The sequence below is a fragment of the Diadema setosum genome, chromosome 7, assembly GCF_964275005.1.
Source record: "Diadema setosum chromosome 7, eeDiaSeto1, whole genome shotgun sequence".
NCBI classification, from domain to species: Eukaryota; Metazoa; Echinodermata; class Echinoidea; order Diadematoida; family Diadematidae; genus Diadema; species Diadema setosum.
This window is the reverse complement of record NC_092691.1, coordinates 33,176,123-33,320,301: the sequence shown is the minus strand read 5'-3', so window position 1 is coordinate 33,320,301 and position 144,179 is coordinate 33,176,123. Positions and strand designations below refer to the sequence as shown.

The 144,179-nt window shown below is 37.9% G+C and overlaps 3 protein-coding genes across 4 annotated transcripts; 2 read left to right on the top strand and 1 right to left on the bottom strand.

Annotated features, from left to right (window-relative positions):
• Positions 1 to 13,538: 13,538 nt before the first annotated feature.
• LOC140230715 (tubulin polyglutamylase complex subunit 2-like) lies at positions 13,539 to 22,306 on the bottom strand. Its single transcript, XM_072310855.1, has 8 exons — positions 22,092 to 22,306; positions 20,477 to 20,644; positions 18,040 to 18,180; positions 17,370 to 17,477; positions 16,759 to 16,922; positions 15,247 to 15,419; positions 14,418 to 14,468; positions 13,539 to 13,872 (listed from the first exon to the last, which is right to left on the bottom strand). Exons 1-8 carry the CDS (start codon positions 22,165 to 22,167, stop codon positions 13,815 to 13,817), a joined length of 939 nt encoding a protein of 312 aa, XP_072166956.1. The 5' UTR covers positions 22,168 to 22,306; the 3' UTR covers positions 13,539 to 13,814.
• Positions 22,307 to 28,825: 6,519 nt separating this feature from the next.
• Positions 28,826 to 30,094, top strand: LOC140231193 (muscarinic acetylcholine receptor M1-like). Its single transcript, XM_072311340.1, has one exon. The coding sequence runs from the start codon at positions 28,826 to 28,828 to the stop codon at positions 30,092 to 30,094; it is 1,269 nt and encodes a 422-aa protein (XP_072167441.1).
• A 13,084-nt stretch (positions 30,095 to 43,178) lies between these two features.
• LOC140230712 (ceramide transfer protein-like) lies at positions 43,179 to 130,052 on the top strand. Of its 2 annotated transcripts, none has more exons than XM_072310851.1 (13): positions 43,179 to 43,610; positions 45,030 to 45,242; positions 46,706 to 46,838; positions 50,653 to 50,766; positions 61,396 to 61,550; positions 63,202 to 63,294; positions 66,221 to 66,316; positions 69,009 to 69,089; positions 71,540 to 71,629; positions 122,366 to 122,498; positions 123,133 to 123,335; positions 125,922 to 126,051; positions 129,795 to 130,052. In XM_072310851.1, the coding sequence occupies exons 1-13, from the start codon at positions 43,284 to 43,286 to the stop codon at positions 129,920 to 129,922; spliced, it is 1,896 nt and encodes a 631-aa protein (XP_072166952.1). In that variant the 5' UTR covers positions 43,179 to 43,283; the 3' UTR covers positions 129,923 to 130,052. The 2 variants fall into 2 exon arrangements, with proteins under 2 accessions (XP_072166952.1, XP_072166951.1); XM_072310850.1 differs by having other exon boundaries at positions 46,703 to 46,838.
• Positions 130,053 to 144,179: the final 14,127 nt, after the last annotated feature.

Genomic DNA, 144,179 nt, shown 5'->3' with positions numbered 1-144,179 from the left:
GTTTGTGGCTGTATTATTTCACTTTGGAAATAAAGGGGAGCGCACCGGGCGAAAACTGCTGGCAATTACTGGCAGCAACATCAGGAGAATGGCATAATGATTAAATGCAGCTAAATGCGAGCGAGCGAAGCGAGCGAGCTTCAAAATTTTCACATTTTACAGTCCCAAAACTACCGTTCGTAGTTATATTTTTCGCTTTGGAAATTAAGGGGGACCGCACCGGGCGCAACTGCTGTCAATCATTGGCAGCAACATCAGGAGAATGGCATAGCGATTAAATGCGAGCGAGCTTGAAAATTCTGACATTTTAGAGTCTAAAAACTGCCGTTTGTAGCTATACTTTTTCGCTTTGAAAATTAAGGGGAGCCGCACCGGGCGCAACTGCTGGCAATCACTGGCAGCAACATCAGGAGAATGACATACCGGTTAAATGCGAGCAAGCGGAGCGAGCGAGCTTGAAAATTTTGACATTTTATTTTTACAGTCCAAAGACTGCCGTTTGTGGCTGTATTATTTCACTTTGGAAATAAAGGGGAGCGCACCAGGCGAAAACTGCTGGCTATTACTGGCAGCAACATCAGGAGAATGGCATAATGATTAAATGCGAGCGAGCGAAGCGAGCGAGCTTCAAAATTTTTACATTTTACAGTCCCAAAACTACCGTTCGTAGCTATATTTTTCGCTTCGGAAATTAAGGGGGGCGCACCGGGCGCAACTGCTGTCAATCATTGGCAGCAACATCAGGAGAATGGCATAATGATTGAATGCGAGCGAGCTTCAAAATTTTCACTTTTTACAGTCCCAAAACTGCCGTTCGTAGCTATATTTTTCGCTTTGGAAATTGAGGGGGGCGCACCGGCCGAAAACTGCTGTCAGTCACTGGCAGCAACATCAGGAGAATGGCATTATGGTTGAATGCGAGCGAACGGAGCGAGAGAGCTTTAAAATTTTGATATTTTACACTCCAAAAACTGCCGTTTGTAGCTATATTTTTCGCTTTTGTTTGTCCCACTTTTATGGGAGAACCATCCCCCTCCCCCGATCGACGCCTCTGCATATATGAGGGTGCTTTTGTTAAGTGAAAGATCTGCTGTACATTCTTTGATGAATTAGGGATATATACGTCAATGTCAAATAAAAAGTGTACAAAGTTTATCGAAAGGGATCCTGTATAGCGGAGCTTTTGCATGCTTATGATTGCAATACAACAATCTGGTGCATAGTTCTGGGGATATTTGGACAATTTTCCATTAAGAAAGTTCGAGATTTGTCCTCATCTCGGGAATTGCTTGGGGGATAAATGATTTGTCTGCCTAAACACTTCCAAAGGGGTGGGGCAAATGCCCCTTTGCCGAGATAGATTTGACGCCCCTGATCTTCCCTGGGAATGCCCATAGATGTATCCTGACTGAGTAATCAGTCACTGTCGTTTCTCAGAAATGATTCAGGAAATGGAGGGGGTTCAATTATGACGATATAGTTTTTGTTATTGTCTGTTTTCGTACATATTTTGCAGATGGTCCCCAGTTACTCGCGTCATATAGCATGTTTACATGTAGGCCTATACTATTTGACGTTGTCAACGTCTGAGCCATACCTTACAGTGACTGTATGTCGATGTTACTTTCTTCGCGAGCGAGCGAAGCGAGCGAGCGCTTGAGAAAAATTATGTATACATTTTCCTACAAGATAGAATACTGTTCAGCTATTTTACCTGTCTGAAGGCCGGCGTACAAACGTCATGCAATGATTATGTCAAAATTGTTACAATCACATTTCTGCTTCCTCCATTTTTTTCCTCAAAATTCAGGGGGGGATGATTGTACAGGCCATCCCCCCCTCCTCCATTTCAGGGGGGGATATATCCCCCCATCCCCCCCGGGATTTACGCCCATGTATGTAGGCCTACTTCGACTTGTAGAGTAGCAATGTCTCCTCTATCATTTCAATTGCATCTCAACAAAAGTGTCTTTGCTGTACGACAACATAGGAACGACTTCTTGAAGGCCTGATGTACGCATGTGGAACACATATTGGTATTCACCTTCGGTGCAATCTCCCGATCATGATTTTTAGATCACAGGACTGGTTTTCATCACCAGTAAGAATATAGATCTTTGCGGCCACAGAATATCTCAAAGACCTTTTCTAATATACATGGCTGGCGGAACGGGGGGGGGGGGAGGGCAGGAGGGCTCGGGGCCCCTTTTTTGTGCACCATACAAAGGAATACATAAGGTGTCACACCTATGTTTTTGCGCTGAAGACCCTTTGTTGTTTTGTTTTTGTTTTTTGTTTTGGGTTTTTTGTTTTTTTGCTTGTCAGCTGAAGAAACCTTTAGCTCATGAAACCCGGAAGTGCCCCCCCCCCCCACTTTTGAAAACTCTCCGCCGACCGGCCCTGATATATAAGAGGTGACTCCGATCATCCAGACTCGGTTTCATCGCCCCAAAATTAAGGTAAAATCATGTCCCTTTCAATTTTAGTCTTAAAATTTTCTCACCACTCATATACTGAAATATATGAGAATTTAAGTTTTTGGCGGTTACTTTGAATTTCTCAAACCTAAGAACGCATTTGGGTAAAGTTTTTTTTTTCTTAATTTGTAACTATATATTCATAAGGATATCATAACATGAAATTTTGATATTTCCTGCTATGTCGGAAAACATTTTGGTGGCCAACTTGAATATCTATATCAAAACCTTTAAGGGATCAGGAGTTGAATGATCGCTAATTCGGATTTAGTACCATCAAACACCTTTTATTGGGAATTATATAACTGCAGTTTTATCGCCCATTTTGGCGGCCATTCTGAATATCTCAAAAACCGTCAAGGATGTATAAGAGTATAACCAGATTCGGGTTAATATGACAGTAGCCTATACCCTTTTCAAATATGTTTGATTCACCCCCACCCCAGGTAATATTATTTCTTGTTTTAATTTTTTACCCATTATATAATGAAATATATAGAAATTTCATCTTTAGGCAGACATTGCGCTTACCTGCCAACATTTCAAGATGAAATATCTTACTCGTGGATTGCAAAAATCTTATTTTATATGCAAACTGAAGTTAAAAATCTTACTTTTGGTAAAATCTTCAGAAAATACACATGAAAGGTATATCTAAATATTTTTTAAAAATCCGATTTCTCTGACAGAAAATCTGATTTTGCTATTTTTAGCGTAAAAAATCTTACTGAATCTGATAAAATCTTACTAGTTGGCAAGTATGCATTGCGGTGATCATTTTGAATGTCCCGAACCCCTCAAGGATGCAAGAGCTAATGAATCATTCTGATTCAGCACCCTACTATAACAACTGTACAAATGGTTAATTTGTCAGAAAATTGGGCAGAATGTAAATGTCGACACTTGCTTTGTTTGGTTTCTTACTTTGACTGGAAGTAAAAGTCAAGCTGTTACCACAGATATATCTAATTACAAACGTTAATTTGCATGCACATTTCATAATATCGATTTTTTTTTTCCTCTGGTTAAGCGAAACTAAAATAACGAATTTGAGCACTTGCTCATATCAGGCAATTTGATGCGAAGCATTGGATTAACTTTCCTTCCAACAAAACAAGACGATGAGCATTATGCAAATGATAATCAGATTAGGCCCTATATATCTACGGAATTGCTTGCATTGCACCTACTACTGTAATAACCTTCAAAATATTTATTTCAACACGTTCGGTTTTCCATACAATCTGAAAACGAGAAGAATAGTTTTGATGGAGCACTGTATTTCTATCATGGTGTGAACTAATTTGCACTTTATGCAAATTGATACATTTTGCCCAGGTTTCTTGGGACTCCTGGTGAGGTATTTAGGAGACCATCACGAGTTGCACAGCCGTGCAATCCCTTCTGTTGCAAATTAAAGGTGATGGGTAACACCTTATTTTGACTGGACTAATCAAATGCTCGTTGCCGGCCGCTCTACCTCAAAGATGAAATTCAGAGTAAAAAACGTTTCACATTTCTTTAAATTACATGATTTTTTTTTCTTTGGTGGTCAAATAAAATTTTGAGTAATATACTTCGTTATTCCGCGGGTTTCTTAATCCAAAAACAGCAATAAAAAAAAAAAAAATCGTAATTTCGAAGAATCGTTAGTACGCGCACATTCTTTTAATTTCCGGATTACGAAACCTTCGGAATAACGCTGCAAATGTTCGGATTAACAAACCTTATTTCATTTTCGGATTAATGATAATCTTCGTATAGAGAATTTGTGTGTTTCGGAATAAAGAACATCAGGGCAGACTTCAAAGGTATATTATGCACATACATTTTTGTTCTCCTCGAAGACCTAATGTGCCACAATCCCAGTTAAATTAAGGTAAAGGTCCCAGTTTTCAATGATGTGCACATTTGCGTATGTTAAATACTTCTGTTTAAATCTAGAATATTTGTGTTCCAGCATGCGATTTTATTTTATGCATTCTAAAAAAATACAACAATGGCGGCTGTGTGTTAGCACCGTGTGTCTCTACCGTGTCATTACTGGTTTACTGTATCTGCGTTTCGACTCTGTTTGACTTGCAATGTTCAAACTGCAAGTTTCCTTACATCACAAGCCACGTCAGGAGTAAGTCCAAATCGTCTCCAACCATGTCGTCGTCGAGAACGAGACTAAAGAAGAAATCTTTTAAATCTGGTCACCATGTTGAAACCATCGACGAAGATTCCCCCGAGGACTCCCCCGACCTGGCTGGGCATTCCAGTCTAGGTTGTACCGGCAGAGACGTCTCTACTGCTGCTGGGCACTCAAGCACTACACCTCATTCAAATGCAAATTGTGCTGCCGACACAAGTGAAAGTGCGAATGCAAATACGAGCACGGACAATGTCAAGACCGCCGACATGAAAGAGCTCATTTCCGAGCAAGTGATGAAAGCCCTTTGTTCAGAATCTGTCATCAAGGAAATAGTTGACGCCGTTTACACAGCTGTCTACGAGAAACTTGGGGATGAACTTCATGCTTCGTTTCAGCTAGAATTGAAGCAAAGGGACGAAAAGATCAGTGAACTTGCTTCATCATCGGAGAAACTCCAGAAGAAGATCAAATACTTGGAATCAGAGCTGGAGAAACAGGAACAGTATTCCCGTCGTCAGTGTCTACGAGTATACGGCCTCCCAGAATCTCCAAAGGAGAATACGGATGATGCCATCCTCGCTCTTGCCACCAAGATCGGTGTCGACCTGGATGTTCGGGACCTAGACAGAAGCCATAGGATCACCTCCAAGCCGCGCTCCGGCGATCGATCTACCAACCATCAGTCACCTGCAAAACCCAGACCACTCCTAGTCAAATTTGCGAGATACAACGCTCGTAACCAGATGTATGCTGCCAAGTCGCGATTGAAGGGGACAGGAATTGTCATCCGCGAAGACTTGACATCTGAAAGGCAGGAACTGTACTACAAAGCACTCTCTCACGTGAACACTACGCAAACATGGTCATCTGACGGAAGAATCTTCACAATAACAAAAAACGGAACCAAGAAACTGATCACTTCCCTCCGCGACATCGACACTTTGTGAATAATCAATAAAGCTTCATTATCTCTGTCTTCTAATGGCGTCTTTCTGTGAGTATCTAGGCACTGATTTTTCGGTCAATTCTGATGACGATGAGAATTCCTATTCTCAAAATTACACCTCTGATTGCAATTATTATGATTTTGAACAGTTTCGTGATTCAGTATCTATTAATGCGTCGATGAACAAGCTTAGCTTGATCCATTATAATGCTAGAAGTTTGAATAAGAATTTTGATAAACTTTGTGAAGATTTACAGGTTCTTAAGTTCCCCTTTTCTGTTATAGGAGTAACTGAGACATGGATGAGCAATACATCAAATCATTTTTCTTTACAGGGTTATAATATGTTCCAAGCTAATCGTATTGAAGGCCGAGGCGGAGGAGTAGCATTATATGTCAGAGAAAATCTGTCTGTTCAAACTTTACAAGATGTAGAATTGTCTATTGATGGCGTAGAATCTCTTTTCATTGAAACCACGGATGCAATTAAGAACAAGATAATAATTGGAATAGTATATCTTAAACCTTCTTCAAATGTCGGTGATTTCATAAAATCCTTTGATTTAGTTTTGAATACATTGAATGCAATGTCGAAAGTGTGTTTTATTATGGGAGATTTGAATCTTGATTTGATACAGTATGACCAAAACAGTGTCATTCAGAATTACGTTGATATGCTTTTTTCAATGGGGTATTCCCTCCTGATATGTAAACCGACCCGTGTATGTTCTAATTCAGCTACTCTTATAGACAATATTTTTACCAATTCTTCTGACCATCATTTCATTTCTGGTATTTTACTCTCTGATTTGAGCGACCATTATCCAGTTTTTTCTGTTTCTTCTTTAGCTACGTTGAGTCCAAATAGTAAAAAGCATAGTGTATTATCACGGAAAATAACACCTTTGTCATTATCATCACTGATGGGCGATTTATCGAAAGCTGACTGGTCAGATATCCTTGAGCTGACCGACGCCAATCTTGCCTATGAGTTATTTTTGGACCGCTTTCTGTTTATATTGAATGAACATATGCCGCTTAGAAAAAGGGGTTCTGTTGATAAAAGGATGAAAAAGCCCTGGATCACACGTGCAATATTGAAATCAATCAAGAAGAAAAACAGATTATTTAAATTGTACAAACTGAACCCAAACAACAGTAATGAATCATTTTATAAGCAATATCGTAATAGATTGAACTCTGTTATTCGACATGCTATAAAAGAAAATATTATTATGATGAGTTTCATAAGACTAAATTTGATTCAAAACGTATGTGGAAATTTATTAACCGGACTCTGGGAAAAACTGATAGTAATCTGCCTGAAATTCTAGTACAAGGAAATGATGTTATATGTGATCAAGTTTTAATAGCAAATATTTTTAATGAATATTTTGTGGATGTTGGTCCAAATTTGTCTCGTTCGATTGATACATCAGATACGTCTATGAGTTTTTCTGATTTTCTCTCTGGTAATTTTGAACGTTCTTTCTTTTTTAAACCGGTTTCTGAATCAGAAATATATGATATTGTTCACAAAATTGATGGTAACAAGAGTGCTGGCTTTGATAACATACCCGCTTCCATTGTAAAATCAGTTATCACATTTATCATTAAACCAATTGTACATATATGTAATTTATCTCTTGAAACCGGCGTATTTCCATCCAGTATGAAAACTGCCAAAGTTATCCCTGTGTTTAAGAAAGGGGACAAGAATGATTGTAATAACTACAGACCTATATCAGTACTACCGGTTTTTGCAAAAATATTGGAGAGAATAGCATTTGATAGGCTTTACACTTTTCTTAATCAGAATCAATGATATTCTTTGTTCTAATCAATATGGTTTCCGTTCCCATTATTCTACTGAGTTTGCTATAATTGATTTATATGATCGGGTATTGAATCTTATCAATAAAAATAAGCATGCAATTGCAATATTTATGGATTTATCGAAGGCCTTCGACACCCTTTCCCATTCAGTTTTATTATCCAAATTGCAATACTACGGGGTTCGTGGTATACCATACCAGTGGTTTCATAGTTATTTAACTGGGCGAAAACAATATACTTTATATAATACTTACTGCTCTAATAGCAACTCATTATTGTGCGGTGTTCCCCAGGGGTCCATATTAGGACCCCTTCTGTTTTTGATATATATTAATGATATTGTAAAATGTGCACCGTTTTTTCAGTTCTTATTATTTGCAGATGACACTACTTTAGTAGCATCCCATTCTGATTTTTCAGTTTTGATTGATTCCATAAATGAAAATTTGAATTTAGTTTATACTTGGCTTCTCTGTAATAAGTTGTCATTGAATGTTCTCAAAACAAAATATGTCGTATTTCGTTATTCGCAAAATTTGAGTGAAAATTATGACAACATATCATTGTATATAAATGACACTGAAATTGAACACTGCTCGGTAGTAACATACTTGGGAGTGACATTAGATCAACATTTTGCCTGGGATTTTCATATAAATCATGTCAGTTCGAAGGTATCCAGGATCATTGGTATACTTCAACATATAAGGCATTTTGTCCCCCTTCGTATTTTGTTTATGATGTACAATGCATTTATTCTTCCATATATTATGTATTGCAACACTGTGTGGGCCACTGCATACCCGTCCAAACTCTGCAAACTGCACCGTCTTCAAAAACGGGCTCTGCGTATCTGTTCAAATGCCGAATTTTATGCTCCATCTATGCCTTTATTTTATAGTTTGAACACTCTAAATATTTATGATATTAATAGATTAAGTATTTGTATGATTATGCATCGTTATTTTTCCAATACATTACCTGAGTATCTGATGGAAATGTTTTCTTTGAATCTGGATGTACACAATTATGACACTAGAAATAGACAACTTTTCCACAAATCTAGAGTAACTTCCCATTCCCTGTATAAATCGATTCGGTATACTGGACCAAATATGTGGAATTCTCTGCCTCCATCGCTACGCAATATTCAATTTCTGAACTCATTTAAAATTAAGTATAAGTTTCATCTTTTGTCGTTTTATGTTTAACGCAACAATTCATATTCACTCACATTCACACACTCGCTCACGCGCGAACACACATTGAGTTATTCTGTGCTGTACTGTAGCTATATATTTCTATGTCATACGTTATGGGTGTATCTACCTGTCAAGCCTCCTAGGCTTTTACTGATACATCCTATTTCATTTTTCTTTATTACAATGCACTCCGTTTGTTCTATTGTATTTGTTCGCTGATAGTATTTTTACCATTTTAACCTGTACATATTGTGTATATATGCATGATTGTTATTTTTCCAATCTTTTTATCCGAAGAATGAAATAAACGAATGAATGAATGAATGAAAAATTACAACGCGTTCTGAGCAACGCTGTTCCAATTAAAACATACACATTTCCTATTGTTGCCGTACAGCACATTGAAAGGAAGAACACAAAGCAGCAGGGGAAGTCAAACGTTTCCCATGACCAGTTCCGCTGTTAGTAGACTAGCTGTAAGCGTGCTTTTCTGGCTTTATTACTGATGCGCTCTTTTGTAAAAAGCACGAGGGTAACACTTGCAGTTAATCGCATAACATCTTGGCCGAGCAGAGCAAGACTATACATCAGGAGCCGAATAGTTTCTACTCAATCTATAACGCCTTCCTGTGGGCCTCCCTGATTAAAGCTGTGGCTCCGCCCTCCCCTCCTGGTCAGAGATCCATTTGAACAGATCAATTATGATACTTCATGATAGGTTGAAGACCAGACAAAGACATAACATTCTGAAATGATTATCAATCAAAACAACAGTGAGAGATCCGATTATAATAGGAAAATGTTGAATTTAGGAACATTTTAGTCGCTTTGTTGCTGCTGTTTGCTTCAAAGTCTCATATCATTTCACCTACCGGTATTACATGTACAGTGTGATAGTGTTTGTTAATACATGTATAACTTAGCCAGAGTGATGACGTCATCAAATCAGAACTCCCTTATTGGTTCGCACATAAAAACATCATAAAATTATATTTTTGATTGATTGTGGCAATTACAAATTTCCTTCCCACCTCCAAAAGCCATTTGCTCGGTATTATTGAAACAAAATGCAAATGTTGAAGGGAAGAATACAGGGCTGGCAAAACTGCCCCCCCCCCCTTTTATATTTTGTATCACACGTAGGAATACATAGGTGCCCCACCCCCACTTTTGCTACCCGTCAGCTGAAGAAACCTGGAAGTGTAAAGTGGAATGAGAAAGATGTGCTTTTTTTTTTTTTTTTTCTTTTGCTTGTTAGCTGATGAAACCCGGAAGCGGGCCCCCACTTTTGAAACGTGGGGAGGCCATGAAAAAGATTGTCATTGATTTCATGTCAAAACTGAAAAATTACAGACTTGTACTTGTATGCAGATCAATCCATGGGATATCATCACCTCATCAAATTTACATATGTCACCGTTGATTACAACCACTGTTTAGTGAAAAGATGTGAAACTTAAAATTTTCTCTTTCCAATCACAAGTCCTATTTTCATGAAACTTCATATTTTCTGTGTGTCTTTCTAAAACCTATAAGCTGTCTGGTGGGTGAATACTGCACATGCACACACACTCACACATGCACACACTGATATGTATGATTGGCTAAATCATCATATTTCAAACATCTCAGCAGTAAAGCTGTCATCTTCCTCAAGGAAAAAGTATGAATTACAATCAAAAGAGGCATTGTAAGTTTAGAAATTGCATAATTTATTGCACTCTCTTCACAAACAAACAAACAAACAAACAAAAAAACAGTACAAAATCTAACATATGGACATCTGGCAGCACTGGTATGAATGTATACATGTAGAGGCTGACACTTCCTACCAAGGGTTTGCTTCACTACTATTCCACTAACCACCATATAGTAGAAAAACTGCCTTCCTCATTCTGAAAAGGGAGGAGCTCAAGGTGTAGTGAAGTTTCAAACAAAATACTTGAACATGTAGGATAGCCTAACAAATTTAATATTTCATATGACTGCCATTTTGTATATAAACATGTTAACTAACTCACTTCTTAAAATGATAATTTCCCTTTTTAATCCTGAGCTTCAATCACCAATTGGCACATCCTTTGGATTGTAGCTTTGTTAGTTTGTTTAACAAATTACACACCTGTCCAGCTCTAACTGTCAAGGAATGACGATTACCTATTAATCCCACTAATCCTAATCATGTCATCATTGCATTCATGTCCAACTTTGTAAGAGGTCAAACATGGGGAAATGGACTGAAAAAAAAGAAGATAACACTTGGAAAGTTATGGCTAGGTGTAAAGACACACAAGAATCAATCAAGCAATTAATTTTTCCTGTTCAAATGCAATCAACTTCTTGAAAATTTAACCTGATTTCAAATTTGCATAATGTATTAAAGAGAATACCTGTTGGAGTCTGGAAGACAGGCAACTTTTTTAGGCCTTTAAATATTACCCGGATATGAGTTGGTTAGTCAACAAAGTACTAATGTATGAGTGTATCCCATTGTCAGAGGTAAACGGCACAGAAGGGTTTTTTTTTTTTTCCTCCTTTTCTCCTACCCTCTTGTTTACGGTGGGCTACTGTCTAGGTAGGAAGAATTTTTAGGCCAACAGCTGGCGAGATCGAGGGTTGCAAGCTGCACCCTTCTCGCAGCGCGGTAAGAAATGCTTGGCTGGGTTTCCCGCGAATTTTGTTATGATTCATTTGGTTATCAATAAAGGCCGCACCCCGGTATCTGACTAAAGAGAATGTAAGTGACAGTGAGTAGTCAAATTACAGGTTAATTATTATTGTTTTGGTATGGGAGTGAAAGGTTAGAATTAAGGGAATCGCACTGATTGGCGAGGGATAATGTATGCAAGGTTAAGAGCGAGAGAGGGAGCGTGAGAGAAGATAAATAGCTGTGAAGGAGGAATAAGAGAGGAGAAGCTAATCCGACGCGAGAGTGGAAAGACCGTTTGTGCCCATTGGGGAAGGGTCCAGGCTCGTCGAAATAGGAGGGAATCCAGGATAAGACTCTGCTGAGATCCGAGCTAAAAGGCTGTGAGGGAGAAAGCGAGAGAGAAATTGAACCTGTGATACTCCGAGGCTTAAGTATTCCTGCTGCTGAGCGGAATTGGCAGACGGGGTACTGGACGACAACTCCGAGGGCAGACGGCAACTCTCCGCGCGGGTGCAGGGCAGAAATAACTGTAAGTGGAGCTTATATGCTGATTTCAGTAATTTTCTTCCAATTAGTTTTTTTTTTTTTTTTTTAGGTACTCCATAGAGGCGCTGTTAAAACGAGGCGCCTGGTAGTAAATGACAATATTAGTTCTTTTGTATGAAGAGAACGATTTGATGTGTAAGGTGAGAATGAATTGATATGTTGAAGACAGTAGGGTGGTAATTTCTTGTGCAGAAACAAAGTACAGTAGTATATCCAACAGTGTTATAGCTGTAAACCAAGAAGCTCGGTTATGGCTTATGCACACATTGTAAACATTGGGTAAAAAATTCGGAAGTTATAAACAATGATGAAGAGAATTCTCAGGTATGAATCTAAAGGAATAGTTACAGTAGTAATAGGTATTAAATATTCGCCATACAGAGCGCGAATGCCATGATGTTATAAGATGATTTTGATATTGATGCTGTAAGATGATTTTGATATTGATGTTATAAGAAGATTGTGATAGTGATATTATGAGTGTGACACAGAATAGTCGCCGTGTAGTCGGGGAATATCAAAGTGAGAATGGAACAGTATTAATATGGATGGACATTATTGTGTTAGTGATGGTTAATTGTAAATTTACAGCCGCATCCTTATATTGCTACGAGCTGAGACAGCCGCATTTCCACGAGCTGAGACAGCCGCAGTGCTACGAGCTGAGACAGCCGCACCACTATGAGCTGAGGCAGCCGCAGTGCTACGAGCTGAGACAGCCGCACTACTACGAGCTGAGTCCGGGACCAGCCGCTGCTCGGTGACACGGTCGAGGTCGTCAGCAGAGACGCTATCATCACTGGCCGGGTCAGATTGGTTGACGTCAGCACCGAAGCTGCACCCTAGCGATCTACAAGACGCACGAGGGCGCCCTCCAGCAACGTCATAGGACACAGAACTCGGCAAGATAACGCCTGACAGTTGATAGTTACAGGAGCTCCGTACACTATAGGCAGTAGTACAAGTGTAGTGTAATTGTCATAGGGAGTTTGATGAGGTTGATTTAATCTAAGGAATTCAGTGGAATATTTGATTTAAGTATATAAGCAGATAATTCATTTATGTTGCATTGCGTTATGATGAGATCTGTCAGAAAACATAGAACCCGCAGAGGAATTGAAATTTTGTTTATTGCATTTTGAATCCAAAACAAAAATCTTCACGCTGTGTTATTTACATGGTCTATACTAAAGTAAAGTAGCGCAGTAAGTTCCCCCTGACACCCATATTTTGTGAGGGTTTTATTTTCACAAATTTTGCCACTCGGGTGCTACTTGCAAATTTAACAACTACTGAAAATATCGACTCTGATCCTGACATGAATGTGACGTGAATGCGTACATTTCTGCATTCATTAGTGTACCCCATGATTGCATTTAAACACTAGGAAGATTACTGGGAAGTCCCGATTCGCAAAAAAAAAAAAAAATAATAATAATAATATAGACTCACTAAATATGTACGGCATTTATACGGCATATATACAACATGTTGTAGAAAAGGGCCAGTTCATTTACCCGTTTCTCTCAGTACATGTAAACAGTGCAGGCCTGCATACCTCCTTTACAATACTCTTATTATTCATTAGGCAGGTCTGAAAAACCATGTAAAGGATATGGATATATGGGAATCAATGTGCAATTGTGATTCTTTTTGTTCACAAGACATATAAGTACTCTGGATAGCAGTAATTCATTTCACAACAAGCTTCTTGTTTAAGCCACATGGTGCACCTATAAACTCATATCTTTCTCCATACAACCATGAAATACAGCTACAGTTTAAATTAATTATTACCTCTCTAATAGCTTTAAAAAAAATAATTTAAAAGGGACTTTATCTCTGACATGAAAATGCACCATGTGAATGTTCACTCTGTTGAGAGACGATCCTTGGATCCAACAGATGAAACCTACATCATGAAAGTTTGTAATGAGGGACGTGATGGCAGTTTCTTTTGAATAGTGCACACCCAAACAAAGGTGACCACAGTGAACGTTGACGCTCGGCAACCACGAGATCATCTGTACCTGTTGCCTCCAACGTGTTGGCTTGATCGAATACCACCAGACATGGGTCTGTAGACAGCCATGAGGAAAATAAAAACAACCAACATTAGCAGCGTAGGAGGTATAACATGCTGTCTTGCCACAACACACTTTTGTTTTACACAATGGAGATCTCTGTCTGTCTGTCTGTCTCTCCCTCTGTATGGGGATATACATTGCATGGATCTGTAATCATACATGCAAAGCACACAAGTTTCTACCTACAGGCATTTACATTATGGATCACATGATATGTAACTTAACTGTGGATGTATCTACATCTGCAAAGTGCAGACAGCCCCAGTAGATTTCCTAGGATGCCAATAAACAAAAATTTCATGTTGAGTCAGGTTTGAGCTTAGGCTGATAACATGATTCATGATAATATGTGAATAAATTCTTGTTCATGAAGTCATACTATGCTTGTTCAATCATACACACATGGTTTCTGGGGCATTTGATTCTTATCCTTGCCATGAATTGGACTGGCACTAGAGCCCACTACAGGGAAAGACAATGATAACAGCCATATGTCACTTTTTACACGTGAAGACGTATAATGTCTTTCAACTTACTTGTTAGATGTACTGAGTTTCTTCTTCGGCTGCCCCGCTGATGCTTTGTTCCTAAAATAGAGCGATTAGAGAGAAAAACATGGGCATTTCACTTTGTTGGCACACATGCAAAATCAAAGAATTTCAACAAAGAAGGGAGGGGAGGAGAGGAGAGAGAAGTTCAAGTGACAACAGTGTATCCTCTAGTCAGACAGTATGAATGAGGTTTCTTTGTAGTCATTATCTTTGTCTGCCTGGTAATGCTCACATTCTGATTCATATCCACAGAAGAAAGCTGTGCAATATTCGCTGACAAATATGATGATGATGACAAAAAAACCCCACAAACATTGACTGTAAAAGTGGAAATTTTCACAGTGTGGAAGTTTTCGCACATTTTGCACGACATGAAACTGGCATGAAAAATAAAAACATAGAAATTTTTGCTAGTCTTACGTAATACTACTGTAGCGTTTGATTCTGTAAAACAAACACATGAAATTCATTTAACCAGGCCAAGTGTGAAAAATTACACATGTGAAAATTTCCATTTTTACAGTATTTTGTCTCATAACATCACCACTAAAAAGTCTGGTATGTGAGAGCATGCAACAGCATCATCAATAAAGACAGGATTTAAGTCCATTCTTTGGAGTTCATTGATCCATTTGTCAATCTGGTTGTATAACAGACTACATGTATTACCAAATGACCAATTCGTAGTTGAAAACAGCTCTCTGTACATTCACTCATACACACATACACACAAAAAACAAACAATCAAGCACAATGACTCACAAGAGATTTTGAAAATATGTCTCTTGCGTACAAAAAGACAGAATGTTCTTACTTTTTGTCAGACTTTCCCTTGAACACCTTGGTGACATCAAGTTTCTGGAGCGGAACGCTGTCTCCTGATGTTTTACCTCTTGAGCTATCATCTCCTTTTTCATGCCCACCAAGAAGGTCAAGTAAGTCTGAATCTACCTGGAGACGATGTGGTCCATATATATTGAACCATTGCTGGAAGATCAAAATATATGTCACAGATATCCATCTTGATAAATCTGTCAATATGACATCAAACATCAGATACCTTATGAATTATGATGCAATAATTTTCCACAATAAAAGAATATCAGCTAGAGCTATCAGAATGACACCGTGCTTGTGACCATCATTTTTTTTTTTTTTTATAGTAACATCATAAAGATCATCTTTAAAGGGACTGTACAGTACTGGTTGAGGTGAGGATTCAGCTTGTAATGTTTTGCCAGATATTTAGAAACCGCTCTATGAAATGTTAAAGAGTATACAATTCTGAGGGGTATCAAAAGTTTATTTGATGAAAATCGGTTTTGAAATGACTGAGATATCTAAAACCAAGGTAAAACAAAGAGATCCTAATAAAAGTTGTGGCCTGTCGAGTCTATTAGGATTGCTTTTTTGGATAGCTCAGTCATTTCAAGGCCAATTTTTATCAAATAAACTTTGAATCCTTCTTAAAATTACATGCTCTTTCATATTTCATAAGAGATTTCTCATTATCTCACCAAAAATGTTATAAACCTGAATCCTCACCTTAACCAGTACTGTACGGTCCCTTTAAGAGCTGTGTAATAAATGCCAAAATTCTCAGATTTAAAAAGGAAAGGCTTTAAGAACGGCTTGACTAGTGCAATACAACATAGTGATGATATCATTCATTTAACTAAAACAACCTAATGCATATACGCCTGTGCTAAGAGTCATCATTTCAAAATGATTGATATAAAACTGCAGTTTTTTTCATATTGTGCACAAAACATATATCATACCATGAGCAAGAACTTTAAATAAAGACCAATGATATCAACTTCTGTGACTCAATTTCCACTCAGTGCAGAAATGCATTTCATCTATGAAAATGGCAATTGATGGAGATTACACGTGCATATATATTTATGTTGCTCAGTCTATGAATTGACATCAGCATTACCACGTCACACTATTAAGTCTGATTTGGCACAGTGTGTTTACATAATATGCAATACAACCCATAAAAGTGTCTTTTGTTTCCCTCAAAAGATAGTGAAACCTTTCTGAATTTGAGTAACCAAGAGCTTCTGAGGAAAAGAATACTGTACAACCAGAAACAACTGCAGCATGAAACTTTGGTGAACAGGAGCTGACAGACTTTTTCATGGCATAAAAATTTCAAGAATTGCCATTGACATTCAATGCATTGTGTAGACACACATTTTCATGAGCATTCAACTTTCAAGAATCTTGGCTCCTCGAAAAATTCAAAAAAGTTTTATGCATATGAACATTTTTGATTCTGCAGTATCATCTGCAGACAAGATGGTAGATTTTAGCATACCTTGGACAGGGGGCTGAGTCCTATGTCAGTGAAGGCGTACTGCCACTGGGGGAGTCCCATGTGGACCATCATCAGACGGAAGTACTGGGAGAATGAAGTGGACAGGAAGTGCCACCTGAGGGCGCTGTCCAAAAACCAGATTTCTGCATGCTCAGCAGGTGCCCCTGGTGGATAGGAGCATGAGATGACGAGAACAAAAGCATGATCATGAAATACAAAACTTTAAAGGTGATACACCTCAGGTTTACAATATCTTTTTTCTTTAGTTCATTACAAGTGCATGATGTAGGACTCATATAGAATAGGCGAGATCTTTGCACAAGGGCGGGTATTAGACAAACAATTTTTGCTCTGAACAAGTGGCAGAAAGTGAACAATGTTGCACTCCTTGTGTCAACAATTGTCAACGATTCTTACACTCGACTCATCGACAATCTCTCTGCCAAATGCTCTTAAAGCTCTTCAATTATGTCTCTTTCTCTCTCTCCTCCCTCTGTCTACTTATCTGTCCATCTGTCTATCTCATCTAATAATCTGTCCATCTATCAATCTATCTATATTTCACATGCTGTCTATGTGTCTGAACTATCAAAGACATTTTCTGTAATTACCTTGTTTCATGTTCCTGTACACAAGGCAGACATGGCCACAGCCTTGGCATGGGTCAAGCTCAAAAATCCGACTCCGGTGATCGAATCTGGGCGGGGCATCTGAGTCACCTGTTTGATTCAGGATGTTATCACAGCAGCAGATTTTAAACATTTAGCTGTCTGTTAATTCCATGATCAACTCCATGCAAAAAGCTTCAATCAGCATTTCCAAGTATGTTATGATAAAATAATCATTTTGTTATTACTGAACTGCTGCAATGTCTAAATACAAAAAGAGTAGACATAATACTTACAAAAACAGCACAAACAATATCTCTGTCTTGTTTAACCCATTGAAGATGGTTTGATTTTGCTACAACACATATTTCCCATAGACGTTTGCCCGAGTATACTCAGGACTCGTCCTTAACGGGTTAACATTTAATAACACATGCAATTCTAATATTCTAATATTCTGATTCTAATATCATAGAATAATACAGTGGGACCTCATTAGATAATGGGATTGATATAGTGAGATACCTGACATCATGAAGAAATTTTAGTGGTCCCGAATAGCTTGTCAAATGATTAGTAAACTATCATATCATCGATGAGAATGGCTAAGTTTGAACATACCCATAGCCTTCAATTCTTCAGTCTGTTCCCCTTTTTCCATCTGTGTGCTCACCTTCAGCCATTTCATCATCAGAATCATCATCAAGGTCTGCCAGGGAGGGATTGGTCCTTCTCGTAATCTTGTCCCCAGCAATCTTTGTCACCTCTTTGATAGGGTTCAGCTCCATCCTTCCTATGGGTTGAACAGTTTCTCCTTAAAAAACAAAAACAAAAACAAAAACAAAAAAAAACCAACAACAATCACTCAGGTAGATGGTGGCTATATTTTTGATTGATGGACACCTTGTTTCAGTTTCAACAGTTTGATTTTACAAGTCCACACATCTGTATTGCAAAATACCAGCAATGAGTATTAACATCACTGATGCATCGGCCTTTTCATATTGAAAAGGCACAGAACTGTGCCTCCATATTAGTTAGTGTGAAAACACAACCTATCACATAGTAAAGGATTCTTTTATTTGTATGTCACACAGCCAATGAAGACAGCAACAGATTTATATGTATACTAAGTACTGTACGAGCTGAAATTTTTGCGGTGGTTTTATTTTCGCGAATTTCGCGAATCGCCTTTGAACCGCGAAAATAACAACACGTGAAAATAGCAACGCGCAAATAACTAACTTTAGCTAGACCCTCGCAACCGCGAAATTAACAACACACGAAAATGTCCTCCAAGTAGCAATTCGCGAAAATATCTGTACGTGAAAATTTCAGCTCGTACAGTAACCTCTAATGGAGGTGAAAACAGTTTATCATGTCATTCAATATTTCTATTACAACAGGATACCTACAGTGTACATATTTGAAAGAAGAATCACCCACATGTACATGTAGTACACGAAGGGGTATTACTAACAAGACAAGAGACCCGCGGGTCTAGCGCTCACCTGAGTATCGCAAGTTCACCTTTCACGCAGTCACTAATCTAAATTATTCAGAGCTCTACTAAAATTTGACCAGGCATTCTCAAGTAGAAGATGAAAATGTAAAATAAGGCCCCATACTTTTTAAAATTCCTTAATTTGGGGGGGGGGGGGGATTGGAGCCCCCTGGGGCCCTCTGGGTGGGGCATGGTGCCCATTTTGATAAATTGAGATCCTGACCCCCTAGGGATGCTACCTGCCAAGTTTGACGAAAATCCATCATGAGGTTTTCAGGAAGAAAATGAAAATGTACAATTCAGGCCCCCATTTGGACCTTCCCAACCCCCCTCCCCCCCCCCTCCCCCCTCCCCCCCCCCCCCGCCCCCAAGAGGGGCACCCCTGGATCTGCTAGGAACAAACTTGAAACTACAGTCATTAATGTACTCACTCATAGTATTATCTTATTATCTATAACTTCTGGTTCTAGAGAAGATTTTTAAAGATTCCTTCATTTTGGGGGGTTTGGGCCCCCCTAGGGGCCCCCTGGGTGGGGCATGGTGCCCATTTTAACAAATTGAGATCCTAACCCCCTAGGGATGCTACCTGCCAATTTTGGTAAAAATGGGTCATGGGGTTCTAAAGAAGAAGATGAAAATGTACAATTTAGGCCCCATTAGGACCCCTCCCCACCCCCCTCCACTGGGTCCCATGGGGGGCACCCCTGATTCTGCCATGAACAAACTTGAAACTACAGTCATCAATGTACTAACTCATAGTATTAACTTAGCTCTATCACTTCTGGTTCTAGAGAAGAAGATTTTTACAGATTCCTTAATTTTGGGGGGTTTGGGCCCCCCTGGGGGCCCCCTGGGTGGGGCATGGTGCCCATTTTAACAAATTGAGTTCCTAACCTCCTAGGGATGCTACCTGTCAAGTTTGATGAAAATCAGTCTTGGGGTTTTCAAGAAGAAGATGAAAAGACTGAACTATATCAATTGTAACTACTAAGTATGTTCCTATGCTTTGTGAATGTTGTTCGTTGATGTATGTACAGCGCTTTGATCAGGTCCTGTAAAAGCGCTCAATAAGAAATAGTTATTATTATTATTATTATTAAAATGTAAAAAGTTTACGCACGACGCACGACGGACGAAGGGTGATCGCAAAAGCTCACTTGAGCCTTTGGCTCAGGTGAGCTAAAAAGAGAGAAGTAGAATAATATATCATCAAAGGACTCAATACCTATTTCATCCAAGGATTGAAAACAGTGGAAAGTACAACAATGAAGCACAACAACATGTAAACTGACATATCAAGCTGATATATGATATGATATACACAGTATGATGACATTATCCAATATACTGTAAAAGTGGAAATTTTCGCGGTGTTGAAATTTTCGAGCATTTCGCGCAACCAGAAGCTAGCGCGAAAATAAAAGCACGCAAATATTTTTGCGCGCTATATGTTCCAGTAGTTGATGTCTTGATCCCGCGGAATTAAAAACACGCGAAACTCTTCTTACCCGGCCAAGCGCGAAAAATTAGTCGCACGAAAATATCCTCTTTTACAGTAGTTTAAGATTAGTATAAAGAATAATCAGTGAAGTTCCTTGTCATTCACCATCCAACTTGACACTCCATGTCAGAAGCATGCCATCCGTCATTTGATAGAAACTCTTGAGGTCATCAGGCAGGGTACAGGCATTCCGCTGTTCCCATGAAGTCAGATGGTGCCTCATGACTTGTGGTCTTTCGTGCAGTTCAATGTCACACACTCCAGGTCTCTTCTCTGTATGACAGGAAGAAAGAGTCAAGCAGATAAACACAGCAAAAACATTCCATCACATCCCTAAGACAGAGGTCTTATCCCCTATTTTCTAATTTAAGAATGATTCTAACTGTTCCTTGTCATCAGATTTGACCACCAACCGTTATGAATGCATTACTTAGGCAAGTACACTCCTAAACCCGCCCTCACAAGCATGATTCTGGTAGTTTGACAGTTTTATGATACTGATACACCTTAAGTCGATGTTGCATCAATATCGCAAAAAAGAAAAAAGAAAAAGAAAAGGCGAAACCAAAGGCCCAAGGGCAGGGCAGGGCAGGGCAACTCAAGTTGGCAGCCCAGCTGCTCGAGTACGGAGTAGATTTAAATGTTGTTGGTTTAGCCTACGTCATATATATCTTGATTGAGAATATTTTCTTTCCTCCCCCCCTCCCCTCCAGGTCTTCACTCGTTCCAACGCCAATTGTAACGGCCAAGACCAATGGACAAGGTCAAGCTATGACTCAAGGACTAGGCCCAGCCCATATGACATGACGAGCATGATAAATTTTATTTAAACCCCGATCAGGCATCATCATCATCTAACTATACACAGCCCAGTCGCCGCTGTACATACGTAGCGCGACAGGGCTGTACCAACGAAGCTCCAAACACGAAGAGGGTCCAACGATCGCATGCGATCGGATTGAATTTTGATACTTTAGATCATTTTTTTGCCACTTCAAACTCATCTGACGAACAAAATGATAATGAGACTTCATATCTATGCTATGAGTATTGAAATTTAGATTCAATAACTTACCTAAATTGATGGTTATATGCAGCATGTGTGAACGATTCACAAACGGTACATCGTCTTTCACGCCAGGCCATTTCCAATATTCGGGAGGTCACATGATCTGAATGCCCTTTCAAAAGGTCGCGCTGTCGACCGTGCTGCTACACCAACACTCAAGCAGCGCATCGCACGCACGCAAAAGATTTCCGCAGAGATCAAGGCGCCATTTTGAATTCTGCAACGATGAACCGCGACGGTGTTAGGGAATCCGCCAGAAAGTATCATTATTTTTGGTTCCACGGACTTATCACGAGGGCTCTCAATGAACTTACGAACCTTCTGTAATACAAGCATGCACTTAAGGTGAGTAACGTTTGGTAACGTGTACATTGTTTATAAAGAACGTATAAATTTTCATAAGTTTTGTAGTTGTGTTGTGGTTCCCCACTTTGAAGGTGCCCGCTCGCTGGTCAGACGCTGTATTCGCGTAGCGTATTAACAGCGTCTGGTCGGGCTACATCATCATCATGCATGGCACATCTCAACATGGTATACTGGTACGTTACATAGAAACAAACGACTGGGACTGAAGGCACAGTAGCAGCTATGCGGCAAGGAAAAGAAAAAACCCAAAATGAATTCCAGGGAGAATATAATATTTCAACTCACCTAAACTTTTCGTAACTCCAGTTGTCATTCTATCAAGAAGCTGCCTGCTGAAAGGCATTTCGCAGGGATCAGCCATTGTAAATCACAATAAACTACAGCAGCACTTCACGAACGTTAACAGATGAGTCAAAGCGCCCAGCCTGCAGTTGTTAGCTAGCCTAGAGCTAGCTGCGCCTAGTAACGTGACGCTTCACTCCACAGGCTAGGCGCAGATAAAGGGACCGCGGAACCCGCTTCCGGGGAGATTCCAGCTGGGCCTCGTTTTATCAAAAGATAAATTGATTGTAAATTCCCTTACCACACAGGCTGCCATAGACTTCTGATAGAAATCAACTATATGGTCAATTACAACTCTTCATAAAACAGGACCCGCTGGTATGGTAGGCAGTAGGCCCCCTACCTTTCAAAATCAGGCTTGTGTGAGAAACGAGAGAAAAAAAAAGACCCACACAAACAAACAATTTACAAGACAAGGACAAATTAACAAACAAGCTTTGTTTGTTTTTTTCCTCTCTGGACTCGAATCTATGAGAAATATGAAAAGGGGACTATTACATATCTTGGATTCACTGATAGAAAAATTGATCGAACATTTCTGTCACGTGATTTTCATTTTTGCTTTGTTTCTTATGAGTTCCAAAATGCCATATTGAATACAAAGAATATCTCTCCTGATCTACTAGAGGTAGGCCTACTGTAATGACAGCTTACCTGAGATGAGATGGAGGCGGTGTCCGTCTTTACATAGTGGGGGTGCCATGATGGTGGTGGTGGTGGTGGTGGTGGGGGGGGGGGGGGCTCTAAGGCAGGAGAAAGCCTCTAAATAGCCTGCAAAAGGGGAGGGGGTCAGAAATTTTGGCAGTCCTGACACAGGGGCGTGCTCTCAAAGGGAGAAAACGAGCATATTTCTTATCGTGTTATATAAATGATACGGGAGGGGTGGGGGTGGGGTACTGAACTTTTATTTGCTTTGTTGTTTTTTGTTTTGTTGTAGTCAAGGGAGGAGGCGTGGAACCGGCAGGTGCCCGTCTCACTGTTCCTGCTTTGTACCAGGGACAACGGAAATCTAGGCATGGAAATCCTCAAAGAAAACATCGGATTCAATACGTGACCAATGTAAAATTTTTGTTTGTTTGTTTGTTTGTTTGTTTTTCGTTTTAAAACTATTTGCTTTTGTATCCAATATGTCGGTTTTCTTGTTTGATGCCTATTGTGTGTGTGTGTATGTGTATTGCGTAAGCACCCGTGTGCTTGTGTGAGTGGGGGTAGGGAAAGAAAGGGGAGCCCTCCTCCTCCCCTTCGATTCTGTTAGGGACCCCCCCCCCCCCCGCCACTGAACTAGTCAGAGATGAAGGTAAGTTTGTAATCATAATATGCATCTGAACAAGAGAAAAAAGGAAAGAAAAGAAAAAAAGAAAACAAATACAAAAAAATCAAATAAATCCAAAATAAAAATTAAACCATGAAAGGTTGTACAGTGGATATAGGCTTGTATAGATAGGAACAGTCTATGATCCCTTCATTCATCTCGAAACCCTCTGACACTTCTTGTAATATGAATGATAATCAGTATGTCGTTCTCCATCATGTCTACTCTATTTACACAGCTGAACTTCATCATGCCTGCGTATCTATAGGCGTACGATTTGCTGTAAATGCTCCGCCAGTTAATAAAAACGTGATCTCTATAACCTCTCGTGTTCTCCATCCTTGTTTCTGGATTTCTGGATTTACTCACAGTCATAGATTGAGTGTATACACTTATTTTCTTATGACAGATGCTTCCTTCGTTTGTATGTTTGTTTGTTTGTTTGTTTGTGTGTGTGTGTGTGTGTGTGTGTGTGTGTGTGTGTGTGTGTGTTTGGGGGGGGGGTTCTGATTTGCATCAAACTATGTGCAATATGGAATATGCAATCAGGCTCAAAAACTAATCCAGTTTCCCGCTGATTGCTTGAGAAAGGGATGTATATTGATTCAAAAGTTCAATAACAGAATACGAAGCGGCTTGGGTGCCATTTTTTGTACCGATGATAATAATTCTTAGAGCTAAAATGAATCATTGACAAACAAATGAAACGAGGACAGCTCTTTATTGGCTAGGGGATGAGCACAGGGACGGGGCTGTAAAAAGACTCGTCAATTTAAACTGTGGTGACAATAATTAATTCGCTGATTATTTCTCCTTGGCAACTATATCATCATTTATTCATCTATTCATCTATTTGTTGTTTTTGTATTGATTTATCATTTCATTTATTTTGTTTCACTTTCACAGGGTAGCGCTTTTAAATGAAGAACTAATTTACAAAAATACATACAAAGTTATATAAAAATACAGTAAAATAATGATAATACATAATAAGAAACGAAATACAAAATTTAGATTACAATTGAAAGAAAGGATTAAAGGCGAAATCATAATTCTCAGAAGGGCTCAGAACGCGTCTTCCATCACTCAGAACCTGCTTGTAATACATCGAAATGGCTCATCAAGAATTAAACCCGTCCGGCTGACGCGTTACCTGTCATAACAACAAGTTTCCCTGTCATGCCTGTCTGAGCATCTACGAGATCAAAAGGGTGACGTAAATCATTAACGTTATAGAATCGGATAGATAATATATGAATTATAACAACAACAACAACAATGGCGATAACAATGGCAATAAAAGTAATATTTATTGCAATGATGAATAAGATAATTATGATACCAACGCTGATAGCAATAAAAACATGACATTAGGCCTACGCAAAGATCGATTATATTGATATTACTATAGTGTATTATTGTTATAGCTTTTTTCCATTGCCATAAAGCTCATTTCTGACATTTTCCGATTCTGATTTTAATGATTAGACTGAAAGCGGAAAAACAGAATGATGGGAGTTTCATCAAATTTGGATATGCTACAGAATGCTATAGAATTTTAAAATCGCACACTACTTCGCCAAAATATGTTACAAATTGCAATCAAGATATGCAAATTTAGATTGAGGTAACAATGATGTCACCATCTCACAAGTTTTCCATTGCTCCACTTACAGGTAATTTTATTAAACGATATCTAATGATAGCTATAGTGCATGCATCCTACACATCAAATTATTGTTAGAGCTGTAGCAACATATAGTGTAAAAGTAAGCGGGAATATATTATAGAGCTGCTACATTATTTATGTTGTTGCTTTTTAAATCCAACAGTTTATGAGCAATGTGAGGGGATGACATCATCCCTGCCTCTTCTAAATTGTAATGTGGTTGCGACCGATATCACCATCTTGTTAAAAATGTTGTAAAAGTTTTGGTCAAGTTTAATGACACTGTTCTGTCTTTTAACTCTCTTCGTAAGAGTCACTTTGTACTTGAAGTCGATATTTATTTCAAACATTGCAATTATGATATTTTCATAACACTTGACAAACACAATGGAAATGATCAAAAATTTCCCCACAGAATAGAGCTAACTCAAAACAAAATATAAACATTTTATATTTATATGCGTTTTATATAATTATCTCTGCGTTAGAATTGGACCCGTAATAGACATAAGAAAAATGCAAATGGACTATGATATGCTTTTCTTATTGACTTTCAATTTTATACGATCTCGGCGATACGGAATACATTTAATCATGCTTGTTGTATTGTTGAAACACAAAACGAAATATACATTACAAATATGTGGCTTATTGTGTCCATACTACCGGTAAAGAACAGGATGGTATTGATACTCAGGTCGATAACCATGCTCACTGAAGGCATGAATAAGCTTTAATTCCATTTGCATTTGTGATTTCTTGAATTGGAAAGGGCACTCATTTCTGTGGTTTGTAAAATCTCCATTCTCCAATTCTCATGATTATCCTAGTGCACAACTCTCTCGAATTTTAGGACTCTACGAACACTTCACTGCCTAGAAATGAATCAGACATGTCTATCTATATATGCCTATCTATGTAAGTTGATCTTTAACAAAGCTCAATTAGAGTTACAACATTTATCAGTGCATGTTGTATAATGGACAAGACTTCAAATGAACTTAAAAGAGCTTTTAGTGTTTATAGGAAAGGGAATTAAGGAAACCTGAATAGTAACTGAATCTAGTGAGCAATGATAGACATCCCTTCGTTTCCCGATTATCTATGCGCCAATGAAGCCTGATTGCCGATCCATCAATCAATGATGCTAACTCGATATTACAGCATCCAGCTCGTCACTATTAAGAGGCATCATGCCTTTCAAAAGACCAGTAAATATTTACTGTTCACCTTATAAGTTTTTTTTCCTGTTTTCGTTATTGCATTGTTTATTACTTTATCATCATTGATACTTTTTTTATGTTTTTTTTCTGTTTTTTTTTTTTTATATACTGTGATACACATCACAAAAGATGGAACATCTAATCCATGTGGGCGCTGGAAAACTGCGATTGATATGCTCCGGTATCGCTGCCGCGCTCGTTCTTTAAACATGAATGAAGTCATACCTTGTCATCGATCGTAAATGGACTTATTATACTGCTATAGAAATCAACCTCTGAGCATTAGTTGCGATATTGTGATTCCTTCAGAAACAACTCACAGCAAAAAAAAAAAAGCAAAGAAATGCAATAAAGGGATTTTTTTTTTCTCTCTCTCCACCGCTCTTCGTACATCACTTATTTCAAAAGCGTCATCAAAACTTCGTAAGTATAAGCCTCTTTTTATACTTTCAGCGAACTTCATCATTATTTCCTCTCAGTCTAATTCCTTCTTGATTTTCTTGTCTCTCGAGTTTATCTATAATCTCTCTCCATCCGTGTATAACCAGTATCATTACTCTCTGCAACCCCTCCCATTCTTTCTCTGTCTCTCGATCTTTCTACTATGCTGCTCATTCTTACCATCAGTATTGTATTTCCTAGTTCTGCTTTTCTTTATGCATTCTTCTTACATTGCACTTTAATCCATCAACCTACCCTATCCACACACGCACACACACATACGCATACATCCCCTGCAATACAATGCGTATTTGCATGATTGTGTGGTGCGCATTAAACGCCGCGGAATTCAGTTATCTTTTTCTCTTTTCTTTTTTTTTTTTAGACGGCTCATAAAGCTTCGGTTAGAGAAAAAAAAATATGATGCGAGATGTATACTATAGCAACCAAACTTTACAACAACTAATACCAGCAATCAGCAATAATCATGTAGGTTGGAGCTCGACCAATCAGACACAAGCTACGATTCCGTGAAATAATTTCAGGAGACTAAAACTCCCAATTTGCCGATATATTCTTGTTTTTAGTATCTTTTTTCAGGTTCCTCCGATGCAGTTTAGATTGATTTGGTCGTGAGGGAAAATTCGCATCATTTCTTGCGAACGAAGAAAATTTACGCATCGTCAAAGCGTTCTTATTATGCCGTGGCATTAACAGTCATCGGTGACTCCCGCCATTGCAGGAAGCAGTACACACCACCGTTTACTTTCCGCTGATTACCAACGTCTGGTTATGAGCGCTGACACTACCATTTTTGTTTTGTGCACTGAAGACAAAAAGAGGTTAGTCTCAAATAAGATTTTTTTTTCTCCAGTAGAATGATGATTCATATTACAGGCCTGAAAATTGTCATTTATACACACCTATATTCAGTAAACAGTTGTTTATAATTTTCTCTATTGTCATGGTTTACTAGATAAAACACTTATGTTAGTATGTGTTCTAAACATTTTTATAACCTTATGCGCTTGCATGTGTTTGTAAATGATTTTTTTTTAATTTAAACTTTGATTTCAACGTGTGTCATGAGTTACACGCTTTGCAAGAGTCACTATGTATAATAGTGTATTATTTTCGTTTAAGCATACACATAGGTGACAAAATAAACGAAAAGGTGACTGAATTGCAAACAGTCTTCTCCTATAACTAATAAATGTTATTTTCCAAGCTGCTGGTATATAGAGAAATGAAAGATGTCAAAACTTAGTCTGATATACTTAAAAAAGTTGTTCGTTTAACAGCATGATTTGATTCATTTAATTCGTTTCGAGTTTTATCTTTTGCATGTACATAATAAATAAATGGAGACGTTTGCTTGCTTGGTACGTGATGTAAATGATGATGACAGATTTCATTTCGTAACAGTGATTATTTGGGGGTATCAGTCTCGTAGGGGAAGTAATGGCGTTACGAGAATATAAAAAAAAATGCATATATTGGTGGCACGTACACAGAAGATATATACAACATCTCCTTGCCTTGTGATGGCCTTAGAATAGGACGAAGAGAAAAATCATCATTAAAAAATGCTTTTCATCCTTGTTCTCACTCTAGGTAATGTCAGTACATTTTCTTGATTCGATGTCGCAATGAATTTTATATGTGTTTGCCTTGACAGGAGAACGTTGATCTATTATATATTCGACATTACTCCCCTTTAATGGTATTACGTCTTGACGTTATCAAAAATTAGTTGTGTCTTCCATTGTATAGGGTTCGGGCTGACATGCATCCCACGACCAATTTCCTTAACTAATGGTTGCAACTACTAATGCATGCAAATGCTGCCCAATGTCACCACTTAATTACTTGTAAATGTGTTGTAAAATTGACAGTTACTCGACAGGAGAAACCGCGGTCAGGAGGTCTGCAATTAAAAGCTTCGCTCCGGGGTATCACAGTGTCAGTGAGCTGCAAAGCCACTTACTCATTTGCCAAGCGGCTCTTTGAAGATAGCAGTAAATTTTGCAAAATGGCGGAAACTCTCCAGAACGCCACCATTATAGGGCAAGCGGCAACTCTTAGAGAGTTTCAAAGTGATGGAGCCATGCCAACGCTGTCCATGTCAACGACGATCTCGCAGCCAACCGAGGATGGAACTGTTGTCTCACTCTCCGATCTCGTCGGCGTGGTGGGGATGGGGCTCGTTACGGTCCTCACTGTGATCATCAACATCCTAATCCTTCTCGCGTTTCGCCACGAGAGACGCCTTCGTAGCTACAACAACTACTACATCATGAATATGACCGTAGCCGACCTGTGCGTGGGGCTCTTCAACATGCCCCTCCGTGCGACGTTCATCGTTTACGGAAAGTGGATCTTCGGCAAGGCTATGTGCCACATCTTCCAGGGCGTACAACACAGCCTAGTCAGCGTGTCGGTCATGGGCCTCGTCGTCATCTGCATCGATCGGTACATCGCCACCTACTATCCTATCCGCCACTTTCAGCGGAGGAGTAAGCGAGTAGCAATCGTCGCCAACATCTTCACGTGGATCGTACCCTTTGCGATCTGGATGGGCTTCATAACCGTTTGGGACTTCGTCGATCCACCCGTGTACGCCGCCGAGGCATGCCATCCCAACTACACGTCTTACTTCGAATCTAGCATAGTGTCCATTTTCCTCACCTTCGTGGCGCCCTTTTTTATCATCCTGACTCTGTACCTCCGCATCTATCGCAAAATCCGAAAGATGGGAATCAAACACGTCTTAGAAATCGTCAAGGAACAGAGCACAGACGACTACAAATCTCAGATGCCGGGTGCTAGCAGCGGCAGACGTTTGGGCAAGGAGAATCCCGGCTTCGTAAGGGATAGACAAGGTGATGATGTATTCCAGCGTCATTCTGAGACTACTGAGGAGCACGAGCGAAATGATATCGCACTTGAATCTACCGCCGGGTCCACGAATGGTCGCGTTGATGCTGGTGTCAAGGAGTTCGGTAAGACAGGGGGTGACACTTCCAACCGCGAATCGTCTTCGGAGACGAGGAAGGCGACGCGCACCTTAACCTTCATCGTCGTCATCTTCCTGCTCGTCTGGATACCATACGATCTCGTGCTTATTTACTTCACGGTGACCACGGAGCTGTTCGGGAGGCGCATTCTCGACTTCCGCGTCATAGAGACGGTTCGCTGGATGACCTACGCGAACAGTCTCCTCAATCCACTCGCCTATGCAGCGGCACAGCCTTTGTTTCGCAAAACCATATACCGGATTCTTCTGCCATCTTGCCGTTAAGTTTCCCATAATCATGTAAAATAAGTATGTTCTGAAAGTTCTAGCATTCTAGTGAGTGAAAAAAAAATAGATTTCATGAGAAAAATGCGAAAAGGCCTTAAGCACATTGGATTTTTACTCAAAGTATAGATTATGAAATATTCATAAGACAATTGAGCAGCATTCAGCTAAATTGCAGTTTCAGTTCAGTTTATATTCATATTTCTAAAAAATAAACAATATTAACACAAAATACATAACTTATGCAAAGCTCATTTCACAAAAATAAACAGTAAGAATATTGTACATTAACGTCAATTATACTGATATCATGTATACAAAAGAGCGGAGAGGGGGAAGACGTGAAGGAAACCTTCTAAATTTAATTAACGCTACGACTGAAATTAATGAGGATAGCAAGTAAAGCAAAAATAATACTAAAGAAGTCTGAGGCTCCATACTCTGACAATTCAATGCAATTCAATTCTTATTTTCCACTCATGGGATGGATCACCCACGTCAGCCAAAATGTAGAAATACAAGCATTATACATATACTATCATAAACATGTAATTTTATTTTTAAGCAAAAAAGAAAAGCAAAAAAAGATATAAACACCATGGTAAGCTTGATTTTAAAGACAAAAAATAAACAAAATAACCTAACAATAATTTTACTAGTCTTATTCACCTCTGTGACGATATGTACGTTGTGTCTGGTGGCTTCGAATCAGTGTGCACAATTTCCAGAGATAGACACGTTTTAGGGATTTGCAACGACGTATAAGAATAAATAATTGAAGTATGATAGATATAGTGAGTGTGACAATTAGTGCTGTTACCATGGTTGCGCATTACACAATTTTTACAGAATTGTCCTGTTTTTGTAATTGAACAATCTGAAACAAAATTTAACCTTTCAACAATAGTATTTCTAATTTTCTGCTGCTCTCCCGATATCAATCAAAATATGAATCACGTACAAACTGCTTTCATGCCAAAATATGACCATTATACCAGAGCAAATATATACCTGGTAAGTATGGTACATGACAAAACACACACACACACATAAGACAAACACAGAATGTTTGTATAACTATAACTTCACATTGATGGTAGTGAATTTCGAAACCATGCAAGGAAGTCGTGGCACTCATTCTGAGTTTGATTCCAGTCATCTATTTGGAAGATATTTCAAATGTTTAATGACTGATATGACTGTTTCCATGCCAACAGGATGATACAAAAGTTAAAATACACATCGGTAGTTTATACATAACGCCTCTCGGGCAGTGCCATGCATTTATGTTCATTAGTTAGCAATCTCAGCTCTCCTAAAGTGTCCGTTTCCAATCAACTAAACACAATCAATAACATAGCATCCTAAAGTTGATTATCCTAACTTTATTTTTGTTTTATTTTGATGATGACCATATCACATGGAATGTTAATAATTATGATGTGCAGAGTCTGCTGAAAAAAAAATGATATTCTTGTACGCCGTTGCCGTGGAAACAACCATTTTTGGGCACATGAAATCCAAATCAAATGACAGTCATTCTTAATGTAATTTTTTGGATAACTTTGAAAATGTATGATGTACTTACAGAATGTTCATATTGTAAAATGGCAGATTTGGTGTGCGGTTCATTTTTTCCCCTCACTCCATTTGATTTTGATACATTACCATGGAAACTTCCCCGAGAGTCACACTTACCACCACTGTAACAGCAAACATGCACACTATGATATAATGGTGATAGCCTGTAGACGATAGAAAAACATCATTTATGAAAGTGTATGATGTTTTGATTTTTTTTTTAATGGAAAGTTTGAAAATTTTCCACATACCGTCTCATTAAAAGTGGCCATCTTCTTATGCGAAAACTACCATGACTTTTAAAATGACCCAGATATTCATTGCAATCAAATTCAACTGCCTACCATGCCTTTTTACACTGTTGAATTACAAATACACGGCTTTTTTTCTTTCTGAAACTCCAGCGTTTCTGGATACTTTGCCATTGTAACGGCACTGATAGTCACCTTCACGGCCACTGTACCAACAAACAGGTATATGATGACATCCGAGTGTCCTATCGATAATTTAAACGCATCTTTAACGATTGTGTTGAAACTTTTGAATTATTTTAAGGCACAGTTTAAGAATTTACCACCAAATTGAAAATTTTGACCTACCGTTTCCATAATAATGGCAATCTTTTACACCAAATCATGACTTTAAAATGACCTAGATGTTTATTGCAATCAAACAGCCGACTCGAAAAAAAAAACCCCATTAATGATATGCCTAACATGCGTTTATAATGTTGCTGAATTATGGCTTTTCTAAAACTCCAATATTTCTTGATGCGTTGCCATGGTAACGGCCCTGGCAGTCACACTCACAATCATTGTAACAGCAAACCTACATTCTAATATGATAGCTGGGTGTCCTATGATAGAAAAAAAGTCATGTACCATAATTGAGAAGAAACTGTTGTATGGAAAGTTTGGGAATTTTCCACAAAATTGTCAGTTTTGTCATACCGTTCGTAACAGCCATCTTTTTACACTACCATTTACACAGACATTTATTGCAGTCAAACGGCCGACTCGGAAAGATTAGCTTCTGCCATGGGCAATTGCATATACAGTTAAAGTATAGAAGGAACTATGCAGAGTCTTCATAATCTATTGCTTTAGATGGACGTACAAAGCTTAATCCGTTACTGAAATGATTTGATATGATAGAAAGCATAGTTTATTGTTGTCCTTTCCACATTCTTATCAATTCGTATATGGAATTATCAAGCACGTTAAATGGTCAAGGTTATCGAGCTATACTATAGGAGACTGATGTAATGCAACTGTGATGATCTGTCATTTATATAGGCTATTTGCAGAGTATTGTCAGTGAGGCAGCAAATAGACTGTTGAAATCAACGTATATGTCATGTAATAACGTAATGGTATAGATATACTTGTCTCGTATCTTGCTTCTTTATGTTTAACTATGATATCGGTGACTATCTTTTTTTATATGAAACCCCACGCAGGCAAAAATTCTGATCTTGCCTTTTGTGAATCTTGTAGGAAAAGAAAGTGCTTTAACGTCCCAAGGCTTTGGGCGGATTGTTGTTGTTGTTGTTGTTTTAGGTTTGAGTGATTTCATGATATAACAACGTGTTGATGAAATTATCACATTAGAATATGTATTTATATCTAACGACATTAATGTTAGATAATCTTAATTAAAGGGATGGTTTAGTTTTGGTTGAGACCTGGCCTAAGGTTTCTAACTTTTTTTTGTGAGATAATGAGTGACTTCTTTAAATATTGAATATGAAAGAGCACATCCAAGAGGAATTCAACGTTAATTTGATGAAAATTGGATTTGAACTGACTGAGATATCCAAAACAAGGCGATACTAATGAAAGATGGGACCCATCTTTTATTAGGATCATTTTGTTTTACTTTGTTATTGGATATATCAGCCATTTCAAAACCGATGTTCATCAAATGTACTTTGAATTCCTCTAATGGTATGCTCTGTAACATTTCATCAGTGGTTTCTTAATATCTCGCAAAAAGTTAAAAGCTCAATCCTCATCTCCACCAATACTACATCGTCCCTTTAATGTCGATATAACACTCAGTTCTGCTGTTATCTTTATGTAATCACATAAACATCACATGCAGGTTCTGAACAATATCGCCTTCTTTAATGAAGGTTATTAATTACCAATCAATTATCTTTAATTCGCTGATATCAGGACCTCTAAAAGACACGAATATCATGAGGTATATCCTTTCTATTTCTTTGCTGCGTTCAAATTTAGCGTTCAATGCTTTACACACAATACATTTCTTCTCTACGAATTTGGTGAAAGGCCTACGTAATACTATCTAAGGGAGATGTGGATTTTTGCTACGGTAACACTTATTCAATTATCTTTGATTTAAGGGTTGTAGCAATATTCATTGTTCTACATTTTATAGAATTATCGTTAGATTAACGAACCTACATGTACATGCCTCAAAATGGCTGTTGATCTTGTATTTCAAGTGCATTCTACTATTTAAAATTGTATGATTAGTATTGTTTTGTCATCATCACATCTGCAAGATATTGCATTGATGCGTCGCAGTTTTGCTAATTTGATCAAAATTGGATGACTGGAATAAAAAGAAAATAAGTTCATTAGAATCAATGAAAATGTCGCAGTTGTACGTTCAAATGCATGTGGTGATCTTTTCAGAGGACGTCTGAATACTTCATTTGGAGCTGTGTGGTGTCCTCCGGTATATCTCACGGAATCAAAATTTACAGATTGGTGTGAGTGTTTGTGTGTGTGTGTGTGTGTATGTGCGTGTATTTGTGTGCATATTATATATATATATATATATATATATATATATATATATATATATATATATATATATATATATATATACATGCATACATATATACATGTGTGTGTGTGTAAGTGTGTGTGTGTGTGTGTGTGTGTGTGTGTGTGTGTGTGTCAGTTGTGTGCGTTCTTATCAAGGCGAGATTTTTAATCATACCGCAAGGCATGAGATGTTCTACAGTCAAACCCTTGTAAAATCCACGAGTTTGTTGTTATCATTCTCCTATTTGATTAATGCATACACCGATTCGGGAATGATAATGTTGGTCGTAATGATTGTCTTCTGTCTACCAGGTTCAGAAGTCGTGTAACAAAGTACTTGCTATAACATGTGAAGATAATGACATAAAGGGAGAGGAAAAGACTGTGCAGTTTTCATAATAAACAAGCAAACAGACAAACAAATACAAAATAAGAAAAATGCATTGTATATAAGTACTCGAAGCGGAACCATTATGATGGACGTCATTTTCGTTTTATTTGACCTATGAGAGTCCAAATTGTGTTATGTCGTCAGGATCATTGCTTTTTTTCAAAAGACATCCATGGCCTAATTATTTTCATCTCATCATAAGCCTAAATTGTCAGGTCTTATGAGAACTGTTAAAAATAAAGGGTCGTGGTTACATAACCCAAAATATTATTAACCGGAACATGATCGAGCATGACATTTTGTGGAGAATTATTCCATTCGTTACGGTTGGCAGTCATATCGGAATTCTAAGTGTGTGTGTCTGTGTGTGTGTCGGTACACGTGTGTATATACTGTATACCATATACGTATATTTGCATTACTTTCGTGGATGTTTAGACTATAGAATAGAATGCACATTCGCATGCATGTTAATGGCTTATGTTGAAAAAACAAACAAAAAACAACCCCAAACCACCGTGAAATATATTGATTTATAGGTCTTTTTTTTTAAAGCGTTTGAGAAATCGTTGACTAATATCGGGGATGGCAAACTTCAAAAAAGAAAAAAAAAAAAAAGATTGAGGGAGATTAGGAATGGGTGAATGACTATCACACAAACAAACAAACAAACAAACAAAAATGACTGATTTCCAAACGATAATTCATGTCTTGTAAACAATGTTGTAAATGTATGACTACCTTGTTGTATATGTGCGTATTTTACGTGCATGCACAGCAGAAAATAAAGGAAAGAGAGAAAGAATGTGCTCGAGAAGAGAGAACAGAAAGAGAGAGTTCTTTAGAAATAATCACGCATTTCAACACAATTGTATATTGTCCATAAAAAGGAATATGATATATACGATATCCCGAACTTTATGACATAAAACATAATTTTACGTGTACTGTTTTTTTTCCCCTTTCTTTCTGTTTTGTTTACTTTTGTTGCTGGTAATAATACTTCATCCAGACTTTATTCTGAATTCAACAAATTTAGTAGCCGCGCAATGACATAATTGTACCTAATTGGGTATCGAAACAATTTTGTGTACTTGAAGACTTCGAGCCCCAAACATGGTACTTATAGACAATATTTTCCTGCCTAACGCCTCATTATGATCACTATCACTAGACTCTGATGTCACATTCGTAAATGAACATATTGGTAATTCGTCTCTATATACTCGTTCCGCCATGAAATAAGATTATTGTAGATAATCATCCTTCATGTATTTTGCTTTTCTCTCGTGCTTGTGCAACCGTGCAATGTTGACGACGATTAATGGCGTGCTTTCCTTTTATGATATAGGCTCATATAAAGTGTATGACAACGTTTGCAGTATCGAGAGCTGAATTAAAAACAAAATTGTGTATGAAAATAGATTGTTGAGCGCCATTTCAAAAAGAGTATAGAAATAACATCACCAACAAAGAAATATATAACGAGTAGATAATATACTGATATAGGGCATTCGCAATGTTTCGAGAACAACTTCTTTGATCCATCAATGCACAAAAAAAAAAAAGAAAAGAAAAGAAAAGCGAAAAAGACAAACGCTAATGAACGAATTAACCTAATGTGAAATTCGAGAATTTTTCATTTACAGTTAAAATGATCCGGTTGGTTGAAAGGTGAATAATATTTTTGTCCCGGATTGGATAAACTGTATAACTGATACTGTGATTATCAGGATATTGTCAGAAACAAAATGTATATCAATGTGATCTTCAGGCCCGTAACTAGGGGGGGGGGGGGGTTTCAGGGGGTTCGAACGAACCCCCCCCCCCCCCCCCCCCGCTAGCGAGCAGGGTCCGCTTGAACAAAAAAAAAAAAGTGAAAACTTCTTCCCAAAGCTCCAAATACGACAGAAGAATGATTTTTAAAGCTAAAACAACAACAGCCAAAATAAAACAAAAACAAAAATGAAAAGCCAGCATGACCTAAACTCGACTAACGTCTCTTGCGCTTCTCCAAATTCACTACCACAAAGTGATAAACCTCGGAAGAGGTGGTTGATATCTTTAGCAACACAAATCTAAGAAGGATGATACTGAACTTGGTATAGATCATGGGCGTAAATCCGGGGGGATGGGGGGATATATCCCCCCCCCCCCGAAATGGAGGAGGGGGGGGGGATGGCCTGTACAATCATCCCCCCTGAATTTTTAGGAAAAAAATGGAGGAAGCAGAAATGTGATATGTATCAATTTTGGCATATTGCATGACGTTTGTACGCCGGCCTTCAGACAGGTAACAGAGCTGAACAATATATGCTATCTTGTAGGAAAATGTATACAAATTTTCTCAGGCGCTCGCTCGCTTCGCTCGCTCGCGAAGAAAGTAACATCGACATTGCGAGGTGTGGCTCAGACGTTGACAACGTCAAATAGTATAGGCCTACATGTAAACATCCTATGACGCGAGTAACTGGGGACCATCTGCAAAATATGTACGAAAACAAACAAACAAACAATAACAAAAAATATATCGCCATAATTGAACCCCCTCCATTTCCTGAATCATTATTGAGAAACGACAGTGACTGATGACTCAGTCAGGATACATCTATGGGCATACCCAGGGAAGATCAGGGGCGTTGCATCTATATTGGGGGGGGGGGGGGGGGCAAAGGGGCATTTGCCCCGCTCCTATACGGATGTGTTTAGGCTAATCATTTATCCCCCAAGCAATTCCCGAGATGAGGACAAATCTCGAACTTTCTTAATGGAAAATATTGTCCAAATATCGCCAGAATTATGCACCGTGCAGATCGTTGTATTGCAATCATAAACATGCAAATGCTCTGCTATACAGGATCCCTTTCGATAAACTTTGTACAATTTTGATATTGACGTATATTTCCCTAATTTATCAAAGAGTGTGGAGCAGATCTTTCACCCTCATATTATAAAGAGGCGTCGATGGGGGGGGGGGGGTTCCCCATAAAAGTGGGACAAACAAAAGCGAAAAATATAGCTACAAACGGCAGTTTTTGGAGTGTATAATGTCAACATTTTAAAGCTCGCTCGCTCCGCTCGCTCGCATTTAACCGCTATGCCATTCTCCTGATGTTGCTGCCAGTGACTGACAGCAGTTGCGCCCGGTGCGCCCCCCTTAATTGCCAAAGCGAAAAATATAGCTACAGACGGCAGTTTTGGGACTGTAAAATGTCAAAATTTTGAAGCTCTCTCGCTTCGCTCGCTCGCATTACTAATCATTATTCATTCTCCTTGTGTTGCTGCCAGTAATTGCCAGCAGTTTTCGCCCGGTGCTCCCCCCCCCCTTAATTTCAAAAGCGAAAAATATAACTACAAGCGGCTGTTTTGGGACTGCACGATGTCAAAATTTTGAAGCTCGATCGCTTCGCTCGCTCGCATTTAACCATTATGCCATCCTCCTGATGCTGCTGCCAGTAATTGCCAGTAGTTTTCGCCCGGTGCGCCCCCTTAATTTCCAAAGCGAAAAAATACAGCCACAAACGACAGTTTTTTAGACTGTAAAATGTCAAAATTTTCAAGCTTACTCGCTTCGCTCCCTCGCATTTAACCATTATGCCATTCTCATAATGTTGCTGCCAGTAATTGCCAGCAGTTTACGCCCGGTGCGCCCCCTTAATGTCCAAAGCAAAAAAATACAGCCACAAAGGACAGTTTTTTAGACTGTAAAATATCAAAATGTTCAAGCTCACTCGCTTCGCTCGCTCGCATTTAATCGTTATGTCATTCTCCCGATGTTGCTGCCAGTGATTGACAGCAGTTGCGCCCGGTGCGGCCCCCCTTAATTTCCAAAGCGAAAAATATAGCTACAAACGGCAGTTTTTAGACTGTAAAATGTCAAAAATTTCAAGCTCGCTCGCTCCGCCCGCTCGCATTTATAATTGCTATGCCATTCTCCTGATGTTGCTGCCAGTGATTGACAGCAGTTGCGCCAGGTGCGGCCCTCCTTAGTTTCCAAAGCGAAAAATATAGCTACAAACGGCAGCTTTGGGACTGTAAAATGTCTAAATCATTAATGCAAAAAGATTTCATCGTGGGAGGGGGAAACCTCCCTGCCATACCCTCCCCCACCCCCCCCCCCCCTCGCTTGCTTCGCTCCCTCCGTGGCACATAACCGCTCCTCCTAAGATCAAATCCTGTCTACGCCGGTGATAGGCCCCATTATTTAGTAGGCCTTCACAGTGATGTCGCACAGGCGGAGCAAGAGCTGAAATACCACGATTTAGTCATTCAATAATATATTGTGAATATTTCATTTTCTTATTGTTTTTTAAAGAAAAGAAAACAAAATTTCACCAAAAGTGTGCACCAGATCGCTGAATTTCAGGTCTGAAAATGCAAAATCTTCCTCGTGTGGGAGAGGGATACACACCCTCCCCCCGTTCGGTCGTTCCGCTCCCTCTCACAGATATTTCAAAAACAAAAAGAAAAATATTTTCATACTTTTAAGGTCTCATTTTCCGCCGAAAGTCGTCTGACAAGCAAAAAAACAACAACAAAACAACAAGAACAAAACGTGTTCATATTTTTGCTGCCACTTTCCTCCCACTATAACTTATTCTATGCAAAAGAGTGGGACATCCGATCCCTGTAAAGTGTGTGTGTGTGTGTGTGTGTGTGTGTGGAGGGGGGGGTCACCAAGCTTCCCTTCCCCCCCCCCCCCCCCCCCCCCCCAGGCTGCGCCGGTCCGGTTATGGGCTTGTAATCGTGGTGATGGTGACCATCCCCCCCACTCCTCAGTACGGATTTACGCCGTTGGTATAGATAATAGGTATAAGAACAAGGGCGCCGGAAGCAGGGGGGCAGGGGTGGCACTTGCCCCCCCCCCCCCAAAAAAAAAAAAAATAAATAAATAAATAAAATTTTGGGGGGCAAAACGAGTTTTTGCCCCCCCCCCCCTGTGCCCCCTGTAACAAATAATTGATCAATTATTTAAAGACCAATATGAACAATAAAGGCACTTTTCTTGTCTAAAAGGTGTCAATTTCATAACCGAAAGTGCAAAGTCATAATTCATTATTGATGTACACTATAATATCTATACACTAATATCCTCGAGTGTGCCCCCTGAAACATACCTTTCGTAAACCTTACATTTTCCCTTTCTTCTAAGCTTTTTAGCAACATAAGAATACTTTTCATTTTTCGAACAATGCGATCACGTTTAAGTTTTTAATGAATATATACATTTCAGACGAATGGCAAAGTGAAAGTGGTTCGCTCGCTCTGCCTGGTGTGTGCTTATAGTAAAATGAATAGTTTTCGTAAGTTATGATGATAGTCCTTCGCAGTGATGTTTGTTTTACCCCCCCCCCCCCTCCAACACCCTCGCCAAGGATCTCACACCGTCACATAATGTACCTCCGTATGTTATAATCGTAGTCCTTTACACAATTTTTTTTTCACCATGTGTAATTCCCTTGAAATTTGCTTTTAAATGCTCTATAAACGCGACTTTTGTACTCTGTTTTTACAAAAAGTCCCTATACCGTGGGGGGGGGGGGTGTATTCCCCCTCCCACACCCTCCCCCCGCTCGGTCGCTTCGCTCCCTCGCCGAGGATCTCACACCGTCACATCAAAATGTACCCCCCTCCCCGTATTTTATTTTTTCTTTTTTTACCTAAGTTCAATTTCCTAGAAATTTACTTTTAAATGCTCTATTTACGCGGCTTTTGTGCTCTGTTTTTACAAAAAGTCCCTGCCGTGGGAGGGGGGTATCTCCCCTCCCACACCCTCCCCCTGCTCGGTCGCTTCGCTTCCTCGCCGAGGATCTTACACCGTCACATAGATGTACCCCCGGATGTTATAACCATAGTCCTTCGCACTAAATTTTTCCATTATGTGTAATTTCCTAGAAATTTGCTTTTAAATGCTCTATAAATGCGACTTTTGTACACTGGTTTTTACAAAAAGTCCCTACCGTGGTACCCCCGCTCGGTCGCTTCGCTCCCTCGCCGAGGATTTCACACCGTCACATAATGTGCCCCCGTCGAGATTTCCCCCCCCCCCCCCAAAAAAAGAGTGAATTTAGAGTGAAATTGGAGTGTCTATTTTGAGTGAAAATTTAATGTTCATTTTCACTCATTTTGGAGTGACCTCAGGGATCACTCGAAGATTTTGGAGTGATCCCTGAGGTCACTCTAAAACAAGTGAAAATGAATATTTTCACTCAAAATTCACTCCAATTTCACTCTGAATTCACTCTATTTTGTATTTTCACTCGGATTTTTTTTTTAGAGAGAGTAAACCTCGCCATTTAGTCACAGACGTCCAAAGAGCTGAGTGATTAATACTGCTGCAAAATGCGTAGGCTTTATAGCTCTCCTCACGAAAAGCACTCGGGATTCTACGTGCAACAATGTTCTCAAAATGATTTTAACGCAATGCACTCACTTTTCACTATGTTAGACAGTTAGTGCGGACCCGATGCCACCAAGATGGAGCACCAATATTATTGCTGTCAGGATTTCTGATGAAACCCTTTCTTCAAAAAACAAAAACAAAAAAACAAAAAAAAAAACCACACAAACAGACAACAACAAGTGCGGCAGCTTGCGGAGTACTAAATGATAATGAACTTGCCTTTATACTTCATATAGGCCTATGTCATGCAGACACATTATTAAGATAATCTAATGATTATAGTTAAAAAATAGGCCCTACACAAATCAGTGCGCGTAGTGACTATAGTATTAGCCCTTCTACGTACATCTAGGTCTCTGTACTTATCTTGCGATTTACAAAATTTAATATCATTGTTAATAGTTTTTTTTAATTGTATTGTTGTGCCATTATGTATTCAAATGTTGTAATCATATATGTTGGAAATGCAATAAAAACGAAACGAAACGAAACGCTGTAGGTATACACAGCATCTGTGTGTTTCCCGAACAAGCAAACCGGCTTCAAAATAACGAACATCATCCATTAAAAATTCATTCATTTGGGTTTTTTCTTTGATTTCTCATAATATTTACAGTATCTTATATGCCATGACACAGATGTGTGCAGTAAATTAATAAGTTTCTGTAACATGTGATATGTGGCTAACGAATAATGAGAGATGTCAGCACAAACCTCATAACATTGTCAACTGACAGCTGACAGTATACAATCAATTATTGTTATACTTAAAGGACAAGTTCACCTTCATTAACATAAGGATTGAGAGAATGTAGCAATATTAGTAGAACACACCATTGAAAGTTTGAGGAAAATCGGACAATCCGTTCAAAAGTTATTAATTTTTGAAGTTTTTGTGCAGTTACCGCTGGATGAGAAGACTACTGCAGCGTATGATGTCACATGTGTACAACAATTAAGGAAAATATAAAGAGAATTTCACAAAATTTCATTTCTTGAAGAAAGTACACATTCCCTTGACTCGTTACTGACATAACATAATGTTAATATTATTCCCATTGTCTTTAGAAATGAGGCAAGTCAAGTGTTCTTTTATTATGCGAAAAAAGTGAAAATATGTTGAATTTTCTTTACATTTTCTTTATACTGTTGTACTCATATGACATCACAAGCCTTAGTAGTCTCCTCATCCAGCGGTTCCAACACAAAAATGTTAAAAATTCATAACTTTTGTATCGATTGTCCAATTTTCCTCAAACTTTCACTGACGTGTTCTACCCAATATTGCTGCATTCTCTCAATCAATATGTTTATGAAGGTGAACTTGTCCTTTAACTTACAACTACGATTTTACATCTTCAACTACGGTAGACAATTATACAATATTTTTTCATTAGTTATAGCGATTTCGTATATATCACAACAACCAACATGTATTCTTTTTATATTGTAATGACCATATCTTGTATTTATGTGTTGTACTCTCATACCCCGGAATGGGGTCGGAAGAGTCGAATAAAATCTAAAATCTAAAATCTAAATCTAAATCTAATTACAAATTCAAAAGGTAGCACCACAAATCAATGCCCCTCTCATCTGCACCTGCATCTTTCACAGAGAAATTACGGCCTTATATTGTGTCCTGGAAAATCTGCACCGATCTGCTTGTGCACTTCATTTTCACCACGGGATATTGGTGAAACTCCCCCGTGTACATTTCTGCGTGTTCTCGATGTAAGGAAAATTGCGTTATAGCACTTGCGGGCGTGTATTTGCAATGCACATGACTACTACTGCACATTCAGTGCACATCGACATCCCAGCAATAATAAAACGTAAACAGTAGATTACGGCGGACTGCAACCTACCGAGGTAGTGCTACATTTTTCTTGCACGTTCAGATCACAAAAACCGGACTTAACTAGGCAAATCGAATCGTTTTCTTGAATCTAGCGTATTTGGTAGTGCTATATGCTATTGTCACTGATAACAGCGTGATCCAAGGAGTTCTGAAATATGCACGATAAGGAGAGATATTACCAGCAGCAAGAAGTTGGCGATCAGCAAAAGATGTTGACGGACGGGGCGAGTCACGAGAGTTTGTTGAGTGACGAGTTGGTGGTGGATGATGATGTAGAAGACGATGATGATTTCGATGATGAGGCGGATGGATCGAGGGACGATGAGCTGGAAGATACGCTCAGTAAATGGACGAACTACATACACGGTTGGCAGGACCGTTGGGTGGTGCTAAAAGGTGGAACCCTGTCGTATTTCAAGTCCAAGAATGAGATGCAGTCTGGATGCAGAGGCTCCATAAGCCTGGCGAGAGCTGTAATTGAGGTGACTAATTTAAATACAGGGCTACCGTAGGCATAGCTGGGACTACAGGGCATGGGAAACTTTGCCTTTGATTGGGGATGGATGTAGAGGATATCCTAAACCTAGGCCTTCATGTTTTCATTTTAGTGGATGATGTGGCAACTTGTCTTTCTTCAACTGGTAAACATGGTATTGGTAAAAGGAGGTGGCCAGTGCAGTGCAGTGCAGTATTAAATCAGTTTGCAGCTAATTACGTTAGAACAATATGACTGATAATTTGGGTTGTCTGATAAGTGATAGATCAGTACAGCTGTAGATAGGAAGCCTGATTTTGAAACTTTGACAACAGGAAATGAAACATCACATGCTCTGCATTGCAATGTGTAGATAATGTTCAGACGTGTAATGTACATCCCCAAGTGCATGATGATTCAAAAGTGAAAGTGCCTTGTGTAAATTGTATGTAGACCTCTATGCAGTTCAGTTTGGCTATCAGCTATTGCATGTGATACAGAGTGCACTGATTTCATTCCAAGTATACATGTAGGTGTCCAACACATCGACACTGCACATTGAAACCGACACCCCTCTATACATTTGTAGCATTGTGCGTAAAGAACTAACTTTCATGCATGAAACTGAGTGCATTGGTTTTGCATTCTTCACTGGGGATTTGATGATGTCCAAATATTCTACTGAAAAACCCGATAATAAACAAGAGCAACAGCAGAACAATGATACCGTTGATAAAATGCACATTGGAAAGGCATTACGTGCATTTTACACCTATTGTCAATAGAAAGTAGGGGTGTTGGTTTCAAAATACAGTGCAACTGAGACTTGAGTGCGTCAAAATACACAACCCACGAATTTGAAGCAGTTACAGTATCTTGGAGCATGTACTGCAAATCGCATTTTCAATGCATGCTTGTGAATTCAGGGTATTTACATAATTATGACTAAAATTTCAGGCAAATTGTGAGATATTTTAAGCATCTATTGATAACCCCCCCCCCCCAAAAAAAAAAAAAAAAAAAAAAAAAAAAACAACACAAAAAACAAAAAAAAAAACCAAACAGAGTGTTGATGTGTTGGACACCAAACTATACTCATCTCAGTTTTGGACAAAGTCATTATTTTAGACGTGATTCTAGCACTACTGTTAAGTTACCACTTACCAGGTAGACCAAGTTTAATATACAATTTTAAATTATTACAATGTGAATGAAGGTAGCATGTGATGCTTGCTCTTACAATGTAGAAGGATTTATCAGGGGACGTGGAGTGGGCTAACAACATGCAAAATGTACAGTTCACTATCAAAGCAAGTGATTGGTGTCGTAACACTACAGTGCAGCAATAAAAAAAAAAAAGGAAATGAAATTACCAGAACCATTCTGTATTTTCTTCTTCTTTTTTTTTTTTTTTTATACTTCACAGATACACGAGTTTGATCATCTCAGATTCGACGTCAGTATCAATGACAGCATGTGGTACCTGCGGACCAAGACCAAGGAGGCGCGACAGAACTGGATTGACTGCCTGGAGACCCAGAAGGCGATGGCGGAAGCAGAGAGTAGCAGCCTCCAGAGGCATGGCTCAATGCTGTCTCTCCACTCCGGAGCCAGTCTTACCTCTTCGTCCTCCTTTAAGGTAATGGGCAATGTGATGCCACTCTTCTCAAAGAGTGCTGTGAAGTGTAATGTATCAAAGAGACTGTACAGTTCTAGTTGAGGTGAGGATTTAGCTTTTAAATAACATTTTGCGAGATATTCAGAAACCACTCTATGAGATGTTAAAGAGCATGCAATTCTAAGAGGTATCAAAAGTTTGTTTGATGAAAATCAGTTTTGAAATGGCTGAGATATCCAAAAACAAGGTGAAACAAAGAGATTCTAATAAAAGGCGTGGTCTGTCGCCTTTTATTATTATCACTTTTTTGGATATCTCGGCCGTTTGAAAACCAATTTTCATCAAATAAACCTTGAATCCTTAAAATTACATGCTCTTTCATATTTCATAGGAGGTTTCTCATTATCTCACTTAGGAATAGTATAAAACTTAATCCCCACCTCAACCAGTACGGTACAGTCCCTTTAAAGTATCATTACAAAAACACAGTGTAGTGGAGTATTTGAATGTAATGGAACTCTGATGATTTTTTTTTTCATAATCATTATCTTCATCATTATTACTTGAATTGTAACCTGCTACCCTTCAGTATGCTGCAACTTCAATGCTTACTTCTTCTTTTTTTTTCAGGAATTGTCCTCAAAGTGACAGGAAACCCACCTACATGATACATACTTGTACATGTACATGTACATGTACTGTTCATGTATACTGTACTTGAAAAAACAAAAACAAAAACAAACAACTACAAGTGTACTGACAGTAACACACATTTCAATTCAGCTGTGTACAGCAGTTTATTCTCAACCACGAAACCACATTGTGGTTACACTTACAACAGAGCTAATGCTGTGACGGATGCAACTGAAGCTAATGGAGATCAATGAAGCTACAATGTAGTTCTTCACTGATACTAGCGAAGCTAATTTTACAGAGATGCAATGTATCGTGTCTTGCTAAATGGCATGTACAATGTAAGTTTTTCTTTTTAATATAGAGGGTGCTTGATGCACATTGTATTGCAGATAGTGTACATTGTATATGTTGTGGGCAGCTGCATTTTGAAGTTTGCTTCATGTGATCATAACTTTGACTGCATTTTTGTGATTGTACTGTAGGTGGCCCTTGTGATGATAATTTATTAAGGAGGTTAGCACAGAATATGATTGTACTGCCGAATCAGGGAATACATACGTTCGCAGTTTTAAATCAGCGTTGGTGGAAAAGCAACTATCTAACTGAGAATTCACCGTAATACAGTAAAAAGAAATAGGTGATACTGCCAAACTGCTGCTGGTAGCAAACTGTGCCAAAAATGTTTGGCAAATTCTGTCACAAATTACCATGCAAGTCCTTGCCAAATGATAAGTGAGTCCTTGAAAGTTGTGGTGTTTTAAGCATGAAATCTGTGAAGCCTTGCCGTGATCATTGAGACACATTTACATATTACTAGTATACCCCTTTTGCTTTGCCTCATCCAGAAGGGGCGGGGATTGGCGGAGAAGCTGGCAGAAATGGAGACGTTCAGGGATATTTTGTGCAGACAGATTGACACCTTGCAGAGCTTCTTCGATACCTGTGCAGAGGCCAACCCGCGGAAGTGGCCAGAAGAACCATGTGAGTGAAAAAACAAAACAAAACAAAAAATGACTCCTATTTCCAGCAAGCACCAATTCTTAGAAGTTTCTAAGGAGGGGTTGTTGCTGTTTTGTTTTGTTTTCTTTTTTGTTCTGTGTTTGTTTGTTTGTTTTTGTTTTTGTTTTTGTTTTGTTTTTTTGTTTTTTTTTTGAGAGAGAGAGAGTTGATACATGTATTATGTTTGAGACAATGATGCCGCAATGCTGTCCACTCACAATGATGGATGCATGTTGAGTACACACAATATTGTTCATGTATTTCTTTTTTGATGAGAGGTTCATGTATAATAAGTCTCGTTATATATTCATAACCCCAGATATCAAGATTTCCAAAGTTATAGACTTTTCTGAAAGGTTTTAAAACACAGTTCAATTTTTCTTCCTTCCATCTGTTGTGTCTGGATCAATACATTGAAATCACAGCAAGTTGAACAATGTCGAAAATCATGAGAGTCAATTCAGGGCTCTCCTGTGACAATGAACAGGGTAATAACAAAACTTTGCTACAGAGAATGAAAATTCATATCCCCAAATTATCATCAATAAAGTTCATGGTGCAAAGTTCCCTTTGGTTGTAACAAAATTTTGATGTGATAAAAGAAATGTGCTGGTCCCAAGGACTTCATTATAATGGGATTCGCCTTCATACCTTCATATGTGTTGAATTGCAATGAGAGGGGGATTTTCCATAGAGAAACCCTACCATAATCTGCTCAATAGGAATGTACAATGTACCTGGTTTACAATATGAAAACAGACTTCTACTACTCATCTGTTGTATGAACCCATAGACGCATGACATATTATATCATGGTCTTCAACAGCTGAGGCAAAACTCTGAGAGGAATTTGTTTCCTCAAACTGGATGGATCAAAGTTTGACTTGTACAAAATTTACTGCACACTGCTCTCTGTAACACAGTGCCGGCAGATCCCAGAATAGAAGGCACTACAAGCAGTGGTAATGCTACATGTATCTTAGACTGCCAAGTACATGTACAAGTGTACACAAAGCATGTATCACTTTCACAAAGTGTCATAATTCATGTTTTTGTAGGCAGTTAAAAACTCCAGTTCATACAGTTTGTTTGTTCTCACAGAATACTTAAAACAGACACAGCATGGTGTCAGCGATTAGACATTTGAGTCAACAGTCGATGTGACACACAGTACTGTACCTCGCAAAACACTGATTTTGAGTTGTTGTGCCTACCCTCCAGTGGATATAAAATGAAATGCGCTATCCTTCAGTGTATTAGTTCAGCTTCAGTAAACATTTTTGATAAATTAAATGCAGTGTGTAGATGCCTACATGTACATGTACATTTGTAGTGTATACTTTGAGTACGTATTTTCCCCCCGAAATGTTGTGTTGTGCCAGTTATGTAATGAATACCACACAAACCTTAGCAAAGAAGTGAAAAACAAGTGAAAGTAGAATCAAAGCAATGTGCACTCTAGGTCAGGTGTCATATTAAATTTGCAGACATGATGCTAAGATTCAGTTATCTGTACCATGAAATAAAGTTCAAGGAATACACTGTATAATACACATTGATAACAAAGGACTGCACAACGTACAGTACATACATTCAAATGCCTTTAACTTAAGAATATTCATGTACAACTTAAGTGCAGACTGATTATTTCTCATGGCCAGTTTGTTTACTTTGGGGAAACAAGTTTGCTACAGTCCTATTGTTTATCTTCTGTCCTTTCCCCTGTGCTTTGCTCTCAAAAAGATGTATTAAAGAGACACTACTGTAAAACATGATATATTCGCGGCATGAAATTTTCGCGAATTGGAGCCGACAGCCTTTTTCGTGGCATGAAATTTTCGCGAATTGCCACTGGCGTTCAATGCATGTAGTGCAGACAAAAACTTTCGCGTGCATTTTAATTTCGCGAATTTTGGCGCTCGCGAAATTCGCGAAATTAAAATGCACGCGAAAATTCCTCGTTTTACAGTATATTCACCTGGTTTGAGATTAGATAAGAATGATATTCATTTGTTCATTTTTGGACTACAGTGACAGTTTGAAAGGACTAAATTGTTACTACACTAAGGCTACGGTGTTACAAAATACTGAACATATGGTTATGAACTATGAATTTGTCATGGTATGAATCTATCTCGCTACATGTACTGTAGGTTACAACTGTACATCCAGTACGTTGTAAAGTGTACTTTCACCTTTCAGGCATTACGGACTATATAGACATCTGATTTATTATTACTTTTTCATGATATGATAGTTAACATTTTGTTGATTTCAAAATCTGTTACCCAGAACATTGTGATATTTTCTAAGTTTGATCTTTTTCATTAATACTCTTTTTTCATAAAGTTGCAAACCTGTGTGTGTGGTCGCAAAATTCTCAAGATCATATTTCGTGTACATGTATGTACAATGTATTCGTAATATGTGACTGCACTTCTCACCAAGTATAGATACATACAGTTGTATACAGTAGACATAGCACTACACTGTATGTTACTGCAAGTGTTTGAAAAGAATTAAGACAACCAAAAAAATATGTTATACAATATGTATGTATAGAAAGGAAAAATGTGTGTCTGTGTCGGTATGCAAATTCTTCCATTGGTGCCAATATGTAAAAAGCTACAGTGTATGTACTTACAATTTTTATGTACATTTAACTCTTTTCTAAAGAGTCAGTGCAATGCATGCAGCAAATCACACAATTTGTATGCGAAGTCATGCAAGTATCAGGCATATCAATCTTCAACCAATGATTGCTCACTTGCTCATGATGGATGCCGGTAGGGGTGTATTTTCTCGCCCCTCATAATTGTGTTTGACACCTGATGGCTGGATGGGGGTGTTGAGATGATCCAGTGCGGGGAGCTCAAATCCGTGCCGAGATGGTGATGATGATGTATGATCGCAATCTTTGTGTCACGTGTGACCAAGTAGCCAAACCCATGGTATCCCATGTCAAATTGTAGAGGATTTTCAGCCAAACACCACACTGTCCAACATTTACAATATTACAGACTGAGGTGTACATCTTTGAAGCTGGAGCATTTTTGAGGTATACTGGACATGGGATAAAAGACACAACATATCTTGTGGTAGCATACAAACAATTGGTTTTGGTGATTTGTAGCTGTTGTAGGTACCATGCAGGTGATAGTGTGTGTATGCATTGTATGCTAATTATGCCTGTTCTAGATTCCCTGTCATAAGCTCTTTACTCCAATTGTGCTTCTTTTACGTTCTACTTTCCTAAACCACTTGAAAATTATGTGAGGTAGTTCTGTTTCCCACAGGCAGGCTTCAAAGGTTGTCACCAAAAGGAAAATGTTAATAATCAGTATGAAAGAAGTTTGTGTAAAATTTGTACAATTTGTTTGTAATGTTAGTACCGTCATGGCTTCCAAACACACTTTGTGTGACATTGTGCATAAAATGAAAAGGTTTATTAAATGATTTGGAATGTACAACATTCAGGGATAATTCATTTATTAAAAGTGAACTTACACAAGATTTACATTGTGACGGTGAGAGGTACATTGTATAACATGAAGTGTAATGTAACAAAAGATGCGCTTGCAAGAATCCTGCTGCAATAATTATGCTTGATATTTTATGTTGAAATGATCCTCAGCCTAATTGGGTAAATGATTTCAGCTGCAAAGTTAATTTAAGTTGTGGGGGATGCTGCATGGTTTAGTCATACATGTATATTGGAATATACCTGGCCTATGTGTTCTCTGTCAGGAACTTTATTCTTATAGTCTATTTTGTTTTGCCATGCCTTGCAATGCAGATGGAGAAAACTCTGAAGATGATGACGACAATGATACTGTGACTCCAAGGGTAAACCATCACCACACTGGGCACACATTCCTGGAGAACGGTCCAACCAGCCCCAAAGACAAAGGTTTGTGTTTAAAACATGTATCAAATCTGGGTCCCCTTTAACCATCTCAGGGCCACTGCTGTGTTATACCATTGACATCATGCACAATTTGTTTCTCATTGGCATTAGCAGGGTTAAAGGCATAATTTACCATTTGCAGATGAAACAAAAACCTAGCGTTAGTGCTGTAAAGTAGTTCTAAAATGTGAGTTAGAGATAGAAACAACCGCTGTAAAAATTTGAATCTGTATAATTGATGTTAAGTATTGTTTATGCACAAAATGTGAACAATAGTTATGATAAAAATGCTTCCACACTAAACTGTATACAGTTAATGTTTATTGAGAAAAATACTGATATCTCCTTTATTATATTTCAGGTTTTATTGCAAAAATTTTATTTGGTAGGATGTTTTATGATATAACTGAGTGACCTATACTGCATAATGCATCAAATGTGATATCTTGAAATTTTTTTAAATCACTGTTCCCAAAGGTCTTTAAGGCAAAGCTCAGGTCTTGTTTCTCACTCAGATTACCCCATTTTTGTTTCAGTACACCACGTACATTATTAGTTGTGCTGTTATCTGTCAATAGTGGAAACACTTGAACATAGAATCTTTCACTTTTTCACAGTCTGTTCTTTCTCTTTCAGAATAGTTTGGATTGTATGAATTTACTAATTAGTGCAATTTTCTCCAGTTTACCTGTAGTTTGGACACAGGCCAAATATGCAGAATGTTGATAATCAAGGCTATGATAACAGTGGTGAAATCTCAGACAAAAAAAAAAAAAACAACAACAACATTCACTTCCTCTAAAACTTAAAGTAGAGTCTTGATCCTGTTACAATGACTACAATTCATCTTCCTCGACAGAAAAACAAACTAATGGTTTTTAACCTGTTGGATGTTACAATGTTGTAGTACCGAGTGGACGCAGGCATGTGTCTATGAGAAATGCCTGTTATAGCAAAGTCAGCTTGTCCTAAACAGATTAAGGGGATGTCTAGGCTAAGGAAGACTTTTGTTTACCTCTTTTTGCTTTGAAACACTTCCTATTGAAATATCTACATAGTATGGCTATGATTTCTGTGAAGAGAAAAACAAGAAAATTTGGTGGCATTTACAACATTTATCAAGTATGATATTTTGTGCGTGACCATTGTCTGTATGTTCAGTTTTGCTGTATTAATTGAAGGGAGTTTTTCCCTTGGGGTGAAGTGCTGTAGGATTAGGAGTTAAGTGGTGTACTTTTAAAATCTACATGTACCATACTTTTTTCTATAACGCTTTTGCACCGATGATAGAGGCAAAACACAGAAAAAACAAAGAATGTGGAGAGAGAAAAAAGTAGATGTTTAGGTCTATTCCCCTCATTTGTCCAGCCTCAGTCTTTTAGTTGTGCATTACATTATGAATAAGAATTAAGTCAGTGTACCATTTTGGCAGACCATGTAAATTGTTGATTTTGTATGTAATTGGACAATTATGGCAGCTCTGATCAACAGATGTCTATTCAATATGTAGGACTGATAGCAGTATGTGACCTTTTAATTTGACTTCAACATCAGAATTTGGGTGTAAGCATTAAAATCTATGAATTTCCATAAACTACTCACTGTATAAGCTGTTATTTTTGCGAGGGTTTAATTTTCGCGAATTTCGCAACATGATCACAGTTGGGCCACAAATTTAACAACACGCGAAAATGTCACCATGAGCTAAGGTAATAGTGTGCTTATGATGGCCTCTGTGTCAGCTCGCGAAAAAACATAAATCTCGCAAAAATGTCCCTGACCTCATTCGCGAAAATATCTGTACAAGAAAATAACAATATATTTACAGTATTGTACACCTCATTACTTTAGTTCCAGATTATAGAAATGTAAACAACTCTTCTCATAGAAGGGTTACATTCAATAGATTTGGGCTGTGTTGGTAAAGAAACAAAACAAAACAAAACAAATCAATAAAAAAAAAGAAAAGAAAAAGAAACCCAACTACAAAGAACATCTTGTGTACATTATGTGTGTGCCCATAACACCAGCAACACCTTTATTCAGTGTTCAACTTTAAAGTTCCTCCTCTATCTCTCTCTCTCTCTCTTTGGAAAACAAAAGATGTGTGGTCAAAGTGGTTGGTATGAAGACAGCCTATCAAGGGATATCCTGGCATGGATTGGCTTTTTCTGTCAATGATTAATCCCCTCTTTAAAGACCTCAGTGGAAGGCTTGAGTTAATCCTTTATTATTGAAAGAGCTTCAGTATTCAATAATCTGCAGTGACACTGTCAATATTGACCACTGATACACATGGCACAAGCAGAATGCATGTAAGCACAAAACACAAACACACACACACTCAGTAGAGAAGGAAGTGTGTTTGTGTGTTGATACCACACTTTTATGTGTGTGTAAATATGACCTGAAGCAAGACACTGTGATGTATTGTCAACTTTGTTGAATTTCCTGTTGATCACTACAGCATTTGTACAACATGAGTCAGCCAAGTAGTAACACTTTATAATAACATGTACATGTGTGTATACCTAAAGTGTACCAACAGTATTACATACAATTTACTATACCACACATTGCCCCCCCCATACAATTTACTATACCACACATTGCCCCCCCCCAAAAAAAAAAAAAAAAAAAAAAAAAATATATATATATATCTTATCCACTGTAGTAATGTTGTATCTGTAAAGTGCTTGGCTCATCCAAAAGTAGATTTACACATGTATCTTACAGAGCAATGCTAGCTTTGCCAATTTTTATGAGCAGAGTATATTACTGGTACATAGATGTTGTGCTTCCAGAAATTCAAGTACAAATGTACCCCCAGGTAGACTATAGATACCATATGTCATGGGTGTCCCCCAAACTGTTTTGCTCAGAATAACTTGCCTTTCTGAGAAGCCAATTTTGCAATTCAAATGATGTTTCTTTTCCTTCAGGCGACAAATGTTTGATTGAGGTATATTATGAACGTAGAGGCTATAAAATTAGTATCACAACTGTACACTTGTGCAAACTACTACGTGGCAGTATGCTCTAATGATTATCACATCAAAAGTGTCAATACATCATAAATATTAATCTTATCTGATGAGTTATATGTCATATAGTGTCACATGAATGTGTCTGTACACAATGGATATTGGCCACACTGTTATCATCAAAATACCCACATGTAGAGTCCATCATCCATATTAACCCAGCAATTCCTGGGGTCTTTTTTTTTTCTTCAGAAACTATCATGTTGTTGTCATTACACTACACTGGAGAAGGATTAGATGAAAACTTGTGCAATTGATTAAATATGCACAAACTTAATATAAAAAAAAAAAAGGAATGAACAATTTGTCAAATGAAGACATAAAAGTGAACTTTGATATTCTAAAATGTGCTGCCAAGTTCAGGATCACTTGATATAATAGGTGTAGTGATTTCATTGCATTGGTACAATGTAATTCTACACCAAAATATACAATTTGGTATACTGTAAAAGTAGATATTTTCGCGCTCGACTGGGTAAGATGAGTTTCGCGGGTTTTTAGTTCCGCGGAATCAAGACATCAACTACTGGAACATATGGCAAGCAAAAATATTCGCATTCTTTTATTTTCATGCTAGTTTCTGGTTATGCGAAATGCGCAAAAATTTCAACACTGCGAAAATTTCCATTTTTACAGTATGACCAAATGAAAGAGACGGTTGTTTGACACTATGAAATACTGGCAGTGAATGATCAAAATGTTTAAAAGCAATTGGACCTTTAGTAAAAAGGCTATGGAATTTTAAACTTTCACACAGTTTGGGTAAGTACAGTATAGTAATGTATGGAGCAGATACTTCATATTTATTACCACATTACACATGTGGTTTGAACACATAAGTTAAAAAAACAACAACTTTTGATTGACAAGAAACAGTCGTAGCAACTACGAATTGTCTCCCAGAAAGTCTTTGTTGCTAGGTTGATAGGGAGCTTCAGATTTCTATCTATTCTTTAGGTGTCTATGGGAAATGCATGTTATAGCAAAAATAGCCTGTCCTCAATGGGTTAAAGGCAACTTTATAAACATAATGCAGAATTGCACTGAGAACAAGATTGAACTGAGTGGAGAGCTGAATTGTCTGTCCAGAAGTTTCCCCTGTCCAGGATATCTTCTCTTGCAGGAACTTACAATGTACATTGTATCCTACAGTACAATGTACATGATGGTGCTTTGTACACACAGGCCCGAATTCTCAAAGCTGGAATAACTATTCCGCGGAATAGTTATTCCGAGGAATAAGTTTTCCACCTTTGAGAATAGATTCTGGGGAATAAATCGCGTCATTTTGCGTCACGATGGCCTGATTTGCATAAGAGGCGTAATAAATCGGCGGAATAAGCGGTGAAATAAAGTTATTCCACCTTTGAGAATTTGGTCCTGATGTATTGTTGTAGTGTCCCTCTGTCTATGAGATCGCCTACAAGGATCATAAAATCTGACCACTTGACCTGTGATTTTCTGGGCTAATACCAGCATGTGTTTGCCCTTTAACATGGATCATACGGAGTCATCACCCTTTGAATGACTGTAGAAGTAATGTCAGTCTAACAACAGCAAAAAAACAAACAAACAAACAAACAAACAAACAAAAAAACAAAACAAAAACAAAAACAAAACAAAAAACAAACAAACAAACCAACAAACAAAAAGGGGGAGGATGGGGCTTGTAGAACTTTTATTTACGAAAACTTTATGTGAAGCTATTTTAATAGGACTAGAGGGTGAAGTTTTTATGGGATACAGTTTGATATTTAAACTCTCAATCAACATCTCAAAACAAAAGAGGAAAAATGGCCTCCCTACAACAACAGCAAATATTAGCACATTATCACTAACTAACAAAGTAAGAGGAACAAAAGAAAAAAAAAGATTCCCCATGTTTTCATGGTACAAATTTGTATTGAGAAGTTTTTAAAAAAAAAGAGGAAACAGCACGCAACTCTCTTTCGACATGAAACATCAAAGTTCTCCTAGTTTTTGATGTGGTATAATATCTGAGAAAAAGTTAAAACAATGATCTCTTAAGGAAATGTTTTTTTTCTTGTGCATAAAAACGATACTGTATATCAGAGTCATGTTTGTGGAGAAATTATTTGCTAGTGTCGGTCTTTTTCACAAGTCATCTGGGAATGCCCTGAAATCATCCATCACATTATTTAAATGATACACAGTTGTTGGTGTGTTTATATTGTAGGTCATGCAGTGTATGTGCAAAGCATTAACCATTGATATGAGGCAGAGGAGACCCAGTATGTCAAGTGCATTTTTGCACTTTTCGTATTAGTAAATGCCCTTATTGTGCACAGCTTTAATGTAGCATAATGCACTCAGAAAAATGTTCATTAATCGTTTTATAGAAAAGTTCTGGTGCATGTGTTTTGTTGTCACCCGTCCTGGAGATGCAATCACCTCAGTATCTATAACACAGTCTATTGAATTTTATTGGTCATATTATATTTATCAATGATATCAAATGCCCTATCAGAGAGGTCAATGCTTTCTGACTCCAATCCACGAGTGTTGCTCATGAATGTGCACATTGCAGCAAGCTTAAAGGCATAATACCATTTGCAGATGAAACAAAAACCCATCTAGTTTTAGTGATTCAAAATAGTTCTGAAATGTGAGTTAGGGATAGAATCAACCAATGTAGCATTTGAATCAGTATACATATACTGTAATTAATGCTCAGTATTGTTCATATGCAAAATGTGAGAATAGTTAAAATAAAAAAAAAAGAAACATTCTTGACTAAACTGTCTACAGTTATGGTTTATTAAGAAAAAATAGTTATATCTCCTACAAATTTTTACGTGATAGGATGTTTTGTGATACAACTGATCTACATGTACAAACTTACACATGCATCAAATGTGATATCTTGAACATTTTTTAAATCACTAATCCCATTGGTAATCTGTACCTTTAAAGGGGAATGAAACCCAAATATTCATTATTTGGATTGAGTGACTGCAGAGATATTAATAAAACACATCAGTGAAATGTGAGGAAAATTGAACAATCCATCCAAAATTATGAATTCTTTTAAAGTTTTGGTGCAGCCATTACAGCTAAAAAGACTACAACAATTTGTGATGTCACATGTGGACTACAATATAAAGAATATATGAAGAGATGTCAGCATATTGTAATTTTTCTAGCGTTCCTGCTTTCTGAAAGAGTACTTGGCTCACCTCTTTCAGAAGGCAGGGGGAATAATATTACTCTCAACATACAAACCCTGTATGTCAGTAACAAGTGAAAGGAATCTGCACTTTTCATTAAACACAATTTTGTGGAATTTCTTCTCATTCATTTCATTGGCTTGGTACAGTTCTGACCTTGCCTTTTGCTTTTATGTTGTTTTTCACTGTCAGATTTGTGTTGAAATGTGATATGATATCAGAAAACAGTCTAAGTTTTTCTCTCCTTTCTTCTCTCTACCATACTTGGCACAAAATGTTCATGTAGTTTACCAGTAGTCATTTCTGTTTGAGAGCCACAGAACTGTTTCTGTCACCTGCATTCTATGAAGCTGTGCCAGCTGAATCTTCCATTGCAGTTTTCCTGCTAAAAATTGTGCAGCTCTGCCCCCCCCCCCCCCCCCATATTGCAAACGCAGTGCATGCACAGAATATGACAATATTTTAAATTGACATCTTACAAAGTGTACTTCTGCTGGTAGGATCATGCACAACATGTATGTGGTACAGCATATGGCTGCATATTTTACCCATGGATGCAGACTTGTTGTCCAAACTCAACACTTGTCTGGAGACCAAAACATTTAGGGGTAAAATTACACTGAGTTGTAACTTGGAATTTTTCCAGGTAAACCCCTGTGGAAATGTATTATGGGTGTGGTTTTCATGCTGTGTAGATTTATACAGACGTGCCAAACTACAAGTACACTGTCATGAGTCAAAACAACAGCTCTGAAAACTGATCATGTTTAAAGACAATGTTCACTATTAGTACAGTAGACACATTCAATCAAAGAAGGATCTAACTCTGTTTTTGTTTAATATGTTTTTTACTTTAGTTTTGCGATTATTTCATCAGTTATCTTGATAATACAGGAACTATGATGAGTTTGTATGACTTGTTTTTCTTGTTTTTCTCTCTTTTTTTTCTGTTGGGGAGGGAGCTGGGGGAGAGAGCAGGGAACATTGTCATTGGTTTTAATACAATTCACATCTTAGAATTCAATCTGGTGCTTTAAAAAAAGTACAGGACTTAATGGTCTTGAGCTGACTGCAATGTGTCTGGAACATCCAAAAGTTTCACTTAAAGGCATTATTTACCATTTGCACATGAACAAAAAAACCCAGCTTTGGTGCTTCAAAATAGTTCTAAAATGTGAGTTAGGGATAGAAACAATCAGTGTAAAAAGTTAATCAGTGTAATCAATGTTAAGTATTGTTAAATATGCAAAATGTGAACAATAGTTCACAATTAGTTCATAATAAAATTCTTTCTAGACTAAACTGTCTACAGTTATGTTTTAATGAGAAACACAGTGATATCTCCCTATATTTCAGGTCTTATTTTTTTAAATTCTTATTACAGTATGATAGAATGATTTGTGATACAACTGACCTACACTATGCATCAAATGTGAGCATTTGTAAAATCACGGCTCCCAAAGGTAAACTGTACCTTACACAAGCAGATGGTTACAATGTGGCCAAGCATAAACTGAGAATAAATGCATGTAAATTAAATCTGTTCGATTGGACTTTACTCATGAAAATCACAGAGAGAACAGTTTCGTGACTCGTCCGAGTCACTTATTCAGCTCTGTTTGGCAGTTAACATTGCCCATTCACCCATCATGAGTGAATGCTCGCCAGCCAGACAGAGCTGAAGAAGTGACTCAGACGAGTCGCGAAACTGTTTTCTCTGTGATTTTCACAAGTACAGTGCAAGTCCAGTCAAACATATTTTACACGCTTTTATCATACTTTTTGGATGAATCAAAATTTACATCAATATAAGCTGAGAATGATGAACAGCAACCAAAGATTCTTCACACATTGACTGAGTGGATGTTTACTTGGCCTAAACAGCTACTAATATGAAACTTTCTAATTTGGCACTGATATGGTTTTTGCAAGAGTTTACAACTTTCTATGGAATGTGCGGTATGCAGTAACAACATTTGCCAATGTCAACGTAGTTTCATGTTGATGCCTTTACCCACTGTGTAAAGTTCCATGGATTTTAGCTTTCGCCACATCATTTTGCCAGCACATTCTTGGTTCATTCTTGTCAAATCTTCACGCTGCTATCATGAACCTTTCTCTTGATGTTGTTTGATTGCAAAAAACAAACAAACAAACAAACAAACCAAAAACAACAACAACAACAAAAACTTTCACATTTGTGTATCACAATTGTTCTTTGAGTTGGAAATCTTTTATACAGGGAAGGCATGTAGACATGGTTTGGTCTAGTTGCGGAACTGATTTCTTTCTTCTTCTTTTTTTTCCAGATGTCATGGGTCTTAAACATATAGGGCCTATATAAACATCATTTTGTATGAGCACATTTTGATTTACCTGTATGTGCATTCCTTTTACCGTTGGCACTTGCAGGTCTGATACTATGTTTGCTCAAGTAATGGACAGGAAAACAAAAAAGTCCTGCTCGTGACATTGATGATGTTTTGTGGTCGTTGCCAAGTCTTGTGCTACATAAATTGTATGAAAGCGATAGCAGTGCGACATTTTGGGAAATGAGGGTAGGGCCTTTCAGGAAGAGCTGTTGTGGTTTTGCTATGGGGTTTCAGCATTGATTTTCACAAAGCTGCACCTCCGGTTCCTTGTTTTTCTTGTGTATTCCCCCTTTTTATCTGTTGTTTTAACATCCTGTTGTAAGTTTTACATATCATGTGACTGGCAGTGAGAATGGACTGCTATTTGAATTAAAGTTGTCTGTATTTTTATTCTTTTTTTTTCTTCTTTTTGCAATCAGATTCTGTGATTTTTAAACTTCCTTCAACGCAACTCCAAAGTTTTGATACGTGTTACAAAGTGTACTTGCTGACTGTGGATCAGCAATGCATACCATTCATGATTCATTACACATTCAGTGTGAACATCATTTGAAGTGGCTTAAAGGGATGGTATAGTATTGGTTGAAGTGAGAATTCAGCCTTAATTTTTTTTGCAAGATACTTGTAAACCACTATATGAAATGTTAAAGAGCATACAATTGTAAGAGAAATTCAAAGTTTATTTGATGAAAATATGCAAAATCAAAGTAAAACAAAGCAATCCAAGTAAAAGGTGGGTCCCACCTTTTATTAGGATCCCTTTGTATCGGATACCTTAGCCAGTTCAAAACCAATTTTCATCAAATAAACTGAATTCCTCTTAGAATTATGTGCTCTTTCATATTTCATAGGAGGTTTCTCATCTTAAAAAAAAAAAAATCATCAAAATACATTGGAAACCTCAAGTCCCATCTCAACCAAAACTGTACCACCGCTTTAAGATATAATCATTTTTATAGTAGAAGTCCATTATTTTTGCTGAACTTTCCCATGTCTTTCAGAGACTCATTAAAAAAAAAAAGAAGCAAATACCATTGGCAGCAGTATGCTGAACTTGCTACCTTTGAATCACATATCATGGAGATTGCACTCCTCCTTTAGCTGGATTTTTTCTTTTTTTGATAGTATGTCCTATCGCTTTAGTTTGTGAGTATTGTCTTTCAGAGGACCAGAAGAGAAAATGTATTTACTCTGTGTGGGAGAAGATGTACAATAATATCTATAAATAGGACTATCATCATAATCAGTTGACAAGAATTCAAATTGTAGGCCTATTGTCTTGTGTATTAAAACTTCTCCTCTCTAATATACACAAATAATGGTTGATGATTAGTATGATGGGGATGATGATGAAAGTAATGATGATGATGCTAATGATGATTTTAATAATAATCATCATCATCATCATTATCATCGTCATCATCATCATGATCATCATAATAATGATAATCCTAAATACTGTTGGCAGTTCTTATCAATATCACTGTTATTGTTACCATTATCATTATAAAATCTTCTGCTTATCTTGACGTATTCTTTTAGAGGTTTTCTTGTAAAAAATGTTAAGAAGCATTGGATTTTGTATGTACTGTCTTGATTTTTGTTTCTTTTTTTTAGGGGGAGGGGGGTGGGGTGGGGAGGGTCTAAGAAAATGACCAAAATCTTCCTTCAGATTTAAAAGCTGCAGATCTTAAATGTATAATCTTTGCACATCTTGCTTGTTGCAGGTTTGCGTTTAAGCAGTGACAGATCCAGAGAGCGCCCCTCTTTATTTTTTGTTAAACAAAAAAAAAAAAAAAAAAAAAAAATAGATGAAACCCGGAAAAAGCACCAAAAATGTTATTTGTGGCCTCCCCCCCTTTACGAAATTCCTGGATCCGTCCTAGGTTTAAGTGACTGCACAAGATTTTCTTACTGCTCTAATCCATTGCATAAATTCTAAAATTGTTTCTATTATTTAACCCTTCTTTTATTTTCTCTCTCGCTCTGTCTGGCTGTCTGTCTTTGTCGTGGTCTCCCACACACCAGACAAATCTTCCTTTGTGCCCCAGTACATGGGAATTGACTTCAGGGGGGAGGCGTTCACTTTCAAGGCGACAACGCAGGGCGTACTTACGACCCTCTCGCACTGTATCGACCTCATGAAGCAGAGGGAGGAGCAGTGGCAGAAGAGACTGGAGAGGGTGAGTAGTCCAAGTTTTTGAAATTCTTTTTCTCTCCTTCCCCCCCCCCCCCACCTCCTCTCCTCCATCATTTGAAATTTGTCATGCTGCCTGAACTGAGTGCCGTTTTCTTCTTCATGCCATCAATATCTTGCATTCTTTACAAAGATCTATGAATCGTGAACAAGCTACTTGATCGTGTGCAGCATTGAGATATCACATTTGGAGTCAAATCATGCACTTTATAATTATGTAATGATTCATGACCTCTATCACTGTACACAAAAATATTTTTCTTTCTTTTTTTCTTTTAAATTTTGTAAAATTAGATATTTTTAACACTGAGGATCATTAATGCACTCATGGGCAGAAAAAAATGACAATAACAATTGTCCCATGCAAAATGTTTGCTACACTCTTTGTAACTATTGATGATTTCCCTCCTAGACAGTGAGTGCATAAATTCTTTTTGCATGCATATTGTCTAGATAGAAAAAAAAAGTATGAGATGTTGTGTACATAATAAGTAGGATTCATAGCTATCGTTTATCATTGGCAATTGCTTTGGGGTTAGAGAGAATGATGATAGTCTAGTAATAATGAATTTACTATTGATCAACAACTGAGGTGACTATCTGCTCGACTTGTCGTTGGGTCTCTGTGGTCTGTGGTTGGGGCTGTATGTATCTATCCCATATTGAGGAATAATCCGTTGTCAGCGGGGGATTTGCACTAATCCAGAGTCTCTGATTCAGTGGGAGATGAATGCTCATGCCACAGCATCCAAACTGTATCACCAAACTACCTCATAATGACAGGCTTCCACGGAAGGCCCCCATCATTTGCATCCACAGAGTCAGACACAAACCTGTATCATACTGTCACTGAAATTCAGCATTGCAAATGACTGTTTTGACATCCTGTTTGTGGGTTTGTTCGTTTGTTTGTTGTATTCTGATCTAATGGTTGCAGACAATTAAAATAGCTTTTTCTTTTACCTTTGTATTTATTTATTTGTTTTTGTGTTTGTTTTGTTTTGTTCCTGATATAATGCTTGAAGACAGTTGAATGGCATTTGTCATAAGTGTAAGATTGGGACTTTGTGAGTATTCTCTCTGTCCGTTGCACATTCATGATTTTTAAGTGGCTCAAAATAAGCTGCTCACCATCATGTCTTAATAAGACTTGTGGAAATATCTTATCTATTTCATATAAGCAAGGCAAACTATGTAATAAGTCAGAAATTTAAAAAAAAAAATGTAAGCAGAAGTACATTACTGTACACCATGATTGGATAACTCACCTGCATTTGTGCAGTCTCTATAATGTAATGGCAATTTTACAGTTTCAATATTGCTGCATAATATTAATATAGAGTATTGCAACGTGCAAACGCCCACTTTGCTGTTTGTGCTTTGTAGGCAGGCATGCACCATAAATTGCATTGGGGTGTGTGAAAATGCATTATACAGTTAATATCAGACTATGTCACAAAATTTAATATGAAAATGAAACTATCACCTTTCCAGTAAATGCCCATTGTATTTAGTAATGAATAGGGATCTAGCATTATATTTCAGGGTGTATAACTGCTCCTGTCCTGAATAAGGTATGAAGATTTCTCTTGTTTCTTTTTCTCTCTCGCTTTGCGTGTGTGTTTTGAATAATTTAGGAACAAGAGAAAAGGAAGAGGGCGATGGAGGCGTACCGTCAAGTGCTGCAGGAGCGCAAGCTACAGGCCAGGATCGGAGGCCCAGACTATGAGGTAAAGGAGGCAGGGGTGATACCAATGATTTGGAAGAAAGTTTGAAATCAAAGGGGGTGGGATTGGTGTGGAAGGAAATGAGGAGAGGAAGGGGAAGGGAGAAAGGAGTTATTGAAAGAAATGAGATGGAAGGGGGAGGGAGAAGTGGAAGCATTAGATTGAAATTGGTAGTGAGGGGAAGGAGAATGTTTTTGAAATTAAATTGTAGAGGAAGGGGGAGGATTTAGAGAGATGATGTAGTTTTAGCTGAGATGAGGGATTCAGACTTTAACTTTTTGTGAGATAATTAGGAACCACTCATGAAAAATTTACCCATTGAGGACAAGTCCCGAGTATACTCAGGCAAGCGTCTATGGGAAATGCGTGTTGTGGCAAAAGTAAATCGTCCTCAACGGGTTAAAGAGCATACACTTCTGAGAAAAATTCAAAGTTTATTTGTTGAAAATCAGTTTTGAAATGGCTGAGATATCAAAACACAAAGTAAAACAAAGTGGTCCTAATAAAAGATGGGTCCCACCTTATTAGGACCTCTTTGATTTTGGACACCTCAGCCATTCCAAAATCAATTCTCATCAAATAAACTTTGAATGTCTCTTTGAGTTGTATGCTCCTTCATACTTCATAAGTGGTTTCTAATTATCTCACAAAAAGTTTGAAATCAGTCCAATCTCAATCAAAACTAAACCATCCCTTTAAAGGATATTGGAAGGAGGGATTGTTGAGAAGTGAGTTGGGAAATTATTCAGAGGGGAGGTAGAGCAAAATTTAGATGGGAAAAAGGGATGGAAGTGGCAGGAAAGTGGATGGGGAGAGGAGGAGGTGGAGTGTGATAGATTGGAAGGATACAGGAGGGGGAGAGGGGAGGAGGGAGAGGGGTGGAGGAATGAGGTAGATTGGAAGGATATTGGTGGGAATTGGAAGAGGGAGAATGAGAAGAAAACTGGACGGGGGGGGGGGGGGGGGGGTGGAAGGAAATGAGATGGATGGGGAAGGCTGAAGGTGTAGAGGTAATTGGGAGGGGGATAAAGATGGGAAGACATCTTTATAGTTATTTGAGGGGGAGATGCTATGGATGGTTTTGAAAGGGGATGGATAGGAAGAGCATATGAAAGGGAGAAGGGGAAAAAGTGAGATGATAGTGATGAGGGAGGAGGGAAGGGATACGAGGGGTTCAAATTAGAAAAGAAAAGATTGAAGAGGGGGAGGAGAAAATGGGAAAGGGAAAGAGAGGGGTACAGTAGGGGAAAAAAATGATAGGGGGATAAGTGTTATGAGGACGGAAATGAGAAGGTAGTAGGGGGAGCGGAATGATATTCAATAACAATGTGCAGGATTATTGCTTGAAAGCTATGAGATATGAAGTTGGGAAGTTATTGTAGAGTTTACTAGTCACAGTGACTGGCACCTCCTCATGCCACTGAGCCCAAGTTACTCTTTCTTGAACTCACAACCTGACCCACGGAGCTCTATATCAGGTTGATTTGTGTTAGACATTGTTGGAACACTGTGCATCATGCCAACACTGGTATTTATAGAAGATATGAATCAATCCGTTGTTTCACTTCACGTTATCGCAACAAAAAATATATACTGGAAACGTGAGAACTTTTGGAAGTCCTTGATTGCTGTGGGTGCTCTCCATTTCACTTTTATTGTTTATCTTTGATATTTTTTCCCCACGTTCTCCAAAAGCTGAAAAGAAAACAGGCAAAGGTAGATGGACTTACATTTAGAGTGAACAAATTATGCGATCAAAAATTGCATTTAGTCTGTCTGTTCATTTGCCTTCTTTCAATGACACTTTAATACATTACAATAATTTATAACGGAAGTGGCATCAATTACTGTTTGATATTTCAAGGGTCAACACTGCATTCACCAGGAGCCAAATACTGTGTAACCACATCGGTGCTTAGTTACAAGCATGTTCTTCAAATCACTGAAAGCACATTTTCACAGAGACATCTTAGTCCCCTAGGCATACTGTACCAGATATTAGCCACACTGAAACATTTTAGTCTGTTAGTAGTCACATAAATCTTACTGGATTCTTAAGGAGATGAAACTCTTAGATGAATTAAAGGTTTTATTGATCATTTATCATCAAATATCAGAGAAACAGGGCAGCAGAGTATAGTAAAATGGGCATTTTGCTGGTCATGCTCTTAAGGTGATTTCAAATTGGCCTTGGCCTCATCAGGAATACTGGATAGGAGACACAGTCGTAGCTGCTGTGAAATGTACTAGGTCATTTATTTATCCATCTATCTACATTGTATCTGTCTTGTTGTTGCAAACTGGCAACAAAATGAGATGGCATAGGCAATAACCAGTCCCTGGGAATTACCTAAAAGATATAGTTATGATTTGTAATCTGAGGTTTATCTCAATGATTGGAGTTATATCAAATAATTGAAGACTCTTTGTTTTTTTTTTTGTGTGTGTGTGGATATTCTCTCTAGGCTTGCAGAGAAACAGATCTTGAAAAAGCATGAAAAAGCTTGAAAAAGCAAGTAGATAACCAACATATTATGAGCTTTATTCAAATTCATGAAATTCTTCCCTCGAGAGGAATTTGAATAGATACGCAGTACCTGCTGCATGCTATAAGGAATAGAATCAACACTTGCTGTTGGGCGGAAGCTTGGCGGTCTAGTGAAGATGACCCCTGTCCGGAGATCAGGAGGTCATAGGTTTGAATCCTGCTCGAGTATGTATGGCCATGATTTCTTTTATCATGGCTACTACTGAAACAATGATCAAATCAGTGCTTATTTACGTCGATGTAGGCCATTTGTCAATTAGTTGCAATATTCTGAGCTTCCTTGTGTCAATCCTAAGATTGAAAAAAAAAAAAAAATGTTTTCGCCCAATGCTGTCGTTGTCCTTGACTATTTTCTCTGTCTTGTTTTGGGATGTTTTGTAGGAGGGGCCCCACAGCATCATGAAGGAGGAGGAGTTCTTTGATGCCATCGAAGCTGCCTTGGACATCCATGATGAGCAGGACTCTGAGAGGAATACGGTTGGTTCTGGTCCAAGCCTACGATCAGCTGACACTGTGCTCGTGTTGTCTTGATGTCCATCAGATTATACAACAATCACACACAGTATTTGTAGAAAGATACATCGTATACGAGGCACCCTTCTGAGTTTATTGCGACATCACAAAATTTCAGATAATTTGATGATAATGAATGATGACATTACTTTCAAAGAGAAAACAATCTGAATGGTCTTGAAGCCTTAGAGCCAAATTACCTGATTTTCTGCAAAATTATGTCATTACAGTTATATCACTTTTTTTTTTCAAATCTTAAGATGCTAGTCAAAGCACAAAAGTTGCTATCCTTAATCGTGTATGTGCCAAGGCACTGAGATTAACATGCCATGCTTTTCAGCAGCATGCAGTATTAAAAATGCATCCACACTTGATTTGTTGGCCCTGTTTCATAAAGCTGTTCATAAAGTTACGAACAACTTACGAGCGACTGGTGATTAGTTCTGATGTGCTATACTTATCAGAATTTCTGTAATTCATCACAAGAACTAATCACCAGTCGCTTGTAAGTAGCGTAACTTTACCAACAGCGTTATGAAACACCCCCAGTTTGTAAGTCGGCAAGCCCAGTGAGGTATGGCAATGTGCGTTAGTCCACAGGATGGCCATGATCATACAATGGGGATTAGAGGGATTATGTGATCTTTATTTCTTGAAGATTAGCATCCCGACATCTCTGCCAATAGGTGAAGAAAGAACAGTTAAGAGAGAGAAAAAAAATTAAGGCCATCTATTTTAAGGAAAAAGTTGTAAAAGGGATTTTTTTTTTTGTGTGTATGTGTGCGTGTGTGTGTGTGTATGATTTGAAGTTTCAGTGCATCACAATAGATTTGCTAAAGATCTGATTGTAATTGATACTCTTAAGTTAGATGTTTTAAAATGCAGGTATTTGCAAATGTTAGCTAAACCTGAGAAATTGTGGGCAATTTCATGCTACTTGAATTTGTAAAAGCACATGGTATAGCATTCTTTGGGCAATGAATTAAGCAGGCATTACCACATGGCAATATGGTTCCTTTTGTATGTAAAACTATCCTTGAAAGAAAGATATGAAGGTTCAGATGCAAGTTTCTGCACTTTGTCTCCCTCTACAAATTAAATTTGTTAAGATCGCAACTGCTGATCTGTAAATTAACAAACAGCTTTGTTAATTTACAGATCAGCAGTTGCGATCTTAACAAATTTAATTTGTAGAGGGAGACAAATTGAAGAAACTTGCATGTGAAAACTATCCTTATTTGCCTTTCTGTACAGACAGCCAAAATTGAATCCTCTCAAATGTTTAGGCAGAACATTAAATCCCTTCTTCTTTTTTTCACTTGGAAGAGTTGTAAGAACACCACATGCTGAAGAAGAATCCAATAGAAATCGGTGAAGACGATGCTTTCATTAGATTTTCATTACTTTACACATAGGATGTGCATTTCAGAGCTTCTGGTTGTTCAAATATTTTTCTACCACAAGGTTGACTTCCTGGTAAAGTGATCTGCAAACATTCATACTGAGATGATAAATTACGTACGATGTGTTATTTTTTCTCATACCATCCACAATTACAGGGATAGAGTATTGCAACAGAAACAGACCGAGTAGAGGGCATAGTGAAAGAAAAACATGACTGTAATGTGATAACTTTGGTTGCTTTATGAAGGGGTCTACAAGTTTTCAGCATTTTTTTTTTTTAACATGTAACCATTATCCAGTATCATAATGCTATTAACCCTTTCTGTGCTGTCGGTACTGATTGGCACAGACAATCCCATAGAGTTGTACATATGTGACCCTGCACCTCAAAACAAACAAAAAGTCGCCAGACATGAATTTTTAGTTAAGACCACATTCTGAAAGAGCAGACTTTAAGCTTTAAAATGATGTATAACTCAAATCAAATGGACTCTCCTAACCTATCTAGATATTGGAAAGAAAGCACAAACTCAGGAAAAGTGTGAACGGAGAAAAGAGACTCTGAAGTACAGTGTCTATTCAAGTGCTTAATCTTTACCAAACCGTGCTTGCTGTGCGATGAATGGGACAAAAAACAGGAAGTAAACCACCAGAGTAACAACAATGAAGGGATTATCAGATTAAACTGAAATTAAGCATGCCTCATTAACACATTCTGTCCATAATCAATGCCAACTTTCAAAGCAGTAGCACTATCCTTTCAAAAGTTATTAGAGTTGAAAGTGAAGAGTGTGGACAAGGTTTTTCAGAAATGAAAAAAGGATTCTAAAAACACACCTAATCACACTATTCTACCAAAAATGTTCGAGATAAACTGCTAAAAAAACACACTTTCCTGCCCGTTTTATGATACCAAATTTTAGCATAATGTAAAAGAAGACCCGCTCTTTCAGAAAATATGAAAAAGTCAAGTTCGGCTAGGTTGACCCATTTCACTCATTTTCAGTCCTCGCGCAAAATCAGTGTGTGCGTCTTTATGTTCGTTTTGAGGTGCACGGTCACATAATGTGCGGAGACCTGCCTTAGAATTGGTCGGTTGTAACAGAATCCTTTACACAGATTAAATCACATATCTTTTGCTGAAAATTTTTCTTCTGTGAAAACGTGTGCCTGTGATCATTTCTTTGCAATTGCAATGATACACACCTCTTTACATTTTTTATTTCTGTTTGTTTTGCTCTTTCAAATCCAGGCCAGTGACAACCCGGACACCCTGTACGCCAGGACGATATGCTCCGATGCGCCTCCTTCCAGGCACAGACTGTCTGCCCATGTAAGCTGTGATTCCGACCCCATCTTATGTAGTACTGTATATGTCATATATATAGCCAGTCTAATTTTTCGCTAATCAGGACTTTCCGTCAATCTCGCGAGTGGTTAAATTCGTGAGTACGATAATGACCAGAGAAATTTATGCGGGCATGTCAAATTCTTTTCGGGATCAGAGTTGATATTTCTGTATGTCATTAAATTTGCTTACAGCACCTGAATGGCAAAATTCGCGAAAGTAAACCCCAGCGAAATATATGGCATGCACAGTATTCGTGTATACTTAATTGCTGTTATCATTGTTGTTGCTATGTCTGAGGTGGTAATATTTGTTTGCCAATGTTTGCTGGTTTTTTCCAAAGTTAGCTCTGATTTTCATTTTATGATAGCTCATGGCACAGGTGAAAATTTTGCGTAGATCTGATCCTCTCCACATTTTGGGCTGTGAAAGAAAAATGTGATATCCCTCAGCATAATTGTAAGATTGTAGATACATGAAGTCAAAAGGGGCCTGAGCTTTCGATCCTAGCAGAATCTTCGTCAGAGGCAAAATGACAAACAAGCAGGGAAAGCAAAAGGACTTCACACAACAAGAACAGACAGGGACAGGCTGGGTACACAGAACAAAGAAAACAAAGGAGAGGGTGGGAGGTCATGGACAAGGAGGTAAAAGGAGCCCAGCAGGTAAAAGGAGGGGGATTAGAGCAGGAGGGTGGACAGAAAAAAGGCAGAGGAGGGGGGACAGACAAAGGTAGAGGAGGGTCAGTAATGATCATGAGGATCAAGGAGGCAACCATTGAAGGAAAGGATGAATAGGGAGGCAACATCAAAGAAGATAAGGAACATCAGAAGGATATGGAAAGGGAAAGAGTGAAAAGTCAACAGCAAAGGGAAGGGGGGGGGGGGGGCTGAGTAAACAGTGAGCCCTGAAAGGTGTACCAGGTGGAGGCAACAAAATGAAAGTAATCAAACATATCAAAGTATATATACACACACAGTAATGATAATAATTAAAATAACAGTAATGATAAAGATATTGATAAAAGAAATAAAATAAAGCACATATGAAAAAAAAGGGGGGGGGGGAACATCCAAAGGATACATGCATAGTATTCTTTCATTTCATCAATTTTTGGGTAATTTTGGTAAATGAAAATGAAATAGATTTGAAATTCCCCAACGTGAGTTGATAATCCCAGACTATGAAAGGGTGGAAAGTGGGTCACATGTAATTTCTGAGTCTGAGGTCAAACAAACTGAAAAAGGTCAAGTAACTATTGGGAAGAAATTCAAGGATTCTGTACAATTTGGAGTAAATATATATGCGTGCTTCCTCAAACTGCTTTAATTATCTAGATACATGTATGTTATGGTTTATGTGAAAACACATCGGCAGACGTCAAGATGTTAAAGGCATAATTTACCATTTGCAGATGAAAGCATTAGTGCTATAAAATAGTTCTAAAATGTGAGTTAGGGATAGAAACAACCACTGTCAAAATTTTAATCCGTATAATCGATGTTAAGTGTTGTTAAATACACAAAATGTGAACAATAGTTATAATAAAAAATTTTCCAGACTAAACCGTATACAGTTACGGTTTATTGAGAAAAACCCTGATATCTCCTTATATTTTAGGTTTTATTGCAAATATTTCATATGGTAGGATGTTTTATGATACAACAGACCTACACATATGCATCAAATATGATATCTTGAAAAATTTTGAAATCACTGCTCCCAAAGGTAAACTGGACCCTTAATTCTGATTATGTAATTTCAGCATGCAAAATAGTGTCACAAAATGTATCACCTGATACTCAGCCATGAAATACAAAGATTTTCATCTTTCTTTCTTTTTTTTGGATAATTTGATATGCCTCCTGTTGTTGGATGTTGGATATAAGGTTTAGATACCCAGAATGTCATGTCAGCACTTTCTGACTTTTTTTGTGTGTGCTGAGGTTCTTTTTCATAAGAAAAAAAAAAAAAGAAATTACGAAAGGTGTTCTTCATAATGGGGAATAACTGCTGTTAATAACTGATAGGAAATTGTAGACATTTCTCCTTGAAACACAGACATGATTTCTAGAATTGATCTTTTTGGCTTTGCTAGGGTTTTAGGTGTGACAAAAAAGAAGTCAGTTTGAAAAAAAAAACAAAAAAACCCTTCAATATCTGACATGACTGTTATCTCAGTTCATCAAGAACTATTGAATGAAAAGGACACGGAGAGGAACTTGTGAAACAGTTGTTGGCGGTGAAACAAAGAGAGGCTTGTCCTATTTAAAATTGTTGTCTTCTTGTTGGCGCTGTCACAAGATACAAATTATAAGATGATAAGGAATTTGTGTGTCAGGGCATGAGACTAGGTGAGTTGAGCTACCCTGCTAATGAAAATGAGCCGCTGTCAATGAAAAACATAAAAAAAAAAATTGTCTTTGTCATTCCAGTGCAATGATAGAGTTGAGGAGAACATCAAATATGCGTTTGAGAACATTGAGAGTTCGTGGGACCTCATACACACTGAGGGAGAAATGAAGGTAAGTCATTTTTTCTTTCTCTTTCATATATTTTAAAACACAGTACATACAATTACAATTTTTATGTAGCACTTTTACAAAATATTAGTTGTTTCACAGTGCTTTACATCATATTATATTCTAAAGTGTAGCTGCTATAAACGTAAGCTCTACTGTATTATTACAAACATATATAGACTGTACCACAGAGTTGAGGGAAATAGGAACCCCCTGCTAGCATTAGATATACATCTTTCAGTCATCTGTTCTCCTTTATTCAAATCAAGTATTGAAGTGCAGACTCAGTAATGGTTATTAGAGATGGAGATTAAAGGGAGATACCACGTGCATTTGTCACTTTGTTCACCATGGCAGTATTTCTCTCGCGTTTGCCTTGATGGCAGCTACCGGAAGATATGATACACATCGACTACCGGCATGCAAACCAATGATGTAATAGTATGCACATGATGATGGTAAAACATGAAACATTACCAGGAGCTAGCATTAGGTCCATTCACATATGAATGACTGTGGTATCAAATACCATGGCAATGAGTAGGCACCATTCTCATAGCCGTAATGCCACGGTGATAGATACCGCAATACTGTAAAAGTGGAAATTCTAGGGTCTGGAAATTTTCACACATTTCACGCAACCAGAAACTAGCTCGAAAATAAGTGCATGTGAATATTTTGGCTTGCTATGATATTATGTCCCAGTAGCATTAGGTCCATTCACATATGAATGACTGTGGTATCAAATACCATGGCAATGAGTAGGCACCATTCTCATAGCTGTAATGCCACGGTGATAGATACCGCAATACTGTGAAAGTGGAAATTCTAGGGTCTTGAAATTTTCACACATTTCACGCAACCAGAAACTAGCTCGAAAATAAGTGCATGTGAATATTTTTGCTTGCTATGATATTATGTATCAGTAGTTGATATCTCGATTACACTGAATTAAAAACATGCGAAACTCATCTTCCCCAACTGAGTGCGAAAAACTGCTTACGCGAAAATATCCACATTTACAGTTAAATTCACTTGGTATTTTTCTCATTCACAAAATACCATGGAATTTCTGGCCCGAAAATGCACTTCTCGGTAAGCACTTCACATACGCATTGTCTGTCTTCCACGGGTAGAAGATAGGAACAGTGTTAGGCCACGTGAGAGGTACACAACTATATGATCGGTGGTATTTTGTAACATGTTTCGCACTCAAATCTTGCATGCGTAATTTGTGCGAAGTTTGAATGACCACCCAAAATCCAATAGTATTTTGCAATGTACTGTATTTCATGCTGTATTTGCATTCACATTATGAGTCACCTCGTGAAATGCCAGAATATTTCACTGTAAATGTACATGCACCTATTTTTTTTAAATTTTTGATAACCTACAGTGTAGATAGATTTCTCACTGTAGTTACAATCAAGGAGCATGCAAGGTCAACTTGCAAGAGAACCCTATAGCCAGCAGGCTGGTCCACAGTCATCAGGATTTATCTGTCACTCTTGACTTGCCAGTTCATGATATGAAGACTGCCCTCTATTGACAAAGATCTCATCTTCTTGTGTAATAGGCAGAGCTCTATAGGCCTTACACTTGATATGGATCAGCCTGAGCCCCATCATTTTGTTCTATCAACTATAACAAAATAGATTAGGAAAAAAAGGTATTTAAAGAAGCCATACCAGCTTAATAAAAACTAATTATGTGTGGTTGATTAGAATGAGTCCCTCTTCAACATCATTTCATGGCGTGACTGGTCTTCATGTAAATTTAGGAAGACTGTACTGGTTTTGGTATACATTTAAAAACCATGTGCAGTTTGGTGGTGAAACTGTAGTCCTCGTAAACCATTCTGTGCCGATAGAAAGTCACAAGACATGGACTTTCAGTTAAAGGAAGATTCTGAAAGAACATACTTCAATCTTTAAAATTACATATCTAAAACAAATAGACATCCCTAACTCAATAGAAATAAAGTACACCCTTTAGAAAAGTGTATACAGAGAAGAAAATGCTGTGAAGTGCTGGGTAGTGTATATTCAAGTGCCTAATCTCACCCTGCAGTGCTCTGTGCATGAGTGAGAAAAAGAACATGATATAAAACTAGCGAGCAATGACTGAAAGGATTATTAAAGTAGGTAAGCTTTAAAGGGATAGCATAATTTTAGTTGAATAGGGCTTCAGGTTTCCAGCTTTTTTTTCTGTGTGTGAGATATGAGAAACCTCTTATGAATAAAGTTTATTTGATGAGAATTGGTTCTGAAGTGGCCGAGATATTACAAAAACAAAGAAGTCCTCATAAAAGGTGGGACCCATTCTTTATTGGGACTGCTTTGCCCTACCTGAAGTACATTTCATTCATGACTAACACTAACTTCTAATGCATTGGCATCATCTATTCAAAAGTTATTAGAGTTGATAGTGAGAAGAGAGTGTAAAGGGTTTCTGGAGCTGCAAATCCAGGAAATCAGAGAAAGCCTACATCAGACCAAATAAACAAAAGGTGTTGCAGAAAACCTGCAAAAAAGAGAAAATTGCCCCTTTGTTTTTGAATGTTTATGATCGCAAACCTTAGAATTATGTATGAGGAGGAATTGTTCATTCAGAAAATATGAAAAGATGAAGGTTGACCAATTTGACCTATTTCGAGTCCTCATGGAAAATTCGGTTGTGCAGCTTTTTGTTGGTTTTGTGATGCATGGTCACAAATATCACTTTATCCCTTATCCCTATTGTGTATTCATTGTCCTGTTGGACTATTAAGGCACATTGCTACACATGTACCTCAGTGGACTTGCTATAAACTGTACCATTGGGTCAGATTTAAAGGGATTATCAAATGCTAAGGAAGGTGCTTTATAGCAAGTCAAGCTAAGTTGCTGGGCACCTACAGGATTAAGGAATTTGAGCTGAAGACCCCCTGGCAAATGTCAAAACTGACTAGAAACAAGTAAGTTTACTTTGATATCCCTATACACAACAGACACTGAACATTTGTGTGTGTGTGTTTTATCAAATTTTGTCACTTTTTAGTACTTTGAACATGTGTCTCTGTGGAGAATTATTTTCAGGTGTGAGACATCAAAATGTAAATGTGTAATAGCAGGGTTTGCTTCAGTATCCTGTTTACAGCACTGATACATTGTTCTGTACATTGCATATACCATAACTTGATGCCATTTTCTTTGCAATGGAAGGGAAGGATGGGGAAGTCCTGCGCTGATAGTAGTCAATTATTGCCTGCAGTTGAATTCCATCTATATGAATTATTCCAAAGAAATATCATCATACATGTACATTAATTATACACATGATTTTTTTTTTCTTTCATTCAGATTGTCTGAATATGTATTAAGTGTGGAACCAGAGAGATCGTTTTAGCGGATATTTTACGAATTAGAATGGGTAGATGTCTCTGGAATCATAGATGATTTCTTTCTTTTTTTCTTCTTTTTAAAGTTCATGTTACACTTTATTCAAAATGTTACCAAAACAACATAATCATGTGACTCTGCATTCACAAAACCACCGAAAAGTCGCCAGATGTGGTTTATTTTTATAACGACAGCTTCCGAAACAGCAGACTCTGAGCTCTCAAATGACTGGTAATTCAATGCAAATGACTCTCCAAGCCCTTCTAGATAATGAAAAGAAAGTACTCACTCTGGAAGATGTTTTCTGAGAAAAGAGGCTGTAAGTTTAAGGTCTTTTCAAGTACTTTATCTTCATCCAGCAGTGCTCTGTGCAATGAATAGAACAAAAACAGGATGAAAAACTCCATAACAAGTATGAAGGGATTAAAGGGACTGTACAGTACTGGTTGAGGTGGGGATTCATGTTTTGAACATTCCTAAGTGAGATAATGAAAAGCCTCGTATGAAATATGAAAGAGCATGTAATTTTAAGAAGGATTCAACGTTTATTGATGAAAATTGGTTTTCAAATGGCTGAGATATCCAAAAAAAGTGCTAATAATAAAAAGCGACATGCCACAACTTTATTACGATCTCTTTGTTTCACCTTGTTTTTGGATATCTCAGCCATTTCAAAACCGATTTTCATCGAATAAACTTTTGATACCCCTGAGAACTGCATGCTCTTTGACATCTCATAGTGTGGTTTCTGAATATCTTGCAAAACGTTAAAAGCTAAATCCTTACCTCGACCACAACTGTACACACCCTTTAACAAACAAAACCGAAAGTTAAATTCTCACGAAGAACATACTTTCTGTTTATGACTGACACCATCTTTCAATGCCATGGCATCATCCTTTTCTTATTAGAGTTGAAAGTGAAGGGTGTTTAGAGGGTTTCTCGTGCTCTGAATTCACAAATCTGAGAATGCCTTCATCACACTGAAAAAAAAAAATGTCCTTGAAAATGTACTAAAAAGACAATTTCATGTTCGTTTTATGATCCAAAACTTCAAAAATACATAGAAGACTTGTGCTTTCAGAAAATATAAGAACTAAAACTTTACTAGAATGGCTCATTTCACTTATTTCAAGACAAAGTCCTCACAGAAAATCGGGTCATATAACTTTTTGTTGGCTTTTTGATGCATGGCCACATATACAACATGTATACTGTATAGGCCATATATTTAGCGAGTCTAAATTTCCGTGAATTGGCACTTTCCTACGATTTCATGAGTGGTTAAATTCGCGATCGTGGATTACTGTACAGAACGGAGAAATGTATATGTGTGCATCACATTCATACCGGGATCAACGTCATTATTTTCACGTCTTTAATTTCGCGAATAGTACCTGACTCACGAAATTCATGAAAATAAAAACCGCGCAAAATATTTGGCGTATACAATAGAAGATAACATCAAGTGAAGAAGTAAAACATAAAGCAAGTGTACAGACCGCTAGGCCTATGTATAGTGACATTACATTGTAACATGCAGGACTTTTTTCCCCGCCTCTTTAATACAAAGTTGTGTTTTTGCTTCTGTTCTGCTTTTCATAACACTTGTCCTTACAAGTTCAGATAAAACTGACCTGTTAATCTTGAATTGTAAGCAAAAGCTTCATATAGGGGCATACTTATCTGACTGTGAGATCTCAGATATTTCCACGTGAGGACAACATCTATTTACATATCAGATGATTAGACCTCACACCAGTATATACTGATATCTCTTCACATGGTCAAAATGATGTAAACGTAGGCAAAGGTCTGTTTTGCAATCCATCATGTGAACACCAGATAAATGTAGAATGCACAGTGTATACTAACCCTCAACAGAAACAAAAGCAAAAAAACAAAGCCCTAGATATCAAGGGCTCCCTCTCTTGTCTTTGATGGTGAATTTCTCCTCCTTTTTTTTTCCCACAAATTAGGAAGTAGGGTGTTATTTAAGCATGTCCTTGGTCACATGGTGATGGAGGTAAAAGAGGACCACATGACGGTTGGTGTAACCTCAAACAAGGAAGCAAACGAGGACATAAAGATATATACATTCTTAACTCTTTGTGTGCTATTTTCACACCCGGACTCAAGTCAATGACTTGCCAACTTTGCATAGTTTGCCCAAGTGCGCAACCCCAAACAACCAATCAATAAATCACAACATGCCATAGTGCATTAAAATCGTCATAGCTGTAGCTTTGTCATAAAGATATGCATCAAAGCAGAAGCTTGTAATTTTTTTTTCCAACTTTGCTGCACTGCATTTTTAACATATGCAAAAGTCTTTCTTACAAAGTTTCATGGTTTAAAAATGTGCTGTTGGCACAAACATACACACAGACACACACACACAAACAAACAAACACCATAGGATGAGGCATAGAACAGAGGAGCCTTATAAAGAGCATAACTTGCTGGAAATGGGCTGATGAGGAAATTATCACATCCTCCATGTATGATATACATGTTGTATATGAATCAGCTATAAAAACTAAAATCTTCTTCTTAATGTGTCAGAACTTTTACTAAACTCTGTTGTGATCCTTGTACTCTGTATTCCTTCAAAATGGAAGTTAAAAATACAGCAGTGGCATGTGGCATGTATTTTCTTAAGTAGATCATCCACACAGGAAATGTATGCAGTGAGTTGGAACACTTGGTGCAGATCCCATTTGACACATCATCAAACTTAATGGGAAGGACTACAATTGAGTGCATCAGTGGATAGATAGCACCCTTACAGTAGCAGATATTAAATTAACCAGTAAATGATTTGTGAAGTGATAGATACATCTATTTTCATGCATTACTGAAACCACAATGAATCAGGAGTAGTGACCGCTTCAGCATAATGTCCTGTGTCCGGTTAAAGTGATGCGTAACATGATAGTTTCTGATCCATTTATAGCTGGATCACCGTGTGGGCCAAACATACATGTACCAGTGTTTGCTTGCCTTGTTATTGGTTCACCCCTATCGAGGTTGCGTAAGGGAAGCTTAGAAAGTGCTGTAAACTTTCAGCAGACTGTGAAGTACATAGATAAGATAACTTGGCCAGCAATTAAATTAACCAGTAAATGATTTGTGAAGTGATAGATACATCTATTTTCATGCATTACTGAAACCACAATGAATCAGGAGTAGTGACCGCTTCAGCATAATGTCCTGTGTCCGGTTAAAGTGATGCGTAACATGATAGTTTCTGATCCATTTATAGCTGGATCACCGTGTGGGCCAAACATACATGTACCAGTGTTTGCTTGCCTTGTTATTGGTTCACCCCTATCGAGGTTGCGTAAGGGAAGCTTAGAAAGTGCTGTAAACTTTCAGCAGACTGTGAAGTACATAGATAAGATAACTTGGCCAGCAATCAAATTTGATAGCTGCTGTACTCTCAAGCTTATCTCCTTCTGGTTTTCACTGTTTCTATCTATTCAGTAATTTGTTTTCTCCCTGCGCTGTTACATACATACTGACTGAATGCTTATAAGGCAGAAAGAGAAAGATAGATAAATCAATTTGTGGCAGGTTGCATAGATACATCCATATGTTTATAATGCTGTTGAGTTTAAGACTTCTGGCATTAGTATGTGTGGAATAGTTTGTTTGTAGGGATCAGCAAGAGTCAGCTGTACCAAAGTTTTTCTTTGTAAAGAAAGATTGATTTTTGCAGCTGTTGAACACACTAACCCTAAACTTTGCTCAAAAAAAAAAAAAAACCAAAACAAAACAAAACAAAAAAAAAGACCCTGAAAGTCTACAGCAGATAAAAGGCATGTTGACCTTAATCCATGTTAAAAAAAAAAAAAAAAAGTGTTCAGAGGAATTTGGCTGTGTCTTTTCCAACAGAATAAGAACCTGAACAAACAAGAAGTGGTAAAGCTCATATGCCCTGGATGATTGACTTCCTGCTCTCAATGTATTTGCTTATAAGTAATTTCAAACTCTTTACTGGATCACAAAAACAGATTTTCTGACAACTCACAAACTTGAAACCCCTATATGTGTATACTCTGTTAAAAAGTTAATGATTGAACATGTGTCAAATTTCATCTGAACTCTTACAATCATCATGTCAACATTAAATTCTCTGTTCTAATTGTGTCCTCAAAGAATACATTTGATATGGATGGCTAAGCTCAAATGAAAAGTCTTGAAGAGAGGCTAGCATTGTAAAACCCTGACGGGTCAAATTGTATTGCAACTGATTAACAAATTGCCCTACATCGATGTAAATATAAAGCACTGAATTAATTGATCGGTGTGTTAGTAGTAGCCATGACAAAGGAAAACAATCATGTTTATAATGTCTATGAAAGGATGCAGTGCATTTCTTTATGAGAGATTATTTCAATCCAGCCTGATTACTGAATGCCGTCAGCACTTTACCATCATGCTAACATTATACTGAATAATATTTTTAGGTAAATGACATCATTTTTGTTACCACTATGGATTCCCTGAATGTATAGACTATCTATCATGAATTGCAGGCATAGTCCTCATAGTACAAAGTGCTTTGCTGCCATCTATTGGCCAAAATGTGTGTAACCATGCTACAAGGTGTAACTTTGCTCCACATTTGTCTTGAAGCACTTTTCTCATACTCGGGTAGTCTTAGCAAAGAATATCTTGACAGTTATGACATGGTCCAGTTTAAAGAGATGGTAGGTCCCATGTGATCATGCATGTTTGGCAAATGCGGAGATATCAGGTGATCCTCGATAAGGATTGCTTGAAAGCATGTTTGACTTTCTGAAGCAGTTGGCTTGCTTTGATTCATGTATGATTTAGATATAAATTATGTTATACATAAAATAGTCAGAAAAAAAAAATATTGTTCTGTCAGGTATGAGCTTCTTTGCATATTTTCATGCAGTGATACAGAGGCATTCCACGATTCAATTTGATTATATCTGCAGTCCAATCTCAGAGGCTTAGCGTCAGAAATTCAAACATTTTATGAGAAATTTTCGTCCGTCACAGTGATGCGTGTTTTTATGCCTCCGCCACGAAGTGGTGCCGGAGGCATTATGTTTTCGGGTTGTCCGTCCGTCCGTCCGTCCGTCCGTCCGTCCGTCCGTCCGTCCTTCCGTCCGTCCGTCCGTCCGTCCGTCCGTCCGTCCTTCCGTCCGTCCGTAATGAATTTTGTGGACAAGGTAACTATCAAAACCTGTTGAGGTAACCTAATGAAACTTGGCATGTATGTGTATTAGGGGGTGAAGTTGTGCCTATCAACTTTTGGGTGCACATGCTCAAGGTCAAAGGTCAAAAGGTCAAGGTCAAATACATAAAATTTCACTATTTCCACCATATCTATTGAATGCCTGAAGATATTTTCTTGAAACTTAGTGTATACATCTATTACCCAATTAAGATTCTCTGGTGAAAGTTTGCGTCTTGAGGTCAAAGGTCAAAGGTCAAAAGGTCAGGGTCAAATACATGAAATTTTACTATTTTCGCCATATCTATTGAATGCCTGAAGATATTTTCTTGAAACTTAGTGTGTACATGTATTACCCAATTAAGATTCTCTGGTGAAAGTTTGGGTCATGAGGTCAAAGGTCAAAAGGTCAAGTAAAAATATCAAAACTTCTTTTTTTCTCCGTGCCTTGGAAAATTGTTCAAGGTATCTTCATGGAACATAGTATATACATGTACTGACTGGAAGTGATTATCTAGAGAATGTAGGGTTCATGGGGTCAAAGGTCAGGGGTCAAAGGTCAAGTGCAACACTTCAAAATTTTACTATTTCCCTCATATTTATGCAATGCCAGCAGGGTTATTATTTTTTTACACATCCAATTAAACCTAGGTCAAGGAAGGTGAACATTCAACACATTTGTGACAAAGTTATCATTTCAATATTTTGCCAATTTTGTGAAAATGTAATCACACATTGTCCACATGTACTATCTAGACCTATTGGGAAAGTCATGCATTATGGCGGAGGCATACCAGTCGCCAAAGCGACATTTCTAGTTTGTCCATGTGTTTTAGTGACCTGTGTTGTTTGTGTGTGTGTGTGTGTCCGTGTGTGTGTGTGTGTGTGTGTGTTTGTGTGTACAGGTGCTTGTATGTGACCTCTTCGGACTAATCATGGAATACATAGAACACGTTAAAGATGAGTTCATACTCCATATTCAGTATGCATCTCTTCAGGGACATTGTGAATGCAATGTTTGTACAATTTTCTAAATTAGTAATATTCCATGGCTATCAAGTATTTTTATCCTTGAGGTCCATTGTTAAGTGAAGTGATTCATCATGACCATGAAACGTCCAAATTTGGTTTTGTATATGTGTATGTGTATTGTGTGCATCTGTTTCTTATAGTACATTTTTTTTTTGGTGAAACTTTGAGAAGTTGTCTTAAAGGACAAGTTCACCTTCATAGACATGTGGGTTGAGTGAATGCAGCAATATTAGTAGAACACATCAGTGAGAGTTTGAGGAAAATCAGACAATCCATTCAAAAGTTATGAATTTTTTAAGTTTCTGCTCAGTCATGGCTGGATGAGAAGACTACTATAGCTTGTGATGTCACATGTGTACAATGATATAAAGAAAGTATAAAGAAAATTCAACATATTTTCACTTTGCTCGCATAACAAAAGACCACTTGACTTCTCTCTTTCAGAAGGCAAGAGGAATAATATTACCCTTGTCATACATCAGTAACAAGTCGAAGATATGTGCACTTTATTCAAAAAGTAAAATTTTGTGAAATTCTCTTTTTATTTTCCTTATATCATTGTACGCATGTGACATCATACACTGTAGTAGTCTTCTCATCCAGCAGTGATTGTGCAGAAACTTTAATAATTCATAACTTTTGAATGGATTGCCAGATTTTCCTCAAATTTTTACTGAAATGTTCTACTGAAATTGTTGAATTCGCTCAATCCACATGTATATGAAGGTGAACTTGTCCTTTAAAGAAGAGTACAAAGAAAATCCATTTTGCTGTGCGATAAGTAGTGTCTCGACTGAATACTGTAAAACGTGATATATTCGCCGCACAAAATTTTCGCGAATTGGAGCCGACGCCCTTTTTTGTGACATGAAATTTTCGTGAATTGCCACTGGCGTTCAATGCTTCGAGTGTAGGCAAGAAATTTCGCGTGCATTTTAATTTCGCAAATCTTTGTGCTCATGAAATTCGCAAAATTAAAATGCACACAAACATTCCTCGTTTTACAGTATGTGTGAATGTGAGTTTCTATGAATGGTGTGTGGTCATGCTTGCTCTTACAACACACACACACACATTTGAAAAAAATGCATTTATCACAGGTCAGCTTTGGTTATAGATAAAGCACCATTTTTCTGGCAAGCAAATCTGACACAGTTGTGTCAAATACATGTAGTGCTAAGATCGTAAAATCTGTACAATTACATACACATATATGGGTAAAGTCCACTGCAGCAACAACTTAATATTTCCCTTTGATTGCTGATTTTTTGAATAGTTTTTTTTTTTTTATTTCTCCAGCCAGCTTTATAATACCATTATATTGCCAACAAGGAAGCATTTGACATGACAAGGAAATGTTTATGGTTGATCACGTTTTTATTTTTGCTCTCTCTATTGTCACAAAGATCATGTTTTATGATTTATCTGCTAACCATGCTTGGTAAATTTCCAACTTCCTCATGAATCCTACAGCTTTATGTTTTTGCTTTTGTGTAGGTGTCATCATCACTTATACGGTGCAATCAATTGATTGTTGTTCTTGGAAGTGTTTGATTTCTTCTTTTTTAGATGAATAATCATCATTGTTACTCACAGCATTGCATTGTATATCATCTACCATTCAGATAATTTGAAAGATCAGTTGATCTGAAGGAGTTTGAAATGGCAAGCTTTTGTGGAGTGTCCATTTAAGTTCGGAACGGGAATGTCTCTTTAGAGCGTGGTCTTGCGTGGGCCAGTGGATACAATCCACACAGCTCAGCTTGGCAAGTTGAAATTTGCACCCGTGTTATTACGTAGATCCAATATATTTCATATCTGCCAAGGATTTTTTTTCCTTCATATTCTATTGTTGTGCACTGCACTGTGGTATTCTGCTAGAAAACTGTTTCTGTGTATGGAAGGTAAAGGTCATCAGCTGTTTGTTTAGTGTGGGCATTCATAGGAAAAATATTGGTATTGTTGAAGTTTGGCAGTAAACATATACCCCACCCCCCCCCCACCCCCACCATATCACTTTGTGAATGTCTTTTTTCATCTGGTTTGTAGAACTAAGTGCTATAAATACACAGTAGTCTTTTGATTTAAAAAAAAAAAACCAACAACAACCAAACACTAGACATCTACCAGCAAAGCAATGCAATTCATCAGGTACCACTGGACCTTGTCAAAAGAGTGGGCCAAAGAATGCTGCTAATTCAAAAGCTACTGGCTCTCCATGCACTAAAAGTTTAATAACTGGTACAAAGAGAGTCTCCTTATAACAATCTAGGCATACCAATTGCAAGAACCTGCTGTGCGTATTGGTTTTTGTTGTAAACAGCGAGTACCATTTTTTCCACAGGGTATTGGATTTTTGTTGAGGCCTATGACTGGGTGTTCATCATGGGGCGACCGATGTCCTGTACTTAAATCTTAGTTTATCAACTGGTATCATTACAGTAAACAAACCGATCACTTTACCGACACTTGCACCAGCTCCAACTTCCGACAAGTGCACCTGGTGCAGGTGGATAGGAGGGCATTGAATGGTTCCTGTCTTGTGGGCTTTCAAATGCAGGCATTTCTCGTATGTACACCGTGTACATACATACCCATATCTTAGGGGGTTCCATGACATTTTGCTTCTGCGACAATTGCTCCCATGAAATATCTGCATGCTATAACATGGAAGTACATTATATCTCAAAAAGTTACAGGCTGCCTGTGGTGCGTGTTTTTGACTTCCCTCTTTTTTACCACTATTTAAATCATGACATGTGCTTCAAGCATGACTTTTGCTTTTAACAACAATGCCATCATTGTAGGGTGTATGATGCATTTGTATGACAGTGGATGAAAGCTTTATAGGCAAAAAACTGCATGATTCATGGTAAATAGTCCTATGTCATGTTTCTGTACATGATGAGAAACTGGTTGGTGAGAAAGAGAGAGAGAAGAAAGAAAGAAAAAAATAAAGCTATTATACAAGCTGTCTTTTGTCCGCTTTGTGTGATAAATTGAAGTCCAAGGTTTGACGACTGCATTTCATCATCGCCATTGATACGTTATACGTAGATGTGGCAGCTTTAAAAGCCCTGCCGTGTTTCTGGCGTGGTTCTCTCTTGTCTGTGCACAATGGGGCCTGTGCTACATGGGATATGGTGGAAAAGAAAAGAAGCAAAAGAGGGAGCCAGAAGAGAAATCACCAACTTGTTGATTCATGCCTGAATGATTCACAACCAAAAGGGCTCTGAGAAACGAGTCCTGTTTATTGTTGTCAGAACCTACAGGTTTCCACAAAACCCTGACCACAATTGAAAAGTGGCATTCTTGCATAGATGAAATCTTGAATTGGAATTATACTCATCCACGATGTATTAAAAAAAAAAAAGTGTCATCGGTGGCAAAATCTGGATCTCGATGAAACATGCCCATAATTTTACCTCTTGTTAGCTACAAAAGACCCTACACATGCGCACACACATGCCAGTTGAAAGAAAAGTGTTCAGGAAGTTTGAAAGTTCAAAGATAAATGCTGTACTAGCTGTAACTTGTGCTAGGAATTATGAAGAGAAATTATTTGCAGAGTACATGTCAGTGTTGTTTGTTTACAGACCCGTTACACATATGTGGGGAGATCTGGTGATATATTCAGGATAAAGATACTTTGAGTTGGTTTGAAATTATACACTGAGAATAGCCTTGTAGGATCATAATTGGACAACTACGTAAAACACTTTTACCTTTGATTGCTCATGAATCTTGTCATTGATATTTGTATCCCAATGGGCAGTGAAATATAACCTCTTATGGGTGTATGACTATCTTTTTTCTTACGTGGGATTTCCTCATTTGATTTTTTTTTTTTTTTTTAGGTGAGGCTTTATATTACATAAAACTATTAAAACTGTCTGATAGAGAGATGTCTTCATCTTTTATGGGGATCATGTCCTGAATGTATCTTATGTCAAGGATGTGTTCCTGTCAAGGGAAAGTTAGAATAATTAGATTTCAAGTGTGCAAACGAGGTCACAGTTGTATATATGACAAAGATCATCCCTGAAGGTGACCATTCTCGAGACAGCGTGCTGATGATTGAAGGATGACATAGTGGCCAGAATTCTCCTACGTGTTGCCTGATTCAGCGAAGACAAAGAGCAAAAAAAAAAAAGAAAAAGAAAAGTTTTGTATATATTGTTAATGCTTTTGTTTAAATAAATGCACAGTTTTAGTGCTGACACGAGGCAGTACATAAGTACATATGTAGGTAGACAGGACAGCATGAAGTAAAGATTGAAGGAATTTGAAGGAGGGGGAAGGGGGTGAATACTAGAAATTTTTGTCATCATTTTTTCAACATAATGAGTCATATCTGACCGGTCTGGAGATGAGTGGACTTTTCCATTCTTCTGGACACGCGAGATGACCAACATGCTTTCATGTGTATGACTGCCAGTGGTGTCGTTTTTTCAGCTGTAATCGGAGAGGCAGAGAGGCAGAGAATAAAAAAAGGAAGAAAGTGACGGAATGGGTATGGATGGGGGGGGGGGGAGGGATGATTCAGTTTCAGTTTTGATGGCTACGAACTAAAATAGGTACATTCTCATTGTAAAATGTTTCGAAATTTGGGTCACGATCAGGGTCTTGTCTTTTTGATTCATTGTTCTCATCGTGAAAAGATTTCAAAGCGTGGGCTCGTGATCATATGCACAGAGCTCTAGCCCAGAGCATGCGTCAAAACTTGACATAAGGTCAACCTGTAGTTGTATCTCCTGAGTGACCATATTTAAGTTTTCACATTTTGACAGGAGTGAGACGGATCAGTTCAGCATAGTTCTATTCACCTCCTGGAAAATCTCTTCATCCTCCAAATCTGATCAGAACCAAAATCGTTTCTCGTTTTAGATGTACTCCTTCTTCAGTCTCAGTGTATGAAATAACAAATATGTCCAGTCAAATCTAGTCCTGAAATAATAACTTGCATGTTACCATGTTACTAATATGATCAACAAAAGACATTGCTTGGAACATGGAAGTTATTTGTTTGCTCCGTCCAGGGGAAGGGTCATTCTGCTGTCATTTGTTAATCATACTAGTAGATTAGCAGTGAGTTACAGGAAGTTAGTGGCAGAATCTTGGTTTGAAAGATTGTTTTTTTTTTTTTTTTAACATAAATAAGTAATTTGAAGAAAAACATTAGAAAAATTATAGAATGTATGGCACATAATTAGATATTCTTAGGGCCAAGTAAAGTGATGATCAGGGTATTAGGAATCAATACAAGTCAACATACATTTGCACTACATAGTACCTTTAAATCAGCAAGTTTATAAAGCTGAACTGTGGTACCAAAAAGAAGAAGAAGAAGAAAATAGTCCATAGTAAATCTTGGACACTTTGGATATGGTGTTCAGGGTCATAGGTCAAAAAGAAAGTGAAATACATAGAGTGCATTGTCCCCAACATGATGTAAAACATGCCAGGAGACTGGATCATAGCAGAGGTAACATGGCAATAGACATTGTTTAGAAATATCAAAATGTTGAAGACAAGTCCCGCCCTAGTATACTTGGGCAGGTGTCTATGGGAAATGTGTGTTGTAGCAAAATCAGTCTGTCCTCAACGGGTTAATTGTTCATGTCCGAGTATGTCACACATTTATAGAACTTTGCTACAACCACACATTGCCTGTTATTCGCTGTGCAACTGAAACCCAACCGCCAGCTGAGTGTAATTTGCATCTGCCTATTTATACAGATTATAGTATGTGGAGCCTTTGCCCTCATCCCCTTCGGGGTAAGGGGGAGAAATATTTGTTGGAAATTCTCTGATGTTGTATTACCTACTGTAATATGTAATGTATATATGCAAACTAATAAACGACAACAAAAAAAGAAAAAATCCCCTGAGTAGTTACAGTGTCCAGATGTATATTTGCCCTGTCACCAGCCTGTAGGCAGATCTGGACTTTAGAGTGAGTGTACATAATAAACTGAAAATTGGTCCATTAAAATTTCACCTAATGCAGCTCAATGACATGCTACCAAGAAATGGGCAATTTGCTATTTTACAATGTAGGGCAGATTTGATGAGATTTGGTGTTCAACGTTCTCAGCAGGGTTAAATTCCAAAATCTTTCTGTCACAATGCAATATCCCTCAAAGTCTGTGCAAGCTGTTTCCTCAAACTTGGTACTGTAAAGTACTGCAACAGGACAGAGATAATAGTGGTAGTATTCCAGAACTGATGTGTAAAAATCCCCAAATTTTATGACACTATCATGGTAATTACCATGGTTTCATACAGTTCAGTTCAAGCAAAAATTCACTCCAGCTCCTTGTCAGCAGATAGCAATAGATAAGAAATTATTCTTTAAAGAACAGTTGTTTGGGTGGAATGTCGCCCTCTTGTGAGTAGTGGTGGGAACAACATACGCGTGGACATAACCGTTTTGAATGATGGAACTTTAATAGTGCTGGACTGTTACATGGAATGTATTGTTTTCCCACTATCAATGTAAATGTACAATTGTACTTGAAATCAGTGCAGAATTTGAGTCATTCATGCAAGACAGTATTGCCTGTGGGCGTAGAGAATTCATAAACCAGACACTCACTGTACGAGAAGCCTGCACTATTGTGTCTGGGCCAAGGCCGCAGTGCTCCTGTAAATGATGCTTCTGGCTGTGGGTACGCCAGTGTGGTAACGTGCCATGTCGTTCCTGTTCAGAACGCATTGTTGGGCACTGATAGGAAAAGGGTGTGAGCTACATTTACACCATTTGCAACGTCCTGAATTTTTGAACTCTCTCGCCGTGCTAGGCACTATCTGTCCTGCAAACTTATCTATTTGATGCAGAGTCACGATTCCTTTTGAAAAGTTCCTCTTTCTTTTTAAAATTCCTGTTATAGTGTATTATCATTCTTTTTTTCCCCCTCTTGTACCAAACCTTGCCGACAGCCTTCCTACACATGAACATGTCAGGAAAACCTATTGATGCATGTGTATACTTTTGTACCTTTCTGTTTGTCATATAAATGTTATCAATTCAGGCCTATCTATTTTTATGTTTTTTTTTTTTTGGTGTGTGTATGTGTGTGTGTGCATGTGCAGAATTTATTGATCTGCAATAAGGAAAAAGGATGTACAATGTACCATAAAACTCTATTTGATGCATTTGTGTACCATGGTCATTTCTTGTCCCATGTTAGAATTTCTGGCTACATGTAGTTTGTTAACTCGATTATTTTTCACAGGGCATAATCTTGGGTGATATTGATTCAGTGCTTTTATGGTTGCATTCATACAGTGACCCCCTCCCCCCCCCCCCCCAAAAAAAAAAAAAGAAAAACAGTTAACAGTTTATGACTAAAGGGGATGTGTGCAAACCTCTTGTGATTGCTTTTTAGTGCACATTATGTACAATTTTGTATGTGATAAATCTTTTCAATGTTTGCTGAAGTGGAAACAAACAGAGATCTCTTTCTAAAAATGAAATGGAATGTTGTATTCTTGCCCTTTTAATCCAGTCATTTGTCATCTTGCATCATAAAATCGATGAAAAGTTGCAAAGTGAGATTTCTTAGTCCAAGTCATGCTTTGAAGGAATAGATTTTCAACTTTCAAAGGGGTGTATAACTGAAGACAGGTGACTCAAGAAATTTCCGGGCCTACCAGGAAATTGATCGAAATGTCTTTGAAGGGGAAGGGGTAGGGGAAGAGTTTACCAAAGTTTGTGTCAATGAGGTAAGCCTAAATATTTAAAGTTTTGTCAGACAAGTGTGCCTCCTTTCACGCAGCCATTGAAAGAATTTTGAAAGTTTGTGCCAAACATGTGAATTTGAGATACAATCCTGGTTGTTTCAAACAGCTGGGCAATCTGTACAATGCTCATTAAAAATGTAGTTTTAAAAAATGATTTACTGTCACCTTTAACTTCGACCTCTGACACACAAACATAAAAACAAAACAAAAAAAAATGTGCTGCCTCATTAAAACCACAAGGTAACTCCATAGCGATATCAAACTAGACTTTTCCCTTATCACGTCCGGTGTTCCATGGTAAAAACTCAAAAGAACAACAACAACAACAGACGAACAATTGATTTGGCCATGTGTGTGTGTTTGTGTGTGTGTGTGTGTTTGTGCAGGGCAGTGCGGAAAAACAGGAACCCTGTCTAGTTCCTCCTCATCCTTCCAACTTCCTGATGCACTGATCACATCCTGTCATATCAATCCCTGGCTTACCCAACAGGTTTCTACTTCATTCAATGTGACCCACCCTTTTTTTTTTTTTTTTTCTTTTTCCAGTCACCTTCTGAAAACAAAAATGTAGCGGAAAGTGGAAAGAAAAAAAATGAACCAATATGAAAGGCTAAATAGATATCATATTATCAGTGAATTACATACCACTCGAAAACTCGGTCAACACCAACAATGAGAAGAAAAGAACATTAAAGCGTGTGAAATCATTATCAAGTTTTAAAGTTTGTATAGGGATTATAGTGAGATAAACTGAAGTACCTACATGAGAAGTCATTTTACGTTCATGTTGACATAGTGAATCAAGAAAAATCAGCAAAATGATGTGGTGCAATGTAAGTTTCATTGAAATGAGACACAGAACAAGCAGTGGTGGTAAACATATGTGACTCACATGAGTCAATGGTCATGTTTGAGCACTCGAAAGCAAACCAAATAGTAGTGTAGTGTACCAGACATTGTAATGTACCATGCCAGACTGGTTCACATTGGGAGCATTTGATTGCTCTGTGCAGATAGTAGAGTTGCATATATAGTTATTTTGGATTCAATTCAAAGGGGCCACACATAGTAGCATGGCAACAGGGTCAATCACTTAATAGTGTACTTGCACTGCATACAAGCATTGTTAAAGGAAAAGTTCACCTTCATTAACATAAGGATTAGGAGAATGCAGCAATATTAGTAGAACACATCAGTGAAAGTTTGAGGAAAATTGGACAATCGATGCAAAAGTTATGAATTTTTAAAACTTTTGTGTTGGAACCGCTGGATGAGGAGACTACTAAGGCTCGTGATGTCGTATGAGTACAACAGTATAAAGAAAATGTAAAGAAAATTCAACATATTTTCATTTTTTTTCGCATAATAAAAGAGCACTTGACTTGCCTCTTTCTAAAGGCAATGGGAATAATATCACCCATAACGTATGTCAGTAACGAGTCAAGGGAATGTGTATTTTTTTCAAAAGATGAAATTTTGTGAAATTCTCTTTATATTTTCCTTATATTGTTGTACTCATGTGACATCATACACTGCAGTAGTCTTCTCATCCAGCGGTGACTGCACAAAAACTTCAAAATTTCATAACTTTTGAACGGATTTTCCTCAAACTTTCAATGATGTTTTCTACTAATATTGCTACATTTTCTCAATCCTTATGTTAATGAGGGTGAACTTGTCCTTTAATGAACAGAATCAAATTGTGGTATCATGATGTAGTACATTTTATGTGTTACATGCACTCTTTCTTATGATGTCATCTTCCAGTACAATTTGGACCTGTTTGCATTCTTTAAGCACTCTCTGGCATGGTATGGTATTCCACATGACATTTTTGGAGCACATTAAGAAGTGATCCACTTTTTGAACAGTACGGTGTGGTTCGGTTCACTTTGGGAATGCTGAAGAATGCTCCTGTGGCATCCAATGTTGTCATCGCCTCTGAGCTCTGTTTGGAATGAAAAAAAAATCAAATTAATTCAAACACCAAAACATACCACAAGTAGTTTAGGCTGTATAATAGTATCTTCAGTTCCTCCTGTGATTACTGATTTCCAAGTTTCCATTTGTTACAATTCTAAAATGATTCAGAGAAAATGATGCCATTCCTTTTTCATGTCATTTATGGATTAACTGAAGGAAAAATTGTGGTGAAGACGTATTTGCAGGTTAGTAGGAAACTTGAAAGGGTTTTACATCATTGTAATAACCTCATCGTGATTGCTTTTGTAATAGACCATGGCCCTGTTTCATAAAACATTGATATGATAGCAAGTCTTGCTGGAATGGCAATGGCCATGGTAACAACAAGAATTCAGTTTCCTGATTGGCTGCTGCTATGGGAAGTTGCCATTCCTGCAAGAGTTGCCATCTTAACATCTTTTATGAAATGGGGCCCAGTTCACAAATCGTGATGGTTGAAATGACCTCAAAATTTAAACCATAGAAATTAAACAGTTGTAGAAATCTAGATATCACCCACTCGTGTAATCCAACTTTCTTTTATGTTGACAAACTCCTTTGAATATTTCTAATGTTCTTTCACTGCAATATCATGAACCCATTCAGGGACTTTCCATGACATTGCTCAATTTAACTCTGTGCCTTATGTTATTTTTCTCAAATGACCTTCATCTGCTCATTTGTAGAATGTCACTGCAAACTAGGTTATTGTGACCAATGTTGCACCTTTTCAAAAATATTTGCCAAGTTACTTTTCACTAACCTGATGAAAATTTCATGTCCAACTTTAAAGGTAGGGAATCCCATTTGCATGCCTTAAATGAAGAGTTGTATAAACACAGTGGTATGTTGAAGAGAGTATCATTTTAGAAACTCCCATAAAGTATTGAAAGTGGAAGGTAACATTTAGTACATCTTTATTGACCGTTAGATTTTGAATTGAATTCTTTTCGGGGCTCACCGTAAATTCCAGTACATTACTAGGCTACCTTTGCAGACCCATGCACTGCATGTGTGTCCATCATGTATATTTTGTGAATAAAGTTCATCAAAACTTACAAACATTTCTATATACATTCTTGCCACACACTCTATATGTTATTACATCAGCTCTTATACTTTTAGATTTGTGTTTATAGATAAAAAATACAGAAGACTGCAACAAAAAGGCTTAAGTGTGGTTGACACACAGAACTACTGAGTAGTTGAGTTTTGTGCATTATTCAAATTGTAGATAACTGTTGACTTCCAAATTTCTAAGCAGTGGCCTAAACAAGTCCCCTGAGGTTCATATTTAATGTTTTGCTGCATTTTGGGAGTTCTGTAAAAGGTATCCCCTACCTTTAATTAATCTCCAACCATTCTGTTTGTTCAACTAACAAATCAAGGTTTCACTTTTAATAGTGCAAAATTTGCCAGATTAAAAGACCAAAGAATGGTCTTTAGCAATTCATCCTAACGTTTTTAATTGGTCCATCAATAAGGTATTGTTTAGCATCTCTGCAGCTTCTGTATCATCATTACTTTGGAAATGAAAGTGATATGTGTGCAAGAGGCCACCATAGTGGAGAATTCCCTAGTTTTTGACTATTGAAAAATATGCCATCAAAGGGGAATATGCTTAAAAGATTCAGTTGTTTTGATTGGAAGCCTTTTCTTTTGTGTTTATGTGGTGGGGTTTTCCCCGTAATAGTTCTCCGGATAATTGTAGTCTTTTCTGCGTATCAATGGATCTTGTGAGGAATCTGTTGCACGCTTCCTTTTTGGGGATGGATAATGCTATAAAAATTTTTTTGATACATTCTTTCCTTTGTCTGTCTTGAAAAGATTCGTCAAGGACAAGCAGATGCTTGAAAAAAAAAAATTGCTCAAAAAATTTGATGTGCCTCTATCTGTAATAGCTCAGTGTAAAGACTACCAGGGTGACCCTAATTAACTCGTTGATGATGAACTGATTTTGCTAGAACACACATTTACAGTAGAAAACTAGTGGCACATACTCTGGACTAGTCTTCGTCAAGTTAGAGTTGCAGAATATAGCTGCGGTGAGGTCATATTTTTGGCTCAGAAGTAAGCTGATCCTGCTACAGAGATGAAATCCTCCAAAATTGTTTAGGGACAGAATGTTTCAAGGGGAAAAAAAAAAAATCCCCAGCTGACCTTTTGGAGGAATATACGTATTTAAATACCCTTTGCATTGAGAATTGATGATAAATGAAAAGTTGAAGGGTAGGTTCTAAATTTTGCAGCTGGAAAGAAAGTTTCTTCCTCAAAAGTTGCTTATCAGCAGATAAACAAATGTCATTACGTGCGATGCAAGGGGAGTGGATTGTGTTGTAAAGGCCCATTCAGTGCACCCTTAAAATGGTTCCCTAAAAATGATTTTTGCATCGGCGTTGAAAAGGTGCTAATTCTTGTGGGTGAATGGGCCTGTAGTCTGGACCAAAGAGTATAGAAGCTATGCTAAGAGGGCGTACTCTCGCGATTTCGCACGCAAATGGGTGTAGTACGCCATGGAGCCCCATATGGAGCCCAACGGCGGCCATTTTAGTAATAATACCGTGAGCTTCTTAACACGTAAGCCTATGGAGCAAACCCTACCCTCCTTACATTTTCTTCATTTTAAAGAAACACACAGCGGTAGAATTGTGTTTCAGACCTCAGAATATCAGCAGAAGTATATTTTCTGTCGATACATTTAAAAAAAATTTGAAGAAATTTCATTACTTTTCAATCTGTAGTCCTTCAAAAGTTTGATTTTGAGCTGACAACGCCGTCTATCTCTTTCTCTCTCGGGCTACTTTAGCTCAAACTTTGTGGGACTGCATATTGGAAAATAAATGACATTTGTTCAATTTCATTTCATGGTTAGATAGGAATGATACTTCTGTATGACAAAACAAAGTCCTAATTACATCTTTTCCCCTGTATGCCCCCTACAATGGGGCAAAATGGAAGGGTGACATACATCACTACTATATAATCAGGGTTATGATCACATAATATACACCCTCTATCGGTCTGCCAGATAATGGCGTCCGTATTTCGCCCATGAGCGTACTACACAAAATCGCGGGAGTATGCCCTCTTAGTGTAGCTTCTATACTCTTTGGTCTGGATGTTTTTGTTTGCTCTCTTGTCAAAAACAAACAAACAAACAAACAAAAACACAAGAAGATAAGAAAGGACACAAACACGCAGGCTCGTTTTTGGGGGTTTTGGGGGGGTTTTTTTGGAGCAAAAACAATCAAGTAATGAACCTGTAGAATGAATACTTTAAATATTGATTGCACAACTGATTGGTATGCTGATCTGATTTTGTCCAGCAAGAATACTAAAAAAAAAGGCAAACGAGAACTATTTTTTGTTGGGGGGTGGGGTTACCTGTGGCATGGTCTCGTCATCTTCATCATTATGCTTTTTAATAGGCAGTGGATTACCAGGATTATTATATCTTTTCTCAGACTTCATTTGCACATAAAAATCTCTCTCTCTCTCTCTCTCTTTGATTTTTTTTTTTTTTTTTTTTTTTAGTTATCCAATCATAGCAAGCATTAGCCTTGTGATGCAGAGATATATTGGATAGCATAGGCCAATGATAACTCTGTTCATCTCTCTTTTTTTTTTTTTTTTTTGCTGTGGCGTGATGATGATGATGGAAGCAGTGTCACAATGGATAACAAGTCATGCTAATTGTGACTTAAGCTATAAACGTTGATTAATGAGGTTGGATATATTTCCTGAAACCATAAAGAACTCTTGATTGGCCATTAAAGCATGCATTTGAGTTTTATCATTAAAAGCAAACAGGCAACGCCATCATCAGATGAGAGTGATATCTTCTTCACAAAAATCTTTGTGCAACTATGAAAAAAAAAAAAAACACCTGTGACCATTTCTGAAACAGGAAGTATTTAATGTGAAATGAGAAAAGAATCAAAATTGGACACTTCTCTTGCTTTTGATTTGATGTAATTTATTTGCTCTCTATCAGGTCAGGTTTTGATACATTCTTGAGTGAATTAGACTGCCCAGTGAATTTAGTAATGATGATGGAATTTGCCCAATTATGTACAATCAGGCACACAGACATACATGGAAATAGAGCCATCCAAACCAACCTGGTAACAACCACAGTTTTAGACCTATGTTCCAAGTATCCATTTAGCGGCAAATTGCCCAAGCAGTATGCCACGAATCTCTTGTGCGAGATTGTATGATATGATGTCGTCTTCAAGTTCACAAACATATTGGGATGTTGTTGGGCCATCTTCTCTGAAAGCACTGCATAATTCACTACATGTCATTTCAAAGTACATGTAATTCATTCTTTCTCTTTCTATTCTAAGCTTCATTTTATGCTCACAATACTTACATCAATCTTTTTATTGCATCCTTGCTTCACTCGAAAAGAAAAATGAAAAACTTGTAATTTTGTTGAAAGATGGGCTCTAATGGTTAGTATAATTCAGGCAAACCAATACCCATGCACATTATACACAGTACTTTCTGGTGTGTATAGAGCAGGAACTACATTTTGCCCATTCAATGTGCGTGTCACAAAAGTGGGGAGAGAACTCATGAATATGCAGTTATTTCAGTTCCATCCCCTATGCATAGTGATTAGGGGGCAGGACTTCATGGTGGTCAATTTGCATATCAGGGTCCCACCTCCTCTTTTCCGAAGTTACATCCTCTGGCATTAGGGCCTTTTCTAAAGATTTTTTTTTTTCTTTTTCTTTTTTTTTTTTTGGGGGGGGGGGGCAGATTTGAATGGATTTGAGCATAGGGGATTTTCTTTCCTTTCATAGGTCTAATGAGCTTTACAATGTAAGTGCAGTTGATTGAGGCAAAAAAGGAACCTTGGCTACAGTTTATATGTGAAGAACTTCCAGGTTGAGAGAAATGAGATGAAGGAAAATGGACTGTTATACATTGATCTTATAGGGGGAGGGGGGGGGGGGGGGGAGTGGCGTGGTACTGTTATATCTCTATCAATGACGAAGAATTGAGATCAAATGAATGAAGAGCTTTAGCTGTTGGAAGCAGTTTATGTAGTTGAAATCATCTTATGACACAGGAATAAATGTGATCCTGCACCTCAAAACAAACAAAAAGTCGCCAGACATGAATTTTCAGTTAAGACCATATTCTGAAAGAGCAGACTTTAAGCTTTAAAATGATGTATAACTCAAATCAAATGGACTCTCCTAACCTATCCAAATATTGGAAAGAAAGCTCAAACTCAGGAAAAGTGTGAACTGAGAAAAGAGGCTCTGAAGTACAGTGTCTATTCAGGGAGGTGAGCGCTTTATGTACCAAACCGTGCTGGCTGTGTGATGAATGGGACAAAAAACAGGAAGTAAACCACCAGAGTAACAACAATGAAGGCATTATCAGACTAAACTGAAATTAAGCATGCCTCATTAACACATTCTGTCCATAATGAATGCCAACTTTCAAAGCAGTAGCGCTATCCTTTCAAAAGTTATTAGAGTTGAAAGTGAAGAGTGTGGACAAGGTTTTTCAGAAATGAAAAAGGGATTCTAAAGACACACCTAATCACACTATTCTACCAAAAATGTTCGAGATCAACTGCTAAAAAAAAACACACTTTCCTGCCCGTTTTATGATACCAAATTTTAGCATAAGACCCGCTCTTTCAGAAAATATGAAAAAGTCAAGTTCGGCTAGGTTGACCCATTTCACTCATTTTCAGTCCTCACGCAAAATCAGTGTGTGCGACTTTATGTTCGTTTTGAGGTGCACGGTCACAAGTGCACTTTTACCCCCCATAAACAGGCATCTAACAAGACAGTGTATTAGTTGTTAAGTAAAGATTATTAAAGATTGAACATCCATAGGCTTGTATGCCAAGTGCTTGAAATCATATCAATTGATGTGCATAATTTTAATAGGTCAAAAGACACCCTGCATCACAGTAAACACACTTTGCACGTGTGCACATGTGTGTTTATGTGTATGTGTACGATATATTCACTGGATTTGGTAGCATGGATGGATTGGGACCATAGATATTGTTTCCATATTATTAAGACAGATGGGTGACTACATCAAGATGGAAGACCAGAATGAAACTTGCTGATAGAAAAAAACAAGATTACCAACATTGCCACTGATTGACAAGCATCTCTGCATCAAGGCAATTATGATGCTGTAAAGATATTTTTGTGAAGCTAGTTCATGAAAATTGATGAAATGCTTTAAATTCCTCGTGCCAAAATCTGGGAAGCAATTTGATCTGATACTTTATAGCAGGTACTACTGTGATGCCTTATTGGCGTTCACGTACTGCTGGATCAACATCATAGGACATTTTAGTATTACAACAGTGTGAAATGTAAATAGGGTTTGTTGTTTCTTTCTCAAAAGACAACAGTGATAGTTTGATCGAAATTTTCATAGGATTCTGTGCTATTTGAAGCTGTTTTGAGAGCATTGAAACATAATTTGTCCCTACTGGAAGTGACTGTCCAGGTAGGGAGCTAGCACATGGGGTACTTGAAAGTTGTTTGGTAAAGAAACACTGCTGTGGTCATGAATAGCGCTGCTGACAGCTGTATGGGATCCTACGGTCCTCCGGTGCCTTTTTCGTTCTCCCCCCCCCCCCCCATCTCCACAAAATAAAACAAAATGAACACATTTTGACATTTATGTAATGCGTCATAGCATCCACTATTTAGATGTGTGATTCCCCATGGAGCAGATGTGCACATTTGCCCTTATCCTGTTTTATTTTTGTTTGTTTGTTTTTTGGTAGAAAGTAAATTTGGATGTGATTAAAATCGATTAAAATTCTCTGTAGATCTCTGTCTCAAATCATCATGGACGTGACACACAAATTAGTTGGTGATCGTAACGACATATAGGCAGTGGGAAAGCGGTTTACCTTCTCTGCGCGATCGCTTCCAACATCAACAGATTCTCACATCTGGTTTAAGATGGGGAGTTGACTTTGGAAGCGTGTCGAGTTCCAAATCAAACAGCCTGCCAACTTTCCAGTTGAAGCCTGAAAATGTTGTCAAGAATTTCCTTGTGCATTGCTTGGATCGGTGATGTGTTTTTCCACTCACAATAATTAATCACATACTCCTCCAGGTTGTTGTTAAAGTGTGCATTGATGATTAATTAGTATCTCTCATGAAATTGAATTTTACACCACAGTTTGAAAAAGTGAACCTTCTGAATATCTCATGGTCACGATACATTAGTAAAGATGATGACAGGGGCAGAAGGAGACTGTATAGAATGATCCATTTTACAGGTTTGAAATTGTATTGAGGCCATGTGTCTCGAGATGATGTCAAAAAATTTAACCCTCCTGAAATATCACACTCTGTACTTCGAACGTCATCTGTAATGTTACATGAGTGAGACAGGGTGCATTGAGAGTATGTACAGCCTGCCTTTGTCATTACGGACAATTAATCGTAGTATCACCTACAAAAGCAAAGCTAGCTAGCTATGCAGAACTGTACACAGTCTCTGTTTCTGCACCACACTGAAATTGCCTGCCCTAGTGTTATCAGGTGCTTATACTTCCGTCATTGCCTTTTTGTCTTTTTTGTTTTTGTTTACATGAAAATGGTTGCCCATGTGAGAACATCCTCAAGTCAGCAAGATAATTCCGCCCATTGTAGAATAGTGAAAATAGGTGGTAATGCCTGTATAAACTGTTCTAAATTGATTCTCTTTGAGTGTAGGCTGTACAATGTACAGGTGTAGCTTCACTGTGTAAGGAGTATCCTTTGGTTGTAAAGAATAAAAAAAAATGGGAGAGAGCTTTGCGGTAATGAAGAAAAATTATATGCCTTAATTCAGCGTAAATGTTAACGTTTTACCAAACATGTTTAGACCCTAACTTTGCCATTTGTCCTCAAGTTGTGTGAGGTTCTGATTTTGTTCAAATTTGCTTTGATTTCACAGAATATGAAATGACATATCTACCTTCAAGTTGGCAACTGACAGTATCTCAGCTGTTACAATTTCATTAAATGAGAAACCTGTTCCTGACAACAATGTACTAAAAATCCTACAAGATTCTGCTATATCCTCCCCAAATTAGTTTTGATTTTATAAATGATGGTAGCATTAATGGTACTGTATACAAGTGGAGATCTGTTTTCTACCTCAATTCCACAGTTAAAATTTTATCAAGTGAGGAAACTTTTTTTCCTGATTACCACCTTAAAGTTTTTTTTTAAGATCGCCCTATGTTTTGCCTAAAGTTAGTATTCGTTGAGATGACACTTTTCACTCTCTCAAATCACCTCTAAGGTTCTGAATCAAACCCGTTTCTATAGGTGGTTGTAGAACCTGATGAATTAATCTCCTTTTCCGTACGAGAGCTAACAGGCTGCTTGAGGAAGCTTCGGAACCCACTTTTTGGCTTTAGTATAAACAAGACATGCTCAGGGAGTACCTCCTTGGTATAATGAATTGGGTATTAGAAAAAAACATTCTTGCCATAGATCAGTAAATTGCTGAAGTGATACTTTGCCTTGTCCCTGCATTTTGTTTTTAGGTATTATGTTTATCAGGAATGCTACATGAGGTATAAATGGCTGATCAGCTTCTGGCCAAATCCATCTGGTCAGACTTCTCTGAACTCTGGCTTAAAATGGCATTTTTCAGTTTTAGTCATCAAGGAATGTCCAGTAGAAATGCCATCGTGTAGGAAGGGGAGAAATTAATAGAATATCTCTTTGAAGCAACAGTGATGAAAGGTTTAATGTCAAGGTCAAAGGTTGCTGTACTTTTTGAACATAAATCCTATCAGGTTGTTACTTCTGCAAGGTCGGTTTAAAAGTTGCTGTACTTCCTGATAATGAGAAAGAGAAGTAATTTCAAGTGATGTTGTAATTTAGTAGTAGATAGGGTAACAGAGATTAATAGTGAAGTTAAGGCCAATGGCCTCTTGATTTGGAAAGTAATGCCATTCTCAAGCCAACACTTCAGCGAGAAGTGTGCACCAGTTATGAAATGTTGTAAGACCAAAAATGTTTGTGTGCATGAAATTTTAACAAATTTCATGAGGAGCCAAGATTTGCTCCCCTCCCCCCCCCCAAAAAAAAAAAAAAAAATGCATGCAGAAGTTTTCATCTGCACAATGCATTAAATTCTAGTACATGGTTGTAAACCATACAAGTAGTTTGTACTTGGTGCATTCCATTTTGTCGCATGTTTTACGTATATTGCCCAGCAGTGTGTGTTCAACAAATCCCTGTGGTACTGTAGGCCTATATTACATGTAGTATACTATAATTTTTTTGATGGTCAAGTTTTAGCTTTTTAAAAGAGCTGTCCCTAATCAGACTCCAACACAAGCAGAAAATTAGCTCCTTCACAGTTCATTAAAAGAGTTGTGTTGATGCAATTTTCATTTTCATTTTTTTTTTTTTTTTTTTTTTTGAGGTGACTACATGTATATCTCAAATTACACTATGGCCTCCCCATGTGATTATAAAATAAAAATGAAACTCTGAAACATATTGTTTGTGGATCTCCAACACTTTTCTGGTGCTTTTACATAGCTTGGTGTTAACCGTGTGGTGCTGCAATCCTTACGTTCTATTGAAACGGAAGTGTAAAAATGAGTGTATTCAGGTCAATGTATGGAAGAAGTTCTCGTGAGATATTTGTGCATTCAGTCAAAAGGATTATGTTTCTTTTAATGTGATTTCTTTGTGCCTTTTGCTTGTAGTTGAATGAACCTCAAAAGTTTCTTTTGGGTCGACATACGTACTCCTCAGGGGTTTGATAGAGATAGAGCATTCTGCTCAGAAATCCTATTGTCTGCGGTATGTCGTGTGTGGCAGACAGATTCTTACAGGTTTGTTCTGCCGGAGAAAGAGCACACTACACGTTAAGTACGTAGGAACTGAATTTATTACCTTTTAATCACTGTCTGTCTATAGTCATGAAGAAATTCAAGTTTTTGAGAGTTGATTGAGTTTTTAGAGTTACTTCATACTACCAGTAATCCACTTTGCCAATCTTACACCACTCTGTGATAACTTTACCAAGTCTCCTTGGTTTGCACAATGCATTCATTGTGTAGTTTGTAGATTTGTTATATGAGGAAGTAGAAGAAAAATGACTCCCAAAAAGCAACCCACTATTACATGAGAAGTTTGTCAAGTGGCTGTTGGCAGTCAGCCTGTGTTTTCCAAGGGTTAGAGTTTTGACATTGTGTGGCTGTATAGAACTAATGAAATTCTGATGATAATTTATTACAAAATCTTTCTTTCTTCCTTGTATTTTTATAAGTGTTCTTTCTTCCTGATGTATATGGTGACCTTGTTGTTCTGCAAAGCATATTCTGTGATTATGGTTTGTTGATTACATGCACTCTACGTACAATCTATTTTCATTGATATTTTGAAGTTGTGTGTTTTTTTTTTGTAGGTTACTACATACACGCACAGAGAGAGAGAGAGAGAAAAAAAAAACAACCCTCAATAACTTTTCAATGAGGTATGAGGATTTTTTTAAGTTGAGCCGTATGAGTTGATGTAGGATTATGGCCAGAGTTACCCTGTGTCTGTAGGCCCGTTCACACACAAGGGAAAAAGTGCGATTTAAAAATCGATTTTCTTATCGCGATCAAAATTTCGAAATTTTTTCCAGTGTGGACAGAAAAATCTCACTAATTACCGTGATCCTTATCGCGATCCAACTCGCACTATTAGTGCGATTTTTCAGAATAATCGCGATTATTTTGCCAAGCGTCGTGTGTGTGAGCACGATCGAGATTCGGAAATCGGTATTTTTAATCCCATCGTTCGTAGCACGTGCGAAACTCTATTGGGACTGCGGGGTCAGTCTGCGGTCATGCAAGATTCGCGCATGCGCAGTTTGGCCACTGATCGTTCTTTCCTTGCTGGGAAGTGCGATTTTTCCCTGTGTATGAACGGTCGAAAAAAAAATCGAAATTTGGATCGCGATTGAAATTTCGATTTTCGTTGTTTGTGAACGGGCCTTTTGAGTAGCAGTGCACCCAGGGAGGTGAGACGATCTCACCTCCCTGGTGCACCTAAGGGTGTGTTTATGCTCAATTTGCGAAGGCAGAATCAGCGTTTTGAAACGCTGATTCAAAACGCTGATTCAAAACGCTGTTCACTGTTATTGCTCACTTTCTTCGAGTCTTGGAAAGAGCGTTTGCGATTGCTTCGCTGACCTCAGCAGAGGCAGGTCAAATTGGGGCGCGCGCTGCGATCGGTGGCCTGGCCTGGGAGAGCAGCTGGGAAAGAGATGCGTATGCACAGTACATGGGAAAACTGCACAGGCAAGGGTAGCTGGCTGGTCGGGCGCGCGCTTTTTCACGTGAACCGGAAAGGCGTTTAGATGACGTCACTCTAAATGCGTTTAGAAAGGCGGTTGCTTTTATGCTTCCCTGTCAAACATGATTAGTCAGAAACGCCGCTCGTAAACGCTTCTTTTTGTGCGTTTTGGATCAGCGTTTTCAATCAGCGTTTCTATCGAAGTGAGCATGAACGCAACAGCGTTTTGCACTAATCACGTTTCAAAACGCTGATTCTGGCCCGAAAAGGGGAAGCATAAACACGACCTAAGTTCTACAATAGGGTTTTTAGGGACAGCCAAGAAAAACATGGCTGTCCATGTGCTGTCCATCTGTGTTTGTCTCTCGTTTTCTGTGCTACATAAGGTGCCTTCTAGTTTTCTGTCGGTCTGTCTGTCTGTGTCTCTATAGACCGATCTGACCTGGCAACAAAATCTGCCCTTACTGTGGTTACTCATGTGCGTACACGTGTGCGAATGCATGAAAGATATGGCGACTGGCTCACGCCCATTGCGATATATATATCATGCATTCAGCATGAGTGTGCACTCATGGAACGCCGCAGCATGGCAGTTTTTCTATCAGGTAGGATCGGTCTGTCACTGCATATGCCATATGTTTAGCGAGTCCAATCTTTTGTGATTCAGAACTTCCTGACCATTGCACGATTGGTTAGGTTTGCGATTTAGGAGTTCCTTACTGAATGGAGAAATGTATGCGAGCATGTAACATTCGTATTCTTATCACAGTTAATATTTTTGCTTGCTCTTGAATTTGCAAATAGCACCTGTCTTGCGAAATTCGCGAAAATAAAACATCATGAAATATTTGGTGTATACATGCATCTCACTTGCTAACTGTCAGTCTGTCGCATTCTCACACCATTTTTCTTATGCCTTTGTCATGAGTTGTCAACAGAGACATTATGTTTTCAGGTTGTCATCCTTCCATCCGTATTCATTTTGTAAACAACATAGCTTAATAACCGTTTGAGATATCGGTTTGAACTTGGCATATAATGGTATGAGTGGTCAAATTTCTCCTTTCCCCCATATCTCAGCAAAGCCAGGAGATATTTTCGCGAAATATCATTGATTGTATATCCTGGTAAGCATTACACTTGCGTATTACATATCTCTAACCATGAAAAGACAGGAAGTGGGTGGGGTAACGCAAGAAATACACTCCCATACAATTGGTGGTATTTGGTGACATGGTTCACACGCAAATCTTACATGCGTATTTTGTTGGAAGTTGGAATTACCACCATAAGTACCATGGTATTATGTCATGTATTTTATGGTGTGTATCTTTGTGTATTGGCATTCACATTCCCGATTACTGCTGGAAATACCACAGTATATATCACCGTCAATATGAATGCACCAACTGCAGTTCATCTATTTTACCCGAGGTCTTTCCTGTTTGTACCCATATCCGCATGGCAAAGTGGAGATGAACTTTATGGTTCCTGTCCTTTGGTAAGAGAGGGGAAATTAGCCAATAGATTAAATCTTTTTACATAGAGAGCTATTGAATTTCACACACCCTGTGTTAGCACCTAATGTGTATAGACATTAAAAAGACTGAATTTTAGGTTGCCATGAGGCTAAGATACATGTTTTTAAAAGGCCTTCCTGAATAGAGGGAGAAAAGAAATTTTCATTGATACCAAAACTTTAATCTCTCTTTTCATGCTGCAGGCATTCATGTGGTAACATAATGACCTCTTCACATGACCACAAGGATCATTTACACTTCACCCATTAAATGCCAGAATATATAGATTTTTATGGTTTGGTATGTTTTTAGTATGATGTTTTTAACTCTCCAATGTTTTTGTTTCTTGAGGTACATATAAAATTATTGTTTTTCATTTTAGCCCCATATTTGGTCATATAGTGATTTATTAATTTTGGTCACAGAATAGTTTAAAGCCTCAAAATTACTGATGACTGATTTATTGTTGATCTTTAAATTGACAAAATACAAAACACATTCAAAGATTGAAGTTGATGTGTCTGTTCCAATTTGGTTTACTTTTGTCACTTTTTTTCTGATTTTCTGCAGATTTAATGAATCAAACTGGTTTCTGTCTCTTGGGCAGGTAGTAAAATTCAGAATGATGATTTTCTTGGCACTACCTTGGAATTGATGGAATAAATTGCAGTTAAACAAACAAACAAAAAAACAAACAGAAACACTCCACTATTTATATGTAAGTATACTTTTAATCCCCCAAAAGTTTGTTTATTGATTTATGGGGGGAGAGGGGGTGGGGGGGGGGGTGACAAATGTATGTAATGTAAGTTTGTCTTAGAACTCAACAATAAACATTCTAGGTCACACCTGACATGTAGCGTGTTTGTAGGTATGATATCAATCACACATTTGATTCAAACTGAGCAGTTTTAATAGTAATGTGTTACAACATCATAGAAAATCCATCAGAAAAACTCAAAGATATTCTGCAGTATATTGACAGAGTTATTTCCACACTCATCCCCATGCTATGTACTTGTATGTATATCAAACAGACTACAGGACCTTGGTAATGCTTTGACCATGAATAATTGGTGGAAACAACATCATTTATTTGAAGGAACATCATCAACAACAACAATACCCATATTGGTGATAATACAATGCACATTTAGAGGACAACGGCCCCAAGGTTAGAAAACCACATTTTTTGTTCACTAAAATCACAAACAAACTACCGCAGAACAAGCAAACAAATACAACTTAATACCAAAACCTTGAGAGCTACAGGATGGGCGCAGCCACCAATAAAAGAGGAACTAAATTCCTCCATAAAGACGACTTTGATTTGAAAAAAAAAATACAAATGATGAAGTCATGCAAACAGAATTGATAAAGTTTCTTCAATGAAAGAAACATTTAATGAGAGACAGATAGGAAATTTCAGTTTCAGTATTTTTCACACAGCAGAAATATCATTCTAGGGGTATGTCTTATCACCAACACAAAGGCGGTTAGTTTTACCATTTTATAAAAAACGTTTCTCCCTTCAAACACACAGAGCATACGCTTGCACAAAAGCCTGCACTCGTTGGTAGAGATGGAGGCATGGGATTATATGGATGATAATAAAGACACATTAAAGGAAGTATAGTATTGGTTGACATGAGGATTCAGCTTTTAACTTCTTTTTTTTTTTAGATACTTAGAAGCCACTCTATGAAATGCTATTAAAGGGGCATACAATTCTAGGAGGAATTCAAAGTTTATTTGACGAAAATCTGTTTTGAAATGGCTGAGATATCACAAAGCAAAGTAAAGCAAAGGGATCCTAATGAAAGCTGGGCCCCATGTTTTATTAGGATTGCTATGTTTTGGATAACTCAAGCCATTTTAAGACAAATTTTCATCTAATAAAGTTCTGTGAATTCCTCTCAGAATTATATGCTCCTTCACATTTCATGAGAGGTTTCTCATTATCCCCAAAATTCATCAACAAAAAATGTTGGAAACCTTCAACTCCATCTCAGCCGAAACTGTACTATCCCTTTTATGATGAACATCTGGTAATTCATGTCAAAGTGATGCTAAATTGATGATTGACCTTTCACCACTACATTCTGATAACATTATAGACATTAGAGTTGAGGAAACAGCAACACAAGACTGGAAAATAAAAACATTTTGATATTTGTTCATAAATACAGATTTTGATATTTTGAACATGTCCTCCTGTGTGAATTTTAAAGTTTAGGAATGTTTTCAAATTGGAAACTCTTCAGTCTTAATGAAGCATACATGTATTTCTATGACATTTTTGAAGTGTTTCGTTGTGTTTACTTTATCAAAATGTCTAAAATACAAGCCTTACAGCATCTTTATTTTATTTTTATTTTTATTTTTTTTTTGCTGATTTTCTAAAAAATTTTTTAATGGGTTTTGGCCTATAGTCTTGTCATTTCTGTGGCAGGTTTTGTGAGGAAAAGTGAGACAATCTATTACATATCACTGAAAAGCTTAGATTTGGGAGCATATAAAAATGCAGAATCTTGATGCTCAGTGGCTCTCTCTGACTTTTAAGTTACAGGTCACTTTTTATCATATTGTGCATGATGTGTGTGCATTTGCATTAAAGGCATAATTTACCATTTGCAGATGAAAGCATTAGTGCTATAAAATAGTTCTAAAATGTGAGTTAGGGATAGAAACAACCACTGTCAAAATTTGAATCCGTATAATCGATGTTAAGTGTTGTTAAATACACAAAATGTGAACAGTAGTTATAATAAAAAATTTTCCAGACTAAACCGTATACAGTTACGGTTTATTGAGAAAAACCCTGATATCTCCTTATATTTTAGGGTTTATTGCAAATATTTCATATGGTAGGATGTTTTATGATACAACAGACCTACACATATGCATCAAATATGATATCTTGAAAATTTTTGAAATCACTGCTCCCAAAGGTAAACTGGACCTTTAATATGGCCTACATTAAGAACTGATAGCTATGGTACTTTATGGGTTTACATGAAGTTAAGAAGCATCTATTTCTTTCTTGTGTGTATCATTGTATGTGTATATCACTGTATATCATCGTATGTAGGCTTGATATTATTTTCAATCATCCCTAAATTATCCCCCCCCCCCCCACAAAAAAAGGTCCCATCCCAAGTATCATGAACTCGCACAAATCTCTCAAACAAGGAAGTAAGTGAAAAAGAAAGCTTGCATTATCAGCAATTCTGGAAACTTTTGAAGTGGATTTTAAACAAATAGAATCAGGCCCTGAATTGCTGTTTGTTTCTAAAGGTCAAGTGAAGTCATATCCTGGTAGAATTCACATGAATGGTAAGGCTGTGGTACATATTATACAAGTGTATTCATTCAAGACATCAGCACAAAGGTTAAGACCAAATTTCATGCATAGCTGCACTTTTAATGTGAAAGAATGCATTGGTTGAATTTTCCAACTCGCAAAGGCTCATTGTCCGCTGTCTGGTGTCTGCAGTGCATCGTGCATTGTGGGTAAACTTTGTACATAGTCAGCTTCCTCTTGAATTCTCCATGAGGGATTTTTACCATATTTGGCAAAAAGTGGTCTTTGAGAAATGGCAGCTAGATTATTTGTTCAAGTAGCATCTGACCCCAAAGCCCCAGAAATTATTATGACTCTTTAAAATCTTCTCTAGAAGGAGAGGTGATAGAGCCAAAGGTCCCCTTGAGGCCATGTGGGGAAGGGGAGAACAAACAGGTGCCTAATTTTCACATTTTCATCTTCTTTTCTTGAAAATACATGGTCAAATTGCCACCAACTTCACAGGTATTAATGCTAGGGTGATAGAATATACAGTACTGTATATATTTTGTTCAAATGGGCACTATTATGCATGCCTTTCTGACAATGATTCTTCTTGACAACGTGAAAGCTTACCTGAGGTTTGCCTGCCATAGCAGAACTAATGTGTGCAAAATGAATTCACAGTACAGGTTACTGAAAAGTGTGTTTGAAGTACAGGTTAATGGAATAGCTCTTTACTACATCAGGATGGAAGAAAATGTCCATAAATATGAATATGTTACTGTTTATAGTAATAGTATACTGGTCTATTAACGACACACATCAAAACATTGCCTGCTGTAATGCCAAATACAGCGTTGTTTTGGGGTTTTTTTTTTTGCGAAGTGAGAAATCACAAGGTGGGAAATTCCAAATATGTAGCGCTACATCAGTCGCGGTCGATGTGGAGGACAAAGTTCTCGTGCACACGCGTACTGACTCACACAGACACACACAAACGTGTACACACGTGCACACACACAGAAATCACGTGTGATTATGACAAGTCAACTTGTTGTAATGACCTTCAAAAAATAAGTTAATTGAGTGTAAGTTATGGCAACATCTCAAACTAAGTCCAATGTTTTCTGATAAGAATGTAACTTGTGAGATGAACATTTTCATACATTGTACTTTTTTGTGGCCTAGAAATTAAAAACTTCCAATTATACAGGTACATTACTGTATATACATGTTTGTTTTTGTTTGTTCTTTTTTTAGGGGATTGTATAATTTCAGTGCACATGTAGATTGGCACTTGCTGAAGTTGAAATTTACTTAATACACATCCCTGGTAGCAGTGCGCTGTATGATTCGCTTTCCTGGAGGCCTATGATTGTCCCCTTACTGTCCCCCCTAATTGTAAAAGATGTAAAATATGTCGTGCTTGGCCTAGCATGGATGATTAGAAACACAAACATTTACACTCAGCACCATAAAAGTGTACCTTCATACCTTCGGCGCCAGCTTGGAAACTGAGGAGCGAGACAAAGAGGCGATGCGCTGAGTGCATGTTGCATATCAAGTTAGATCAAGGCAGTTTGCAAAACACATTAAATGAAGATCCAGTGAAAATTTGCTATTTTTGGAAATTTGAATTTCGCATTAATATGTGAAAATAGAGACTCTTTGCCTACTTTTCCTTTCTTCGTACTCAAATTTGTCAGCCAGCTTTTGCAGGATTTGTGTCTTTTTCCCCCTTTATTTCTTTTTTTTTTCATAGGACTGAGAACTTACATGCTTCTTTGACTACCCCTTATTGATTCAACTCTTGATCAAATTGTATGTCAAGCCAATGTGTTTGTATGTTGAAATCTTTCAAAAAAGATGAGTACTTTAAATGAGTACTTGATAGGAAATTGAAGGGGAGGGAAGGGTGGGGGGAAACCTCTGGGTGTAAGAGAGAATAGAATATCAACAAATGGTATTCTAGGAATGTGAAGATGGTTGGCTCTATTTAAAATTGCATTGTGTATGCTTCTATTGAAATTTGGTTCACAGGTGATAAAACGTGTGTGTGTGTGTGTGTGTGTGTGTGTGTGTGTGTGTGTTAGAAAGAGAGAGAGAGGGAGAGAGAGACATACAAAATGCATCAATAGGGGAATGTTTTGGTTAGGCAGCCTGATAAATCAAACTGGTGTTGTTATTTCAAACAAGATGTTCGTACACAGTACACTGTGGGTGACACATTTGTGAGGCCATGTGAAGCTCAAAGATAACAATGTAAGCCAAGCTACACACATTCATGTACTTGGTCAATGCCACATCTATCTTTGAAGTCAACCTCAATTCATATCTGCCCCAAGGAATGTCTCATGCCATTACACTGGTATTTTTAGGCGCCACCCCAGCGTAGATTTGTGTACTTGACTACATTTTACCGAATCTGCCTACACTTGAAATCTCACTTTATAGCTCTGCAACAAACAGCTTAAAGGCCCGGTCCCACTGGCCGACGGACACAAAGCGTATGCAGAAAGGACACAGCGGACGAGCAAAATTTCGGGGATGGCTTCATCCGCTTTCATCCGCTCCAGAAATTGACAAAATTGGCGAAAATTGCCGGTAACAGAACGGAAATAGAACGGACGTGGGTAGTATGTAGCGGGGATGTTAAACGGATGTTCATCGGAAGCCTAGCGGATGAAAGCGGATGGAAGGGGATGACAGCTCCGAAGGGGTTACCGGAGATAATTGCGAAACGGACGCATAGCAGAAAAAGCGGATGCAGAGTGGATGCAGAGCGGATGCAGAGCGGATGCAGAGGGGATGCTTTCGAAATGCTTTAAATACGAGATGCATACGCTTACATCCATTCTATTAACGTGCTATTAACGATGTAAAGACGTTCCACGTACCATATCTTTCCTCCCTCTTTCCGTTTTTAGCTGCAGCGGATGTGAGTTGCGAGGATGCCCAGAGGATGCAGAGAGGATGCAGCGGACGTTTAAGGGATGCCGCACGGACATACAACGTTTGTTGCTCGTATGTCGCGGATTTACATCGTACACAGCGGAAAGTTCATCCGTTCTAAAAGTTTTAAGCAGCTTAAAACTTTTTGCGCGGATGAAATCACAGTGGACGGATGCTCGATGGATAGAGCGGATGAAACACGTATGCGATGGGTACACAGCGGATTCGTAGCGTTTTCCAACGGATGGCAAGATTTTTTGTACGCTTTACATCCTCTTTGCATCCGTAAGTGCAGTGGGACCGGGCCTTTACCCAGGATGTGCAAGGCGCTACACATGATGCGCGTGAGAGTTGTTAACAGCACTTTTTGTGGTACTGGCAATGAAAATATTGGCCTCACATTTAAGCTTCTGTCAGGAAGTGAAACACCAAGTTGCTATGGGCAATTTACACACATGCACACACACACACACACATTGTGAGAAAGAGACCTTTGAAAATGATGGGAAAAGTATATCAGGGTTGACTCTGTTATGAAGTGCAATTTTCAGGAATAAGTCTGTGAAAAGCTGACCTATTCAATTCATATTCAGCCAAAAAAAAAAAAAAAAGAAAAGAAAAGAAGAGAAAAGTTGATTATATTTGTCCCCTTTCCAATCTTTCCATAAATGTTAGTGCAGCATGCTTGAAAATATGGGTAGTTTATGTTCACATATTTTTTTTTTCAAGATTCAATAGAAGCATATTGTAGATGAAGTATATGTGTGCAAAAATAGCCATCATGGCAGTCGTGGCAAAGTCTCCTCCAGTGAGATACGCCCTTTAATATGCATGTGTACTTGTGGCCTGCATACCTTTTTTTTCCCCCTTTTTTTTTTTTTGTATGACAACATTGAAAGCTTTTTAGATGAAAGAGTTCATACTTTTCTTATCAAAAATGATGTAGGAAAGTGATGAGGTTTTGATCAGAACAAAATCCATCTGAGTCTTTTCTTTTCTTTTTTTTTTTTTTTCTTTGTCAAAGTCGGGATGCAGCTTATTCGGCTGTGCAGCCTTATTGCTGGTGAATTCGGTAAATGAAACATTCACCACTCTTTGTATTTTATCTGACGTGATTGATGGAAGTCACTTCCAATACAGGGTTAAGTTTTTCTTCCAAGTCCAGGGTATGTGGGCTCCTTTTATTATAATTGAGATAATGCAAATCTTCATCAGTTTATGTGAACTATAAAGTGACATGTGATGATTTCCCTTCTCCCCGTTCAAATTGAAAGTTGTTTAAACAATAAAATATGTTATTGCTTGACATGAAACTAATATCAAAGTCACGAACCCCCATACATTTGGTCCTAATCTCCATCTCTAAAGCATGGTGGTATACCATAGCTCATAAATCTTAGCACTCACATGACAATTTGTTTGTGTTGGAGGCATTAGCAAAACAAGCAAGTCTTACTTTGGTATTAAACTTCAATGCCATATTGGATGCGGATAAGTGGTGATTAGAAAATTAATTGGAAACATATCAAAAGCACTTAGAGTGTGAAATTGGAGTACATAAACGGAAAGGTCCATTGCCATCAAACACCAAAGGGGTCAGTAATTAAAGAAACAGGTTTGCTTGTAGTTTTTAATGCACATGATCATTCAAGCACACAAGAGCTAATCCTATAAGTGTAATGTACAGTGTAGCTGTTATTATCTTCCTCTGTTTGTGTGCATATATAAGTTAAGAAAGTGTTTTTTTTTTTTTAACTTTAAGGATGACTCCTCATATACACCCATTCCTGAATTTAGTAACCACAGTGTAAGTGATGCACTGGTATTAAACTTAAATACACCTGTTAAGGTTATTAGAATACACCCAGTAACACAGTGCATGTGACAAAAGTGTGTTTATATACTTTTGTTTCTATTTTGTTAATAGGAAGTCACCTCCCTTCTCTCCCGTATTAACTTATACCAAAATGAATGTCAGTTTTAAAAGTTACATCAAGATGCATTAATGTTGTGATATACATTGCAGAAATGATGTCACAAAAAAAGAATAATAATGCCTGTGTTGTCTGGAATTCCTTTAAAGGGGAAGGCTAGTAACTGATCAGTGGGAATCAGTGGAAATGCTGGGAGATGATTGTTCCAATCCTTGTGGGATTCATTCAAGAGTTCATTGTATATCTATTGTTGTGTGAAAATGATTTGCTTCAGAAAGGTCTCATATTCAAGTAATGTGCAGATTAATGCTCCGTCACTGACCAGGGACGCTAACCTGGAAGCATTAACCTGCACATTACTTGAATATGAGACCATTCTGAAGCAAATCATTTTCACACAACAATAGATATACAATGAACTCTTGAATGAATCCCATAAGGATTGAAACAATCATCTCCCAGCATTTCCACTGATTCCCACTGATCAGTTACTAGCCTTCCCCTTTAAAGGTATTATTTACCACTTGCAGATGAAACAAAAACCCAGCTTTAGTGCTTCAAAATAGTTCTAAAATGTGATTTAGGGATAGAAACAACCAAAGTAAAAATTTCAATCATTATAAATGTTAAGTAAATTGTTAAATATACAATATGTTAACAATAGTCATGATGAAATTGTTTCTAGACTAAACTGTCTGCACTTATGGTTTAGTGAGAAAAATAGTGATATCTCCTTATATCTTGGGCTTTATTGCAAAATTTTTGTGTGGTAGGATGTTTTGTGATACAACTGACCTACACATATGCATCAAATGTGATAATTCAAACATTTTTGAAATCACTGTTCCCAATGGTAAACAATTCCTTTAAACTTGAGAATTGATTGTTAATCGAAAGTAGCTTGCAACTTTATTTACCTCATAAAGGGCCAAGTTAAAGTGTTTATTGTTGAATTACACATACCATTAATGGAAATGATGTCAGTTTAATAACCCAAGCTCAGGGGATTGTTACACTTAAAGTAGACATTAATTGAGTGTAATTCTGTTCTGAGACTCAAGAGTTTTCACAGTCATTAAAAAAAAAAAAGATAATAATGATGAATGAGGAACTGTATTTGAAACTAATTTCTAAACTTGTTTGTTTGGTGTTAGGTAATGTTTGGCCAGAATTGTGACTCTTCCTGCTGACCGCTAAATGCTATTATACATGCCTCGCCACAGTGGTTTAGCAGACAGCTTGGTCTGCCAATCACTTTTGAAAAAAAAAAAAAATTCTTGATGTTTATATATCTTAGGTACAACTGTATAAAGATATTACGGACCACGCCCCCATTGGATACAAGACAAAGCAAGGATCTTTCTCCTCAAAAGGAAGTCTAACTAATGACTAAGAGCACAAGTCAAAGAATCAAGCGAGCCTTAATCGGGAAACACCTCTTATTGGAAAAACGTGATTCAAAAGACGTATCAGAGAGAAGCTCGTCTCGAGCTTGCGTTCAGACACGCAGAAAGTCTTTTTTATCTAAGTGTATGAAATGTGTCGTGAAACAGACATGGTGTATGAACAGATACTCTATACACCATATATTTAGCGAGTCTAATACAAGTATTTCGCGAATCAGGACTTCCTGACAATTTCGCGAGTGGTTGAACTGGCGATTGTGGAGTACAGTCCTGAGTGGAGAAATATACGTCACGTTGTATGTGCACATCAGGATGAGAGTTGTGTGCATTTTCAATTTTGTGAACAGCACCCGACTCACAAGATTCGCGAAAATAAAAACCTCGCGAAATATCTGGTGTATGTGGCAGTAAACCTCTTTTGAAAGACGAATCAATGTGAAAGCCCTCGAAAGTAGTAGCGGGAAGCACAGGGGTGAAGTGGTAGTGAGTTTGAGCTAGTTTCACCCCTCATCATCAGGACAACAGTATTATCTGACAATGATTAAACACCACTCATATCTAAACCTGTTCTCTCTCTATCTATCCCTCTCTCTATCTATCTATCTGCCATCAATCATTAACCCGCTGAAGACGAATCCCGAAAATACTCGGGCAGGTGTTTGGGAAATGCGTGTTGGGAGGTAGCAAAAGCAGTCAACCCTTAACGGGGTAACTGATCCTTTTACGAGTACCAGTGGGATCCAGTATTAAGAATTAATGTGCTGTTGATATAGAGAACTTGCGATTTACACACATGGAATTGATTTTCAGCAGCTATTTTTTTGTTGTTGATAATTTGTCTTTCCACATACTCACTTATCATTTTTCCACTCCCAATAAATGATCCATTTCTTGTTAGAAACTACTTGCAGAGTCTCAAGTTAATGACCTTTTGGCTCACTAGTATGTTGTTGGGTTTCTTTTTTTATGAAATCATCATTTCATACTGTTGAACATGGAAAAAACCCAAATATTCTTGTCCTACTTACTTAGCATTGCATCTGGAGCTGCAGTCAGGTGCTGATTAATAGTCAATGGTTGCCCTGCCATTGCTGTTTGCCTTCCAAAAGTATACAGTATATCGGAAATGAAACTTTGAGAATAGAACTGGAAGGGATGGTGATGTTTTCAGACTTACAAATGAGCTCATTTATAACCACACTTCTGAAGTATGTTTTCTAAACTTTGCTAGAGTTATGGAGCATTCAGATGCTAGAATACAGTAGGTCTTCTTTTCACCTGCTTTAGAGTGATTTATTGAACAGCTTTGTCACTATTAACTCCATGGCCTGCCAGTGGAACATACAGTTCTGAATATGACGTCTACATGCAGGAGTTTGTATGTAATGAACAGGAAGTTGTACAATTTAATACTTTGTCAAGCTAAGCTCCTCCTCCTTCCCCTTCATCATGTGCGACAATCATATCGCTCAAGCTTCAATTGTGCGCCCAGATTTGAGCAAAAACTTGATCAAAAAACCTCAAACCACAACTGACTGATGTGATTTGAGAGGAGAAACACCATTCAAGTTGCCTTCCAACAGTTGGCATAAAAGCATATTCCTCTTCATGTTTATACAAATAATGGGTTCTTTCATATGTGTGTAACCCCTCAATAATTTGAGATGTAATCACTAGATGTTCTGCATTTCCATTGTGAGGTGAGATATGCAATTGACAACAGTTTCATACGTATCTATGTGATTCAGGGTGCCTTTGGGCTTGATTAATGTGTAGTTTTTTTTTTTGTTTTTTTTTTTTCAGACAGCGTCTGTCTTGTTATATTCATTTTAAGGGAATTTTGATTAAAACATGTAAATCTTTGTTTGTCGTGAGTGGACCAGTCATTTCTACAAAATTTATGTTATGATGCTTTTGTTATTGCAGATTGTCAGAGAACGTTGTGCTGCTAACTGATCACTGTGGCAAAAAGTTTTTTTTTTGTTTTTTTTTGCATGTAAGTCTCAGCACTTTGTGATGCTAGAGAGCTTCAATGCAAAACTTTCACAGTGAATTCCCAGTGTTTTTTTCTCATAGTTTTTTTTTTTATTCAATTCATGAAATACTATACTCTAGATTTTTTTCAAATGGTATTTTTTTCCCCAAAAAAAGGTAGACCAATGCTTTTATTTTATTGTCGAGCCCACCGGAGGTAAGGTGAGACTAAGGGATCGCCTGCGACGTCCGCCCATCCGTCGTCCGTCCATAATGCTACAAAAACTTGAATAACTCTCTACTGAGGACTTCAACGTCAATCAAACTTGGAGGGAAGAGTGGTTATACAAAGTTACACATTTTACCAAACATGAAGGTCACCTCAAGGTCAAAGGTCACAGGCAGGGGTCAATGAACTGTAGGGCCCAATGTTAAGTTTTTACAGCACGTTTTGATTATGGCTTATAACTTTTGGTGTATATGTCCGTTTGTGACCAAACTTGGATGGTAGATGTCCCATGGGGAGTTGAAGGTCACCACAAGGTCAAAGGTCACAGACAGGGGTCAGTGAACTTTTAGGGCCAAATGTTAAGTTTTTACAGCGCGTTTTGATTATGGCTCAAACTTTTGATCCATATGTCTGTTTGTGACCAAACTTGGATGGTAGATGTCCCTTGGGGAGTTCAAGGTCACCACAAGGTCAAAGGTCATAGACAGAGGTCAACAAACTTTAAGGGCCCAATGTTATATGTTATGGTGCGTTTCGATTATGGCTCATAACTTTTGATCCATATGTCTGTTTGTGACCAAACTTGGCTGATAAATGTCCCTTGGGGAGTTGGAGGTCACCACAAGGTCAACAGTCATAGGCAGGGTCAATGAACCTCTGGGAGTTAGAAAAACATTAATTTCTTCTTCGCGAATGGGCGAGGCACATTTTGGCACTAGCCTTGTTTTGAGCACGATAAATATCAGAAATATATGGAGAAGTGGGGGGGGGGGGGTGGAGGGGTGGTTTTGTGGTTTGCATGAACCCAGACCTGTATTGTTGGACTGAGTGCTATTGGAGTCTTATTTCGTTTCATCCAGATACAGTGTGACCTGATACACAATGCACTGCTCAGAGGAAGTTTGTGAGGTATAGCAGCAGACTTAAACAACACTGAGGGAAAAAGTGCAAAGTCTGGTCATGTTGAATAGCAATACCTTTGCTGTATTATAAATTTTGAGTTTTTTGTTTGATTTGTCAGAGGGGAGGGGGTGTATGGGATGGCCTAAAATAGAATTGAAAAAAAAAAAAACTTATGTATATCCAGAGATGCCAACAAAATTTGTGAAAGCAAGTTGTATGTTAGCCTGCTGATTTTGTGAGCCTGCTTTTATAGTTGAAGGGATTATTCTATACCCAAGGCTTGACACTAACGGTGGCCCGGTGGCCCGGGGCCACCAGATCTAAAAAAGGGCAAATGTGGTGGCCCGCCTCGGCCACCAAAATTTCTTCTAGCTTCTTGATTATTTGCATGTAATCTGATGTCAGTTATTTATGTTTAGATGTTGTAACCCATGTGCCTGTCAATGAATATTTATACTTTAGTCTTCACCATTCAGCAGTTAAATCATTTAAAGGATGGATGAAAAGGACTGAATGAGTGCCTGAGAGTGAGTGTTGCGGGTTTGTTGAGGTTTATTTATGAGTAGATATGTCCAGCTTACAATTCTTACTATGATAAAGTTAAAATATTTGACTCATTACAAAAAAAAAAAAACCAGCAACAACAACAACAACAAACAAACAGGACTTTTAATGGGTTTTGTGGGGTTTTTTCGGGCCACCAAATTTTTCTCTTGGGTCACCAAAAATTTCAAATTGATGATTTTGGTGGCCCCATCGGGCCACCCAAAAAAAAAGTTAGTGTGGAGCCCTGCTATACCCATTAGTTACACAATATTATTTGCAACCTCAAAATGAAAACAGGGAGTTACTGTATACACGTAGCTATTCTTGTGATGTATTTCATTCTAAACATACTTTGGTAACAAACAATTGCCTGAACAACCACAAAACTTTTGCATAGGCTTGCCCTGCCTGACAACGACTGATGAGTGCTTCGTGAATTCCTACATTAGGAACTTGATAAATGGAGGGAATATATGAATACAACGGTTTGCTTGTATGTCGGAAAAGAAACACCCATGAATCTTGCCATATTACAGAGTACAGTCTATTGTTACGTTTTGCACTGTCATTGAGATTCCCGCATGAGTTGGCATCCAAAGTGACAGTCCTGCCTTAATGCAGTGAATTCAAAAGGGTTTTCTGGGCAGCCAGTAAGTTAGTAAATGCTTTTTACACAGTTCTGACTAAATCTGTTTCATTTTGCAGTGGGTATTGCATGTGCATCACACACAGCAAGCATATTGTAAATTACATCTTGTTTTGTGTAAATTGTACTTTTTTTTTCAGTGGTTTGAGTTTTGGACATGTGCATTTACACTTTTAGAGTGATGCACAAAGTAAAAATTAGATGATTTAATGGAAATTTAATTCATTGGGATCGAAGAGAAAAATCATCAGCTAATCGCTCACCTGAACTCTCTTCTTGTAAATTGAATAAATGACTTCTCCAAAAAGAACAGAACCCATTTGTTTGTGCTCGCGATTGAACAAATGAATGCTAGATGTGATGGCTGTCTTGACCTCAGGTAATGTTACATTTTGGATGGAATTTGAGGTTGTCTATTACAAGAACTTTAAGCTGAAAACTTTCTCATTTATGAAAATGGAGTGATCTTTTCACTAAATGAGAATTTGTATTTGGAAACAGTTGACAAAATTTTCAGTGATGATCAGCAGTGAACCTGTGTAAAATCACTGTTCTTCCTGTTAGTGTAAGATTACAGAATATGCAATTAACTTAATCTCTGTGAATTCGTCAAACAACCTTGAATCCACTGTGCATGTCTGAACAATGAATGTGCCAGACTTGTCAGTGACATGGTTGTTCAAACATCAGAGGAATGCAGTTCCATGGTGCACCATATGTCTGACCCAGGGTAGGGTTTGATACATGGCATAGGTTATTCATTAGTGTCAACACCAGGGAGGTGACTGTTAAAACATACATAGATGTTTCAATTAATGAGAGTACAGGGGGTAGGTCTACAATTTGGATTTGACACTTAATTTGCAACAAAGAACAAGTAAAAATAAATGAAAAAAAAAGAACAAACAAATTGCCTCGTCCCTACTTCTCATTACTTTTGGGTTAGTTGGCAAGGATTTTTAGAAAAAGAATGGCTTTCTTTTTTTACAAGGTCTTTCAAACAGTAATGGGCCTTGCCCCAGAAGTGTGATATACAATCAAGATGGGCTTGGATGGTAAATAGATAGTCCAGGGTGAACAAATAAAAGTATAAAAGAATCCTGTTAGTTCTATTTAGCTCTTTCACTGATGGCTACCCTTGACCACAAACGTAAAAACCAGGATGTTGGTTTGTGTCCCTGATACCATGTCATGCGTGTTTAATTTGTGTTGGTAGGGTTATATAGGGAAAATTGTGTGGGACATTATGGTTGTACATGTATGTGTGTGTGTGTGTGTGTGTGTGTGTGTGTTTTAAGAGTGGCCAAAGTGTCAATATATGAGCAAAAGTTTATTAAATTTTCAGAGTTTAACTGTTATATCCCACAACATTACACTGACTTTCAAATCTTTCTCATTTCAAATTTAACACAATTATTCTGTTGACAAACAAATGGTTTACCCAAAACGAGAATTGCACTGCATTGCAGTGGATCTAATATCTTAATACTGAAGAGGGGAAAACTTACATGTATAAACTTATTAAGGATTCCATGTTACAGATACGTGTTTTGAAAACATGCAATGCTACATGACTATTTGTCAAGACTTTTTACTACTTTTGACCATTTTCCACTTTATTCCAGTTTCTAAAAAAAAAAAAAAAAAAAACATGACCCTCAAGGGCAACATGTTGTCCAGGTTAGAAAGTTGTAAATTAAGTATTACAGTGGACCCTGCTTATTACTGGGATTGGTCGGGAGACAAAGATTCTTTTTTTCTTTTTCTTTTTTTTTTTGAATAGGTTTAAGCTGGGGCATCCTGCTATAGAGGTGACTGGTATTGGTCCTGTCAAGTCATCTCACTTGAAACTCAGTATGTGGGTATTATACAACGCCATTCACTGCTATGTTACCTCTTGATGCCCACAACGACAGGTACACAGCACATGCTGCAACAGCAAGAGACAAAATGCAGTAAAAATTGATTAGCAATCTCAAAGTTTGGAAAAATTAATCTCTGGAATTACCTTTAATTTGTTGTACATACTAATCATTTTCAGAGTTTACAGTACATATCAAATTATGTTACCTACAATGTACATGTATAATCCTGCCAATCCCGAGAAATAGACGCTATTCACAACTTAAACATATTGAGTGTACTGTACATTATATGTAGTGATAAACATGAAGGTTAACAGGATATGTAATATCCAAAACACATTTTTCCACATTTCATGGTTGGTCTATTTGAGTGAATATTTAATAGTGCATTAACTTTTCCTTGAATCTGCAGACATCTAGTGCCAAAACCAAAAGGAATAAGAATCATAAGAGAGCCTCTCTTATACTTTTGCACATACTAAAAAACTATTACTTTTCTACATTGACATATTTCCATTACCATTTCACTTTGGTGTTGCTTATCTCAAAGACAAATTATCAAATAAACCACTTTCTTTTGATAACATATTATGGGGATTAGCCCTTGTGATACAATGTAATCATGTTGACACATATATGTGCTTTTAATATACATATTTTGTCTTCAAGCCAGAGTCAGCCAAAGTGCCATCAAGCTTTTGAACTGCCTTTGAGAAACCCCATAGCCATATGGAAATATACAGGCTTGGTATATTTGGATGTTGGGTAATATACAATTGTATTTGACTACATACAAATTTACCTGTAACTTCAGACTGCAAAGTACGTCTCACAGATACATATAAAATATGCCACTTTCCTCCTTGAAAGCATTATGCGAGCTTCAGTCTACATGGGAGTTGAATACAGTGTACTTGGTACCCATGTTAAAACATGTGCGGTTACATATTTTGTCTTTGAGAAGGAATCAACCAAAGTGCCATTTAGCCTTTAGACTGCCTTGGAAAAACCCCAGAGCCATTGTTGTGGAAATATGCAGGCAAATATATTTGGACGTTGGAGATAATATGGTTGACCAAATTCAAATTTACCTGTGACCTCATACTGCAAACAAGCAGTCATATTTCCTGACAAAGAATACCACAAATTGTAATTCAGACAGGTCCTCCAATAACTGGCCTATTTGCAAGACAAATTTGGCTGATGACATCAATTGATTGGGGAAGTGCCAATGTGTGCACTTTGGTCCATGCCGTGATTTCTTTGAATATTGCATTGGTCCGAGCCAAAATATGATGTAAAGAAAACACACACACACACAAACAGACAAAAAAAAATGTTCCTTTTCAGAATCACAAGCAAGAGTAAACACATGAAGAAACATGTCTGTAATGAGTGAGTAAAGAGATGGGACAAGAAATGAAATGAAATGAAATGAAACAAAATTTATTAATGTTCTACATCGCGGACATTGTATGATTGTATAAATACAACATATTGTGACATTTTGCATTATGATAATTACAAATGTGGAGGGGACTACTTTCAGTGCTTGTAAAATGTACAAATGTAGACCTAAGGAAAACAGACTAATATATAGCTTAACAGTTTCAAAGAAAAAAGCATAGAGCTATAATGAAAGCACTCTTTAAAACATGTACAAGTCCTCAATTATGAGCCTGTGTATGAATGTAAGATTTCATAGTACAGGTTTATGTACAAAGTGCTTACCGTGTACTATATGCTATTTAGAAAGGTGGGAATTCTATATATATATACTTATACTTGCCGGTGTGTTATTCTCATTTGTCTACGACATCACTGAATCTCCATATAATTTGTATTGAGGACATATAAACAAGAGCACACACAGAAAAAAAAAAAAAACCACAAGATGTGCAACTTCTCAGGGGCCTTGAAGACACAAGACATACAGTGCCCGTAAATTAGTATTGAAATGATTTTGTCAGTGTGAGCAATTTCTCCCACAGAAGGTACAATGTACCTAGAATGGCTATCTTTTAAAATCACTGAGTTTACATGTTTGTATGAGCGATTCTCAATCCAGCTACATACGTAATGTTGCCACCTAAAGTGGCCGCATGAAGTGTAAAATGGATGGGAAATTCTGATTTGCAGGTGACATCTTGAAGCACAAATGTCACTAAAGTGTACTATAAAACTAGAAATGTTCACATGCATTTTGATTTCATGAATTTCGTGAGAGCCAAGATTCGGGAAATTTAAATGCATGCAAAAGTTCTTGCCTACACTACATTGTATATGCATTGACTACCAGTGGCAATTCGCGAAAAAGTCATGCTGCAAAAAAAGCCGTCGATCGGCTGCAATTTGCAAAAAAAAAATTCATGCCACGTAAATATTTTGCTTTACAGTATGTGAAATGTGTGAACTCTCACCCACTCTTTCTTGAATGCATTCTGATTATGCATTCATGTACCCTCCCTTGACCCATTTGTGTATCAGGAAAAATCTGGCAGAATCTTGATTTGATTGCACTCAATTGCACAGGTTGGCTGCATTCAGATTGTGAGTACATTGGTCTTCCCTTAACCTGTTATTGTATCAGGAAACATCTGGTGAAATCTTGATTTGATTGCACTTGATTGCATCCTTTGACTGCATTCAGATTATGAGTACAATGTATCCGTCTTTCCTCTACTTTTTTTTTTCCTTTTTAGAAATAAATGGTGAAGTTTGATTTCATTGCTCCTGATTGCATACTTTCTCTGCATTTAGGTTATGAGTACACATGTCTTCCCTCATTAACCTCAACCTGTAAACTTGACTTGATTGCACTTGATTGCATATTCTGGCTGCAGGTGTACAAGAGTGAGCAGGAGATTGACGGGGTTGTGTGTGACCCGCTGAAAGCCACCCATACCATCCGGAATGTGACCGGCCATGAGATGTGCTTCACCTTTTGGGATGTTAACGTCAGGATGGATTGGGACAGTAAGTTTTGTAGTATAACTTGTATGTTTGTTTGTTGGTTTTTTGTTTGTTTTATTTTTCAAATCTTTGCTTTTTGTTTTGGTTGTGTTGGTTGGTTGGTTGGTTTATTTTAAAAGTTTTTGGTATTTTGGGATTCAAGAAGTTTAATCCCCATTAAGAGTGTGTGCTCATATGTAGCTGCAAGTGGGCAGTGCTGAATTTGCTCTCAAAAAGTCAAAACCATCTCTGATAATAATTTGGAGAAGATAAAATGAGGCAATGTCATGCAGTCCATAACAATAGATATTACCAGCAACTTTGATCCTTTGACTGGTTCACAAACTTTGAAGTAACATCCATACCTTTATCTTAACAACTTGCAGACAAACACACCAATATGCGCAGATCCAACTAGTCCTTTCCTTGAATCAATCTTTTTTTTTAAATCCACTCTTCTTCTTCGCTCATTTATGAATATAAGATACATTTTAATAACAGGACTATGGGTCGTATTTTTTTTTTATCTCTCCCTAGATGTTTTTACCATATTGGCTGAAAAGGAAATAACATCCATGTAGGTATGGCTGTTTGTATGTTAAATCTGGAAATAAGATGCTGACTCAAGTCTCGATTTCTCCCAACATCTCATTTGCAGCCACCCTGGAGTGTTCCAACACACTGGAGGTTCTCTCCCCGGACACCGTCATCTCTCACCAGCTCATGAAACGGGTGTGGCCTGCCACGCAGCGTGACACCTGCTTCTGTTCCCACCTGCGCAAGCTGGACCTCAGCATCCACAACTCCACGGATGTCGGCTCCTGGCTTGTCATCAACTTCTCCACCGAGCATCCCAAGGCGGTGAGACGAGAACTCGTTTTACACACACCCCACACTCCCTCCATCTTCTGTTTCACTTGGTTTGCTTTGTCTAGGGTTGTCTTGTATAGTTTCTTCTATAGAGCCTTTCAAACTAGAGTTACTGCAGCAACGTCCGGGTACCATCGGGGTAATCTTTTTTCACCCTACCTGTTAAAACGGTCCTAGTTAAATGTTGCGCGGTCGTTGTCGCGGTAACTTTTGCCAAATGCTACCCTAGCATTACTCTGACATTACCTCAACACTACCCTGACAACCTTCTGTTAGAATGCAACTGCGGTAACATTCCTTTGATACACTCAACCCGCATGTGCCACATTGGAGACAGAATCATTGACATGCCACATGCTGATCAAGTGTATGGATTGTAACCCCTGATCTCAATGTAGTTGAGATCAGGGGTTATATGTGCACAATTTAGAACAAAAGACCGTGCTTAGCGGTAGGCATGGAAGGGGCATCAGTGGACGCACCCCTTCATGGAAACTTACCGGGTAAGGTTTTCAGTGTGTGTCTGTCAAAATGGTAACCCTCGCTTTCTCCTGTGGTTTTATTGTAATTTAAGAGGATTTTGTTCTCTGGACGTTGTCGCGACATGGGAGTAAGGTCTGTTAAAACAGGGCTGTAGTCCTGACAGTCTCTGTCATATTCAACCGGCACATATACTGGCTTTTGGAATGATGCAGGAAGTACAGTTGCCACCACTTGATCAGGACAACTTGCCTCAGTGAGACATTTGTTTCTGGCATAACAGCATTGCTTGGTATCAAATTAGATACCTGTCATGTTGATATGTGTAAATTTAGCAGTGTTATCTTTAAATGGATACCCTGCGAACTAGTCACTGTGTCCAAAACAGGGTGTTTACTGTATAGATGAATCCGACTTCAGAGCACCGTAAATTGCACTGCAGTCATAACTAAGGGGCTTCCAAAGAAGAACAAAAGCACTTCAGTGGGTTATGCAATGAGCCAGGGGTGTTGCTACGTCAGTGTATAAATCTTTTTTTAGGCATACTTGTCAGTGTATAAATCTTTTTTTAGGCATACTTGAACCCCCCCCCCCCCCCCCCTCCCGTTAGAAATTATATAAAACTGTACCCAAGCCGAATTGGTCTATATGAGAAGAGGGTTTAATGGCAGCAAAGGGAAAAACCCAACTTTTTATCCAGTTATTTGTCATGACACTTCAGCAGCTATTTCACAGTACTGAAATTAGCTGCCTCATAAAAAGTGATCTAAGAATAGTAATAAAGCCATCATCTCCCAAATCAAATTCACTTTGCAATATATAAAGTCCATCCTTCAAAAACAACAAAAAAAGAAGAAAATAGTAATGAGTAAAGAAAAAAAAAATATGAGGTGAGGCAAATGCAACAAGATTGCAATTTTATGTGTTGATACAAGGTCACACTGTGTTTGGCTAAGGAGCTTCCTAAGTGCAAATTGCATTGTTAGCATAGCACTCCAGCTAGACTTGACATAGACAAGAATACAATGAGAAAGCATGTAATTTCTTTCCTTTGCCCTCCTGAGCTATCGTGACAACTGATAAGTAGTTATTTACTTTTAATAGTGACCCCAAAAAGGGGGAAATTTTTTGCAAAACTGTTTTCTTGCTAGTGTGGTCCAAAGTACAACTGTACGTGACCACTGTGCAAATGTAGAATGCCTAAAAATCATACAAACCACACTTGATAGAATCATGGTATTTCAGTGGAAAATGAACTACACAATTCTGCTTTTGGCTGTGCAATGGCACTCTGATTTGTATCTCAGGGTTTTTTCCTGTGGTAGTACATGTAGAATATGATAAAAGACAACATTAGTTATGTAGATTAAGTAGAATTAAACTTCCTTCTTTTTTTTTCATTTCTGATTTTATGTTGGGCATGTCTTGTGTTGAAGATTCAAGAAAGATACCAGTCAGAGTTTCTTTCCTAATTTCATGTTATTTTTTTAGTTGGTATCATTTATTTATTTATTTATTTATTTATTTATTTATTTATTTATTTGTTTACTTATTTATTTATTTATTTATTTATTTATTCATTCATTCACACATTGGTGTTACAGTGCTCACTTCCTAATTGGGAACCACTTTTGCAGGAAGACTGCCTAATTTTTATTTATTTATTCACACATTGGTATTACAGTGCTCACTTCCTAATTGGGAACCACTTTTGCAGGAAGACTACATATTTTGGCTGAACCATATTCATCAACCCATATTAATGCCTAAAGATGAAAAATATATTGTTATTATATTTTGTGTATTATTACAAATTGTACCAAATCATGATTATTTGCCAATCATGTAAAACCGTCATCTCACATTGACAAGATGTTCCATAGACCTCTTCAAAGAATAATGTGATATATAGCAGAGGCATACCAGTCACCATAGCAACATTTCTACAAGTAGTTTTTGTGATTTTCTCTGACAAGGCAACCTGCTTCTCCATGTATATGATCTTTAAAAACACTTGTTTTTTACATGTGGCAAATGAAAATATAGAAATGTTGGCTATAAAGAGTAAATACATTATTCACATGGTCTTCTTTCCAGATGAGCAAGTGTATAAGAGCCAAGGTAAACGTCAGCATGCTCTGCCAGACGTTTCTGGACCCTCCGGACACGCCCATGGAGACGGCTACCAGGGACAACTTGGTCTGCAAAATCTACTATGTGGCACATGGTGAGTGTTATCACTGTGCAGTGGTTGGAAGCTGTTAAACCTCTGTATACTGCCATATTTAACTTCCATTTGATAGAGTACAGACAGGTTTGGCAATGGCACTAGGAGAGTTACGTAATAATGAGAGTGCAGTTTATATTGCTATCTTTTTCTCTTTTTTTTTTTTTTTTTTTTTTTGCAGAAGGAAAATTGGTTATTTAACCCGTTGGAAGATGATGAGTCCTGAGTATACTCGGGCAAGTGTCTTTCGGAAATGCATGTTGTGGCAAAATCAGTCCGTCCTCAAGGGGTTAATGTCAAGTTTATACAATTTTTTTTTCAGGCTGTGTTTAGTGTTTTTCTTTCTGTGATGATGTGGTCCAGCCAGTTCATCTATGTATTCAGCTATTTTTTTTCATAGATTTCATGTATTCAATTGTTCTTTCTTTTTTTTTTTCATTTTGATGATTACATTATGCTGTGTACATGGCTGTGAGCATTTTATATACATAGTGCTGCTTCAAATTATATAAGTTGATTTTGCGTAGTTGTGAGTAGCCAAGACTCTTCATATATGCTAATCAGTGGTGATGCCTTTTGGCTGAGGTCACTGAGCACATCAGTTTGAGGTACCTGTTAATGGCATACAGTTAAAGTTATCATTCAAACAATATGCTAGGAGGAGTACACCATGTGCAAGACGTGTATAGAAATGCAAAATTGCAAAGTCTCTGGCATGAAACATTGTTTATATCTTGCATACTTTACTGTGTTTTCTCTTTTCTTCTTTATTTTTTTTAATTGTGCAAGTTGCCTAATGATTGTGAAATTTTTGGCAACATGACACAAATTTGCCTTCTAAAACACAACTGTAATTTGCATCTCATCTCCAAGTTTGGAAATCACAATCTTTTCTTCTTCAAAAGGGATACTGTATATGTCAATATTTTTGCACAATTAATTTTTTTGCGCCGAGCGACTCAAAACATATTTGCGGGTTCTTGAATTCACGCTGTGCAATTATTAACCTATTCAAAACATGCAGAGAAAGTTAAGACGATATGTTTGCAGGTTTTAGAATTCAAGCTAGCCAGAAGTAGCGCAAAATATGTGAAAATTAATGTACCGCAAAATTGTTTGTGTTTGCAGTAATGCTTACCAATTGGTATACAGTGAAAACTTTGATATAAAGAGATCTGCTATAACAAAATACCTGATATACCAAACTGATTTCTCAGGGCCAAATTAATTTATTTCCTTTGTATTGTTTTGTTTATTGACTGCTGATGTAACAAAATATCTGTTATAAGGGACAAATTATCATGGTCCCATAAGGATCTTGTTATACTAAGTTTCCACTGTATTTTTTCATTCCATTACTGTGGCTCTTGATTGTGAATTGACCCATTTGCAAAATTTTCCAAACACCAGTCCCAAATAGGTGATAGAAGTATTATAACGGTGAAACAAAAAAAAAAGTTGATATTGCATAATATGTAACAGACTCTGATCATAAGTAAACATAATGGAACACATTGTTCACTTTTTATTGCTCATTATTCCTTCAAGCTGCTTCTGTATTCCCATGTACTGATACACCATTTTTAGCTCACCTGAGCCGAAGGCTCAAGTGAGCTATTGCGATCGCCCTTCGTCCAGCGTCCGTCGTGTGTTGTGCGTCGTGTGTTGTGCGTTGTCCGTTGTGTGTTGTGCGTCGTGCGTAAACTTTTTACATTTTCATCTTCTTCTTGAAAACCCCAACACCGATTTTCACCAAACTTGACAGGTAGCATCCATAGGGGGTTAGGATCTCAACTTGTTAAAATGGGCACCATGCCAAACCCAGGGGGTGCGAACCCCCCAAAATTAAAGAATCTTTAAAGATTTTCTTCTCTAGAACCAGAAGTGATAGAGCTAAGTTAATACTATGAGTTAGTACACTAATTACTGTAGTTCCAAGTTTGTTCATGGCAGATCCAGGGGTGCCCCCCCCCCCCCCCCCTTGGGGCGGGGCGGGGGTTAGGAAGGTCCAAATGGGGCCTTAATTGTACATTTTCATCATCTTCTTGAAAACCTCATGATGGATTTTCACCAAACTTGGCAGGTAGCATCCCTAGGGGGTTAGGATCTCAATTTGTCAAAGTGGGCACCATGCCCCACCCAAGGGGGCCCCAGGGGGCCCAAACCCCCCAAAATTAAGGTATCTTTAAAAATCTTCTTCTCTAGAACCAGAGTGATAGAGCTAAGAAGTGATAGAACCAGAAGTGATAAGACCCAAACCTCCCAAAATTAAGGAATCTTTAAAAATCTTTTCCAGAATCAGAAGTGACAGAGCTAAGTTAAAACTATGAGTTAGTACATTAATAACTGTAGTTCCAAGTTTGTTCATGGCAGATCCAGGGGTGCCCCCCCCCCCCCCCCCCTTGGGGCGGGGCGGGGGTTAGGAAGGTCCAAATGGGGCCTTAATTGTACATTTTCATCATCTTCTTGAAAGCCTCATGATGGATTTTCACCAAACTTGGCAGGTAGCATCCCTAGGGGGTTAGGATCTCAATTTGTCAAAGTGGGCACCATGCCCCACCCAAGGGGGCCCCAGGGGGCCCAAACCCCCCAAAATTAAGGTATCTTTAAAAATCTTCTTCTCTAGAACCAGAGTGATAGAGCTAAGAAGTGATAGAACCAGAAGTGATAAGACCCAAACCTCCCAAAATTAAGGAATCTTTAAAAATCTTTTCCAGAATCAGAAGTGACAGAGCTAAGTTAAAACTATGAGTTAGTACATTAATAACTGTAGTTCCAAGTTTGTTCATGGCAGATCCAGGGGTGCCCCCCCCCCCCCCTTGGGGCGGGGCGGGGGTTAGGAAGGTCCAAATGGGGCCTTAATTGTACATTTTCATCATCTTCTTGAAAACCTCATGATGGATTTTCACCAAACTTGGCAGGTAGCATCCCTAGGGGGTTAGGATCTCAATTTGTCAAAGTGGGCACCATGCCCCACCCAAGGGGGCCCCAGGGGGCCCAAACCCCCAAAATTAAGAGATAACATGCGTACATTTACATGTTACATATTATTACCTACTTTTCAGGCCCCTCCTAAAGCCATATTTATGATTCTGTATTGAGCGGTTGAGTAGAACTTTAATCCCAATATTGATAAGTGGGCTTTTAGTGAAGTTTTGCCAAATTTCTTTTATAAGTTTTCACTGGAATTTGGACTTGTATTCAAGGGCAAGATGCATAAAAAGGCAGTTTATATCAAATCAAAGGTTTAAATGCAGTCCATGGATTAAGATGATCGTGGAATAGATACACCTTGCACATGCACATGTCAGCATGCATTCATGTTTTCTGACTTACACAATGTGTAACATGCATTTATGCAATCTGACTTTGTGTGATCCATGGACTAGATTTAACCCGTAAAGGATGGCTGATTTTGCCACAACATGCATTTCCCATACACACTTGCCAGAGTATATTGCAGACTTGTTCTCGACAGGTTAAGATGCTTTTGTGAATTCTGGCCTCTGTGCGAAATGAAGTATTCTGGAGCATGTTAGGTTATGTATCAAATGACATGTGTGAAATATATATTCTAAATATATAGGTCAGTTTTCCCTTTCTTTGTTTCAATTTAAGATATATATATATATACACATTTATATGGATATTCTTGTTTTTTTCAAGTGCTGCTCACTACTGCCCCTCCCCTCTGTTGTAATCCTAACACTCTTTGTAATCACTTTTCCATTCCTTCCTGTCAGCCAATCCTGGTGGTTGGGTACCCGGATCCGTCCTCAGGACCGTCTACAAGCGAGAGTACCCGAAGTTCCTGCGCAAGTTTTCGGCCTTTGTGCAGGAACAGTGCAAGGACAAACCCATCATGTGGTAACACGCGTTGGCCTTCTCGCCTTCTCGCCATAGCGCAAGGAAGCGGAGTATTTCCACACCTCCCCACCCCCCTCCCATCCCCACCTCAATGTCCAGGAACTCTCCAGGCCACCAGATAATCACTGTTTAAAGCTGAGGACCAAATAAAGATGTAGTGCACCTCTCCTGATGATGTAGAGTTAGTGCTGTAATGGCATTGAAGTTCTCTGCAGTATTGCCCCATGGTTGCTGAATCGCAGCCATGGGGCGAGTCGGCCTTGGTAGTGTAGTGTACAGATCTCTTGCCAGGTGTGTGTCTGAACGGGATGCTAAGTCCATTCACCCTGAATTCAGAGTTGTGTAATATTTACTGTTTGTTAATTTATCAGTCAGCAGCAGGAGAAAGGGCCATTTATGAAGATATTTTGTGCTGTTTTGATGAAAGCAAAAATTGAACAGATTCGTTTTATTGATTACACCATGCAACCCTATTCTGCTGCTAACTGATGAAGCCTTTGGATGTTTGTTGGAGATGTTTTGTTTTGTTTGTTTGTCATTTTGTTAATGTTGTGTAATTTTATGCTTAACACCCAATCTTTAAATTGGTTTGTTCAAATTTTATACATGAAAAATTCCACAGCCTGCAAAAAGGTATGCAGCTCTTTCTCCAATGAATATTTCATTTTTGAGAAAATATGTTCGAATAGAAGCAGAAAGATTGAAGCAGCAGATGCGTATGAATTGGAGCCAAATTAGACAAGTAAAGAGAAAACTGGTTGAATGTGTGAATGGTAGTGTATCCTACGATGTAGCACCCCATGTTTGATATGTTGTAAAGTCACACTCGTCTGTGGTTTATAGCAGGAGCCTGTGTGTGTTCTGTGGTATAATTCGTCATTCTCCTTCTACATAAAATGACCAAAACAATTTCTTTTCCCTCCATTTGGCTGAGGATATCATCCCCGTCTACCTTTGTGGAAAGACTAGAAGCACAATCATGATGCTGATGTTTCTTTTGATAAAGCCTTCATGTGCCAACAGCATTCAGCTATATCATGCCAAGCTCCTTCATCATATGTATTATGTTAATCCCCTGAAACATGTGACCTTATTATGGGTAACTAGCCCACTATGTGTATCAATGCCTTTCTAGCAGGAAGGTTGAATAGCCATGGTGACAATAGAGACACACAATAGAGATTTGGAAGATAAGGCACTCTGTCCATTATTATTAAACATGTTGTTGGCTTCCGGACATCCATGCCACATTTGGTTTTGAAAACCCTCCAGGGGGGTGTTTCATAAAGCTGTTCTTAAAGTTACGAACAACGTAAGAACGACTGGTGATCAGTTCTTGTGCTGAATTATTGAAATCCTGATAAGTACAGCACATCAGAAGTGATCACCAGTCATTCGTAACTTTAAGAATGGATTTATGAAACACCCCCCGGCTGATGTGCCAATTTTTTGGTGAATAACAATGGTTAAAGAAAGCGTAAAGTTATTGCATTTGATATGACAAGATTAAATTATGTTGAAATGTGTTGCTCAAAAGCAATGTTAAAGCCATGTGGAGGTACAGTTGAACACATATATCCCCATTTTGACACCCCTCCCATAAGACACCTTTTTGCACCTTTTTGCTCACTCACTGACATTCATTATGATCATAACATCCTTATTAACCCATTGCTTCACAGGCACCAGATGTGCCATGGATTAATTCTGTAATTGATTGCAATATATCTCATAATATAAGGATTGTGGCATATTATGATTTTGTTTTGCTTGAATATTTTTTGTTGTGGTAGACCTTTTTTTGTGTGTGTGTTTTTTTTTCTGCTTCCATTCAAAAATGTTCCTGCTGCAGTTTGATTTCGATTTCTCCATCACGTTTCATTTATGATATTCTTATTTCACAAGGTCTGCTGAGTGTGCTTGTGCGATTGTGTCAGGTGGGTTTTTTTTTTTGGGGGGGGAGGGGGTTGTTTTTTTTTCAGTTCACAGTTGAATTCAACTGCAGTTGAGACTAAAATGTCAGGATTTTTTTTTTCTTGTGTAATATCTTACTTCAAACATTATCATAATGGAATTTTTTAAAATCTGAGGAGAAGTCTAGGAATGATAAGTCCATGTTTCCTCGGACTCTACATGCTGAACTGCAAGGATGTTTGGATCATAGTATAGTTGGCAGAAATGAAAACCACGAAGCCTGTGTATGAGTGGGGTACTGGTGTCCTGAGCATGATGTCCACATGATGGGACATTGGCTATGATGGAAACTGGAAGTCATCTTTTTATAAAGTCACCTAACCTTTAACCTGCCCCCCGCTTGCCTAATACTTCTTGGGGGAGTGCCCGATGTCCTGGAGGTGTTTGCTTTCGTTGCAAATAGTGACGCTGAGAGATGTGTCATCCTACATGTATCTTGGAGATGAGGAAGTTCCAAATCTACCGTTTGTGTTTGCGCTCGAGTGTCCAGTGAAGCGCACTTTGATATTTCGGCGTGACAAAGATCGCGGAAGCAACGTGTCGTGGGAAATGGAGCATGGGTGCATCAAAGAGTGCACTCTGGACAAAAGGGGGAAATAATTTTTTCAGCGCGGTAATGTCATGGCATCATTTGTGGAGATACTGATTGATTGAAGCATTGATTTTATGTTTGTCCTCTCGTCCTTGCTTACTAGAAATTTGACTGAGGGGAGACAGGTTGGGGAAATCCCCTGTGCTATAAAGTTAGCATTGGAGGGCCCAGTCCAGACCACAGACTGATAGAACAAACAGTGATTGCACACATGAGTGAAATGAGGAGACCGTTATTTCTTGGGAGATAAAGAAGTCCTGGTGATTTTTGGCCCTTTGTAAATGATTTTGGAGTGCAGAAAGGTCGTAGGTGCAGTTGGGTCCTTTCTTGAGCCATTTGCCTTATGCTCAGGTGAGATACTTCGTCGTCATTGCATATCAGGGACTTAGAGTAGTCTGTTCTATGGTATCTCACCCAGAAGCATTTCATTTTTTCCATGGTGGCAGTATGGCAGAAATAAAAACTCAAATGAACTTGCACCAAGTTACTTTCATGCAACTAGGACTGAGGCAGGGCAAATATTGAGGATTTCACTGTGATGTAAATCTGTGATGTAGATTAGATTTTTAGCATAAACCATGGCTTAATGTAGGAATGTCCACTGACAAGGACTGACATACCCAAACACCCAATTTCCATGAAAAAAAAAAAAAAAGTTGTAGAAGATCAAGGTCAAAGGTCATTGTACCCTTACCATAAACTTCCCGTTTCAAGTCATTGCTTCAGCTAGGAATGTCCAGTAATGGTGTCATACAGTTATTTGCATGAACATGATAATGGTGACAGGTTAAAGATCACTGTATTTTGCATATGAATGTCAATCTCAACTTGTAACTTCAGCTAGGAATGTCCACTGATAATATCCTGTAAGGAATCCCGATTGAAATCAGTGATTGAATGTCCGAAATGATCAGGATAAAAGATCAAAAGTTGTGGTCAAAGGTCATTAAACTATTTGGCTATGATGTCATTCTCCGGTCATTAATTTCACTAGGAGTATTAAGTGATGTAATTGTGCTATTTAGTGCAGTGGATCGAATTGGGGAAATAATTCTTTTGTGCAGAGAGGATTAAACGTCAATCCTCATTAAATTGTAACTGAAGAGCTACAAAATTTTGACAGATATGTCGTTTGCTGGAGAAATGGAGGGGTCCCAGTTGGCTAATGCACAACAGTTGAATTGCGCTAGTTCTGGCTTGATACCAGTTTTTATAAAGTGTCTTCACTTCTTTCTAGTGACCTTTTCCATTTTGTGTTGGACTTCCATGAAGAGTAGCTATCATTAGGAGGAAAGCCCATAAAGGTGTGGGTGGCTTACATAAAAACAAAATTCAGCAAATACTTTGGATGGGTTCATTTTTAATTTAACATTATTACAGTAATTCAAGAAAGAAAACCTCAGGAATGAAGATATTTTGCAAAGAGGAAATGAACAGCATGGCATGAGAATGGGAGATCAAAAAACTTTTATTTGTGTGTGTGTGTGTGGGGGGGGGGGGATTCATGGAGACATTGATTTGTAAAGTAGAATACCTTCACATTATTGTGGCGACTTTCAGCATTAATAGTGCCTCCAACCCCCCCCCCCCAATTAAAAAGGGGGGGGGGGGCAGGCAGGCTCTTCCATCTGAATACTTCAAACAAATACTGTAAAAGTGGATATTTTCGCGGGACTAATTTTTCGCGCTAGGCCGGGTCAGAAGAGTTTCGCGTGTTTTTAATTCCGCGGAATCAAGACATCACGCACAGGAACATATGGCAAGCAAAAATATTCGCGTGTTTTTATTTTCGCGCTAGTTTCTGGTTGCACGAAATGCGCGAAAATTTCAACACCGCAAAAATTTCCACTTTTACAGTAAGCCGACACATTCCTTAGATCTAGTTCACAGTGTTCTCCCCCCCACATATACTCACTCCATCAAAAACCCCAAAATGAAAAAAAGAAAGAAGGAAAAGAAACACTATTCCCACTTTAGACTACATATTTATGGGCCCAGAGAAAGCAATGGTTCACTTTACCTAGTGCATGGTTGACCAGGTATAAAAATGGCAGTGCTTTGTGATAATACATGCTTCGACATCGTATGGCCAAGATAGCGTGATGTTCTAAACCCCCTTTTTTCGATGGCAAAATATAAATTGGCCTGATGTGAAAGTGTCTGTATGTTAATTGCCCGCGCAATTGTCGCCGAGAGGAAATATATTTTTTATTGCACAAAGCGATAACAGTGGGGATGATTAGTGAGACAGTCAGCAATTAAAGTATCTAATGATCCAATCTTAGTTTCATAGATAACAATCAAGTTTGCTGCCACCCCTTATGTAAACAGTGATCCACAATTATCCATTGCCTGACATGTTTAAGAGAGAATATATGTGTAAATTTGCCGTCAAATTACCTTTTGAAACCTCTAATTAAAGGTGCCATTTCAAGGGCAAATATTAAAGATAGTATTCATTTCAACTTACCCAGCAACATATTTGGTGAACTGCAGTGTACTACTAAGTCATCATGTTAGCATTTTTAAGCATGGACTTATATTTTGCAGGGAAAAACATACAAATCTTGCATAAATTCTGCTCTCTGAGACATTTATTTGAGTATTTTTTCCCCGATTTTTTTTTTTTTTTTTTAATAACATTATTGCCGTTGTTGCACAGAAAGAATGGACGTTGCTCTAACTTCCTCATATTTTATTCTCATAAGTTAAGTGCTAAGAGCCCAGCCCCAGTGTGCCTGCTGAAAATCTATTTCGGTGATGCTCCCGCAAGTTGGGCGACTTGGAGCGTGACAACCTTGTTAACTGTTTAACAATGATTTCTCTGTGTTGACATTGATGTCTGTGCAGCCATTTGGAGCCTACGTATTGTACCAAGATGATTTTATATGAACACCTCCCCCACCCCCCCCCCCCATTCTTTTTGTTGCCCGACATTGGTTAAAGAATGATTTAGTGAATAGTGGGGTGTTATTTTTGTCTTTTTGTATCAGAATGTCTTAGACACAAGACCATTGTCAAATGTGCAAATAACAAGGGTTCCTGGTGTTAATGTTTTGACTGCAGCCGAGGCTGGACTGATGCTGTCTTTTATTATGACCTGCGTATCATGCTGTTATACACGAAACTGGAGCAGCTAATTCAATCCTCAAATTATAAGCTCTAACTCTATTCGAGGCACCACACACATAGAGTCAAATTTTGCCAAATGTTGGTTAAAATGTGATGTACAGCACAGAGGAGGGGTCTGACTCTCAGGCAGTGTCAAAGTCAGGCAAACTGATGTGGCTTATTTTAGGAGTTGAGTCAAGTCGAGTTTATTTAATTCATACTGGGATTAAAAGCCTGCTTTCAGCTGGACAGCTCCTTTTCAGCGAGACCATGTTTTACATTGAATAAAAAAGTATACACACAGCGAAAATGCAAACATATACAATGATACACAATAAACGACAGTCACTAAACAAGTTACAGAGCAATGAAAATCAGTAGAAAAAATATTTACAGATATTTACAAATATAAAAAGAAAATCCATATACTTGTATGAACACAGAATTTCTGCTAATTTCATGATCTCTGTCTTGAAACTCTTGATGTCACTGATTATTTTTAAGTAAACAGGAAGATTATTGAAAGTTCTGCATGCAAGTTAAAATGGACTCTTTCGGGCAAAATTAGAATTTGAGTATTGTGAGTTTTGTAGAGTGTAATTTCAAATGATCCGAGTTCAACACTAGAGGACAGAATTGTTGGGGCAAGGTTATGCAACAGTTTGAACATAAAGATTAAGGTCTTGTTTTCCTCTTATTTCTTTGAGTTGGTCGACCTGTAGAGAAGAAGAAAGAGTTTCCCTATTGTAACGGGTGTCTGGAACACCTTGTTCTGAATGAATGTATGATGTCATGTCTGCGGACATGTTCGTGTCTGTTCGACTGATGTTTGCCTAATTTCTCTCGGAGCTGGCACGGCCCTGTGTCTCCAGTTTCACCTTTCTTCTTGAAAGTTTGAAACAGATTTGAAGTGAAGTCAGTAAATAACCAGTTGGATCTAACCTTTGCTTGGTTATTTGTGAACAAATAGGTGCTGTGGAAATGACAAGCATTATGTCGTCCTGACACTGAACGTCATTTCTGCTGACTGTCTTTTGGGTTGCGGTATTAAAACGTGTTTGTCTAGCAAATACAGACTTCATATGATGTGAACTTTGATGGCAAGTTCAGGTGATTTTCTATCACGGGGTTTCATGGAATTCACTGATGTACTGTCAAAAAAAAACGGCACCAGACCTTTCAGAAATGTGCCCAGCAAGCACAAATATGCAAATAATCTGTTCGCAATATATATACATGTATATGCAAAGTCATTTAATAGCCAGAATGCCATTATGATTATAATTATGAGAATACCTACTCCAAGCCCCCAGCATTCAACCAACCCCTCCACCCCCCCCCCCACCCCACCCCCATCCAAACAAACAGCCAAACCAAAAATTATAGACCTTCAGACTTGAAATTAATTATCCAAACATGTCAACAAATCGTCTGTTGAGAATGAGAAGGGCGTTAAGTTGTCTCGAACACTATGGGTTTTGTGAGAACTTAACGCCCTTATCATTCTCAACCGACGAAATCCGTAATATACTTTATGGCACTTTGACTGCTAGTATGAAGAAGTGTCTGGATGGTTGCCATGCAGGGCATGTAACATTTTTCCTCCCCTGACATGTTTACATTGCTCAGTTTTTATCTTCCTTATGTGTGCTGATATTTGTTTTATCATTATTATTCTGGGAAAGAATTCAAAGGGACCAAGAAGAGAGATACTCTGGCCAACCTTAAAGCAAAATTCTTCTTGCATCCCAGCCATCATTCGTAACTTGCACCAAAGCAAACCAAAACCAAAGAAGTAGTTTTAGAACTTCTTAGATATACCTTTGTTGAACAAAAGTCGACCTCACTTTGCTGGTGATCGCCCTTCTCATGAGGGTAAAGTCATTTAAGACCTTTTTGCAGTGCTTTGCTTGGATTTGGTTGTTTGGGGTTGGGATTTGGTTTGAGATTTGAAGTTATTGTAGGTTCAGATTGGTTAACAGAGCCACTGCAGGAGCGACTGAATACCACCTGTAAACTACCTGTAAGCAAGCTCTGCCAATCAGCTGGCTGCAAGTCTTCTCGGAAATAGGAGGTTATTTAGTAAGTGTAAAAACTCACCAAAGAGTACATACAGTGTGGCTGTCCTATCATTAACTCGATCAGTCTCAAGGTCATTTGTGTTCGTGATCATTATCAGTTATAATAGACTGATAGACTTTAATTCTATTAGTTCCGCCCTGCTGCAGGTGTTGCACATTTTTTTTCTTTCTGTCCTATTCTTTTCTTTCTTGGTGGGATGGAATTTTGATGGAAGAATGGTGCCATACACATGATTTGCTAATTATGTTTGTTTAAATTTTGTAATTGGATTGTCTTAAAAAAAAAAATCATTATTTCTTTGTCTCTGTCTATTGTTACTTCTGCCAAGACTCTTGTGTTTGTCTATTTTATGAATTTGACAAAAATGTGCAGTATAAATTACCTTTGTCCTATAAATGGTTTTGAAATTTTGATAGTTCAAAGTTCTATTTAGTTAGTACAGGAGGGGGCTGTGAGGTGTTTTGTTTTTGTTTTTGTTTTGTTTTTTACTCTTCAAGCATTGATTAATCATTTACGTGATAGTAACAGTGATTTTGTAATTTTCAGATCTTTATGCCAAGGTGTGTTTTGCAGTATGAGAACATCTACAAGTCCCGAATTGTGATTGCCGTTATTGCTTAGTAGGCTTGCAGGCTTTGTTTGATGGGATACTTGATGTACACAAAGCTTCAGTGTGGAGCAGTGTAATGGGATAGATATCATTTTTATTCAGTCTTTTTTCTCATATTTTTCTCTATAGATGCTCACCAAAATTTGGAATTGACTCTGGTGATTTTTGGCCTCCAAAAAGGCACGATGTTTTAATGTTGGGTGCACATATTGCATTGAATATTGCTGGACATTCCAAAAGGTACAGGAAGCACTCCTAAAAGTTTACAGTATTTAGTTGCAGCAAATTTTCATTCCATTGTGGTGAGTGGGTTGGTTCTCACTGACTGATCGTGAGCTGCCATTACAGTAGGCATGCATGATCACATCTGAGGTATGGGGACAGTGGTTGCCCCACTGCTCTCAGATGAGTGTGTCAACAAAGACTCCACTCATAGTGTCTGCAATCACAGGTACAAGGCACAGTGCGGTGTCGACTAGACCAACTTTTCATCAAAACTCTTGCGAGTTCCGCCTGTTCCTTTTTCCCAGCCTATTCTGTTTGACGCGCCCTAGTGCACAGAGGCCTAATCCGTGGCTCACATAATTGGTTTTCTCCAGTATGTTGCCCATGATCTAATTTACCACTATGGTGTAAATGATAAAAGATATAAAAGCACAAATGCTTGACTGGCTGGCGAGAAGAAAAGCTATATGTCATCACTAGACTAGTGATAGCAAATTAAAGCAATTTAGAGTTCATTTAGTCGGAATGAAAGACATGTGGGGTTGAATTTCATTGGAAAGAGCATTGTTGTTGTTGTTTTTTTTTTGGTCTAAATGATCATTTTACACTTTTGAGTCTCAGCTTTTGGCTCCATGCTGTCGACTGCTGCTTCTAATTCTTTCTCTTCTTCTAGGTTTCCCTTGTGTGTGTGTGTGTGTGTGTGTGTGTGTGTGTGTGTGTGTATGTTTGAATGTTCAGCTAGTGTAGACCCTTTGCAACAGCATTCAAGCCTTCCTGTCCTTTCTGATTGTTTCAAACATTGTGGTTTTCAAACGCTGTTCCAAGGGTTTTTTTTTTTTCTTCTGTGTGAACTCAAGCATTTACAGTCAAACAGTGCAAGAGGATTTTCTTCTTTTTAAAAAAAAAAAAGTTGTGTGCAGTGAAAGCTTAAGATGAACGTTCCTTTTCAAAGTGAGCCATCTTTGTTTACCATTGAGAATGCAACACAAAGTCCTCAAGTTGTCAAGTAAACCAAACTATAAGACTCAACTTCTAGCTGTCTGACCACTTCATTTTAGGCATTATTCTCCTCTTGATACTTGAAGGCTCGAGTGAGGATGAATGAAAGGTACAAATATTGGGATATTGTACCAAGTGGTGTGGTGTGAAATTTCAGGCTTTCTTGTTGTTTGTATTTTGTTTCGCTTCATTTTCACTTCATTCGTTTTACTTCATCTTCTTCCTCTTTTGCCTGTCTTCTCAAGTTTGTGTTGATGGGAAGGAAAAGCTGCAATACCTACGACAAAAACCCAGATTTGAGATCTGAGCCTCACCAGAGCATCCACACATGTTTCTATAATTTCATTTGGGTTGGAGTCCACTTCCTCCGTGCAATGAGAACAAGGCAACAATCTTTAAAAGCTGACCTTGGAGTGGAAGGAAGCAGTAGGAGAAAATAACAGAGAAACAAAAGAGAAATGTGTGAAAGTCGTAGTCTTTGACGCAGTCGTGATTTGGCAGAGGAAGAAGTATATGTGAAGATAAAGATGAAAATAATTAAGATGTCGTGATATGCATGGTGGATGTTGACTCTGATACGTTTTGTTTTGTCTTGACAGATAAAGTAGAAAACTGTCAAGAACTGAAAGTATCAGTCCTATTTTGATCCTTGTAAAGAGGTGTGCTATCATTTTGGAATTTTTTTCTTATGTTTTTGTTTTTGGAATTTTTTCTTATGTTTTTGTTTTTAATGAGGCTCAGATGATGTCAGCAACAATACAATTCTTGCAGGTGTTGTCGCTTAAGATTTTACGTTGAGGCAACAATGCTTAACCTGTTGAGGACGGACTGATTTTGCTACAATACGCATTTCCCATAGACACCTGCCCAAGTATACTCAGGACTTGTCCTCAACGGGTTAAGCTCCAGTCATGTCCGCCATTAATTATATAGTTGCAGGCATTAAGGAAAAGGGTATAGAGGGTCTTTGATAAATCAAACCTGTGTAAACCACCTCTCTGCAGAGAGTAGACAGTGGAGATGTCTGCTTGTTTTCCTTTTGTTTGTTTGTTTGTTTGATGGTCATGATGTTTTCCAGTACCATATCTAGTGCATTGGGGTCAATGAGAAATTCAGTAGACCAGTACAACCCCACACACACACACCAAAACTTACACTACATGTAGCTTTGTTGTTTGTAAAGTTTGTAGGTGACAGGGAGCCCCTTTTTGGTGTGTAGTCTCGGTGGCTTATGACTCCAGTGGTCATTAGGAATGTGTTTTACTATAAACCACGGTACCAACAGTTTATCTTTAATGTCTAGAAATAGGCTCCTCCTCCTTCCCCACAAAAGACATCACTGCTTTTGGGACAGACATTGATGTGACACTTCCACCAGGGCTAACTTGTCCTGGCCAGTTGGTAGTTTGTCTGAAACATTCCTGTTATTTTCAGTTTTTTTGTTTGTTTGTGTGTTTGTTTGTTTCCGTCTGTTTTTTTTTTTCTTCTTTTTTTTACAGATGTACCTGGCAGGCTCTTGTGTGTGTGTGTGTGTGTGTGTGTGTGTTTGTAAATGCCTTCAAATAGGAATAAAAGTAGGTACATAGGACGGCATGCTATGAAAAGACTTCAGCCAGTTTTGGCCTCACACTTGCTGAATTCTGGTATGGGTCCCTGTGACTGCAGGATATGCCAGAAGTGCATTGTTATACAAAGTAAAGCAACCATTATGCAGATATCAAAAGGCATCCACAGTCTCAGTGGTGCTAATCCTGGTATGCATGATTACATGACATCTTTTGTCTCCTGAAAAGAATTCTGGTTTGCAAATGTTGATTTGTTCTCTCAATAGGCGTTTTCACATCAGCCCGATAAAAATCCAAGCTCAAAATATTTTTCGCGATCTCAAATTAGCATGCTATTTCATTTCCTATTCTCATCAGCCCGAACATTATCAAATAGCGTGCTAGTTCGCATTAATTATCCTGCTATTTCGGAAATTTCCCGAGTTGGACTCTAGAAATTTTCTCGATCAATTAGCGTGCTACGTGTAATTTGTATTCACATTATCAAATAGTGCGCTATTTTGTGATCAGGTTAATTTCCCAAGTCAGAAAATAGCGCGCTATTTCGAAACATCGGGCTGATGTGAAACGCCAGCTATAGACGTCAAAAGCACAGTCCACCAGGAAACAGTTGTTTAATTGTCATTCACAGGTGGTGGTGTATGACGAGCAGGTATTTTTATCTTCTGTTTTGTGTGTATTGGTGCACATTTTTGTGGCTTATATTTCTCTGGATTTTAGCTTTTTATCTTTACATGAAGGCTAATTAGCATGTCTGTCCAATTGTTTTTTAAAGTTTCACATTGTACGCATGACAAGGTGCAAAGTTTTGATGTTGTATGGAGTTTCATTTTTTTTTTTTCTTCTTGTGTGAGAGCAAGGCGGCCACTAATTGTGTAGAGACTCTGTACAGCATTTACACCCTTCTTCCACTTCTGAGAAGTGCTGCTGTAGATACTTTAACCTGCGCTGCAGATCACAGGGGTTCCTATGACAACCAAGGAAAATTTGGGGCTTTGGAAAAAAATCCTGTCCGTACTGACAGTATTTTTGTGCACAACATTAGATGCATTTGGATATTGTGTAGTCTACAGAAGGTTAATGGCAAAATGGCACATGATTCCCCCAAGTCTAGATTGACCAGACAGTGGTCATATGCCTTCTTATATATATATATATATATATATATATATATATATATATATATATATATATATATATGGGGCACTTATGCTATAAGTACTGTTTTTAAGACCATATTTTTTTCTCTCTTTTTTGTGTAGAATGTGTATATAAAAATCATATCTCAGATGTTAAGTAATTTCATGATTATTTTCAAAATATGAAAATGTGCCTCGTTTATAAAGAAAGTGTATAATTACGGCAAAGACTGGATGGCTTTGCTTTGATATTGGTTTTGCTACAGATGTTATTATTTCATGTAATGGTTGTTGAATTGATTGATTGTAGTACCCCTACTGGCTCTCCCAGTAAGCCTGCATGTAGTTTAATAGTAAGTGTTATGATTATAGTCCTGGAAATGTAAATGAATGCGCTACATGGATGAATGTATTACATTTTGGGAACGACCTCCTTTCAAATTCTCTAAGCACAAGGGCGAGTTTGGAAGATGCCATAGACGAGTGAAGTGTCATCACTACGTGCATTCGGTACAGGCCATCCTATTTTTCTATTTGAATGTGCAGGACTACATTTATGTATATGACACACCGGTTCAGAAGCAAGCCATGCTTGTAAAAATAGCTCCTTCATTCTCCAGTCTTTGCATTGATGAGTTCACATCTCAGTGCATTATCGCAGGTTTGCAGATCAACAGAAGTTTGCATGGCTTGAATTTTTTGTCATGAGCAAGTTTTCTCTCAGCATGTGCTAGCTAGTGTGATGCAAACCATACAATATGTATAGGGCATTTCACACTTGAAATTCCATCTGATCACTCCAATTGATGCAATCTAATTAAAACCTGGTTAAGTTTTCCTTTTGATTTTGAGTGAATAGTTGTATCTTGTATGATTAGCCTTCTCATTGTATCATCTTCATTTACATCATATCCCTGTATGGTGCTAATATGCATATTTTGAAAGTGAAAAATTTTTAGGTTCATTTTTTTTTTTTTGTTCATTGATGGCACAATATGAATGTGTTTTATGACATGAATAGACAAATGAGGACATACTATTAGAAATAACTTTATTATCTGGATAAGAATGAAAAAAAAAAGCTGTACTTGGTTACTGATGAATGTGTCTTGATGGATAAAGAGTATTTTAGATTTAAGCAAGATGTGTGAAAGGTGACCTTGGTCATGACCTGGCCTGTGGATGGTCAGTGATGGCTTACAGAACTTTGTCACAATGAATTTGCTGTACTTTTATTTACTAAAATTCCTTGAATAAAAGGGACAAAGTAAAATGATTGTGGTATTGGACCATTGCCTCATTTCATTATCAATGAGAGAGTGTGTTATTTAGATAAACATTGATCTCATATAAGAACCCCTCCATCCATCTTGATCATGCAAATGTGAGGGGGCCCCCACTCTTTGCGCACATTAATGTGTTAATAAAGTAAAATCAAATACTTTTAAAATTAATGTTTGCATACATTTTAATTTCAAGAATTTCGCAAGAGCCAAGATTTGCAAAATTAAAATATACAGGAAAGTTCACACTGTATGCATTGAATGCCAGTGGCAATTCGCAAAGATTTCATGCTGTGAAAAGGCTGTCGACTCCAATTTGTGAAAATGTTGTGCCGTGAAAATATCTTGCCCAACAGTAGAACAGTGGTCCCATCACACAAAAATAAGTTGTGCAACTTAGAGGATCTTATCTGGAAGTCTGACAGAGGGATATCATCATGTTACAATGTCTCCTGGTGGCTTACACACAACTTACTAACTTATTTTGTCAATATGAATCCCAGAAATGTTTTTGTCTTTCACACAAGTCTTTTTTTTTTTGGGGGGGGGGGGGGGGCGGAGGGGGTGGGGCAAACATGTAGTTTCTGCATCATTGTAACCACCTAAACATGCAATGTATGCAGGGCTTGACATTAGCAGTGGCCCGGTGGCCTAGGGGCACGAAAAATTGATGTTGGGCCA

Coding starts and splice junctions, on each gene's coding strand:
- LOC140231193 (XM_072311340.1), top strand. CDS start 28,826: ATGGCGGAAACTCTCCAGAACGCCACCATTATAGGGCAAGCGGCAACT.
- LOC140230715 (XM_072310855.1), bottom strand. CDS start 22,167: ATGGCTGATCCCTGCGAAATGCCTTTCAGCAGGCAGCTTCTTGATAGA. Junction 16,923..17,369: donor GTACAGGAACATGAAACAAG/GTAATTACAGAA, acceptor CCTATCCACCAG/GGGCACCTGCTGAGCATGCA. Junction 15,420..16,758: donor GACTCAGCCCCCTGTCCAAG/GTATGCTAAAAT, acceptor TTGATCTTCCAG/CAATGGTTCAATATATATGG.
- LOC140230712 (XM_072310850.1), top strand. CDS start 43,284: ATGCACGATAAGGAGAGATATTACCAGCAGCAAGAAGTTGGCGATCAG. Junction 61,551..63,201: donor GGCAGAAGAGACTGGAGAGG/GTGAGTAGTCCA, acceptor TGAATAATTTAG/GAACAAGAGAAAAGGAAGAG. Junction 69,090..71,539: donor GGCACAGACTGTCTGCCCAT/GTAAGCTGTGAT, acceptor TTGTCATTCCAG/TGCAATGATAGAGTTGAGGA.